The 144,179-nt window shown below is 38.3% G+C and overlaps 1 protein-coding gene and 1 long non-coding RNA gene across 5 annotated transcripts; both read right to left on the bottom strand.

The window, feature by feature from the left end:
- Positions 1 to 44,557: 44,557 nt before the first annotated feature.
- fam222a.L (family with sequence similarity 222 member A L homeolog) lies at positions 44,558 to 95,352 on the bottom strand. Of its 4 annotated transcripts, XM_018260975.2 has the most exons (3): positions 94,384 to 95,351; positions 65,717 to 65,837; positions 44,558 to 49,729 (listed from the first exon to the last, which is right to left on the bottom strand). In XM_018260975.2, exons 2-3 carry the CDS (start codon positions 65,796 to 65,798, stop codon positions 48,498 to 48,500), a joined length of 1,314 nt encoding a protein of 437 aa, XP_018116464.1. In that variant the 5' UTR covers positions 65,799 to 65,837; positions 94,384 to 95,351; the 3' UTR covers positions 44,558 to 48,497. The 4 variants fall into 4 exon arrangements, with proteins under 4 accessions (XP_018116464.1, XP_018116479.1, XP_018116485.1 ...); XM_018260990.2 differs by lacking the exon at positions 65,717 to 65,837 and having other exon boundaries at positions 94,384 to 95,352; XM_018260996.2 differs by lacking the exons at positions 65,717 to 65,837; positions 94,384 to 95,351 and adding an exon at positions 54,909 to 55,048.
- Positions 95,353 to 111,840: 16,488 nt separating this feature from the next.
- Positions 111,841 to 113,767, bottom strand: LOC121401423. Its single transcript, XR_005966223.1, has 2 exons — positions 113,548 to 113,767; positions 111,841 to 112,466 (listed from the first exon to the last, which is right to left on the bottom strand). It is a non-coding gene; the product is annotated as an uncharacterized LOC121401423 (long non-coding RNA).
- Positions 113,768 to 144,179: the final 30,412 nt, after the last annotated feature.

The following is a 144,179-nucleotide window of genomic DNA, read 5'->3' as shown; positions in this document are numbered from 1 at the left end:
ACAGTAAGGTTGACACTTGGTTGGTATTACTGCAAGATAAACATTAAGGAGGTCTGGTATTTTTTTCCACAAAACTTGGCAACCCTAGACCAAGGAACATTTTCTTGGTTGTCAGGGTATTATCCCGGTGTCCCAGTCCAATCCTGCTCATACCAACTGTGAAGCATGGATGTGTAAGTGTCATGGTTTGAGGATGCTTTGCTGCAGCAGGACCTGGCCAGCTCACCATCATACAATCCACCATTAATTCTGCTGTGTGTCAGAGGGTGCTTGAGGAACATGTCAGATCATCTGTAAGAAAATGAAAGCTGAAGCGGAACACAACAATGACCCAAAACATACCAGTAAATTCACCAAGGACTGGCTGAAAACTAAGAAATGGAGAGTCCTACAGTCAAAGCCTATATCTTAATTCCATCGAGATGCTGTGGGGTGACTTGAAACAGGCTGTACATGCAAGAAAACCCTCAATTATCTCACAGCTGAAAGAATTCTGCATTAAGCAGTGGGGCAAACTTTCCTCAGACCGATATCAGAGACTGGTAGACGGCTACAAGAAGCTTGTAATGGAGGCAAATATCTCCTATGTCTTACCTGTTGTTAACCCTTGATGTACCACTGACCTTTTGTGTTGGGGAACCCTTGAGTGAAGCACACCAGGCAGAGAGTTGTAGTACAATCACGTTCTCTTTATTTGTCACAGCCGTCAACGGAACAGCAGCATATTCACAGGGCTCAATCTCCCAGCCTTTTGCAGAACATTGCCCTTAACAGCACACTGCCAGGGGGGACACACGCGGGCAGGCACCCCTCTTGGGCTAATGGGGAGCCCGCCGACATTGCTTTACACGCTGTCAGAAGAATATGGCAGAAGAAATCGAGCGCTGCACAATGGATCGTCGTCGCCTTTTCTGTAGAGGACAGGAAGCGGAGTTACTGTAAGTTATTTCTTAATAAAAGTTTAATTTTTCTTGGTGTTTTTATTTCGTTCTATACTGACAAATTTTTTTACATTTTTTTTTTGATGTTACTGGTCCTTTAACAATTTGTCATATTACAAGCATCTCACTGCAGTTATTTCAGCCAAAGGGGGTAACACTAGCTATTAGGGGATAGGGTATCCTAACTGTTTCCTCAGTTAGAATACACATTTTTGTTGATATCTGGTTTAATGAGTAAATCAAGTTAAATGTTTGTTGTTTACCTGCAATGAAATCATTTTCTTTACCAGACAAAAACAAGATTACACATCGATATTTGAACATTTCTTAACAAAGAACTGCATATTTAATGAGGTGTCCTAATTTTTTCACATGACTATAACCCTTAACGAACCACCCACCATGGCACAGCAAGATCTTAGGGTTAAAATCGTATGCAAATCTGCATGTGCTGGTGAATATTTTATATATACATAATTTATGTTAGAAATATTTTACAGCCCCTAGTGATTAGCGGTTAACCAAATAATTCTGCTGGGTTCAGGCACCAAAATAACAATTTTACATATAGCTACAATGAAAACCATTAATGCTTTACAAGAAAAGGCTGATATTATTTTATATTGTTGAGACAAAACAGCTATTCCGAACAATATGAGAGGCAAATTTTAGCTAGGCAAGTGGTTCTTATCTGCAATGACATTCTGTTTCTATAGCAGGCCACTGTCTCTCATAACATATTATTTTAGGCACAGATTAAATATTTGCTGAGCTCGGACAACAATGTACCTTTGTGTTAACACTTTGAGAGTCTCATAAACTGTACAATGTGAATTCCACAGATGTGAAGCATCGCATGGAGGCAGAATGAGCTCTCTGGTTGGCTGCTGTGCCACATCAAAAGGACCGTGCCCATTAATCCATGTGAACTGAGCCATATGAGGAATTCTGTCTGAAACCTGCCAGTCACCTGCCTCCCATTAACCCTTTGTACAAAAAATGACCTGACCCCAATGGGCTTAACTCTTTTCATCCTGAAGGTTAAAAAAATTACAGCACATATCCTTCAGTTACCTTATGACATAATTATTATTGATGCCTGTTTTGGAATTCAGTGGTCAAATGTGTGACAGGTCAGTCTATGGAGTTATACATATAAAGCAACAGTTATAGAGTGGGGTTAAAAGACATAGTTGGATTCATTTTGTAATGGAGGTGCAGGGCACAAGCCAGGTCTGGACACAAAATAGGCCCTGGCATTTTAAGTACAAAGAAGCCCAAGCAGCCCCCATAGATCAACTATAAAGTGACCTTCTAAGGCATCATACAGCAGTCCCTTTGGCATTTGCAAGAACCCACAGATTGTCAGTGCAGGTCTAGCACAAGCCATTTACATGACTGTTACCAATTTGCCAAACATAAGGTGGCAATAGATTGACACCTTGTCCCTAAGGTAAGTAAGACCAGAAGGGCAGTAGTGCCCTAATGCACCTTCTACTACATCTTAAATTGCGTTGGGGGGGTGTTTTTACAGTTTTAGCGCTGATGTCTGAATGGACTTTTTACTGTGGTGTGTCATCCGTGGTGGCGCTTGGCCCTGGCTGGGGCGAGCAAGGACCAGAAAATATTATTATTATTATTCAGTATTTATATTGCGATTACATATACCACAGTTCCTTATATAATTCACATTAGTCCCTGCTCAAGTGAAGCTTACAGTCTATGGCCCCTATTGTTTTCACACACTATGGTCAGTTTTATCAGGAACCATTTAACTTTGAGAATCATTTAAATGTGAGAAGAAATTGGATCTGTTATCTGAAAACCCATAATCCAGAAAGCTCCAAATTAGGGGGAAGGCCTTCTCCTATAGACTCCATTTTAATCAAATAATTTACATTTTTAAAAATGATTTTCTTTTTCTCTGTAATAATAAATTAGTACCTTCTATTCGATCCAAACTAAGGCTAAAGCTGGCCATGGATGTAAAGATCTTTAAAAGATCTTTTCATTATCGTGAGACCACGATTATCTCGAAACTATCGTTTAAATGTACGATTTGTCCATCAACTAAAAAGACCATTTCAGGCAATATTGACAGCAAAACTGAGGGTAGCTGCCTGCTTGGCCCTGCAAACATAGATAGATTGCACTGGAACCGATAACATTTTTTAACCTGGCCGATCAATTTTTTGACAGATGTCGGACGAAAAATCGTAAGATGCACGATCGTTTGATTCCCACTTACTTCACGATAATTTGATGGATTGGTCAGATTGCACTGAAATCGATGTTCACCAACGATAAATCTTTGCGTCTATGGGGACCTTAACACTTAATATAGCAAAAACAATTCCATTGGGTTTATTTCATATTTAAATTATTTTTTATTAGACAAATTATGGAGATCCTTTATCCAGAAAACCCCAGGTTCTGAGCTTTTTGGATAACAGGTCCTATACCATAGTTGTATTATATTAAGCATAAACTGCAAGAATCGGTTAGTAGCTATTGTGAAAGGTTGAGAATAAAATAACGGAAAAATGGGAGTATCGTAAAAAGAAATTGTTTGAAGCTGTAGTAATTGTTCTAAAGAAAGATTTAGCAAGTGGTAGGAGTAGCTATAGGTAGAAGAGAGAACCCATTAGAAGAAGGGAGTGGTTGAGTAGTTAGAGGAGAGACTCTAGTAAATAGCAGCAATATGGAGCAGTATTAGGAAGCAGCAGAAGTAGCTACAGTGAGAAAGATATTTTAGGAAGCAATCACAGTTACAGGGAAATTTTATATAAAACAGTAATATCAGTTTCCGGAGTAAAGGTGTTAAGTAAAAGTAATAATAGGGAAAGGTATTACAAGGAAATAAAGCAGTGAAGATAAATGTTTGTAAGTTGAGCTGAATTAGAGCCCCCAGCACTCTGAACCAATCACTACTTTTTTATGAAATTGGAGTTTTTATAAGAAAGTGTATGTGAAACCAGCAGAATATTTAATGGTTATATGACACAAAAGAAGTCTATGAGGCAGAAGGTCAGTGGATGGAAATGAAGAGATGCAGCTACCTTGGAAGCAGTAATAGGAGGCTATAGCCCTAGGCAAGTTTCATAAGGAACAGTAGCAGCAGTTATATGGGAGATACCCCTGTACAAGCAGTTTTCTGTTTCACATGAATTGTTAGCTGCTCAGTACAGTAAGGTAAGGCAATGGTACTCATGCAACAATTAATGTAACCTAATCTAAGCGGCAAGATTTCTGCAGCTGAAGGGCAAGAGTATCCGCTCTCCACCTTGTGAGAAAGGTAAGCTGCTTTGGTGAACTCAACAGGGATAATAATCCTCCAGGGTTTTAAGTGGAACTAGGCACCTCTTGTACATGTGGGCTGTAAATCTAGCCTGGCCAGCCGAGCAAAGTAGGACAGAGTGTATATTGTGTTTTGTTAGAGTCAGCAAAATCTAGGACAAGCAGGTATATATCTCCATCCTATTCTATTCCCTAATGCAGCAGGAGAGGTCTCCCTTAGGGAGAGCAACTGAATACAAAAGCAACAGGAGAAATAGGTTTACAGGTTTTTTATTTTTAAAGGAGCCATTCATTCCATCTGAAAATTCATGCATGCAAATGGCGCGCGTTCAGTCTTTAAAAGACTTTCATGTATCTTTAAATATTCTGAATTCAAAAGTCTTAAAAACTGGAAATATAAAAAAAAAATCTATAGGGAACTGGCACTGAGACAGTTTCCTCAAATATACATGATTGATGAACAAAGTTTTGGTACTGTTATTGTGTTGGAACTCTAATCTTATAGTTTGGGAGCACAGTATGGGTCCTGCACTTTTGGTGATACAATAGGCTTAGGGGCAAATATATTCATTATCTTGAATTTTTTATGAGTGTGATATATCGTACCGATGATAAAAAAAATATACTTGTTCCTATTTAGAAATGTATTTTCTACACTGGAAAGAATTATTCAGAATTCTGTCTCCCTGCATGTGATTTGCTGAATGAATAAGGATTCGGATTGGTGTTACTGCTCTTGAGTACTTATATTATAAATACTTCTGATGGTCCAAATTATGGAAAGACCTCTTGCCACATGTCCAAAGCATTCCAGATGATAGATCTCAAGATAATTTACCAAATGCACCCTCTATTAGTAGATTGCCCAGGAAGATCAGTCTTAAAAATAAAATGAGAAGTGCCTAAATATTTGATATTATTTGATTATATACATCATACCTGTATTATAGTTCTGCAGATTAGTTATTCCTTGTACAAAGCCCAAATCTGCAAGATGTATAGGTTATAGGTATCATTAAAATAAAACATCTGAGCAAGGGCAAAGCTGTATTTAAAGTATGATCTAAATTACAGAAAGACTCGTTATCTGGAACAGTTCTGGAGGGTGCCATTTGCAAGCCTCCAATTGCCACAAAGAGGTGATGAGTAGGAGGGAGTGGGTTGACGAAGACAGGTGACGAGGGAGAGTGGCCATGTGATGCACGATGGTGACAAGCAGATTCCCCTTTTCATTACCAACACACATCAGATGGCCGCTCCCTCTGTTGGCCAGGGAGCTAATGGTGGAGCAGACAGGTAAATGACGTATGTGTAGTTTCAACTCTGATCCAGAAAACTCCATGGGGTAGATTCACTAACTGGCAAATTTTCGCCAGCATCAGCTTTGCACAGCTCGCACCAGTTCGACAGGCGCAAATGCGCTACACCAATTCACTAATATATGGAGTTTCTTCCTGGGCAACGAACGCTGGCGACTTTTCGCTAGTGTTACTTCGGCAGTGCAAGCATTTCTTAGCGAATATGCGCTAGCGTTCGTTTGTGCCTAGTAAAAATTTGCTAGTGATCTTGCGCTTAGGTCAATTTGCATAGGGCGGGTAAATTAAAGTTGTATGGAGGTCTTTATTATAAATGTTGGTGCAAATGCTTGAAGTTACCAAATGTCCAGGGAACCTGTAAAATGAACGTTCCATATGTTATGAAATGTCTGGAGAAAACAGGTTACCCATAAAAAGTTTGTTAGGACAGTCTCTTTCGCTAGCAAATTGGCGATGCCCCTGCGGGTGGCAACACTGGTGAATAGTCGCTAGCCTTAGCCACTTCGTCCTTTAGTGAATCTACCCCCATGTCTCTACCATTTTGAGTTATAAATCCCATACCTGTATTTGTAACCTAACGAGATATCTGATTTGCAAAGGTAGGGCCGATTCCAAAATGTCTGTGCAGGTGCAACCATTTTGGGTGCCATCCACATTTCAACTGTAGAATATTTACACTGAACAGTATGGGCCTGCTTCATAATATTGCCACAGGGATTGATTAAAAATTTCCAATTGGTTGTTCCCATCATAGTAAACTGGGCATGATAAAGATCAATTCCAAGCTCAAATCCATCCTGCCCATTCAGTAGATTCTGTTGCCGGCGCTGAACAGTCACAACAAGCTTTGTTTTTTTTTCTTAAATTCTCCCATTAGAAGTCACAAAGTGATCAGAGGGGAGCAAGTCTGACAGTGACACTGTTTTCACGATGCAAAGGAGGAGTAAAGACAAGTTGTACATATTTCATAGGCAGGAATCTTAAGCATAAGCTTAATAAAGACAATTCACATTTCGTGGAATCCCTACTGCACTGGGAAGTGATTTGCAAAGAGGCTGCCTCTCACTGCCTGCAAGTGAAGCATCAGCAGTTCTTATCTGCACATCTAGAGTGTGTTTGTGATGGCAGAAGAGGATGACTGACATTCCTCTAATTCCAGACAAACTACGCCTGATATGTCTGCAGCGTTTAGACACACACACAACACTGTTATTGTGCAGGAAATGGTTCCTTTTACAGGCCTGTAATTTTTCACAACTAAAAAGAAATCCTTTGTTAAACAGCAAAATGTGGCATTTTAAATTGCAGGGGAGTTATGAAGTAATTATGGGGCTAAAGTAGTCAGTAACGATCCTCAAGGCTGAAAGGCCATTTGTTTAGATAGTCCCTGTAATGTACACCTCAGGGAGCAGCAATGGGGATCAGACTGCTTCCCCCAGTGCCCTCTGGGAGCAGAGCAACTAATTACTAATTAATCACTGATTTGGTAAATGGTTAGAAAATACTCCCATGGCGTGTATTATATGGCCTTTTTAAATACAGCTGTGCCCATGCTTAGATGCTTTGTATTAATGGGGCCTATACCTTGACATTATCTTGCAGATTTGTGCTCAGTACAAGGAACAACTAAATGGGCAGAGATTAGTGGCATCTCTTTGTCCAAGCCCCTAGTAAACATATTGTTATTTTATAGGCTTGAAACTGGAAAGATGCAGAACTATAATACAGGTAGAATGCGTAAAATCTAATCATTTCAAATATTTCGGCACTATTTTATTTTTAAGACCAAGCACTTCCTGGGAAATCTAATAATTTCGGTTAACGTAAAAAACAAAAATCTTATACAACAATTGCTTCTTATTTGATGAGGAAGAAATGTCCCTTTCTAAATATTATTTTTATTACAGGTTCAGAAAAAATTCCCAAGGCCTTACTGAAGGGACCCCAAATTCACAGGCCTTCTAAAGCTTTTGTTGCTGACTTTGAGATTTTGCTTGATTTTTGGGATGCTTTTGTCCATGTAATGATCACAACACCTTTTCTGTGGGGAATGATTGGTAAATCTGTTGGGTCTGCAAATTTTTTTATTTATTTATTATTTTTCTCTCTCTATTTTTGCCCTTTCACTGTACAGGTATGGGATCCGTTATCCAGAGACCCATTATCCAGAAAGTGCTGAGTTACAGCTGTCCCATTTTATCTAAATAATTACAATTTTTTATAATGATTTTCTTTTTCTCTGTAATAATTAGAGTACCTTGTACCTGATCAAAACTGAGATATAAATAATCATTATCGAAGGCAAAACCAGCCTATTTGGTTTATTTAATGTTATTTTTTAGTAGACTTAAAGGGGAACTATCGTAAAAATGAAAATTTAATATAAGCTTCCTCATGCTGAAATAAGAAACTTTCTAAATACAATCAATTCAAAATTCTTCATTGTTTCTGAAATAAGTTTATCAAGTTTATCTTCACAATTCCTCTCTCAGCATCTGTTTCTCCTCATTCTGTCTTCATGCAGCAGTTGAGTGTCAGATGAATGATCCAATATATCTTATAGGGGGCACCCTTTCCTAGCGGATGTATTAGATCTCACTCAAATTCCAGTACAAAAAAATAACTGCCTTTTGCACAAATTCTGCATGTAGAGAGACATGATGTTTGGTGATTTTAATAGAGTGAGCTCTAATACATCTTCTAGGCAAAATGAGCCCCCCTATAAGATATATTGGATCTAACTGTCAATGAATATCTGACACCCAACTACTGCATGAAGACAGAATGAAGAGAAACAGATGCTGAGAGAGGAATAGTGAAAATAAACGTGATTATATCAGAAACAGTACAGAATATTTAATTGATTGTATTTAGAAAGTTTCTTATTTCAGTATGATGAAGATTATATTACATTTTAACGACAGTGACCCTTTAAATTTGCCTCTTAAACGTAACAAAAGCAGCTTTTTGCCGCCTCACACGTTATTTATGGCAGCAGCAAACCCGTCTGAAGACATTTGTAAAATCTGTAGGGATACCTATGGCTAACTATGTCCCTGTGCTTCTGAGAAGTCCCTGCAGCACAGACACTAAAATAGTTGACCTGTACCTGCTTTCCCAAACAAATCCTTTACTTCCAGCGCCAATGTGTATTATGTCTCTCGTTTGCATTTAAATCAGCACAAACCATGAGCAGTAAATTATATTACTGGGCCCCAAAGTAAAATGTGTTTTGCAACCGTAAAATTAAATTGTACATGATTTAGGTCCCCACCAAGCCCTGTATATACTATATACCTAAGCTGGTGTGTCTAATGTTATACATGAGCAGTAATCCATGGCAACCAATGAAACTTATGCTGTCATTGTTCTACCTGCACCTGAATAAAAAAAGCCAAGTTGCCCAGTGTTGGTAAATGAGCATGTTGAGGCGGTTGCAGGACCTTGGGGCCCATATAGAGTGCACGGCAACATTTGTAGGTAGTAATAGGGAAATTTCAGAAAGGCATCACAAAATGCTGATTGCACAGGTAGCACCCGTATTGAGGAGAGTAACAGGCAATATACAGTTAGGTCCATAAATCTTTGGGCAGAGACAACTTTTTTCTAATTTTGGTTCTGTACATTACCACAATGAATTTTAAATGAAACAACTCAGATGATTTGAGGGGGAGGGGGTGTTTGTATGTGGAAGATTTTGCTGTGAACAGACAACATGTGGTCAAAGGAGCTCTCCATGCAGGTGAAACTTAAGCTGTAAAAACAGAAAAAAATTACTACAATATTAGGAGTGGCAAAATCTACAGTTTGGTACATCCTGAGAAAGAAAGAAAGCACTGGTGAACTCAGCAATGCAAAAAGACCTGTACGTCCAGGGAAGACAACAGTGGTAGATGATCGCATAATCATTTCCATGGTGCAGAGAAACCACTTCACAACAGCCAAACAAGTGAACAACACTCTCCAGGAGGTAGGTGTATCAATATCCAAGTCTACCATAAAGAGAAGACATGTAAATAAAGAAGATGCACTGCAAGGTGCACGCCACTCATAAGCCTCAAAAATAGAAAGGCTTCATTGGACTTTGCTTAAAAACATCTAAAAAAGGCAGCACAGTTCTGGAAAAACATTCTTTGGACATATGAAACCAAGATTAACCTCTACCAGAATGATGGCAAGAAAAAAATATGGAGAAGTCGTGGAACAGCTCATGATCCAAAGCATACCACATCATCTATAAAACATGGCGGAGGCAGTGTGATGGCTTGGGCGTGCATGGCTGCCAGTGGCACTGGGACACTAGTGTTTATCCATGATGTGACACAGGAAAGAAGCAGTCAAATGAATTCTGAGGTGTTCAGAGACACTGTCTGCTCAAATCCAGCTAAATGCAGTCAAAGGGAGGCGTTTCATAATACAGATGGACAATGCGCCAAAACATACAGCCAAAGCAACCCAGGAGTTTATTAAAGCAAAGAAGTGGAATGTTCTTGAATGGCAAAGTCAGTCACCTGATCTCAACCCAATTGAGCATGCATTTCACTTGTTAAAGACTAAACTTCGGACAGAAAGGCCCACAAACAAACAGCAACTGAAAGCAGCTGTAGTAAAGGACTGGCAGAGCATTAAAAAGGAGGAAACCCAGAATCTGGTGATGTCCATGAGTTCAAGACTTCAGGCTGTCATTGCCAGCAAAGGGTTTTCAACCAAGTGTTAACATTTTATTTTCAGTTTTTTAATTTGTCCAATTGCTTTTGAGCCCCTGAAATGAAGTGATTAGGCCTTAGTTACTCAAATTGTTATGCAATCTTTTTCTTCAACCCACTGAATTAAAGCTGAAAGTCTGCAGTTCAACTGCATCTGAGTTGTTTTATTTAAAATTCATTGTGGTAATGTACAGAACCAAAATTAAGAAAAAATAGTCTCTGTTGCCTAACTGGTGGATTTTCACGTGTTGTTGAAGTACAAGTCCCAGCACCAGTAAGAGTGTATCTAATTACGGGGGAACATTTACTAAAATTCGAATTAATCTCATTGTTTTATAAATACAAATCCAACCAAACGCCCTTCCACAATTTTAACTCCTTTCTCAATAATTTTTCTTGAAAAAAATCGAAGCGACAAAACGACACGACAAAATTGAGCATCAATTCGAATCATACAATGACATGCCGAAAACTCTAATTTTATGAGTTATCCAGTGCAGATCAAGAAACAACTTCAGGAACATCTGCCATTGACATCTACATGACCATGACAGGTTTGGGATGGAGTATTTTCAGATTCAGAATTTTAGCAGCCTTGGGAGATGATAAATCTCTAAAAATGTGAGGGTTTTTTTACATGAAAAATGAGAGTTTTCCCCCTACAAACTTCAACCAGAAAAAAAATCGAGGTGTAATAAATGGGCCCTTATGACTTGGGTTGGGAAATACTCAGCAGTAGATCCAAAAATAGTAGAAATGATTCAAGAGCTAATAAACATGTTAAGAATACTTTATTTAACATTAACTTTGAATTCTATGCTCCGTTAAACATTTTCTTGAGGAAAGTTAAACTCTGAGTTAAACTCTGTCTCTTAAGCTCTCTGTCTCTTAAACTCTGTCTCTTTGGATATTAGAGCATAACTGTGTGCATCAGCTCTCACCATTATCCAAGCACCCAAATGCTTTCCTGAATTGATTGAGAAGTGCAAGTACTCACAATCACATTAATGCAGCTTCACAGGCACATCAGCACAATCTGAATCGGAACTGTCTGATTACACAGAGCTCTTCCAAAAGGTTCTTGCAGTAAGTGATTGAGCTGCAGAATAGAGGGAATCTCATCTTCAAGTTCACCTTTAGAATGTCGTATACAGTGGTATTCTACAACAATCCAAAACTGTTGTTTTTTTGAATACTGTGTTTTTTTTAGGTTTACTGGCCTTATAAACTGCTTGAATGACAGATGGTTAGATGAATAGGAGATGCGCTGAATAGGCAGATAAGCATTATTATTATGATTATAGTGATTATCATTATTATAAACATTTATTTATAAAGCACCAACAGCGCTGTACAATAAATGGGTGTATACACCGAACATACAGATTGCATACAAAAATACAAGTAAAGAGGGCCCTGCTCAATAGAGCTTACAATCTCAGTAATTATTTAACATCAATTCATGTAGCTTATGTCAGCGAGAGAGAGACACAATAAAAAGTAAATTAAAAAACAGAAATTTGCAAAAACCAAAATGAATTTCAAATCAATTCTATTTCTAAGATAATAAAAATGGATTCTTAAGAGAGCTTCCTCCAATGCAATTTGAGTCACTGAATTCTTCCTATGCTAAACATCCTAGCACAAAATGACTAAGGCACAGTATATCTTGCTTTAGTGAATGATTTTAGGAATACATTGGTCTCACCTAAGGTAACAACATTTAAACTCTGATGACAGGATGTCTGTCCATATGCCCCCATAATCAACTGGCAGTCATACAACAGTTCAATGAGGACAGGAGCCTGTCCTTTAAGTAAGAATCTGTTTTTTTTTTTGCTGGTGTGTTAGTGTTTGCAGTTGCTAGTAGGCTGCGTGAAACTAACCTCAAAGGCATATTAAAAGCCATAACATATTTAAAACATACACAATTAGACCATCACATTTAGACACATAAACATTTGCTGTTGGCTGATATCATTCCACCTTTCCATGGTAATTTTCCTAAAGCAGAAGCCACCTGGATAAACATGGCTTGGTTCCCACACTCTCATGTCTCTCACTCTGAGAACCTTTATTTTTAATTTTAGCAAGCTGACACGCCCAGATGAATGCAAACTAGAACATAAGTGATAGATCTGTTTCAGTGAAGTGCCAGTGGGCATTTGGAGTGTAGAGATGCAACCTTTTGCTCTGTTATGGCTTATGGTTGTGTTTTAAATAATTTAGGCACCCATCCTTTGATCTCTGATTGCCAGAACCCATATACATGAATCAAAATGTCTATTTAGTTAATTAACAGGAGTTTCTCTTAAAGGAGAAGGAATCTTTCAATAAGTGGGGTTTCAAATGTTAGGCCCGCCCCATTGATTGCAATCACTTAGCTGAGACCGGCCTGGTGCTCCTTTTTCAGAAACTGCACTGGCCCAAGGTACTTTTCAGTGACCACCACAGAGCTATAATCTTCTTCCGCATCTTCTTCCTTCAGTGCCCCCAGGCTGATGCATGCGCAGTAAAGTAAAATGTGGGCTTTTTGTTAAAGTTTCAATGCAAAGCAGGAAGAAGCAGGAAGAGAATCATCCATGGTAATTGCTAAAGTGCAATTTTCTACTTCCCTTCAGAAAATCTTTCTTCTGTTATTATGAAACACAAATGGTTCTTCTCAATGAGGACAGTGACATTGTGGAATGGCATGCTCATGTTGCTGAAGATTTTATTAATGTCTTATTCCTTTAAGGAGGACTGTTTTCAGAATTTACAATTTACTCTTAAGTTCAACTTTCCTTGATGGACCATAAGAGGAAAACAGTTAACCCATCATCTCTTAGCTGGGCATGCACTTGCACAACGGATCAACATCCAATGACCATTTACCCCAATGGTAAATAGTCAAGAAGCCATTATTAATTTTTACATTTCCTACCCCTCACACACTGACATTTGAAAGGTAGCAGATTACATGTGACCAGTGATTTCTTTATTACTGGTCCTCCGTCCTCCTTAACGGATACTGAATAACAATTATTTAATGGCTTGTAGGGTTCTGTCACACAGTCACTCCATTGCCCAGTTAGAAATCTCCTCTCACATGGGTGATGAAACCCCATGTGGACTGCTGATAGTTTTGTTGGTTATCTTTATTGTATTACCCTGCTATGCCATTAGTAACAAATGGAGCTAAAACCCCTGTGATTATCATCTGAATGTGTTAACAACATTGCTAGGTTGGTGCAGTATCTGGACCAAAGGAGATCAGCTGTGGGCACTTTGGCCGTACATGTTTGGGTTTCTAAAAAACTGGCATCAATGCTCCATTTAGCTGAAGCATTTGGGTCTGCACTGCACTATATAAATATAGATAATACCACTCAACGTATCTGCTTTGTATTCACTGATAAATCTGATAAAAAAAAAAGTGCATACAGTATATCTGCTGTTGATCTCAGTTTATTGAGGGGAATCATGATCCTATAAGATCTTCATTTAAAGATTAATATGAGCATGAAAGGCACTCAGTTAAAGGGACAACATTATTGCTTATCTATGTATGATATAGCTATTTGATAATGATGTGCAATAAATCAATCACATATTATGCATCGGTACAGCAGAGTTCAAAGCTTTCATATATATATGTATCCTCCCAGTAATAAAAGACGTGTGCATCTGAGACTTGACTAGATCTGTCCTTTGCTAAAGGCTGATTTATTTTCTAGAACATCCGGAGAAAGCTCATAAAGGCTAATTTACAAGCACAAATACAAGGTGCAAAGTGCTAAAACAAATACAAATTTTCATGCAGCATTTTCCCCCAGAATTTTAGCCTCATTGAGGACCCCCACTAAATACTGCGCACCGTAAATTGGGCACACTTTAACAATGTTAATGCAAATTAGTGTCACTGGGGTGCAAGCCATTGCTTGTGAAACATGGTGTCAATAAAGACATTGTAAATCACTAGATGCAAGTATGTTGCATATGTAGGTGCAAGATGCTAAGGGAGCCCTGGAAGTACATCTTCTCTCAGCAGAAGCTCCCTTGCTTCTGTGCACCAAGTACTTTGCACTTACATGCAAATACACACACTTCAATACAGTAGGCTGGACTGGACTGGACTGGGGGGATCTGAGGCCCACTGGGTCTGCCACTTAAGGGGCTCCCATACCCCCCCCGGGCCCCGGCCCCAACCACAACCCCTCTCTGTCCTCCCTCCATGCTGAATTATAATAAGTTAAGGTTGTGCATATTGAAAGTCCCTGGAAGGGCTGCATTCAGCCTGGGGAATACATTTCCAGTAAACTCTTCTTTTGCTAACAGCATTGTTAACATAGGGCAGTATGGCAGTTATACAACACCATATGATTTGGGACCAATAGGATTACTAAATGCTGAAATCAGACAAAGAAGCGTTTGCAGTCTGTGGGCAGGTAGAGAGCCATAAAAATTCATTTAAGACCTGCATCTGGACTATGAACATTGAATTCAACTCTTCTATAAAATATTCCATAAATAAGGAGATATCTAGGGCTGTGGCAGTCAAAGCACAGGAGCGGCAAAGCTTATTTACAGTTCCTGTACAATAAATATGGGTGTTATAATAAATGTCCAATCCATCTCTACACAACTCCCCAAAGTAGTTACATAGCAATACAAGCACATAGCCCCATTAGATTCCTCCATATGTGAAACTTTGTTCAAAAAGGTACAATGTGTTTTCTCCCAATATGTACATTACAGGCCACTGCCTAACATGTCTCTTTCTTTCAGCCACCGATCAATAAGGATTGATTCAATCAACATGCTCCTCTACTGGCTGTAGAACAAACCGCACCATAAAATTTGTCAAGATGTATTCTTCTAGTCTACAGAATCAGATGTGAAGCAATGGATCAAATCAAGTTCTATTGATTACTGTGAGATTGGCAAGGAACATGGCCAACCATCTGTTCATCAAAAGTGATTCACACGAGAGCTGTACAGAGGAATACAACCACACTAAAAGCATACCAGGTATTGTTTTGTTTGCTAATCTACCTAGAAAGACATAGTAAGATGCGGGCAACAGAAAGACTGTCCCTCAAGGAGACAACTGCTTCCTCCTGTAATGTCTGAAGCATGGTTACAATAGCACAAAGGGCATCTGGATGAAGGAGAGGAACTTGAACCGTATATTGGTAAGTAATGTACAAAACGGGGTTACATTTTTTAAGTTTGCTCCATTATCTACACACATTTCAAATTACGGAAAACTAGTAATTATGTAATAAAGGAAACTAGTTCCCTCATGAATTTGTTACAATAGAATCCTAAGTGTCCCCAGACAAGAGAAGGGAGCTCAACAACAGCTGATGAAGTACACACTTGGATGAGAGCAAATCAGTGCATGCACCAGATATGTACCAGAAACAGATTATTTCAAATGTAAGATAGGATATTATAGTAATACATTATAGAAATACCATGGGGCATATTTATTAACACTGGAGACAAATATCACCGGCCATGTTTACCATAGAAACCAATCAGATCTTTGCTTTTATTTTCTACCTTGTAGGTGACTGGTCAAAGCTAATTGCTGATTGGTTGCTATGGCAACATCACCGATGAAATCTGTCTCCAATGTTAATAAGTGCACAGTAGGGACTGTAGGTGCTGAGAAATGTATCAACTACTAATTGTAATGATTTAGTAATACAACAGCCCGCTGGAGACATAAGAAAGATTAAAGATTTTAAAACCTTAATGCAATGGCATTGTTTGGGGTGTATTATTCAAAATTGTAATATTTTTTATTTTTTGGTGCACTGCCCCTTTAAGAGGGTGGTACTGTTCTGAAGAAAAGGACAAATGGTGATCTACTGCATTTTTCTCACAGGCCCTACATTTGAATGGCATTTTCAAGGCTACTTTAAATTAGTAAAAGAGAGATACAAGATGAAATCTCTTATGAAGATGGTTCATTCAGGTCAAGATACATAATCTCCTACTGAAATATCTCCTGCCTGCAGGAAGCTCCCCCAAGGCAGACTATTGGGCTCTATGGAATCTATATGTAAACTTTTGGCCCCAATTAAATGAAATGTATAAGAAGAATTCATCCCCTGGCTAAGACATACTTGTACAGCCTGATTAAACTCTAACTTTTATTTGCTCATCTTCACTCTTTTTTAATTGGCCTGTCCTCTACAAGTGACCGTTCTCCCAGCCGTATAGTCAAATTAATGTCCTGACTTAGCACTTTCATTCTCAATGTGACATTAACTTTTGCTAAGTATTTCATAGCGTTCTCATCAGTTTTGTATCTGTGAATGACAGAGTTTGAAGTCACCTGCCAAGAAAGACTCTGCTCTAGAGTCTGATCCAAAGTGTAAACCTTAATAAATATTTCACTAAGAAAGAAGGAATATATTGAAGCCATACATGCTAAATCTAAAATGTAAATGAAGAAAAAGAAAATTATTTTTTTTAAATATGATTACCATTTTTTAAGCTAAGATTTTTGCGTCCCATAAATTAATTCATTTTTTTGCTGTTGTGCAGACATACCCTAACCCCATCACAAGCTTAAACTGAGTTCAAATTGCTATAAGATCTAAGCTTATAACAGGCCTGGATTTGCGATGTGGGTGCCCCTAGACCAGGTGACCACTCCTCGCTCCCCCCTTAGAGCACTAGGGATTTGCTGCACATCGGATGCGACTGGGGAGTATGCCGTCTCTTAAATCTTGCTGCACAGCTTATTTGAATCTTATTAACATATTCAGCACAGCTGAAATAAGAGGATGAATAGGAGGTGAAGCATGTGTCTAAATAAGCATCATTTTAAGTTTCCTTTATTTTTTTTTTCTGTAGAGCAATTTTGGAAACAAAAATCACCTGAAATTCATAGCATTCCAACTGTTTATTAAATTGTTCATTAAATGATGATGAAGAGTTCCAGACAATGCAGGATAGCCTAAAGCCTATGGCACATGACTTTAAGGATTCGGTCCAGCCAGATACTTTGTTTAGGCCAAATCCTGCCCGAATTCCAAATCGAATCCAGGACTGTAAAGGGCTTTGCATTCTGCAGTGATATAAATAATGAGTGTTGTGTAGCAGAGAGCTCTTTTATTAAGACAGAGTATCAGCCATGATGCACAACCATGGATTCAAAGCCTTTTTTCTAAAGCAAAAAAGTGTAAATAAGCAATTTAGCAACATTAATTTGCACAACAAATTCGTTCAAGGCACAAATATAATGTGATTGTAATATCAAAGACTTGTATTATTATTTATTACTATTATTACTATTCATTAAGGCTGCCATTACATATATTACAATAGACAATTTTCCACGCTCCAACATAGATTACATGAACAATTTAATTTTAGTGTGACTGCACATCAATAGACTTGACAAAGTCTCTGCATTAAACCTAGGCAGCCATGATCAGACGTGCATGATCCAGTGTGCATTTGAAAAAATTAAAGAGGAGAGAGATAGAAAATGCATATTCAGTGTAGAAGGCGAGGCCTTCAGGATAGGGAGATAATCAATATGTGTTTGCTATGGTCATCTATGTAGGTTTCAGAAGTTACACCAGAGAGGGACACAGGAAAATGTACATCTTGATCAGTGGCTGTGGCATGCAAGGAATTCTGCTAAGCAAGGTGTTGATGATGAGACATTCAATATCTCAGTTGATTACTTCAAACTGTATTTACTGGGAATGCTTTCAAGTAGCACTTAGCCTATGCTGATTACCCAAGACCAAGTTATAATGGGTAATGGCTAGATGCATATTTCTAGATGGGAAGCAATCACATTACCTGCACTGACAGATATTCATAAGGGCATATAATATATAATTCCAAGGGGCCTCAGTGGGGTGTAAAGTGACTGGGGCAGGAAGTGCTTGGGTGGATCAGCAGCAGAGCTGGGTCACAGCATGAGCCAAATAAATCATTATTCTGCCCCTGATTACGTCTTCTTTCAAAGACCTAGACAGCGGGTAAAGGACAAATCGTTAGAGTCATTAATATTATCTCTGACTTTTTTCTTGCCCCTGATATAATGCTACCTGATGTAAGGTTCTAGTCTTGCTTTATGGCATAGGCGTACCATTTTTAGACTACTAAAAAAATATTATTCACATTGGGCAAATCACTTAAAGGGGTTGTTCACATTTATATTGACTTTGGTATGACATACTGTAGACGTTGATATTGTGAGATAATTTGCAATTGGTTTTAATTTTTAATTTTTTTTGTGGTTTTTCAGTTATTTATCTTTTTCTTCAGCAGCTCTCCCATTTGGAATATCAGAAGCTATCTGTTTGTTAGGGTCTTGTTTACATTAGCAGCCAAGCAGTGGTTTGAATGAGAGACTGGAATATGAATAGGAGAGGGACTGCAAAGATAAGGATTAAAAAACACCATTAATATCAAAATTTTAAGTTCACAAAGCAATAGTTCTTTGGCTGCTGGGGTCAGTGAACGATATTTGAAAATTGAAAGAGGAAGGCAAATATTTAGACTATAAAAATGAATGAAGACCAATTGCAAAATAACTAAGAATAGGACATTATATAACATGCTAAAAGGTAATGTAAAGGTGAACTGCCCATTTAAAATTGCAGAAAAAGTAAAGTTTGGTGATATCTTTTATTGGCTAACTGAATAAGTAATAAGTAACAAGCTTTCAGAGCACACAGGTCCCTTCGTCCATGGCTAACACGGTACAACATCTTAAACCTTTACTGTGTCAAAAAAAGTCTATTTCTTATGTATCTTCAAACATAGTCTGCCTTCGAACCATAATTATTTAAATAAACAACCAGTAAAAAAACATGTGAATAAAGGGCTATTTCGGGGTTGGAAGGGATACATTGTGATAAGCCTGTGTGGCACACATTCTATGAAAGAGAACAGGAATTCATAAAATAATATATTTATATCCTAGCATTTGTAAAAATACATGCAGTGTTATAATTTATACTGGAACAGAATTTTTTATATGCATCACAGCTGGCACATACTTACATTTCTTCCACGATTAAGACGCAACTACTAATATCACAGCAGCACAAATGTCTCCAATTAATATATACATTTTTATGTTACTCCAGGAGAATAAAATCATAAGCCAAACAAGTGAAAGGCAACCATCCGGTAATATGATAGGGTTTAGCAACATCCAATCATGTTGCACCAGACAATGTGCTAGCGGCCTGTAGCAGTTACAGCAGTTAATGCCATTTACAGGTAACAAAAAGTCAGATGAAGCTTCCCAGTTTAGGAAACCCTGGGGCTTATTTACTAACAGGGATGAGATTTGCAGCAATGCAGTTTCAAAGATCCATACAGTGTTATAATTAATACTTAAAACCGCATGGAACAGAATGGGTTGGATGCACTGCAACTGTCACATTTATTTTTCATTGCTTTCCTGCTTTTTTATTACTGGTCAAGATACAAGATACACACTCAGCAATATCCTGTTTATAGTGCTCCATACGGAGATGTATCCATTCACACATCCACGCTGCTGTTCAACTTTCTGTTAATGGTTTCACAAATGGTCCTATCTAGGCCACTTGTCATCCGGGGAAGGATTCAAAAACCTAATACTTTTTATGAAGAATGTATGTATGGTGATACAGCTGAAGAATTCCATTGACCTACAGGGTTGGCTCTTCAGTCTTCAGACTTGTATTAAACTATTTCACCCCATCTTTGCAATACAACATTTGTCCAGGACCCACCACCAATGGTGCACCATTGAGACCCGAGGACAGAGATAAGGCCTCCTTGGCTTATCAGTAATTTGCTCTGATCAGTATGCTGAAGATAAAAACTAACATTGGGGCATGTTTGAGAGCTCTTTAATAACCCCTTTTTCATTAGAGAAGCCAATGGTTTAAATAATTAAATCACTGCCATTATGATTGCCATTATGTAGCAACATGGTCTGGGCAACATGGTAATGGTACTCCGGTTTCCTCCCACTCTCCAGAAAAATCTAGGCAAGTTAATTAGTCCCTGATAAAACTGACCCTGCTGTGTATAAATGTGAAAGGGACCTTATATTGTTAGCTCCACTGTGGCAGGGACTGATGTATATGATGTAAAGTACTACTTTATATTCCAGTAGAGAGTTGGCTATCTGCTTCATCCTGCAAGATCTAACTGTGCATAAAATTGCTGCACCCTTTTCTTTTAAAAAGAATGGTTGCTGAAACATTTTGGAAGATATCCTGAATTGATTGCTTTGACTGTGCTTGTTCAGTATATTTAAGAGATGGGTTTAACCTCACAAAGCTATTTTTGAACAAGCCAAAGCATTACGATAATTGCATGTGTTAAATAATATATTCCATCATTGATGATGTCAGTTTTCCTTAGCCCAACAGTTATCAAAGTCTGCCACCTTGGAAATGGTCCTCAGTGTTGTGTCTAAAGTTACAAAGCAGCTCCCATATAATATGATTTCAAGAAAAAACATGCTAGACTGTGAGAGAAACTATTTGCCCTTTGAACAGCTCCACTGGCACCAGGTCAGATTGTAATCTCTGCCGGGCACTTTGCCTCCATGTGAAATGAGTGACCAAACCTGCTTAGTAATGCTTCTCATTTCCATATATTCCATCTGTTCAGTTCATAAATATATATAAGAGATTACTATTTTGAGGCATGGGTGATGTTAGTGCTAAAATCACTAAGCGTGTGCCCCAGGTCTCTGGCTTTATTAAATACTTAATATGGAAATGTATTTTCTAGAAGCATTTTGCTGCCAATGTGCCTACATCTCATTCACTTCCCATAGGGCACAGGGCTTCTTACTGGGGCCTTGTGCGTCAGGCTTTCCAGCATCCAAATCTGGCACCCAAGACTGGAGTCCAAAGAAGAAGAGTTAAATAAACTATGGACAGATACAACTCACTCTGCCCTTGGGCTTATGGAAACACCTCCCTCTCCCTGCTACCAGGAATTCGTGATCCAGCAGGGGAATTAACCCCTTGGCTAATGTGACCCCTTTCAATGATGCAGAGGATGCACAGCCTTGATTGTGCCAGTTAAGGTTGCCTACCTTAGTAAAGAGAGTTGTGGTAACAATACTCTATATTTGTGAGCAGCTTTATCCCTTAGGGCTTAGGGTTCGATAAGCTATTAAAAGTGACCTTAAAGAAGAGCATGTTCTAGTTAAGTATCTCTGACCCCATGGTTTTTTAAAGCGATATTAACCAGGTATGGATACAGAAAGTAATATGCATTTTCAAAGGCTCAAGTGTACTCCCATGTCCGATCCACACTTTGCTCAAAAGTTATTCCTTCTTAAAAACAAATCAAGTATTCCAGCATTCTCAATGGTAACTTGCCCAAGCAGAGATGACTATGGTTATTGCCAGATTAGGACAAGGCACTCTCTAAGGAAGCAAGTCTCATTTATTTACACTGAATATTTTGATTAAGATTTTTAAGAAAGTGTATTTTTTTATTCTAGTATGGTAAGTCATCAGCAAAGAGTTAATGTTAACTTTCTCCAAGTTCTCTATTCATATTTTTATATTACCTTTCACAAACTGCAATCCTACAGCACACTGATGTATTTCACTCACGTCTCCAAGCTGCGGAGAGCCAAGAATTATCTATGCCTGCAGAGGCCGTCAAACACAATATGTAAAATAAAAGATTTATACTGCAGCTCTCACAGCGAAACATCTTTATTTCCTCTATCATTCCAGACCACTAAACCTTGCCTGCATTGTATCACTTAGCCATAATTTGTAGATTATGCACTGCTAATGTTCAGTGCAACTATCTACCTCTTAATGTATAGACTTTAATCACTCCTGGTGTGATATCCCATAATGCTTTGACTTTAACAGCTCTACAGGCAAAGTGCTTACGGGTTAACATCTTCTGTTAACTACTTCAGGTCTATTTTTGCGCCAATATCTTTGAATTCTAGAGACATGGCCGTGTCATGTTTAGCTTAAAACTTCAGATTCTTCTGATTAGCTGCTCCATCACATGGTGACTGTGTGCCACATTATTGTATCCCCAATAAAACTGATTCATTACGGACAATTCTTATATACTGTAAATATTCCAGTTAAGGGTTTGCATGCATGGATAGTAAGAATCTTAATGGTCTGGGTATAGTAGCAGAAAAATAGATTGCCTGGCAATTTTTCTCCCTTTATGTATGGTATTTTCAAGGTACTGCAAGTTTCCCAAGATAATGGTCTCCCTCAAGTTGTTGCAATTTCTATTATATAACTCTATTATAAAACTCATATATATAGATTTTATGGTGGTATGTACATTATGTGGGCAAAAATATAGGGATGCCTGCCTGTCCAACATTTCATTCCCAAACCACGGGTATTAATATGGAGTTGGCCCTTCCTTTGCTGCTATAACAGCCTCTACTTTTTGCTAAGATGTCACAGGAACAATAACATAAGGTGTATTTTACCGGCCTGGCCGGTAAAAATGATTGTCATCCCTATGTTATTAATAGAGAAAAAAGATAAATATATAGGAAGGCTGGTATTGTTTCCAGAAAAGGTGGCAACCCTAGCTGCAAACGAAGAGTAGTGAAATATAAAAGAAAAGAGAGGTGGGGATGGTGCGAGTAACTGGGAACCAGTGGGAGGGGCTGATGTTTGAATGTGTTGGCATGGGAGGAATATGCTAGAAAAATATGCTAGAACTAGAAGTTGTCTGTGTGATAAGAGTCTGAGTGATATAGAAGGCTAAGGCAGGAAAAGGGAGTCAAGGTCAAAGGGGTTGTATCTGGAAGAGCCTAAGTGGGTAGCTATAGAAAGAGGGTCCCCAAATTTGGTAGCCCCTGTGTGAACTGTCTACAGGATGCTTTGATTGGTAGTACATTTGGTTGCAACCAAAACTTACCTCCAAAGCAAGAATTAAAAGATAAGCACCTGGTTTGAGGGCACTGACAGCAACACTTAAGGGGTCGGTGAGCAACATGTATTTTGCGAGCCACTGGTTGGGAACCACTGAGCTAGAAGATGCGGGCAATGATAGTCACAAACAACTTCCTATTGGTGCATTGTCCTTCTGATAATAACATGAGAGGGAGTGGGAAAAGATCCAGAGGCCCAGGAAGCCAGCAAAACACACAGATGCTGCCAGGCTGGTACAGTAAGCCTTTGGAGAACTAATGACTAAATAACTCAAGCATTATTTACAAAACCACAAATAAAAATGAAAAAGAAACATTTTTAAACATTAGAAAAATGAAAGAAATCTGCTTGCAAAATTTTGTAATGCAAAAAAAGAAGGTTTCACATATTTTGATTCAGGTGCAGTCTTTTGCAGGCCAAAACTGTTTTCAGCCATCCTGCATTATTGAGTAGGAACATGAAAAATAAAGTAGAGAAGATTTGTAGCAGAGATGTGCTACAGGATCAGAGTTTAGCAGAGGAAATCTAGAGTGCACCATTATCTGGTGAGATGTATACACTTACACGCATAAATGAACAAACCAGTAGCCAACGTAGTAGCAGGGATATGTGCTTCACTACAATATAAATATAAGAGGGATGGAATAAATATTTGCCATTATGTTTTTAATAGCTTCCATGCAGAGAAGTACATTATCAATTTCCCAATAGATGGCACAAGCTCTAATGCTAATTGTTACAGCTGGATGTTTGAAGTTCAGACAACATATATGGGTTCAACAGGTATGGGCTGCTCTATCATCTGCCCCTAGGGCTGCAGATAGCAGGCTGGCAAACAAAGCCCTGTAAAGATGGCCTGCATGGCCAACATGATAATTGCAGGGTTTCCTAGGTGTGCAGTAGTTCACCCCTACTGTGGTTTTACTCCTTTAATAAAAACTATGCCAGACATGAAGGGAGAATCACCCCAGGAACACTTCCTTATATCTTCCATTAAAATGAAGTTGAAGTATCATGTCTCTATAAGCTTTTTACTGACTCTACTCAGACTTTGTCTTCTCCCACCCATTGTTTTGTGTCTTGCTCATCAGTCGTTCCTTATCTTCCCTTAGTATGATAACTAGCAAGAAGCTATCACAGTGGGATGCTATGGTTGGGTGGATTTGTGGGAAGTCCTAGGCAGACTTTCAGGGGTGGCATGCCACATTTGTGTTCCAAGGACTGGAGACATGCAGTCAATTTGCTAGATCTTTAAATCTCCCATGTGCAAATACCCAGTGCTCTGGACCCAATGACATAGAACTTGCCTGCACGGAACAGGAAAGGGAAGGGGACAGGGAAGGACACTGGGAGGGGGGGGGGCGAGTGTTGCCATCTTAGAGGTGCTCAAGGCAGTCTGTTCAGTGTCAGTGGATTTATGCTAACGAAAATTTACATAGTCATGTTAAAGACCAGTAAAGCACTTTTTTTTGCATATAGCATATGTAACCATATATCAGAAAATTAATTATAATGTAGGCATTCACCTGCATTTAGCATAATAAAGCAAGGCATCTGTAAATTTGATTGCCTCTTTAAACAACAATCTATAAGCTTAACACGCAATATTAATATTATGCTTTATAGAGTGCCGAAATGTGACACTGAGCTTTATAGGAATTGTTCATCATTGACATCAGCCAATGGAAATTACAATCTAATTTCCCTATCACGGCCACACAAACACTTGCACATTCAATTTCCTCGGCTCCTATGCTGTCACCATTCAGATCTTAATCTGCTTTAACTGGCATATATCAAGCAAATTTGCCCAGGTAGGGTATTTTTCTTTGGAACATGGAGTGGTTTTCCTGATTTGCTAGGGTGCCATGGTCCTGCTATATTTGCTGTAAATGGACCAATAATGGGCAATGTCAGAATTTGCACCAGGCCTAGGAACACATAGCAATCACAGTGTTGCAATGGTTGCATTGCTGCCATACAGAGCTGGGGATCCATAACCAAGTTATGCCAAGGCACTGTTGGCAAGGAGTTCATATGCTCTTCTTGTACTCGTGTAGGTTTCCTCCCCAACTTCTTAAACATATATTAGCAGAAATCTGAAAATATGTAGATAAGGCACTAGTGCAATTATTTCTCTCACATTTTGTGACAAATAAATTGTGAGTATGCCTAAACCCCCTATACTACTTGGCTTAAGGTGGCCATACACGGAGAGATCCGCTCGTTTGGCAATGTCGCCAAACGAGCGGATCTCTCCCCGATATGCCCACCTTGAGGTGGGCAATATCGGGCTGATCCATACACGGGCCAATAAACTGCCGACTCGGTCTGTCGGCAGCTTTTATCGGGCCATGTATGGCCACCTTTACATGCAGAAGAGGTTAGTCCTTTAGGGAATTTTGAACTCTTCCTGACTACTCTTTGCTATAACATACAGTGAGAGAAGACAGTGCCTCCAACTACAAGGCTACATCTCCAATTTTTTAGGGGATTATAAAATAAACTGACAGGTGGCTTTGAGTGTAGATAAGGAGGATTAAGGACACAGAAAGCTTATCATGATCAAAGTAAAATCACAAGAATTGCAAAGACCTTGATAGAAGCATGGTAAAGTCTTATAACAGAAATTAAACATTAAACTTTCCTGATGTTATATATTTGGCTAAACAAAAACAAAGAGGAAATATGAATAGTATATATTGTTTAAGAGATTAATGTTTAATTGTATTCCTGATGGAGGGCTGCCCTAGGCCCATAAAGCTATAGACCTTGCCTGTTACCTTGTCATTTATTATCTGCCTCCAGCTCCCATAGTCTACCTTGTCTGCTTCCAAATTTCACTTGTTATTTGTCCACTGACACTTACTTCATCCTACACTTGCGACAGGCCAACACTGCAGATTGGTCAAAGGGTCTCCCTATGACCTTTCCTGCCTGTCTGTTTGCCGACCTGTAATGAATGTTATTAAATGCAACTTGTTTCTAAGAACACACTGCACCAGAAAACCATTTTGAGGCAAATATAGCCCTAATTTAAATGATGTAAACATGCAGAACAAGAGCCCCCCATCTGGAGAAATCCACTCACCATGAGTGACGGTGGGTCCGGGTGCACATGCCCCAAACCTTCAGCTAAGAAGAGTAATCACACAATGACGTAGAACAAAGACTGGCACAAACTGGACCTCAGTCTAAAAAATGCCACTTAGAAAAAGTCTTATTAACAAAAAATAATCCATTTTAATGTCTTGCAAAAAACTGCGTTTTGTGCCCCTCCTGGGCACTTAATTATATGCTAAAGAAACAGTCCATGAGGCACAATATTTAAAAGACAAATAGAATCAAGTTATGAGCATAGCTATAAATATTAATTTTATCATTCAGGTGTAACAAGAAACATCACATTCCAGATTGATTCCATTTGGCTGTCTAGTATTGAGGTAGAAGATCCACTTTGTTTCTTTTCTTAGTAAATATGTTGGCCAAATTCTTATGGCTATGCTCATAATTTCATTCTACATATGTAACTTACATCTAATATTTTGGGTGTGTATATGTTGTATAAAGATCTGTATATATAAAACTTTTTTTAATGTTAAAGGCTAGCACAGTGGTGTAACTAGATATTACTGGGCCCCACAGCAAATTATTTTTCAGGCCCCCAAAATGTTTATAGGTTGACTTGTTTCTCCAATATTTATTGAAATTGTATATGAATTAGGGCCTCATGGGGCCCCTATACCTCCTGGGCCCCCCTGCAGCCGCAGGGTCTGCTTCCTCTATAGTTACGCCCCTGGGCTAGCACATTGTCTGGTGCAACATGATTGGATGTTGCTAAACCCTTTGTGGTTGGCCATTTGTCTTTTAAATAGTGTGCCTCATGGACTATTTCTTTATGATGAAGTGCCCAGGAGGAGCACGAAATGCATCAGGCTTTTTGCAACACAACAAGATGTAATACTCTTCTGTTAATAAAACTTTTTTAAGCAGCATTCTTTTTAACTGAGGTCCGGTTTGTGCCAGCCTTTGTTCTACATGATTGTCTAAACTAAATGCTGCCTAAAAACATACCTGCAAGCTGATCAGATTTCCTAATTTATCTGCTACGCATTTGTTTTGTAAGTGACTCCTAGGACTGCACTTGATTTATACGATTCTCTAACATTTTTAAATAAGATATATTTGACCCACACCCTTATTTTTGATAATCTACAGTGCTTTTTCCCATGTGATAGTTAAGAATCTACTGAAAAGTTTGCAGGTCAAATTCTATGGAAATCATGGTGAAATACCAAAGCAGTCCATTAAGTTCTTTGGCTGGCTTACACATATACAGATCTATCAAAGTTAGAAAGTGTTTGGCCAAATTGGCATCTTACTTGTTTGTTTAGCCCTTTTAGCACTCACATCAAAGGGCTCTTTTATGACATGCCGAGTACAGATGCGGTCATGCAAAGTTTGCCATGAAAAAAATGCCTTTTTTTTAAGGTACTTGTGTACCTTGCGCTCCTCTTGGGAATCATACACTGCACTTGTGCTCAGTTTCATTCATTGATAAGGGCTGAATCTATGACCAGTCCTCTCCCAAAACTACTTTTAAGCTTTTTTGATTGACATTTGACCAAAGCCCAGTTGCATATGGAACTCATTTCAGGGTAATTACAACTTCAAAGTTTCTAGCACAGAGGGATTACTATGATGGCATGGACTGATCCTATGTGGCATTATATGTAAAAATCTCTTGAGTTTTCCTGAGCAATATAAAAAGTTATTTATTACCGGACCATGCCTGCAACTGGCTTAATACCTTACTCCATTTAGTACAACATGAAGTGCCAGAAAATGTAGGGGGCAACTTAGTTGCATGTAGGCAAAATTCTACCAGACTTTATTGAGGTCAACATAAGCCTGGCCTGAGCTAAACTGGTTGGTGGGAGAAGAGAAGCCCTTCCCAAGAAAGCTGAAAATGATCTTCCTACTACATAGCTCATGATCTTCTATTACCATGCTTACAGATTTTGAACCTATTGTACTTGCCAAGCAAAATGACACAGGTCCATCCTCTTCCCCTCCTATTTATCCTCCCCTCCTTGAGGATGTGGCAAGACTTGTCCATCACCGAGGCAATGCTGATGCTTAAAATGAAATATGAACAATAACAATTACATCAGTAAACAAACAATTACTCTCCAGCCTTAAGAATTAATGCAGTTGGTGATAAGGAGGTCATGGCCAGTAATACCTTTACAGAAGTCTGGGGATATAAATAGATCTTATGCTCTTAATATTTACATATGGCAAAATCATAGGGCATATGCAAAATAAAGGTATTGTAGTCTTTTTAACTTTATTTTAGAAAGTAGGAACTCTTACATCTATTTATGTTTTCAAATGGATCAACAACTGATCTGTAGTGACAGACATATCAGAAGGCCAAAGAGTATTTCTGCACAAGGGGAGGGCAGTGCAGGTGGAATCTGGTTACATTACTATTGATTTAACTACAGCAAAACATTGCAGATCCCACAGACCCTTTTTAAATAAGGGATAAACATACGTAAAAAAGTGGGAATGATTTTGATGGGATATAGCAAAGTGCTTCCAGACAACACATAATAATGAGGCACCTGGCAAGTAAATTCATTTTTTTCATTCAGTATACACACTTTACATTAAAATACCAAAATATACATAACCAGAACATTTCAGCCTCATACATCATTTTACATACTTGATTGACAGTATTGGCTTAAATATGTCAAAATATCTGGCTCTCTTTGTGAAATACAGCTTCCAGTATTCTCAGCCAGCTAATGGAAACTGCTGACACCCCTGGAGACACAGTTTAAAGTTAACAGTTTCCATTGAATTTTGGGGGTACACATCCTTTAAACCCCTTGATGTGGATCCATAATACAAGTAGGACTCCAATAAAATAATAGGTGTTTTTTCCCTCTTTTGTTTTGTCTTGTAAAATGCCCTTGACATGTTGATTAAAATGAAAAAAAGCCTTCTTGACAAGAATGTGAGAAGTGTCAGAGAAAGCTGATTAGAGTCCCTGAGGATAAGAATAGATAAACAAGAGTATGCGCACTATATTCTCTCCCAATGGCAGGCCATGAAAAGGACCTTTCTCAAGGTCTTGTTAATTGATAAATGCCTTTTAACAGAATTCCAAAGATCGAGAGTAGAGATAAGCACGCATATGAGAGCTTAGGGGAATTATAATGCCTCTTTAATTAAATGCCTTTATTAGGATAGATTCTAACCGCTAACCTTGATCTTATTAGAACTTCGGGGTCTCAGCGCAGATAGTAATACAAATAAAACTGCATCAATAATAATGTAAAAAAGGCTAATTTAGAAACCCAGAGAGTATTTGATTTTTTCTAGCATTAAATCTATAAGATGCAGAATGACTTGCAGAAATAGCAAAAAACAGCAGACTGTGATTGTGATAATGTATAATGCTGCAGATGAAATACAGGAACTAAACAATGTTAGAAACTGTAGTTCAGACATGTTTGAAGAGCTTTGGCTGCTTAGCCCTGAACTACAGCAATCAGCTATCCAGGATTTATGCAATAAAAATTGGCACCAGTCTGTTTTTACTGTCTAATACCCAGAAAGCATTGCTTCAGGCATTATACAGGTGGTAACAGCAGTGCAATTTATAGTGCTGATGGAAGAGTTGGTTAGTAAAACATGGGACATGTAGCCTAACAACCCTACCCTATCATTCAGGTTCTTATATTATAGATGAGAAGATCATTTTTGGCCAATCCCATAGCATGTCCCATTACACCCAACTATACCCCTTAATCATACAATAAAACAGGATACTTGCTTCATCTCTCTAACCTTCCTGCATAAATTCAGTACAATCACATTGATTGCATGCCTGTTTCTGCTTATGGCTGCTCTACTCATCTACTGCTCATTCCATAAAGAAATAATACCTCATACTTTCCTTCTGTCAGCCATGATGCAACTTCCCAGCACGTGTGATTATTCTGCCACTTCTCATTTTATATAAAACGCTTGCTTTGTGGCCTTCATTACTGCCTGACACATATGTGAACATGTGCATTATCATCTGATATTAATGTTGACTGTTTAAAATGTTCTCTTGTAAAGAGAATTATCCATGCACGGTATCCAAGTCTCTGGTGTGTTTTAAAACTATACAAAGTGAAGGCAAAGAGACCTCAAACCATTGCACATTTGATGCCTTTGCAACAGAGCAGTGTATACGTAGGAGATATGATTTTCCTGCATACCATATATTATTATTATTATCATCATGTATTTCTAAAGTGCCAACATAGTCCACATGAATAATACATGGGTGTATACACTAAACATGCAAATTACAACATATACTGACAAATACAGGAGTTAACAATTAGAGCTTACAGTCTAAAAGGAGAAGGGGTGTGAGCATATGCCCTAAAACCCAGTCATTCTCAATGCAAGTCTCTGGAGGCAAATAACAATAATAAGAGCTGGGGTAGACCAGCAGTGTTAGTGGTAAACCTGACCTGTTTTAATAGTTTGCTTATATTTTAGGGACTTTTTAGACTTTATGCTGCTTAATCAATACACTGACACTATGTAATTTGATAGACTGAACACTGCTGCGAGAGCAGAATTTTTTCCGTGATAAACCAAATTGCCATAAGTAATGTGATTTACTTGTGGCAATTAAAAGGTAAGTGAACAGCAAGGCATTTTTGGGGAGTATTGACACCTGTAAGGCTACTGTCACAACAGGCTGAGAATCAGCCCCCAAGCTTGCATTAACTTTACCCTGTGATAAGTGGTTACACCCAGAGCCGAGGCGGAGTGGATTTTGGCTAAGATTTTGCATTGTGACAATTATATTCTATCTATAAATAATATTGTGTGTAGGACCCTAAGCTCAGGCAAGTGACAGCAACACAGAGCATGTGCAGAGAATCAGCAGAAACTGACATGGGGAGCTAGACAGATTTTCACTACTACAGGGCTGTGGCTGGTGAAGAATCTCAGAACTATGTGCAGCATTTTTAGTTTACTCCTCTGTTAGGGAAGAGCTCCACAAGCGTTTTTTGGTGGATCGATGCCCACAGACAAAATGCCCACGACAAGACGGATGGAGTCGCACTTGTAAAGATATAATTGGACTGAATGAAAAGTCGGAGTTAACAACTACACGGTCCGACGGTTGCATGAAGACGCTGCTTTCTGCGTCCACATCCGTCAGTCGTGTCGGATTTAATGTAGTTGTTACCTCTGACTTTTCATTCAGTCCAATTATATATTCACGCGTGCGACTCCATCTGACTTATCCCGTGCGTTTTGTTGGTGGGGCGTTGATAGGACGAAAAACGCTCGTGGAGCTTTACCCTTAAGCTTTTTAAGGGTAACTAAGAGCAAATCAACAATATCCTCAATTCTCACCCTGATTGTTCTGTAGGCTGAACCCCCATCCAATGCTTCAGGCTTTTAAGGGAGCATATATATATTGTGTGTGTGTGTACGTATTGCAGTTCTGTCAATTCCCCTGATTTTATCTGCAATTACCAGAATTTCCTATATGTACCCTGGTCTCCCGTTACTCTGATGCATTCCCCTGATTTCTGACAATCTCTGATCATTTGTTACGATTTGCAGCCAAAAAAACTGTGTGCGAAGTGCGCATACGCAGTGCGGTTTTACTAGCTTTAATAGAGGTTTTGGTGTAACGTCGGGTGATGTCACAAACCGAGACATTTTTCACACCACCCCATCCCCCGATAAATTCCTTCAAAAAGTTAGGTAGGTACAGAAAGGACAATCAACCTGCTGTAAAATTAGAGATTCCAATGATTTATGTTGTGTAAAATATGGTGATGTTTCTCATAACAACTACTCAGCTTGGTTTTGTAACTGTTGAAATCTAATTGCAGATTGGTAGTGATGGGCGAATTTGTGCCGGCGCCGGCGTCTCGTTTTTGACACCGGCGCCCGTTTTTTGACGCCGGCGGCCGTTTTTAACGCCGACAATTTTTTTTTGGCAAATTTTTTCGGGTGAATTTTCGTGGGCGTTTCGCGAATTTATTCGCTGGCGGCGAATCGCGCAAATTTTCCGCGAATCTGCGCCTGGCGAATAAATTCGCCCATCACTACAGATTGGTTGTTTTGGGCAACATCACCAATAATGCTTCACTCCACTTTTTACAGCGCATGATAAATATACCCCTTAATGTTTTATTACATAATATTTAGGTTTTTCAAACCCGTTAAGGCCAGGCCTGTCCAACAGACCAAAGAGAGGAGAGGGACAGGTGAAATAAAGGTAGAATCAAAATAATGATCCTTTGGAACATTATAATAGAAAATAAATAAAGAAAATAGGTATATATTTTTTATAAAATGAATAGGTAGAATACATTTTCAGGACAAGTGGTGTTCTTGTATTGAGTGAAGATATAACTATATATATACTGCCCCTTTAAGATACACATACTATTTGTAAATCCAGTTTGTTAGATAATCATTTCATAAATATTCTGGTTAAGTACAACCATTACTGATCAAAGTAGATACAATATAAAAGAGTTTATTCATAACAGCAAAAAAACTCAAATGGGACTGAGGTTTGTAATTGGAATATCTACTTAATCTCTGGCCTATTTAGGGCCACACCTAATCTGTGCAAGGTTAGGATGCAAAGTGTTATTAAATATTTCTTAATCATTTATTCTATTTGATATAAATTAATTAATTAATTAATATACATTGTAGGCTATATGTGATTACAAAAGTGGGCATCCATTTGCCTTTCTTCTTAATCTCCTGATTCATCAATACATTAAGGGGGTTATTTATCAAAGGTCGAGTTTTTTTTTACCTCGAATAAACTTGAAACTCGAACGGTATCGAATTAAAGAAAAAACTTAAATGTGAAAGACTGCGAGTTCGAGTCCCACAACCTGAAAACTCGAATTGATCGGGTCTTCAGCGAAAAAAACCTTGAATTGCTCAAATCATTTGAGTTTTCGGGCAAAACCCTACAAAACAATTAGAACATCAAACAGGCTATTAACATGAGAAATTTCAGGTTTTTTTAACCCGAAACATTTGAGGTTTTTTTTAACCCGAAAATGTGAGTTTTGACCAAATAATATTCCAGGAAAACTCAAATTTTTGTGGAAAACACAACTTTAACCTTAATAAATCTATTCCAAAGAAGAAGAAGAGGGTAACATCTTTGTGTAACATTTTCAGTAAGCATGCATGACTGATCTAATAAATTCCTATCATAAACATAGTCATGTACTGCCAACAGTGGAAAACCAATATTCCAAATTTATTCGGAACCCTCAAGGCAGGTCTCTCTTTCTATTGGACATGGATAACCAGGAACAAAAATGGTGGGTTACAAAAAATGGATCAATATTGTTGATTTTTGTGTAACTTTTATCAACTTTGCTTTTGCTAATCTAAACCCAAATTACCAAGGATTAGGCTGCCTAGTAACAGGGTGTGGTTTCAGCCTTGGAATTATCTCAAGATCTGAAGCCAGCTAAGAAATGAAAAAGAACCTCTTTCTGATTGAATTTTATCCTCAAATGAACACAAGCGTCAGCAAAGTGGGATCTGTTTGCTTGAGCCTCTCTTTCTTAATAGGCTGAATCGCCTGTTTAACAAAACAGCAGTAACGAGATGTGAAAAGTGGAACAAAGGATAGTTTGCAAGCAACCTTTTTTTTTAAATTAAATAACCCTTTATAGGCAGGTGGTGAGTGTAGAAGTAGAACCACTTTACTTGCATGAAAATTGAAAACTATTATTCTAAGGTTATCAAAAATTAAATGCATGTTGTTGGCCACACTGGCTGTAACCCCATTAAATGCAAAGGAACATAACTTTTCGCCGGATTTTCTAGAAGTTTGCCCATTTTTTCATATGATCTGGTAACCTTAGACTTGCGATGAAGCTGACTAAGCAGTTTATATGGCTGTATTCTGCCATGTATTATTGTTATCTTCTATTGATATCGTGTTGACAGATTTATACAGTACTTTACAGAGATTGTTCATTATTAATGGCAGCCCGAGTCCCAGCAGAGTTTACAATCTAAGGTCACAATAATACAACACACTTGGATTATTTTTATAAGATGCCAAATAACCTATTTGTGTGTTTGTGGAGAAAACTGGGGTACCTGGAGAAAACCCACACAGACGTGGGAAGAACATAGTGAACAGGTTGGAAAGGAACGAAAGACCCTAGTGCTGCAAGGCAGAATTCCAACCACTGGGCCACCCATGAACCACTTGCTTTCCATTAAAATCTACAAGCTGTTGGCAGAGATTTACTATGTGTAGTTGCTGCACAAAAAGGAGCCATTTACCGATTCATCTATGTATATAGCATAAGCACACACCACAACCAAGCTCTTCAACAAACTTAAATTATTTTAGTAAATGAGATCCCAGTGGATATTTTTTGATTTAACATGACTTTCTCAGTTATTGCTCTCCTGCCCATAATTGTGCTTTATGATGGGGGAGTTCTCATGCATTAGGCTCTCATATAAGGACTGAAATAGGTTAAAGGGGACCTGTCACCCTAAGAAATAATTCCAAATTCTTTCCTATCATGTTAGCAAAATAAACTTTACTTGCATTATACTTATTATATACATTTTGTTTCCTTCAGTCTTGGAATACACAATCACATCAGGAGCCATTTTGTGGTCACTGTTATTAAGACAAATTCTGTATCTCCCCAAAATCTTGTATATGCACCAGAATAGGGGACCTATTGCCCATGCACAGTGTCCTACACAGTTTTAGAGCCTGAGAAGGGAAGTGAAAATTTGAGAAATGCAGTGACGTAGGAATGGAAAGTGAAAGTAATTGACTGCTCCACCTCTATGCCTCAGACATAGAGGTGGGACAGATAATATTTGATTGACAGCTTAGATATTTAAACACCTTTATAACAGGTTTGGATGCTTTAATGGAAAAAAAATTATGTTTAATTTGCACAGGACTTTCATTGTGTAGATGACAGATCCACTGTAACAACTCACCTCCCTTGTGGCCTAGCGGTGCAGCGGGGACACCCGCCACGCCGATCCTCTGTGTCCCAAATGCTGGTTACTTAGGGCACGCGCGGCACACATTTTTTCTATTTATAGGTGCATGCGCGCTGGCATGCAATCGCGCGAAATTTGGATGTATTTAAAGGGGCCTTTTGGATTTCTCAGTTGCCCATTATAGGATCTTGTTCCTGAGTTTCCTGGTCCCTCTGTGCTGTTTAGCTTTTGTAATCTGATTATCTGTTGTGACCCCTGCCTGCTACTGACGATCCTAACTTCTGAATGCCGACCCTTGCCTGATTATCGACTCCGCTGTTTCTGTACCCCTTTCCGGTTGATCTTCCGGTTTGACCCATGCCTGCCTGACTCAGTTTGTACTCTGCCTGCTCTGACCTGGCCTGATCTGACTACGCCTCCTGTCTACGCCTTGTACTGTGAATGTCTGCCCAAAAGACTTTGCTTTACAGTCGTGCCCATTTGCTCGTTCAGAACCCCTCGCTTGGCACCTCTCTTATTAAGACCTGGCAGCATCCGATTAGCCGTGGGCTCCTCCCGAGGTGAAAGGCGGCTGTTAAAGGCAGAAGCATGAGCTGAGAACAGGGTGCTTAGCATTGGTTCTGAATTTAGGGTGCCGACCATGACATCCACTTTAAGTAAGAGCTGGAGCCCAAAACAGGTGCTTTGGGTCAGTCTACCATCTTAGTACATCTGTACATTATTGCCACTTGCCAGCCTTCCTTTTTTATATAGGACAATTCGTCTTTGTGTTTGTACATTCTGCATGTATAAACATACATACAAATTGCCTCTATGGATAAAAGGGATATCAATAAAGACAGCAGCAGAGAGATCCACAAGCAGCAAGAGCACTGTGGGCTGGACTCACATCCCCATTTAAATCAGCAATGCAAGTGATTGGATTAAAGTCATTTTTGGGGTACTGTGGTAGAATGCAGGTATTAATGTGAAATGTTCTGAAGGTCAAACAGGAATTCTTGCTTAATACCTCTTAAGACTTTATGAATCAAGTGTTGGAATTTATACTATGCATTAAATGTTCTCTCTCACTGCTTGCATTGTTTTAATAGTCCAACATTAAGGTAGAAGTAGTTTTAATCCACCCCTGCTGAGTCCTGATTCTTTTTATTTGCAAATTGGCCATTTTGCTAGTTTCTTTTTCTCTTCAGCTTTGTTGTTAAAATTATCACACAGCAGTCTGTTGCTGTAGCTTGTGCTATATCTATGAGTATATGGAATGACATATGAAAACATCGAAAAATACCAAGCTAAAATAATGTGTATATTGCAGGTTTTTAAACAACTTCCGGACTTGCTAAATTATTTTGCCTCCAATAAAAGTTTTTTAGCCCTTGGAAAGCTAATTTTTGTTAAAAAAAACTGAATTATATAATGTCACAAGGGGAGGTGTTGGCAGTGAAATCACTAATGGGGCCTTGAAAGAATGTTTTCCAGAGAATGCCTCCTGCACTGGCAGATATCATGAAGCTTAGCTGTCATAGATTAGGTGCCTGCAAATCTAATGTAGTTTGTGTACAGTAGTTTATTATCCACGAGCCTACGTTATCTAACTAAACCAGACTGTGAGCTCCTCTCAGTCCTGTTGGTCTCATCTAGGGAACACTGCCTTCACTAATAGCTACCAAGTTGTTAGGCAATGCCTTTATTTCATCCTTTATTGCTGCATCCTTTGTTTGGATTGATTTCCCCTCCAACAAACATTTTATTGATGCCATACAAATGTGAAAATAATGTATTTTTTCATATAGGCCACCATAATATTTGTCTCAACTGAAATACACAAAGCAGTGCCATCTACTGGTCAAAAAATCAAAAGTTTAGCAACACAGAACACAGTACTTAGCTCCAAATTGTTATGGTCTCACAGGGTGACAGGGACTCTTTCTCAAGTGCACTGGTCATAAACAGTGCAGCGCAGTCGTAAACCTCCATCCCTAATAATGCTTGACCTTAATGGATCATTTGTGAGTAGAAGAACAATGCACTAGAAATACAGAGGAATGAATGCAAAGTGACTCGTTTTACCCACAATGCAATGTTTTCCCAACAATTTCAATGCCATTGTGGGTGCTTATGTTTTCCACCACTCCAGCCTATCCCTTATGAATAGATAGCTGTAGAACACAAGCAGCATTTCATTTACAAATCATGGGTCTTACGCTCCGAGGAGCAAGAACTTGAGCCAGCGGGCACTCACAGCAAAGCAGGGTGCACATAGGAAAAACGTGGCGACTTAGTGCCTCTTCTTTGTACCCAACCCTGCAGATAGTAAATGAGCCTTTGTGTCTTTTTTTCTGTGTCCTGCAAACAGCAAATACAAATGAACTCTGCTTATGTATGTTATATTTCCCCTTTACATAAAATCTCCCAAAAGGAAAGAAAGAGGCACATAACGAGTTACAGTAGAATAACTCCTAACTGGTCGGATCTGCCGCATTCAGCTGCTCTTTATTTTTCTAATTGCAATTGTTATTATATTTATCAATATCTGTAATGAAGTCAAATATCTGCAAACTGTAAGTAAGCAGGCATCCTACAATCATGGATTTGGGGCCACACAGAGAATTCTATTCTTCTCTGGCATTCTGTGGGTTACAGGCTTATTATTAACTGGAACAAAATGTCTTCTTTGCAAAAAGTCTAGAGACTGAATAAAAACAAATCTAAACAAATTCCTTTTGAGATAAAACATTTTCTCTAATGAGCACAGAACCTTCAGATGCATCTGTTTGTCTTAGTGTTAAGCTTTCTTTATTTTCTGCTAGGCCTCGGGCTTTGGTAATGACACACCATATGTTCCTCTATCAAAGGCAGCTGAGATAGACAAGCCCCAGAGTGATACAAGGACTGAGTGTGTGCCGAGTGTAATACAATTATACTAATGCAAGCATCTCCATTGTGCACAGCAGAAATCTGTTCGCTCTGACAGTGAAGGCCAGGTTACTATTTTTGTGGATTAACCGTGCTGCGAGGGAGATAGAAGAGCTCAGTCACTTCAAAGATTCTTGGTACAGAAGGTCATCTATACAAAAATGGGTTTATACAGGTCTGGATCAGTTTTGAATTATGTTCTCTCAAATGTTGTGATGCCATGATTTTTTTGTTAAAGAAATACACTTTTAAATACGTATTGTGGCCCAGCATGGGCTTCCTTAGAAAGAGGGGGGGGGGGCACTGCTGAAATGGCTAACAGACTTTACATATAAGTAGGGATTATTGTCTACTTACTTTACCTTAAAAAAGCTTGAAGACACAGCTTACCCCCATTTAGCAGTGATGAGTGTAGCTGTTGGACATCTGCAAACAGGACCCATGCTTGGACTTTGGCACTTAGCATTCCTGGTGGAAACTCTTAAAAAAAGTTATACACAGGAAATTTAAAGAGATTAGATAAATGTTTCCGCCATAATTACAGCCTGTTCCAGCATCTAGCATTTCTTAGTAAGTCAGGCCTAAAAGTTGGGCAGTTGTACCTACTAAAATAAGGGTTTCAAATATAAAGAAATACAATAAATGGTCCTCCATTGCAGAAAAAAATTCCTTAATTCCTTAATTGCAGAAAAATTTAAGATTAAATTGATATAGAAAGTGCTGGAATAAAAATCATCTCCCCAATTAAGAGATGGAAAAATAAGTTATCGTATTTTAATTACTCCGCAACGCCTAATAAATAAATCAATACACAAGGGTGGCATACTATTATAATAAATTACTACATTTTCTCCCAATTTTTCTCCCAATTTTTCTTTACAAATACAGTGGTTTACAAAGTTTTCCATACAAGCATAATCAACAAGATTCTGGGTAAGGTCGGTCTTGTCCTATTGTAGTTTTCTGTACAATTACTGTTGAGTACTCACAAAAGTATACCACCCTTTCGTATTGATTTATGAAGTGTTGGGGGGTAATTAATAAAGGTTAAAATATAAAGAAGTCATCCTCAGGAGTGATACATGTATAAAGATGCCGGTATTCTGTAACTGGAAATGCAAAGTTTCACCACGCGGCCAATGTTCCCAAGCAGATACGGGGAAAATAAAGATGACATAAAACCTGATTACAAATGAAAAAAAATAAATGCAATATTTCTTTTTATAGAAGATAAATTCTTTCAGTAAAATTACAGTGCAACTATTATTAAGGTTTTGTGTATTTTTGTGAAAAACACAAAAAAAACAAAGTAAAAATAAAAATACTAGAGCCTTTGTATCACTAAAAAATCTGTATATGATTGCATTACTGGGTAACAGGAGTTGACAGCCCTTGGGCGCATCCTTAGCTAAATATTGCCTTTGTGTGTAATGTGAGCAGACAGCTAAAACATTAACCCAAGGGGTTAAGAAAGCCTTAAAAAAGATTTCTCCTGCCTTGTCTTGGGAAGAAGTATCCCTGAATGCTTCATTAAACATTCCATCTAGAATCAGCAGGTAACGCTGGGCTGAGAGGAGAAACATTTACTTGACCATTTTATTCTCTCCCAGAATTAAAGCATTTTTTAAAAGAAGAATCCTTGTGATTTAGACAAAAACAGAAATCACATGATCTTGCCATGAGCCTAGTGGGAAAATATCTGTGAATCTTATTTTACAATCCTATACAAATAAAGTCATTATACAAGGGCTGACAGCAGCTGTCAACCCAGAATAAGTTGGTATCTTTTTGGCCTGTGCATGGGGTTAAAACGACTGCCTAATAGCAGCCATAGAATTGACCCAATATTTATCAGTTACTTGGAATATTCTATTAAGTTGTTACTGCACTGGCCTGTTGGTATCATCCTCCCTTGGCTACTCGGCAATAAGCCCTGGTATTAATCAAACGTTGGCCCAAGGTAGGGAGGGGGCCACACATGCATAGTTTGGCTTGGTGAAGTCTTTTATCTGACTAGCTAAGAACCACCAGTTCTGTTCCAAAAGGAAACATCTAGGCATATGCGCACAAGTAAACAAAATCCCTTTAATAGAAAACTATAACAAAAGTAAAATGTCTTTTTGTTTAGTCTTTAATGAAACCCCATAGCAAAACATGCAAAAGACCAGGATTTCAAGATCAAGACCTATATGGTTCTGTGTGCAGTATTTTTCTCTTTCCCTGTGGATCAAAAGCCATTTAGCCGTATACTTGTTGTGCACTTAACCACTTTCCTAATGCACCACACAGCCACTGCACATCCACACAGCAGCTGCCACTAACCCTTAGGGACATGGTTTAAGGCTGACTTTTCTCAGAGCCTTAATTAGTGATTGCTGCAGCTGAGGGTCAGCTTTATGGGTCTGTGCGGGGCACCAAGGGGCACTTCTGGGATTCACCACTGTGGCTAAAGCCAGAGAAACTTCAATATTTTACTTAGGCAGAGCAATGTGAGAAATGCGATTTGAATTTAAAGTTAATAAATATGCTAATTATTGTAATAAAATAAAAAAAGGAACCTCGACTCACTTTTGATTTAGAGACAAACGAGGGAAGAAGCAAATAACTTTTTTTTCTTTGCAGACAGTCATTTTTTTTATATGTGTAACGCCCCTGTTATTTAATTACAAAATAAATATATTTATTTATAAATAAAGGGTTGTTCAGCTTGGGGTACTCCAGCTGCCTAAGCGAAGAATAACAAAGACTTGGGAAGACTTTGCCTACCCCAAGAAAAAAGTCAGATATCAGTGTATAAATGCAGTCAAATTGTGCTGCTCTGTTGGTTTGACATTGATGAAATCTAAAGCAACATGTGTTTGTATCCTTGCAGTGTCATGCACAAAACAGCCTTGTGCAAACGTATATAACTTCTCCCCCTCCTCCCCAAAACGGAAAAAGCACCACAATGAGTTTCTTTTCTTTAAATAAGAATTAAATCCGGTGGGCATAGATGAGCAGCTTGTAGCTAAGTGTTGCTATGATGGACTCATTTATTAAGCACTGAAGTGAAAAATAGGAATGGTTCCAGGGTGCAGTGAGCGCCAAGCAGAGTCATTACTAAACTTGCTACAGGTGGGAAACAAAGCAGAGAAAAGGACGTGGAAGGCAAATCAGTGGATACAGTTAACCATCTCAGTGCTGCATGGATGGTATGCTATTATGCTGGTATAGCTCCAAGAACTGACCAGAAATGTAGAATCCATTGCCCCAGCATTAAAAGGGTTAAATGAACTGTATACTCAGAAAAAAAATTGCGTTTTTATAAATTTATAAAACATATCTAAATAATATATGCTATTTGCATATTAAGATATTTTAACCCATAATGTAATGCTCTTACGTATTTCCATTCACTATAGTCGGTGTCCATTTGGAACTTGCATAGCGTAAATAGGGAAATTGGAATTACTGACTCATCAAGACAGTTCTCCTTTGCACCACCGCACACTACATTTTATGTTTTTTTTATGCCAAGCAGCTACCGCAGCATATTAGCACAGTGTAAACAGAGAGGCGGGCATTGCTCACTTTTGCAATTTGTGATCTTTAGTGAGCCCTTTAGTAATTTAGTGCTTGTATAGGATCCCTTATTTACATCCCCGCAGGATGCTCAACAGGATTAAGCCTCCTGGACAGGATTAATAAACAGAGTGATTTAGATGCAAAAAGGCCTAAGACCCAACTCCACCACAGGATCTATACAGTAACTGAAAATGCCCAGTTCTCACATATTGCACTATTGCCCATGCAAATACATTTTATATATTTCCTTGCATTCTTGAATGTAAATCAGGTATGTAAAGTATGAATGGCCAATCACAGGCTTCACAGCGCTTGTCTAACCCCTGCTATCAGTGCCCTGCAAGAGCCTACAGAAGAAATGTTCAACATCTGGCCCCTCCCCCATAGCTCAGCAACTAAAAAGGAGGGCCAAATTAAAAACATCCTAAAATTGGTTTTCAGACATATTAAAGCTCTACTTTGTGGTTTAACATTTTGACAAGGACTTACATAATAACAAGGTTAAAGATGTATTAAACATTGTTGTACCGGACATTCTGCACACAGCTCCAACATATTGAACACAACTAATAAACCAAATTGCCCTTTAGGCTGTTGCCCAATCTAAGAAGCAAATTCATTCATTATTCAAAATCTGGCTAGACCCCAGCCTACTGCCTACAAGGGCTAGCTCCCTCATTTAGAAACCTCTGGTCTACAGTATGTAATTAAATCTGACTTGCTATTTTTAAACTAAAACCAAAGAGATGAAAGTTTAATCTTGATGAACTATAATCAGTCATTCTTAATGGGTGATCCCTGCACAATGCATGCTGTCTATGGCCCTCAACTGACTGTATGTGGGATACTTGTCCTGTCCTATCAATTTTGTTCCTGCATGCTTGGGATCCTTAAAGCATTACTGACATGTTCCTATAAAAATCATAGGAACGTATTAGTATCAAGTAGTTGCGGCACCCGGAATATTTTCCCTGAAAGTCCCCCTCAAAGCTGCCTTGTGAACCTTTGCAAAACTGACCTGCTCACACTACTAACGGATCTTCTGCCTTGCTTCCGTGAAGCCGGGCTGGGGCCGGAGCGATCCTTCCATAGGCTGAAGTCCTGTTTTCATTTGTAATCATCCTATGGAAGGATTGCGCCGCCCCCAGGCCAGCGACACTGAAACTACACAGAAAGTCTTTTAACAGTGTTGGAGGGTTGTATCAAAGCAGGTTCGCGGGGCTTGGGGCGGCTTTGAGGGAAAATATTCTGGGTATAGAAGAAATCGGCAAGCACTTCCGGACGCCACTTCAAATAGGTATGAATAGGTAAAATATTCTGGGTGCAGCAATTACTTGATACTGACCCGTTCCTATGATTTTTATAGGTATGTGTCCGTATCGCTTTAAAGGGATTCTGATTTTTATAATGTGTTTTTTATTTCCAAATGACACTGTTTACAATGCAAATAATTCACTCTACAATATAAAATTTATTTCCTGAACCAGCAAGTGTATTTGTTTTAGTTGTAATATTTGTGTGTATGCAGCCCTCGGGTCATTTTGCCTGGTCATGTGCTTTCAGAGAGAGTCAGCACTTTAGGATGGAACTGCTTTCTGGCAGGCTGTTGTTTCTCCTACTGTAAAGTAACTGAATGAGTTCTGTTCTTAGATCTACCAGAGAGCTGTTATCTTGTGTTAGGGAGCTGTTATCTGTTATCTATTGTTAGGCTGCTAAAGGGGGAAAATGGAAGGGGATGATATCACTCCCACTTGCAGTACAGCAGTAAAGAGTGACTGAAGTTTATCAGAGCACATATCACATGACTGGGGGCCCCTGGGAAACTGACAATATGTCTAGCCCCATGTCAGATTTCAAAATTAAATATAAAATAAAAATGTTTTCTCAGATTTTAGAGCAGAATTCTGCTGGAGCAGCACTATTAACTGATGCATTTGAAAAAACATTTTTTTCCCATGGCAGTATCCCTTTCACTGGTTTGGAAATCAGGATCTCTGTGTGTGATCAAATGACCCTAGATTTGGTTCTTTGCCTTGTATGGTTGCAAGGTATCTGACCATGCATGGCAGCTTAATGTGAAACCTAGTGGGCATCATTCCCAAGGCATTGGTAAATCACCAAATGTATTTTGTATCCCAAAATTCAACTGCAAATATTGCAGCTAGCAGAACAGATAGGCTCTTATTCTGATGTGTATTTAGGCACCCTAGATTGACTACATAGAGGGACACGTTGCACTACAATTTTTGAAAGGCAGCCTATCACATTGAGCCTAACTAGGATGTCAGTGGTTATGTCTAATACCCCTGCAATGTGCCACAAACCCAAACAACCATAAGACTGTGCTAGCTTTGCAAAAGGGCTGATTGCTCTATAACAATTCATGTTCTATCAAATAGGGTCACAACTGACTTAGCTGCACATGCAGCACTTTCATTTATTTTTGCTGCCTATATGGCTGTGGTCTAATGAGCTGAAACACAGCTAGATAGGAATCCCTTGCAAAATAAATACAATGAGTTGGATTGCAGAGCCTGGCTATACTAGGAAAGGTCCCCTGTACTAGACCAAGGATCTGTGCACAAAATAAAGTGAGATATAATTGGTTTAAAAAAAAACATGCTGATGCTATTAAAATAAGCTCACTTCCATGCAGGAAAACAACAGCACAATTTCAGTTTGTTCTTTAATTTGTAATTATGTGACGCTGTTCTTTAATACCATAGCTCTGCATCTAAGACAACACCACTTTATCCACACTCGCAATGCCTTTGGTGTAATGATAAGCTGTAGTGATTAAAAATGGACTTTAAAGAGGCGTGAAATAACGACACTGAAAATGTAATTCTTTTATTTAATGCATGATATAAAAAGGATTCTGGAACTGAGATTAGCAAAGAGAAAGATTCAGATTCACAGATTGCACATTCTAACAACACTAATGTCTCAATTCCTGGCCTATTGCTCCTCCTAGAAAGCAAACTGAACAATCAAGGAAACCAGTTCAACATTTTGTCTGTGAGGGATAAAATAGAAATAAAAAAATTACAAAGATTTCAAAGGCTATTCTCAAGCAAAAGAGAAAAAGAGCGCGAGGAAAGATTTTCTGCTTTTTTGTTGTTTCTTTTTTTTTTTTTTAGCAGCCAACATGTAAATTTTACACATTATTACACTACAAAAAAAATTATATTCAAGTTTTCATTTTATATATCCTCCGTCATTCTCTTTTAGTTCTAATTCTTTTCTTACTAGTGCAAGTCATGGACTTAAAAAACAAACAAAAAGAAAGTTAACATAAGCCTAACATTTTGCTTATTTGACCCAGTCTCAGTCTGTGAATTTAGCAGAGAACAAAAGACAAAGAGTATTTTATTTTTCCAGAAAATAAAGCAACATTGGCCTGGTATTTATAAATATAAGATATTTTTTTGTTACTATATATATTTTATTTGTCTGACCTTTTCCCGCACAGAAGAGAATTTGATATATTCTGTTGTCTCCAAAATAGCAGCATCTTTTGCACATATTTCCCCTTTTCACATTCTAGGAAACTACTGTACTTTGTTCTGAACACAAAATCGCCAAAATCATAGCTTGAGTTTCAGTGAAACAATGAGAAAAACAAAAGGTATTTTATCAATTCTGCTCTTAATGATACACATGCATTCCTTCACTGCCACATGATGATGTTGCATGCTGATGAGTGTGTATATAGACATTTAAGTTCTGTACATTGAAAAACTTACTAGGTCCTTCTTTGAGTTGGTTTATTTCTGTATAGATGGCTAAAAATTTCACTTTTAGCATGCTGTGTACCCAGAAACCCTCAACCAGTGGCCTCAAGTCTTTGATATTGCTCCCAGTGGTATTCATCTTTAAATTCCTGTCTTGGAGGAAGTTTTGGAGCCATAGTGCTAGGAGTTTACTGCCAAAACAAAGCACTTCAAATGCATCCACCACATAGCCAATCACAGCCCTTATTTGCCAAATGTCAGGTTCCAATTCCACATCTGCTGCACGCTGGTACCCACAGTTTATTTCAGCTGAAATTAAGGTAGTGAGTGTGTTTATTAATTAAACTGAACCCTCCAGTGTGCTTATATTTAATACACATAAATAACCATATACTGTCCTCTTATAAATGGTACCTAGGGATGTCATCCATATCATTGGTGCTTAAAAGTGATGACATTTAAATCACGTGACTCACCGACTCTATTATGAGCAGGGTTGCAAATTTTTCTAGACGGAAACTGCCAATAAGTTCATGCTTTCTGGACCTCCTATAGCTTATAGGCCCCCAGCAGTCTCAGAGTCGGATTCCTATATTGTTAGAAGTAAACACCGACAGCAGCTTAGTTCATTAAAAAGTGTTTTTTTTTTTAATTTAACAAATTTCATCATAAAGAATAAAAAAATCAAACAAAAACTAAGTAAGAAATGTTAGGCTTTTCTTATGCTTCATGATTGTCTGTGGTTGTATGAAATCATTGGATCCCTGGAAACCAGTGAAGGCAGGTAAATTCATTAGGTATTAGCCCTTATAAAGACAGCATTATATGTGATAGCTTTACTGTAATCTTGTAAGGTTTCACTTGATTTTTGGTTTCTCGAGGCACATTTTTTAAGCAACAAAAAGGTATGACATAGACCTCAAATTTCTTTGTGTACGGATCCTTATTATATTTCACTATTCATTTATAAGGTAATATTATTCCATCAAGTCATGGAAGCCTAACATATACCTTCCAGCATGTGTAGAAATAGAAGCCTTCCAAGCCAACCAATCAAAGAACTTCTGTATTAAAGGGACATGATCCAGATCAATTGTGAACTCTGCAAGCAAATCATATATACCCTATGTTTTAAGGTGACAGAGATGCTACAGTCAAAATTAATTGCTTTGTAACTATAAGCAAGACTTCAACACTGCATTGTATATATCTGTTTTTGGGGCCAATAAATCAACTTCAAGTTTGTGGTGTTCTACAGTGTATCTGTTGTTCTGCATGTTTCTTGGATCACAGGCAGATGGTCCTTCCACTGTTTAGCACCCTACCCACCAAAAAGGGTTCTTTCTACCGGTAGATGCTCTTCATATTTGCGTGTTAATCTGTATGACCGTTTAGCCACTGTTTTATTGAGATGTATCTGCTTTGATTGAAGAGGAGCTGGATGGAAGTTCCTAACCATATAATAAAGGGCATGTATATGCTATATTTGGTAAGAGAGTCATTTCCATTTTAGGGTTTCCCATGTTTGAGAGATGCTTAGGGGCTAATGTCAGAAGGTCTAACATGGCCAAGAAACACTTGATGTTTGCTATAGGTTTCTATGCATTATTAGAAGTGAAAGAAATGTCTATAAATAAAGATTTCTTTCTTTTGCACACAATCTTAGCTCAAATTCTCATTATTACAGTACTTCCCATTATAGGCAGAGAATAATGAGATTTTGGGAGTCTTGGCCTTCCTAACTAAAGACTAAACTGCCCCATAGAATATCTACTGCCAGCCTCCCCAATTACAAATATGTATCCTCCTATAGTTATATAGTTTCTATATTCGTGTGACCTGCGCGCACAACCTAAACTCAGTCCAACTGCGCATAAGAGCTACAGCATTAGATGCATATATAAACCTTATAAACACATATCTAACTTCTTGCTCAGTACTGGAAGATGTTGTTTAGCAACAGCTGGAGGGCTGCAGGTGCCCTAGCTCTTATCTAGATCTAATTCACAATAAATAAAAGATTTGATTTATGATATTACATTATTAAACCATCTATCTATACAATGATAAAGGTGCAAGTTGTATCAGAATAAAAGATATTTAAATATGTATGCATGGTCTAAACCCCAAATTAAAGAGGAAATAAAGCCACAAGGCAATATTTGTGTGTTTCAGCACATAGTGCTGTTGCACCATTTGTCATGTAAAACAGCCCAATGAGAGGTGATGCCTTCTACCTCACTACCTTGCAGATTTTTGCCTAAAAGGTCAATTCTTGGGTGGTGGATATGCACATTAAAATCCAATAGTCACATGACATCACAGCTGACCAACAGCAATATGGGAGGCAATGGCTGGTGGAGAGATTGGTGGACAATAAAATGTTATCATGGGATTTTCCCTTTAAACAGGCAGCCTGGAGTGGCAGTGGAGGAATGTAGTAGACAGAATTAGATAAAAAAAAAACAAAAAACCCGAACAACAAATAAATAAATAAATTCTCTAGCAACTTCATTATCTGCTATGATGGTCAGACTTTTCTTTTCAGTTTTTGAATCAAACCTTGCTAATTGTATTTAAATTAATATGCATATATACACATATATCTTGGTCATTTTGATTAGAAAGGAAAATCAAGATCATTTAGGGAGTTGAACCTGATTTTATTCAGACCCCTGTGGGTACAACTGGCAGCTTCCCACCACTACAGCAGCCCAGGACATAGAGATGGAATCAGTTTTAGGCCAAGCTATTCTCGTACATTTCATTTACAGAAAATAACTAGATCTGAATTAACATATAAGGCGCCAGAAGGATTTGGGCACTGGCAGTGCACTTCACACTTGAACAGATGGAGCAGTTTGGCCACTGGAGTGCTCCTGGTACTCTGCATTCCTGTTGGTGGTGGTGGTGCAGTTTACCCATCAAAAGCCCTGCCCTCTGCCCTTATGAAACATGCCTTTTCAAGCTAAATAGCATATGTTAGTATGCGGAACCAGTGTACCGTTGATCACTTTATAAGAGAAAAGGGCAGGGCTTTCTATCTGTAAATAGGCAAACGGATGTGAGCATGCTGATGATCTAGAAGCCTTGGCACAGACACTGTCTCATAACCCTTGCCAAGCATCTGCTCTTTGATACAGGGTGGACGAATGTCATTGATGAGATACTCCAAAGACTGAAGGCTACTGCTAAGTATCGAGGTATTACAAAGGGTCTTGCTGGGGATACTTGTTAACCCATCAGATGGATGGACTCCCAATTCTCTGTGCCCATTGGCAAGTTCCTGTGGATTGTAACAGTCACTGTTGGGTGTGACCAAGATGCTGTTCCAAGGAGGGGCAAAATACTGCCCGACAGAAAAGTTACCATGCATGCCAACACAGTTCAAAGGAGAGGAGCTGACTTTTTCAACGGCACTAGCAAGAGTATAGGGGCGGGAGACTCCATGGCAAACTTCAGGAGATTTGCTAATTGCCCCACCCCCACCACTGCCCCCACTATAGATTCGCAGTTGCTGTTGCTTCTGTTGCCAAATCAGATAGTCCATGCCTTCTTGGTAGGATCCAGTTTTAGTTACTACAGGAACAGAACCCAGAGCAAGTTCGCTGCCTACTCTGCAATCTTGCAAAACAGTCCCAGAGTAGGCCACAGCATTCCCGGTCATGGAAGCGTAGCCATTAGCCATTCCCTGCTTCGATGGACTAGAATTCGTAACCACTACCCCTTGGCAGGCCTGGTGAGAGGCTTGAGCCTGGCACTGCTGGTTAATCTGGTAAATGATACTCTGGATAGAGGGCAAATTAGATTGTTGAAGTGCCAAATTTCTGCTGCTCAGTGGAATGACCGAGGCTGCTACTGTGACATTAGGAGGAACATCCAGCTGCTTCTGACTCCCAAGGTAGTTCAGCTGTCCATTGCAGGTTTGGCTTTGTGTTAAAGTGCTTGACAATGGGTATGGAGCAACAGCAGCCTGTGCAGAAGATATCTTAGTCCGTTTACCCTCTGCATTTTTCACCACGCTCTTACTAGCTGATTTCACAATGGCCAGCAGACCTTGATATCCACCTGTGTGCATTGGGTAAGGGCTGTATCGCTGACCTGTAGTGTCATAACCATTCACAGTCCGATTAAGGTGCTTGTGCTGGGGAACCCTGATGTTCGTAGGGAAGATCTTAATGGTCAAGGGGTTATTAGCCACTTTCTGTGCATATGCATCTAGCTCTGCTGGGCTGGGATATCGAGCACTCTGCATTGGCGTTACGGTTTCACCTAAAAGAAAATAAAAATACATTGTCTTTATTGTCACATTTTTCCAGAGGGAATTACATTTTTTAAATCAAAGCTGAGAGACAAGAGAAATACAGAGAATACATGGACTGGAGTGCAGATGTGGACAGGACATATGAAGAAGTTCCATTTTTATGAATTATGATTCTACCAATCCATGATTTGTCCATCAGTCAAATAAAACAGGATTCAGAAACATAAAAATGCTACCCAGCAGCAAGGTTATGGGCGTTACAGGAAGGACACATTGAAAGGAAGGGGTAATACTGTAATACCTTGATTAAATAGAAATGATAACCCATCCACCCCAAATGCTTCTCCTTCATTACAGCTGTAAATTATGTCTAAATTTTGAAAAACAGCTTTCTTTTTTTTAACAATCAAAGAGAAAAGAAAAAGTCTGAATCTGAGAGATGGCAGTTAATAATTTAATGACAAGGGAGGTAGAAGCTGTCAGCTCAGAATATGTTTGTCTCTATTCTTCTTTTAATACAGACAAAAAAAACCTTAGAACAGTGGCATTTGGTTCCTCCCAAATAAGGGGAAAATGATTGAACCACTGTCTTATAAAATCCCCTGTAATTACAGGGGGGTGTAGAGCTTGTAATGTAACCTCTTCAGTGCCAGGTTCAGAACTCACTCTTAATACTTTAAAGCTGTGAAGGAGTTAATATCAGGTTTAAATGTGATGATATGATAATAAAGTGTTCATCACAGACAGCTGCATACACTATACACTGATATATTTTGTAACAGTCTAATAATAGTTTTATTGCAAATGATGCTCATTTACACTTTAACATTTGCATTTATGGGGGGTGCATTATTTTTCATAATAAATATCTTTTAGGGAGTCATGTGACACAGTTGATGTCACTGAACACTGTAAATAGCTGTTGGCCCAAACAAAAGGAACAATGCAATGTGATAGCCAAACCACACAATATCTGAACAGGGTACCCCCCTCCTCAAATCTACCCCCAAATTTTGCAGCAAGTGTCCAGCTGTGCGCTTCCTAAAAAAATGGGATACAGTTTTTTTCTATTTAGGTACCCGTAGGTCACCCCCTCGATAAATATACAGAAAATTTGGCCGTACTCAAACTAAATTGCCGGCAAATTTTTGAGTGAATCTGGCAGACAGAATATAGTTGTAGCAGTCAACACACGTTTGCCTGAGCACAACCTGAAATGTGCCCCTGTGAAGCGAGGCTCAAAGGATAAAGGCTGGGTGTGTTATATGGTACTTGCTTTCCAATAAAAACTGGAGGCTGCACTTTGGACAGCATTGCTAGAACATATAAAAAGAGTTACACAGATGCAGTCCAGTGTGGCACCAACCTAATTTTAACACAGTTAAAATAAATTGGATGTAAAATACATCACAGAAGTAATTTCACGGGTGTTTAACCTTCCAAAATACACATAAACATTCTATTTACAGAGAAAGAAAAATCAGCATTTTTTCCTCTTATAATGAACCCAAAAAATCCCCCTCCCATAATTTTATAGACCAGTTAAATGAATGTTGTCCAAGAGAAATTACAAAGGGAACTAAAAAAAAAAATCTAATTTGAATACAAGATACTGCAAAACTAGTTTTGACATTTATCTAAGCATTTAAGTGTATATAATTTGTTAATGATAAACTACAAAAAAAAACAAAAAAACTCTCGCCTGATCTCACATTATACAGTAGAGCTTGTTCATTATCTGTGTTTATACTGCATTCTGTATAATCAAAATAACTGTGAAAGGATCCAACACAATACAGTAACTGAACTGGAGGCACAATAAAAGTAAAAAAATATATAATAATGACTGGCAATTGTAGTGTTGAAGCTGTGGGTTCACACAGGGCGCCATTAAGTAGGGGGCACTAGATAGGCCATTAGGTTTCCATTTAAGCAATAAGAGAGATAATTTAAGGCAGGGCTATGCTGCTGCAGGCCAGGGGTCGGCAGATGTTTGTAGCTCATAGCTTGTTAAAGGGCAGTCTGAACATGTGGTTTATCAAATAAGGCACCCACTACATAGAAAAGGTGGCTATTGGCAAATGTAGCAGTCTGAAGAGTTTCAAAGTGTTTCTTCCATTATCAAAACACAACGTTGAAAAGCAACTATAAAGATTGTCATATACTACAGAAAAACTGGCATATGCGATATTCATGTTTTCTCTCCTTCTGGTGACCAGTGGTTATTTTTAATGGCATTTTCACATGGATCACAGTAACAGCAATGTACTGGACCATTTTGAGCTTAGAAAAAAATACCTTGTAGCACTACATGTGCCTTATGTCTTTACTCCATCTTAAAGACACCAAAAGTAAAAATAAACTTGTTGTTGGGTATCAAAGTTCCCCCATTTAGCTGCAGAAAATGACTATTCCCAGCTACACTAAGCAAACATTTAAGGGGGTTTGGATACTGTGAACCTTTTTTCTCACACTAATATAAATACAGAACTGGGTAAAGTACAGGGCCCTGAAAAAAGAAACCTCAATGCAGTTTGCTCAGAGGGTCCCCAAAATCTATCAGCTGTGTTCAACTCCCAAACACCTTTTATCAGTTTAGTTGTTTTCAGATTATGAACTGTTACAATTTACTACATTAGTTTATACATTTCTCAGCAGCGTCTGTGGAATATTAGCAACTATTGTAAAAACAGCCTTTACTAAAACTCAGTTATTCAGCTCAACATGGCCAAAGATAAAAAATTGATCAGCTAAGGGCAGAGACACATTTTTAAGATTCGGGGAGATTTAGTCGCCTGGCGACAAATTGTCTCTTCTTCGGGCGACTAATCTCCCCAAAAAGCCTTCCCGCCGGCTAGAAGGTAAACCACGGCAGGATGGCACTTGGAGCACTTCTTTTTCCCGAAGTCGCCAGAAGTTGCCTCGCTCCCAGTGCCATCCCAGCTGCGATTTGGATTCTAGCTGGCGGGAAGGCTTTTCGGGGAGATTTGTCGCCAGGCAAGTAAATCTCGACGAATCTTAGCAGGTGCCTTAAACGTGATCTATCATTTAGAACAGTTTACAGAGTCTGTGACCCTCCCCTCCTAGAGCTGCTTCAGAAAGATATAAGAAGGTGAAAATGTAAACTTTAAAATTCAATATCAGAAAAATGGCCACATATAGAAAAAAAAATTATATATATATATACAGTATATAGTATATATATATATATATACATATACACACACACACACACACACACACACTATATGAGAGCTCACAGTCTATAGGTTGCTGCGGTGCATTAAGATGTAGCCTTAAAAACTGACTTCAGAAGTGTGGGAGAGGTGAGAATACCAATTACACATGAAAAAAGCAATCAAAAGCAGATCTTTTCTGTACAGCTGTCAGCCAGAAAGCTACAAAGGATAAAAAAACAAAAAAGAAACACACACACTATAAATGTACTACTATAATACTATAATCCAAAGATATACTATAATACAAAGATATTTCTGTGCAAGGCAAATTGTAATGTCCCTTCATTTACACTAAGCTGAGCGACTATACTTTGTACATGTTACTTTGTTGTACAGATCTATGAGAACAGGAACGTGTATAAATGAGCAAAGTTTGCCACAGTCTGTACACAAAAGAACATAAAGCTATAGCTTAGCATTTACATTTACATGTGCAGGTCAGCAAACACAATATTTGTAGTCAGTGTACCAGGGGTCTACTCTCAGTACTATTATTATTCTTCTCCTCGCTCAACCTCTACTCTCCAAGTCTCTATTCTTTGCATACTATAATCTATTATCCCATCTATTTAGCCTATTTGTTCACGAAGAAATTAAAATAGGTCAAATCTTTAGCAGCACAAGGGCCCCCTGAAACCTGGGACCACCGGGAGATTTCCTGGTATCCCGGTAGGCCAGTCCGACACTGAACACCTATACTAACATAGCTTAATGATACCGCACTATACATGGTATAAGCAATTCATGGGGGTTAGTATTCCATTACATAAGTCCGTGTATGGAGCCAAAATTGTAATTTCCCCCTGATTTTCCTCGTTTTATTAGGAAGTGTTCTACAGCAACTAATTTTAGAGGTCTGAAATGTAACCGGTCTGAACCACAGAACAGGTAGGGATAGGGATTTCAGTTCCAATTACATTTATAAATACAAACAAAACGTGTATTGGAAAGCTGCTTAGAATTACATGTTCTTTTATCACGCAAAACACAAGGGTGGAGATCTCCCTCAAGTTCAGTAAGGAATAGCCTTTGCATTAGCAGTTTATCACTAGAGCTGGTCACGGATATGACAGCCACTTTATGTATAAACTCGGGCATTCAGGGTTATTATTGCTATGTGAGTAAAACAGGAATGCCAGATGAAGCTTATTACAAGCATGTAAGGTGCTGTTTGGTGTAATGAATGTGAAACAAAGATGTATTTGGCCTCTTATTAAGCCTGGTACTAGTATTCTGTATTGGCCATATTTCGTGCACATTTATTTCAACACACAGGAGTCAGTCATTTCTAATTATTCCACCCACTGTATACTGCTGCAAAAATATGCTGATGCTTTATAAATAAATGATGATTCTAATGGCGATCGCTCACTAAAACTGTCACTGCTTGATAAGATAGGATGCACGCAGCAACGGGGACGCTGCACACTCCATTAAATCAATATTATACGCCGGTTACAGGTGTCTGCAAGAGGAACCTCTATTAACCAGTATATTAAACTCATTTAGCTACGGCCTTTAGAGTAAAATTTTATGCTGATGGAAATAGTAATAAGGTCATTCAACGTAGAAAGTGAAATGTTATTTCACGCTGAAGAGGCCAGACAAAAAAAAAAATCCTAGAGAAAGTCTGAGTCTCCAGTATAGTATATCAGTGAGCATATTATACATGTGGTTGTGTGCGGCTGTGACCCCCAAGGCAGAAATGGATGAATAAGAGACAATTAAAAATGTATAACCATCACGCAAAGTGTTCACCAATTTAAGTACATTTTATCTTTATATATACATTAAGAGGTATGCATAGCCCCAATGTCTGCATTTTCCTCATGCTGCACAGAAATGGTTTAAGAAATAGCATTTACAGCAGCCCTATTCTAGTAATGATATGCTTTTCCCCAACCCACCAATGCATTTAGCTTCTTGATACACTCTTTGGGCCCTGTACCTTGCACCTTATAATCCAGGCAAAAATCTTTGTTTGGGACTTAAGCTCCCCATAGACGCGACGATTCTTCTTGCCGAACGACCGATTTTAGGGAAGCCCGACCAATCCTTCGAAATTATCGTGCGGTTAGTGGGATTCGAACGATCGTACATCTTACGATTTTTCGGCCGACATCTGTCAGGAAATTGATCGGCCAGGTGCAATCTATCTATGTTTGCAGGGCCAAGCAGGCAGCTCTCCTTTGTTTTCCTGGCAAATTGGTCTTTTTAGTTGATGGTAAATTCGTACTGTCGTTCTGAGAAGATCGTTGTCTCACGATCAGGATCTGATCTTTTAAAAATCTCAACATCTATGGCCAGCTTTACTTCAGTTTACTTCAGTTAGAGACAAAAGAAGGTAGTATTACTGATATAGTGCATTTAAAATGACTTTGAGCATGTTTTCAATTACATTTAGGCATGGAAACATTACTGCTTAGCTGAAGAATTCTTTAGAAACCTCACAAAGCAGCACAACCTATCTGGAGTTGTAGATGGTGCAATTGCTGCTATAGCCTATGCATAATGTCTCAGCTGAGGAAGGAAACTTGTCGTAATTAATTACAGTACATATATTTATTATGTGTATATGGCTAAATGGCAGTTTTATGGTGATATTGTGCCATTTTATCTGTGCTGTCCTTCAGGCTGTCACAGTTGTCCTTGGCACAATCCTTAACATTTAATTAACATGACACTAATTAGCTTTCTGACATTTGCAAAATCCTAATTTACCAGAAGTCCACAGCGGCACTTACAAGCCCCATTCTTTTTATTATTTCAATCAATCCAACGCTTCCGATTCCCTTGTCCAAGTCACTTTGATACCAACAGTACACATTAAACAAGATCACATTACTAAATTTAAAAAGAAAACTATTGGATTCATGATTTCATAAATTAATTTTTTTTTAAAAAATGCTGACTCTTTTGGCATTGCTTTCTATGCATCATGGATGTTTTGGAGTAAAATAATCAGTATTATATGGTGGTTATTTATTAAGGTTCGCGTTGTCTTTTCCATGAAAAATCGAGTTTTCAAGGTGGTTTTTTTTGGTCAACATTGACATTTTTCGGGTTAAAGAAAAAACCTCGAATTAATTGAGATTTAGAATACCCCGACCCTGGAAATAGCTTGAATCTGAAAATATAACATCTAAAACCTGTTGCGGTCATGTAGGAGTCAATGGCAGAGGTTCCTTGAACCATTTCAAGATGTTAATAGTTTTTCAGCTGTTCAAAGTTTTATTCGACGGGTTTTGCCCTGAAAACTCGGATCAATTCATGCTATTCAAGTTTTGGTTCCGCAACTTGAACTCGCAGAATCAAGTTTTTCTGTTTGATTTTTTTCTTAAATATGAAACCATTCAAGTTGTGAGTTAATTTGCGGTATAAAAAACCTCTAACATTTGACCTTTGATAAATAACCCCCCGAACTTGAATCTGCTGGCTAGTATGGAACGTAGAAAGTTTCCTGCCACCAATGTTGCCAGTGTAACATAGTTCCCTTGTTAAACATTAAGGTTTATGGCAAATAGTGTGTTTTTTCCACTGACATTTTGGCTTATCTGTCCCATGTACCAAGTGATAGAATAGGAATAATAATAATATTTAATATGGAACAGTTTATAAGTTTCTGTGTATATCTAAATACCATTTATATTAAACCAAATATGCAAATACATATGTTCCTCTAAGCAAAACAACCCATATCTCGAATTGCGTGTAAGTTTTAGAGAACAGTAAGCATCATATTAGAGACCACAAATCTTCAGTTTTGCCATCCTGCAAACAATTACATGTCTTAATTAGAATTATTACAATAATTGACTATGATGGCTCCAGCTCCATTCAAGTTGCAATACTTCCATCCAATGAATTCTAGTGGCTGCAAAGCAGTAAGGGGCATAGGAAATTTCCTTTAGTAAGTGAAAGCAACAATAAGGATGTATTGCAATGTTGAACATGCCATTTGTATAGTACCTACAACAATCCCTTTCTTTGAAAGAACATCCTGCTATCCTTTGCTTTATTACAGTCTGTTTACCATAGCAAATACTGGCAAGCTTTAAGATTAAAATATTTTCTAGGGAGCTGCAACTGCTTCTTGGTATGTTTAACTTGGCTGGTGCAGCAGTCAATTTTAAAGGGAAATGCTTTCCAAATATATCTATATATTTGCATCACAAAAAAATGTAATTTATTTTTTTTAAAAATTAATCTTAGAAATATAAAAAACAGGTTTTGGGCGAAGATCCCTTTTAAATATAAAAATAAAGCCTCCACTTATGTATTGCCATGTTGTTATAACACACACAGTGCTACACTAAGGGAACAAAGCAGCCTGTATATTATTTACCTGCTTTACTCTGGCTACTATGCTTATTGGCCCTGCAGCCTTTAAGACAAGTGATGCACTTCATATGCTTTGAACTGGCCTGACAGCTCAACAATACCCATTATGTGCCTTTTCGCCGGAACTCCCTTTATGTGGCTTAATGGGATGTGCAGGGCCTCAAAAGTCAATTACAGTGTATGATTCTCTATAAAGTGATTACAACACTGGGTGACAAGTGGGGCATGAACACTGAGGGAAGCATCTCAAATTGTGTCCAAGTGCCCTGAGTGGAGCAGGCTACACAATGAAAGCCCTCGTGTCCCACAGCTTCACCTGCTTGTTGGATATCAGACAGATTAAAGCCTTATCATAGTAGGGAAAACAGAATTTGGAATCATGGGGCCACCATAAACTACAATTACAGCCTTAAATCTCCCTTGCACATGATATTTTATACCAATATGGACAAGCTCCAGCAGGGGAATATGCCTGCATTTAATTCTACACAAAACATAAAATGACATGCATAATGAAATAAATCTATTCAAAAGACAGCCTACGTATTAGCACAGGCTGAATAAAAGAACAAAAACATAACATGCAGGAGGGACGGCAGAGTCAGGGTGACCCAGCTTGTTGTGTCTCCTTCACAGGGTGAAAATGAAATAATCCAGAGAAGGGAGCAGTGAAGCTCTACGCACGAGGAAATCACTATTCTCTGCTCTGCCTAATGGATTCTGACAGGGCTTCTCAAAGAGGAGTCTGGGATAAAAGAGCCTGCTCATTGTTCACAAGATAGAGGCATTAATCTGCAGTGAGACCATGAGGAATTCTTCTTTGGAGAATTACATGGCATAGGTAATATTTATGTGTTGGAAGGTGCAAGAGTGCAATTCCCTATAAATATTCAGTATTACAAGGATTGGAGTTTCATTACATTTCCATCTTGTAGTGTTAATTGTACTGTGGCGATGTTGAGAAATTGTGGGCGCTACAGAAAAACAAACAGGCAGGTTAATTGGTTCCTGATAAAAGTGAATCTACTGTATGGGAGTGTGATAGGGATCTTAGACTGTAAGCTCAACTGGGGCAGGGACTGATGGGAATGACGTATAACCTCTTTAAAGGGCAGAATATGTCAGCGCTGTATAAAATAAGCAAAAACAGAACTGTGCTTTTACTGGAAAAGCTGCTTGTCTGTGGCCCCCATGTGTGCTCTCCAATGCATTATTTACTAAACAAATACCCTCTAACCATCAAGACGCCAGATCGGTGCCCGCTAATAGCAAGCAGAATTCTGGCAGTGTGTTTGGTTTCATGTGATGAGGGGAAGCGCTCCAGAAGCATCCCACAGAGCTCAAAGTGATGAAGGTGATGCAGGTCACTCATAAATCTGCTCTTTATGAAACCACTAGTTATTCATTAACATAAATACAAGGTTTGTGCTACAGACAGTAACACAAGAGGCTCTTGACCCAACTATGAAAGCACACTGACTCCTACAAACGTTTCTTGGAAAGTTTAGCATTAAGCGCCCACTGCAATACATATACATTTCTTTATATTATGTATGAACCCATTAAAGCGACATGTACTTTCAAGATGAGGCTAAAAAAAACCAAAAGTCTATAAAGTTCACATTTTTCGAACCCCTATGTATGCTGATATCAGCAGCCAAATAAGCTCCCAGTAGACCAGCTGCCAATTTAAATTCATGTAGGAATTGATTCTATCCTGACCCCAAAATGGTAATCCGATAACATTGTGGATCAATCATTACTGATTTCATTTATAAATTCCAACTACATATTGGCCTTTCCTGCTAGGAATTCATCCATTTTAATACCTCATCACATAACTCATCACTTACTTCTTCGGCAGGGAATTATATACTTTGACCCATGGTTTCTGTTAGACAAGCACTGGTGCCAACCACCCATGAGAATGCAACCAATTAGCAATGATCTTTGATCAGAATCCTAAAAGAACACAAAAGCAAAATCTGATTGGCTGCGCTGATTATTTGCACCAGAGCAATTTAGCACCCCGTGTAAGTAAATCGAAAGTTTTCTCAGTGACAGCAATGGTCTGAATACTAGGGACACCAAGTAAATCCAGCTAAAAGGTCTGCACTGACTGCATTTAGTATAAATCAGTTTGTAACAAATGCAACCCTACAACATTATTATAAGTGCCCCCAGTTTATCAAATGATCTGGTATAACCTTAGGTCTTTGCTGGTGCTGAAGCCTCCTTTCATCTAGACATAGAATGGCTGGTAGAATAATAATCTTTATCATGCTTTGCTATTGTTGCACATGGGTCTAATCGTTATTAAAAGGATAAAACCGTGAAAGGATTTATTGTAAAGATTAAACAGCTGCATACAGTTAAAAAAACAAACAAAAAACAGCAGAGTAATGTAAGTGGAACGAGAGGAGAGTTGCCGGCTGAATATCTGTGTAATATACAATATAATTTGGTACAAGGAGCAAACCTGTTCCACACCAAAAAGAGCAATATAAAGAGGGCATGCAGAGAACAGGGATAAATGCAAATCAACATTTCCCTAGCTTTTAGGCACAAAAGATCAGCAGCCCTTTCCGGGTTAAACAGGTCCATGCAGTCGGCTGTGTACACATCATTTTGCATACGTCTGCTCAGCACAGACGAGGCAAGACACGTTATTAGCCCTGACTGGTGCAACAGCACAGCTTGTCATATCGTGTTATAGCTCTACAGGGTAACACAGAGCCTAAGCCAGCAGCTCAGCTGACTACTTCTACTCTTATTAACCTATGAGCAACCATATTCACCTATTGTTTAAATGAATAGACTTTGACAAACAGAATTCTGCTCCCCATATATCTGACACAAATGTTTTTCCCTCCCTACTTTATCCTGTAAGAAAAATGCAACTGGGCTTTTATATCCTCTGTCCTCAGATGCTGTTGAACTACACCTTTCTGTTGCCTGTGGGATGGTGAAAGTTATAACTTGTTGCTAATGCCTATGCTACATTCTGCACAATATTTCCTTTTAGTTTTATTTTTCCAGAATCATATATCCAATACATATTTAAAGGGGTGGTTCACCTTCCAACACCTTTTTCAGTTCAGTTGGTTTCAGACAGTTCACCAGTAGGAATGGGCGAACTTTTTCACCTTGTTTCGCCACGGAAATTACGCCCATAGACTTGTATGGCGGCGTGCGATAAAAAAAAAAAAAGACGTGCGTCAAAAAAATTTTGCTGCATGACAACATTTTTTGGACACCCATAGACTTTAATTGGCGAAGCAAAACGGGTCAAATTCGCCCATCCCTATTCACCAGAAATAAAGACTTTTTCCAATCACTTTCTGTTTTCGACTGTTTTTCTAATATTGAAGTGTAATTTTATTTTTTACCTTTCTAAAGCAGCTCTAGGAGAGTGGGGTCATCGATTTTCTAAACGGTTCTAAAGTGATACATTTAGTTGATACATTTCTTTGTCCCAGCTGAGCAGAATCCCATTTCCCGGCATTTTATTAACGGCAGCTGTTAGAATTTATACAATAGTTGCTAATATTCCAGCTATGCTGCTGAGAAATGTATCAACTAATGTAGCAAATTGCAAAAGCGCAGAATCTGCACCCAAATAACTGAGCTGCCAGACTGAAAAAAAGCTGCCAAAAAACAAGGAATAGAGAGAAGGATGCCTTAATTTCTTACTTCCTGGTCCGCAGATGGGTTACTCATGTGACAAGAATGATACTTTGAAAACGAACGCCTATGTCCGGACACACAGACTGTGACAGTAATTGATAGTAATTAATTGTAGGATGGCTTGTAACAAATTCCCCGGGTGGTACCCAGAGATGCACTGATCTTGCAATAAAGTCAGAGAATGTTCAACTGCATCAGCCCTGTCACCTCAAAATAAAAAAAAATCAAACAGCTACATGTACTTGTTATACTATTTATAAGTTGTGGTGTGTTAAAAATAAATGAATACATTCAAATAAAGTTGGTGTTGCTTTTATATGGCCACACAACTTCTAATATCTTTAGAATTTACAGCAGGGCTACATTACCCACTATATTATGAATACAGTTTTCATGTTTATGGTGTCCATATCCAGCAGAATAATAACAGCAAAGGAGTATAAGAATTCAGCAATAGATCACATTTATTAAAGTTTAATTCAGCAACATTTTAGGGTGCTAGAGCATGCTGCTGTGCAATATTTGCATTCAAGAATGTGGGTGGGGGAAAAATACAACTAGAAAATAATTGTCATCTACAGAATGAATTTGTGTCAAGTGGATAAATGATTCAATCTTGTTTTTAAAATTGGAGCATTTAAATAAATGTGTTGGGTCTTCATTCGAATAGATTGTACAAATGGCGCCTGTAATGTAGACCTGTGCCTTTAAGAGACAAATGCAATATTAATATAGAGAATATTTGCAGATCTGTCTCTTAAATGACAGTACAGTGGGGGGTTTTAGCGTGCCTCCGGCAAGCCGCAAGGCCCTTCCAATCCATTTACTACGAGAATCCTTTTTCTCAATCTGACAGAAATGCTGCTCTTTTTTCTCGTTCTGTAATGCCTAACGCTGATGCAGATCAAACTGGCAGATAAACAGCCAGAACCTGTGCGACTGCTTATTATACCAATGCAATCTTATTTTTACCTTTCCTCCAGCCACTGTGCAAATCACTTCACTCTGCATCTCCAATAGCAGCCCAAAGTCATCTGCACCTGTGGCCTCCAGATGTTGATAGAGTGCGACTCCCAGCAACCCTCCGCATGTCTGGGAGTTTCGGAGCTTAAGAAAAATCTGGGGATCAGCAGAGTGGCTGGTAATTCATACATCTCAGCAACAACAAAAGGCAAGCAGCCATGTTTCTCTGTCCTGAACCAAGCAATACAGAAATACATTTTGCCGAGTGAATTTGCATTTGATGATTTATATTTAATTTAAATACAGCTCCTTCAAAGAACACAGCAGAGGGAAATCAGAAAGCTTCTCCCTGCTTGGAATTTTACGGCTCTGCAAGATGATGTTCACTGATCTAGAAGGGGTTAATATTAAGACTATAGTAGATTAATGGTGTACCTTTAAAGGACAAGTATACAAACTGCCATGAGACAAATAAATGATCAGCTCCCAAAAGGGGGGGGGGGGCACAGACTAGTGGCAGCTGACCTGTGGCCCTGCAGCTATTGCTGAACTATAGACAAGATGTTGGCTATTGTTAGTATGTAAAAAAAACAAAAAATGGATTTCATTTAATTCATTTTATGACAGACACATAGGCCTATAGAAAATCAACTATCCTTAGATATGGGGAGATTTAGTCACCTGTGATAAATCTTCGCTACTGCGTGCCACTAATCTCCCTGAAATGGCTTCCTGCTGGCAAGAGTGCAAACCGCCGGCAAACTGGCAAAAACGTCACTTCGGTTTTCTGAAGTCGCACAAAGTTTCCTTGTGAGGCAACCTCGGGTGACTCCGGAAAACTGAAGCAACGTCTATGCCATCCCACTGGCGATTTGCATTCTTGCCAGCGGGAAGCCATTTTGGGGAGATTAGTCACCCGCAGTAGCGAAGATTTATTGCAGGCGACTAAATCTCCCCATGTGCAACCACTCCTAAAACTAGGAGCGGTTATTGCTGAAATCTCAGACAATGAATAGGGTTAGTAGTTACTTTTGGCCTTTTCCCAGACGATCTATACCCGGTTTTCCTCAAGAATTTGCAAAAATCAAACAAGGAAAACAAAGCTACTCCATGTTTGGCTTCTGCAGGGTAGATTAGAGAACCAGTTAATCCTGGTGCATAATGGCCTACTTCATATCTGAAAGCCAAAACAGTCACAAAGTTTGAAGGGAAGAATTGTTTATACAGGGATCATTATTCTAGTGAAATGAATTTAGTTATTTTTAGTAACAGCCAACCATTAATTAGCTAAGAAATATACATTTCTTTCAAAACAAAAAAAACAGAACATGTCAAAAGTATAGGTATCAGCACTCACGAAATCGTAGTTAAAGTTGCCTGGGAGCTGTCCTCCAAAAGGAAATTTAAAGTTGCAAAGATGAAGCCGCACTCACAGACCAATAAAATGGATTATTGCTTTGTAAGTCCTGTGGGTGCGGCTTCATCTTTTCAAATATATATATATATATATTATCTCGATCATTTTCATAAAACTAATTTTTATGCTTTGGACTAAGGGTACCCACAATCCATTGCAGGTACTTGCCATTTAAAATCCCAGTGCTGATGCTTATAATAACTGTTAACATCTGATAAAATATACCTATGATTCCTGAGTGAGTCAGTCCATATTTTCTTTTTTTTTAGGAAGGGTAAAGTTAACATTTCTAGATTGTTGAAATACTGAACTTTAGTAAATCAAACCTATAGACTTTAAATACCAATCAGCACAATGGAGTAACATCTACATACACTGCAGAGATGATACAATAAGAGTTCACCCCACAATCTCATTTAAAGCAACTACAGTCACAGAAAGAAGAGGGGGGGGAAGTCTGATAAAGAATAAAATCTGCAAGAATATAGACAAAAGAGCAGTATTAGAATAGAGCCCCATTGAAAATGTCTGAAAGGCCCTTATCAGGCCCTGTCATATCTGCGTGAGCTGGTGCCACTGGAAACGGAAGGCTGTGTTTCAGCTCTGTGTCTCAATACTACTGACAGGCAGCCACGTCAAAGCAGTTTAACCTTTTCTGCTTGGGAGGCTCCAGCAATACTAGACTGAATGAAATGAAAAAAAAAATGCATTTTTTTAAATTATACTATGAAAAAAAAACAAGTGCACACCATTAGACATTATATTTGTGTGTGTGTGTGATAACAGGCAGTAAATAAATACATGATTGTGCTCACAAGCACACACTCCGGGACTTTATGTGGTGGAAGCAGGGCCCATTGCGAAAGAGACTTTACTGGACACGATTATATGGAATGGCCAGACCTATGGCCCTTTAATTGCCCTTACAATTCCAAAATCTCCTTGACAGCATGAAACATGCAATACCTACTTATCACAGAGACCGAAACGTTAAGCAAAATAAACCTTTGAAAGATTAGTTCAGCAAGTCCTGTGAGTGCCGTTCTTCTGCATTGCTTGTGTTGTATGTGTGTATACTTACGCACATTTATCATCATGGAAGTCTTGTTTAATATCTCAGTATGGGTAATTCTATTAGTAATTAGTGGCAGCCGAGTAGCACTTTGGAACAGGGCGTAACCTTTCATCGGGAGCTCACAGCTCTAGGCCGGCGATTAGAATAAGCCTACAGCTTTGTAGGCGATCATTTATCACAAAGCCCTAGTTTGCATGGGCGTATATTCAGATGTATGTGCGGAGTGCTATTTTGTTATGTAAATAAAAGAATTGCCCTGACAGGCTTTGCTTATGTAAATCTGCAAAAGGGGAAATAGCCCCAGCTAGTTTGGAAACAAAGGGATAATCACACCTTAGGATAAGAGCACATATGGCACTTCTCAGCCTGCTGCAGTTCAGACAGCTGAAAAGTACCATAAAACTGCTTTCTGTAGCTCCCGTTCATTAGCATGGAAATCGCCACAAATCTCCAATACAAGCGGCTTTCAGCACAAAAATGCTTTGTGAACATTTTCAAGCTAAAAGCACCTCTACTGGAGGTTTCAAGCATTTCCCATTTAAATGGGTTGTTCCATTGAGTTAACTTTTAGTATGATGTTGAGAGAGATTTGCAATTGGTTTTTCACCTTTTATTATTTGTGATTTTTGAGCTATTTAACTTTTTAGTCAGCAGCTGTCCAGTTTGCAATTTCAGCAATCTGGTTGCTAGGGTCCAAATTACCATAGTAACCATGCATTGATTTGAATAAGAGACTGGAATATGAATAGCAGAGGCCTAAATATAAAGATGAGGACTAAAAAGCAGCCTTACAAAGCATTTGGTTTTTTTTTTGTTTTTTTTAGATAGGGTCAGTGATCCCCCATTTGAAAGCTGAAAGAGTTAGAGGACGTAGGCAAAATTCAAAAACAGTAAAAAAAAAATAAAAAATAATGTAGACCAACTGAAAAGTTGCTTTGAATGGGCTATCCTATAACATAATGTAAAGACGACTCATCCCTTTAAGTGAATGCTAGCCAAGGGAATCAGTTAGTGGCATTTAGTAGTTGAAATTAACCGATTCCTCAATATAAAGAAGGCAGTAATCTCTGGGTTCATATATATATATTATATAATTATAAATGTTACTTAAAAGTTGGGTATTTTCCCTCTAAACATTGTAGCCCTGATGGATTATAGGGAAACTGCATTTGTTACCATCACTTTACAATTAAGACTAAATAACCAAAACAGTTTTTTTTTTATATTTTAGTGATTTATTAATCTACTGGAAGGATTCACACAGCTGACTTACACTTTCGAGGCTCTATACTCTTATTTGCACATATGACGTGCTTCACTGGTGGATTCTGGGTTCTCTGAAGGCAGGCCAACATGGTTAAATGGTCTTGTGGTCAGCTGGGCAGGTAGACACACTGCAAGACAAGAAGAAATAAGGATAGTATACAAGTAAATTGTGCATGCAGACAGTGTTTATGGCAACAAGCTTGTCAAAGCCTCTAAACCTTGTGTAATGAACTTTAAACTAATGCAATAAAGTAAAACAGTCTGGTTAATACCATGCAAGTGATTTTGTCATATATGAGTCATATGGCAAAGCATGGCATACCTGTGTCCTGCCTAATGCCCACATTTTGCTGTAAAAAGAGTCTAAATACATGTTTACTTTGGGGTAACCAATGAAACAAAATGCACTAAGCAGAACATTTTTAAATGTTCATGGCAAAAGGTAAAAATGAACCCTTTTATTGTTGATTCTCTTTGATCTTGTGGTGTCACGTGAAAGCAGCACAGATTAAAGAAAAACCCAGAACCATAGATTCTAATTAGTCAGAATTATGTATTTTTTTTAATAGATTCTATAATGGGGAGACCTACAGGGATAATGAATATGGAGAATATGTACCAAAGTAAAACAATAAAATATAACCATGTGTTAATAATGAAATAATAGGGGTGTGTGCTCTCTCGTTTGTGCAAGGACAAAATGTGATGGAGGGCCCTAACACTCCCAAGACAAAATTGCAAATAGGGATGTTCCCAGCCATTCAGTTGGCAAGAATGACATTTCATTCATCTTTGTTCTCCAGCATTTCACACCCACATAAAACAATTAGCTCTGTGCAAACTTAATAAAATGCGACGTGGATAGCCGGCCACAAAGAATGCACTGTGCCATGGAGATGTCTCCAGCGTGCCAGGAAGGCACATTCAATGGCAAACTGCTTATTGATCAAACACTTTAAAGAGCCATTTGAAATTATGTTCTGATCGAGTACTTGCAGCCTATATAGCTATTGGCGTAGGCAGCAGCCTCAAGTCCTGCAGAACTACATCTCCCTGAATCTTCTACACCTACATCTTTCTCTCTCCTCCAGATGGGATAGCAGCATAGATGCCGGAGTTGAAATAGGGCTGACAAAGCATTCTGTCGACCGCTGTTGATCCTTACTGTGGTGACTGCAGATAAACATTGCTTCAATATTGTGTTTCTCGCAGTGGAAAAGGGCTCATGGCCATCAACTTTCACACAGATCCAGTATGGGCAAATTCCCATAAATGCTTAACTATTTCATGCAAGCAATATTGTGGCCTAAAGTGTTGCATTTACCATGGGTAAAAAACAAGAAGCCTCTAAAATATTGTTTTACAGAGCAAAGATGTATTTTGAAGGGTGTAGGGGCATATTCCAATGGTATGAAGATTTTATTTGGCTAATGGAGGGACAGTCAACCATCACAAAAAGACTTTGCACTTTCCTATATTCAACTTGCTGCCTAGAGCATAGGATACCACTATTAAAAGCACCATCACTCCCTACTGTACCCCACCGCATAGTCACTTCCCAGAGGCTTATTATCCCCATTGTATATTTTCAGACACTTACCATCCCTGCACAATAAAGAGGTGAATTTGCGGTCCATTATTCTGGTGCCACCTAAAACTTCTAAAGCTCAGTACCACTGCACTGGAACACTTGTGTCCCTGTGATCCATGGATGAGATTTAATTGACTCTTCTGACAAGGAACCAAATGACAACTCCCACTCAAAGAAAAACACAAATACTAATAAATAAGGCTTCAGGAGCAGTGTTATATAAAAATATGCTTGATTTAATTTCAACATTTTCTATAAAAAGTGAAAAACTGAGAAGCATATTTATATAACATATAATTATATATAACTGAAACTGCTCTAATGACGACAGTATATTAACCCTTTAAAAACATCAATATAAACCACAAGAATGTATCATATCAGAGAAACATATTCAATTGGTAGATCCAGTCTCTGAGTACAATCCAAACAACACTGCTTTTTTTTTTTTTAAAGCTACGTTTAAACGGAGCTGGGGAGGAGGGCAATTGCTGGCAGCCACCCGGAGGATGGAGACAAGAAACTGCATTAGTGTGTCTTTGATTCTGGCCTAGGTGCACACTACTAATTTTATCTCATGGTTCTTAAGATATTTGCACTGTAATTAGCCTGGAGTCAGAAGAGGTTGCTGAAGAGTCTCCTAATGACATAGACGCTTGTCGGTGTCCTTGGGTGAAAGTCAAACCACTGCACAAAATGCTTCATAACACACAAATGACTAGAGATTAAGCCACTCTGCAGCTGCTGCTGAACTAAAACTCCCTTCACTGTTAGCCCTATACCATAGGTGGTATCAGATATCCACATATTTTACAATAGGGGGTACATTATGTTAGAACACACACGTTTTAATGTTTTTATCACTAAGCACCATTTCTAAGGTTACATTTTATAGGATATTCCTATTTCATGTGTACAGGTATTTGTGTCCCACGGCTTGGTAAAGAGTGCACATCAACTCTTGCAAAACTACAACAAATTCCAGAATGACGTGCTTGATAAATTAGCAATGTGGATGCAGGATCCTTCATATTGCCCCAGTGGGACACAAAAGGAATATCCTGACAAGCCCCCACTGCTTGACAAATGCCTCCATTTTCTGGTTTCTACCCCAGAACTGTGTACTACAGATAGCCTACATGTAAGCAGTGTTCTCGGTCGAAAAAAAAATGCATGAACGGTAACAAATTGAGCTGGTTTATGGGGGAATGATGCTTCTCCTACAAAAATAATAGTTTTTACAGAAAAAAAGTACATAGGACTGTGCAGATCTGCAACAGTGTTCTGTAAGAAAAAAAATCTGTAATTAGGGGCTGGAGTGGGCCGGGTGGCCATGAAAACTGCCTGGAGAGGACACGATGTAAGCTTCACGAACCCTGCGAGGCTCCAAGGCTATTTAAAACTAGATTATATGTTTTACATTCTCTAGTATTTAACAACAGCAAGAAAAATAAGAGCAAATGTTATTTGAGGGCACCTTTTTACCACCAGCCTCTGCAGGTTTGAGGTGAGCAAGGAGTTGGGACAAAAGCACAAATTGTACACAATTCCAGACTTCCCGCAGTATGCAAAACACAGACTATCTGTATGGTTTAAACAAAGCAGTTCAACGAAACAGATACGAGTTTTAAATGGTGCAGGACAAAGCTGTTATTTAAACCCAGGCAGGTGTCTGCTGAACTTCAATTGTAAACTGCCACTTTTTCCCCCCCCTTTATTCAGATTCTTAATGAGGTATTCATCCTTGGAAAGATATCTGCGCCACCTCCTTAAGATACTAATTTCACAACAAAATCCTCGTTACAGAGTAATTACTCTAAACGCCTGTCTAAATTCCATCTGTCCTCCCGCTCGCTCTCTTAAAGGAAATGGAGGAATCAGCAGTACATTTTCTAAAGAAAAGAGTTGCTCATTTCTTTCGCTTTTTTTTTTCCCCGTTTCCCTTTTCAGAAGCGATGGTTGCCCACTTGCATGTTTAACGGCTTTTCCCGCATTTAACGTGACTGCCATTTGAATGTTTCAAACGACAAGCCTTCAAATGACATAAAACATGGCTGGCACATATAGGCCAATCGCAGCGTACTCTGAAATTTGGTCTGTGATATGTCTCAGGGTGTACACAAGTAAATGGCATGTCACCCTCTAACACTTGCTTTGCTTTTAAAATTGTGCAGAATTTAAAGTTTTTGCTTGAAGAATAAATATACACAAATATGTTCTTAATTTGTCTACAAAGCGCCAGCTTGTGTGGTCTAAACGCGGCAGAAGGTACTGTGTGAACTTTTCACCCTCAGTGATATGAATGAGTGTAATTGGAACACACTGCAACACAAAAGCAATTCATCAGCTATTCCTTGACTTACCTGCAGAGTAGCTGGAGGCATCGCAACTCTTACACCCATCTGTATTACAAGCCCAGCTCCCTAGACTGCCATTACCTGCAAGATGAACCCTCTTAGCATTTTGAATCTGAGTGCTTTACATTTTGTTTTATTAAGTCTGTGTATGCTGGTTTATTTTATAGTGGGGTACAGGCACTTATCAAGAAAACAAATTATTAAAAAAAGGGTACAACCAAGTACAAACACAAACACGAGAAGTGATTATATATGTGGCCTCCGCAGCATATAAACTATGCCATAATGTGCCTCATTTCAAGCAGTTGCTCCAGGAACATCACAGACAACATCAAAGTCTGAATGGAATTTCTTACTTATGACCCAGCAAAAAAGATATGACAAACACAGCGACAGGACTGAAACAGTGGTTACATGCAGTGTTTTATTCTAATAGAAATGAAACGACTCAATAGTGTATGCCTATACAGGTATAGGACCCGTTATCCAGAATACTCGGAACCTGGGGTTTTCCAGATAATGGATCTGTCAGTAATTTGGAATGCCGTACCTCAAGTCTACTAAAAAAGACATTTAGAATGTTAATTAAACCCAACAGGATTGTTTTGCCTGCAATGAGGACTAATTATCTTATATAGTCGCAAACCAAGAACCATTGATGGCCACTGAATGGTAACATGGACATCATCAAACAAGCCAATCAAAGCACACCACTGAATTTCATTCAGTTGGATCTTCTTAAAAATCTGGTTCAGCCAATTATCTCATCTGTATGGAACCATTAGCCAGCAGTTTTGCTTGGGACACCTGCAATAATATTGTCTATCCCAAATGCTAGGCAATTAGGTCTGTGCAAATGCTAACATATCTATCTTATCTATCTGCAAGGAATTTTTTAGTGGGTTTCCTCCAGGTACTTGGATTTCCTCCCACACCCCAAAAACACACATATGGAATTATATCAATAAAAGACAATAATAACGCTGGTCTTTTTACTATGGTGATGCTGTAACGAGTACACAAGCATTTATAAAACATTTTGTTGTATGCATGCTCCATATACTATGTACAAAGAGCCATCCACATGTTTTCACATATCCCTCCTGTGCCCCCACGTACTATAATCAAAAGCCATCTTTAAAAACATATTTGCCAATGGACGGCTGCCCCGAGGCTGCTGCTCTTCCACCATTCAGCGGGAAATGAATTTGCTTCTACTTCTCCAAACAAACCTTTATGCACTGACAGTAAGATGCCGTTAACTCCTCTGCCTCCTGATCACATTCCCTGAAGTCCTGAACACTGTGAATGAGGGCAGCACAGTGTTTATTAGAGTACATTTAGTACACTTTTTCTCCAGATGGGATTAACTCCTGGGCTGCCAGAGGCAAGTCCCCCCCCTCCCAAAAAAAAAGAGGATGTATAGATCAAAATGAAAATCAATTAACATATCTTTGTATAGTATTTTGGTTATGCTGTTTTTCAACCAAATATAATACATTTACTGAGCTCCAAATAAAAGAACATTAATGCTTAATATCCTTCTGCCTGAGTCATACAAAAGAAATGCAGCCTGTGAAATGTCAGGGAATCCGGTAAAAGTGGGTTATGCCATGACCCTAAAGAGCAGAGTAAGCGCTGCATTAAGTTATCATGGCTCTATATAGATATGCCTTCATTTTGCCTGTGCTGCAAGTGCTCAGTAGCTGGGGCACCACTGAGATAGATAGTTTGATGGTTCCAATCAGCCCTTAGGGGCAGGTTCATTGCAGCTGTTTTGTGAGAGGGATTAATCAGTGAGAAAGCAGAGAGATAGCATATCTTGACATGAAGTGATCCTGGCAGTTCTGCTAATCATCAAATTAGATTTTCTGCTACAGTTGTCTATGCATAACTAAATCTGCAGTTGATGGGGTAGTGTAGGGGGAGGATAGGAAAGAACACAAGGGGCAGGGAAGAAAACATAGGGACGGTGAAACAGGTCGGGTAATGAAGAGGAAACCAAGGGTAAGTAAAAACTAAAAATGCATAATGAAATGCATATAGTGATATGAAGGTAGGAAGAAAGTAAAAGATGGCAAAGATTTAGTAATGCAGGGGGAGAATATGAAAGAGCTGAGGGGGTGGAACTCTATGGCAATTGTAGAGGGGGCATAACGCATAGGGAACATACTGTATATGAAATGTATGTGGGATAAAGATGCAGAAGCATAGATGAGGAGGACTGGGTGTTCTATATGATGGAGAACAGGTCATTACCAGAGCAGTGCTTCACAACTTTTAGCATTCCAGGGGCAGTAATCCATTATTATTTTTATGAATAAATATACAGAATTCTGCTAAACCTTTGGGCAGGGGGAATTGTTATGGTGGGGTATTAAAATTCGATGGAGGGCTACATCTGGCCCATAGGTCTCCAGAAATGATCTTCAACCTCTTCTCCAATGGCTGCTTCTGAACTCCCATCATCCTCAAGACAGCCAGCTGCTGGGAGCTGTAGGACGACAACTGCATAAGGTGACTTGCTAAATGAAAAGTCACAAGAGTGCTTTTTAGTTTGTTTACTGGAAAGGCAAGGTCATACACATTGTATTGCCTGAGGAACTTGAAATATTCCATCAAGATGAATAGTCATTCATGAATGTAAGTGACAATCCTCCATCTGTGCAAAAAGATTTTGTGGCTGTACAAAGTCTAGAACAAGTTTGGACTGTAAATAAATAAATATTATATAAACTTAAAAACTCCAAGTGAGATTTTATATAGCTGCATTCTTATCCCTAAAGCTGCAACAGATTGTACTAAATGGGTCCCTACTGATCCTAAATTAATCCCTGTGCTGATGACTAATTTAATGCTAAGCACTAGGACACTGCATAGCTCACGGCCTATCAATCTAAATACTTGTCCTGACAGAGTTCCACTGGAAGAGCTCTTCCAGTAGGAAGGTTAGTGCAAGTTAGAATGTGATAGTGTACACTGGTTCCAAAGGTGGGACAGAATCTAAAAAGGGACAGTTTTCTAGAGCACTGTGGGTAATAACAAGTTACTTTCCCTTTTAGGTAGGTTTGGCAAAGGCTACAACAACATAGACGAATGCAAGAGGTCCTCTGCTCTCAACCCATTATCAATATATTTAAGACACTGAGACATTTTGTGCATACAGTTACTAAAAAATGCCTTACCCTTTAAACAAAGGGATTGTTTGTCCATATATTGCAATATATTTAAGCTGGCCAACTACGTCAAAGTCTTCCCTGTTGTGCCCATTTCCTACACTCAACTTGCATCTGATTCATTAAGAATTCTATTGCTTCATTATACATTTTACAAAGGGACTACGTTTTACCTGCAACTTACTTGCTGCTTTCAAAGTAAAACTCCCAAACTTGGTTGCCCTTTTATTAGCCACCAGTGGGATCGCCTGACTATAGCTGGGAAGGATGGGAGCTACAACATGGAGCTGGCCACTGCTCCTGTACAAACTATAACTAACAAGGGAAAATGCCTTACCCTTTAAACAAAACAGGGATTTTTTTGTCCATATATTGCCCCTATGTACAATGTATAATGAAGCAATAGAATTCTTAATGAATCAGATGCAATTTGAGTGTAGGACTGGCCAGATATGGGATGACTGACGTAGTTGGCCATCTTAAATATATTGCAATATATGGACAAACAATCCCTGTTTTGTTTAAAGGGTAAGGCATTTTTTAGTAGCTGTGTGCACAAAATGTCTTAAATATATTGATTATGGGTTGAGTGCAGAGGACTCTTGTATTTGTCTATTTGTATTTTGTGGTCACAGCCTCATTGCACCCCTGCAATATGGTTTTAAAAATTAGTGGTGAGCACAACTTTCCCTTGTTTACAACAACATAGACCATAGGGGCCCTCACAAAAGGACAAATAAAGCAGTCAAATATTATTGATAGGATTAACAGTCCCATTTACATCAAGCTAAGCATGCTCCCCATTATGCAGACATAACTAAAGTAAAAAAGTAAAAAGAAAGAAGCCCTGATAAAGATCTGCTTCAATGGAACAAAAAGACAGGTAACGGCACTCTTGCCCTGTCTTTTTGTTCCAGTGCGTATTGGGGAAATGCCGACTTCCTATGGTCCGTGTACCCGGTGTAAATCTTAAGAGAAGGGCTTGGGTGTGCACTGATGTCAGGTAAGTGATCCCTGGTGGGTAGTGGTGGGGAGTGTTTCGATCATTACAAATCAAACTGATGTTTATTTTGCACAAAAAAAAAGTCTTATTACTATGCACATTTCTGTTTGTATAAATGCAATGGCCTGCTGGGGATTATCTCTTCGCGTAAAGATCTGCTTCAATCCCATATACTGAATCTAATGTAAGTTCGGACACCCATAACCTAGAGCAGCTTATGGGTCTGTCGTCTCTTTTTCCCCCACTAAGGCTCCTCCAATAAAAGTTTAGTCCATGCCAATCCAAGCAAAGCTCTATTACATGGAATGCTACCCCCCTGCTTGGACAGGTGCATTCTCCTTGAGGGATATAGAACAGGGATGTCCAACGACAGAAGAAGTGTGTTAATTTATCACTACTTTAGAACTACTACTGCTTTACAATTTTCAGGGTGATATTTCTATGGTGAATTTTAGGAGATAACCAAGAGTTATGAATGTCCAAACTAGAGTTTGTTTTTTTGAGCTACTAATGGTGTGTAGGGACACTCATGGTGCTTCCCACTGATGTCAGGTAAGTGATCCCTGGTGGGTAGTGGTGGGGAGTGTTTCAATCATTACAAATCAAACTGATGTTTATTTTGCACAAAAAAAAATTCTTATTACTATGCACATTTCTGTTTGTATAAATGCAATGGCCTGCTGGGGATTGTTTGTGTTCCCTGGATTAGTTTACAGAGGGAGAGCTTGAATTAATGGACCAATACTTTCCTTTTTTCTCAATGTTAATTATTATAGAATTATAACAGAGTACTTATTTATAGACTTTCAGGAAACAAGAGTCCTAAATATCCAAAGTGTCATTAAAATGGTTTAAGGATTTCCAAGTGTTGCCAAATAACCTTTGAACACTGGGAAAAATATTGTAAGCACTAGCAAGAAATAGGGTATAAAACCATTTAGGCCAGTGGTACATATGGGAATTGTAAAAATGCATGCTAACAAAACACCAGGAACTGAACCAAATTTCAATTAGAGATAATGGAAATCATGTGACTACTTGAATTTGCCCAATAACTGCTTGCATGTGCCGCAAACCCAATGATTCCAATTAACTATAATTTAAATTGATGTGAGGCCTTGGAGATTTTTTTTATACCTTAATACATTTTTTCCTGAGGGAAAACCGTACTATGTCTGTTCTATTTCTCTTACTCCAGAGTAACTGTTTGCTGATAGGATTCACAGTTTGCTTTAACAAGATCAATTCCCAAACCAGTTCACATTTTTGTACAATTAATGCCATGCAAGTTCTTCCCACTGATGTCAAGGGTAAGTGGTGGGTAGAGTGTTTTGATCATTACAATCACATTGATGATGTTGAGAAAAGCTGGAGGCACTGACAGAAAGAACACAGGCTGTGGCTGGAACTATGGGTACTTTTTTGTATTTATTTAATATGTAAACCCAACTAGCAGTCATAAAATTTCAAGGGTAAGCTGAATAAATTCAATATGGTGGAACCAATGAAGTCAAAAGGAGACAAAACCTTACATCACTATAGCCATAGGTATGACCTTTCCATGAACCACTGTTCTTCATTTGCGATGCTTAAACCTACAAGACTATTACACAATGGATATACTGTTGGCTAGTAACTTAATCTTGCAGTAAGGCCATATGGAAAGATAAGATTGCAATACCTTCAGGCTGTGATGTAGGACGCTGCTCTATAGTGACTTTCTAATATGCAATAACATCATTCATTCCCTTGTTAATGTCAATTCAATATAAATTTTGTAACTGTGCAAACATACCCCCCAATTTTGTACATTGTATTAGCCTGAAGCTGTGGCTTAGCTTCATGTGGTTTTTAATAGCACCCCATACCCACCCCTATATACTAATGGTGGTCCTATGCTTTTAAATATGGGCGTTGGTTTGGGCAATCTCTCTCTCTTAAAAGCCTTAACTGGCGGGGGAGGATCTAGGCTCCAGAGTGAAACCAATGTTCCACAAACACTGAATACAGGTAATGCTATTATGCAGAGAATTGTCTTTTTATATTATGACCTGAACAAGTTAGGGACCGCCATATGGGGTTTACCTTGACGTGGTATGGTGGCTTTTCAACTTTATGATCATAACTTTGTAACTAAAAAACCCCTGTTTTTGTAAACACATGCACTTGCATTTATATTGAATTACTTATGAGACAGGGGCCCAGGGAAGTGCATTGTAAGTAGCACTTCCATTATACTTAAATATACTTTGATTTAGCCTTAGGAGTGCTTCCACAACCCCCCAATTTTGTATACTGTGCAAACATACAATTAAACACCTGATAAAGTGTGAACTTAACGCACCCATTCAATTTATGGGCTTTTAAAAGAAGAATCATAAAAGTTATATGCTGGTTCAAAGGTATAATCTTCCTTTTATCTTGCCAACATTTTGCTTTATAGTTATGGCTCAGTGGTTATAATTACATGAACATGGTGCAGGCCCTTGTTCACATGGGTTGTTCTATAAATACAGTACTCATTTCTTTGGTAAAATCCTTGAAGTCTTTCTTTCACATCCAACAAAAATGGTATTCCAAAGTAGTGGCCCTACAACTCCTAGTACCACCTCTTTGAAGGCCTGCAGCTGTATTTCAACAAATGCCTGATGGCTGTGTGTTGAGCATGTCTGATACCCTACACATGTCTCAGTCTACTGCTTCAAGTAACAGAGCTGTCAACAACGTTGGTATACATTGCAAGATCCTATGATTTCATTTGTTTGTGAGCAACCTGATCTGTAGGCATTATGGCCACACATGGAGGGTCAGACCACAGATATCCAGTCTTTTAGAAGCTGGATGACAAACCACAGAACATAGGATCAGACCCCGTGAAAAGCTGCTGCCTGACCAGGCACACAGTTAGATTCACATTGTACCATCCATTCCATGGATTGTTAGCTTGCAATAACATTTTTGAGAATGAATATAAATGATCTGACCTCCAAAACATACCCAATGGTTGTAAAAATATTTACATTAGGTATAACACCATTTATATTTGTGGCCTTGACCTCGAAATATAAAAAATAAAATGCCAAATGGTGCCTGTAAAGAGAACAATCCTTGAGAAGAAAAAAAACAGCGGTGTCTTTCCTCATTGCCACAACTTAAACCATTTATAGAACATACTGTCCTTCACTTAACCAAAGTGCTCGGTTCACCTTAAGCTACATCATAACCTTTTAATTCCTTCGACTCAATCCACTTGCCCAGCCTCAATTAAAAATACATAAGGGTATTATTTATTCAATAAGACTTACTTATGTGAAATATAATCATAATGTCTCAGCTGCCCGCAGAGAATGTAGGAGGCGATGTGCCAAGGTTGGAAGGACAGATTGTGGAAGTTTAATATTTGCATTGCTAAAGTTTCAAACATGAGTAGAGTAGGAATAACCACCCAGTGTCCAAGACTGTACTACAACTCCCAGAATCCCAGTCAGCTCTAGAAGAAGCATTGGTTTTAAATGGTGTTGATTATGGCTCTGTAGTTGGGTTAAAATAATTGAAGTTGCCAATTCAGATGCTTTATAGTCTATGCTGTGGTCCCAAGAAATGCGGTTCCAAGAATGGATATTTAACTTGTGCTCTATATAGGGTATGGTTTGGGTCTGTGTAATTTCTAGTACTTTTTGGTGGCAAATGAAGGTTTATGTTAATTATTAGCCGAAACTTTTTTGCCTGGATCCAAAACATTCAATGTAATCAACTGTAATAGACATGTTGCAAGAAGCACATATTTTCCATGTATAAGGCAAAGAATAAGTGACATTATTTAAGTTGGCCAAACAAGCTCAAATGTTTCATATGGTTCTAACCATTCTAAATGAGTTATATAAACATCTGTGCATGTGTGACTTTAGGATTAGTCTATGGGTCACACCCTTATATCACAACAATCTGCCCACCCAAGAGTGTAGCAATATTGTACTAAAATCTGGCTGATCCTCCCGTCAAATATATGTTACTAGGGCCAGATGTCTACAGTGTTTTTTTTAGTTGTGGGCACTTTAACAGTCATCGTTATAAAGCTTTTACTTGGAGATGCAACAAAGTCTGGCCATACACACTAAGATCTGCTAATTTGGGGAGGTCGCCAGGGATCTGTGTGAATTGGCACCCAAGTTGTGGCCAACCTGCGCTGTACATTTCCAAACTCAAATAAAATACAAGCATTGCAAAAACAGAAAAAAGAGCAAAGGGAAATATGAAAAAGAAAAGTGTAGGCATGTGATGACAGATTTCTTTTAAATAACTGAGATGAAAAAATACATATAACATTTGGCAGCTCTGGTCTTTCTTCCTGCCAGAATAACAAACACCCTTCTCAAGCAGGTAACAAAATGGACAGATGAATCATGCAGAACAGTATGCTGTCACTTTAAAAGCAAGCCATGCTTGTCTGATATGGTCACACTGGATTACCAGTCCCAGCAAGGCCGGTTGAGAGGTACCAGGTCAAAATACTCAGCTTTGGTCATTTGCAAACTGGAAAAAATTATCCAATTGCATCTGAAGGATTTTAAAGAATTCATGATTTTAAAGACAGTAGTTACAGGATTGCAAATTTGCAAGGGAAAAAAAACAAAACATGTGCCTATTTGAAATAAGTATTATGTTCACTGGGCACAATTCTTTTCTACGGAGTGCTTATCATTCTCATCAATTAAAACCACTCAAAGAAAGACACAATATACCCTAATTGTAAATGGAACAAAAATATGCAAAAGAAATAAAATACAGGCATTCTGTAACTATTGTCAGGATTTATGTAAAACAATAAAGTATTCTAGAAATGAATGATAAGCAGTCCATTAATGTTGTCATCTTTTACCCTTCACTTTACAGTGACCCACACAAACTTTGTTCTTCCAAGGATGATGTAACTGTGCAGCTCACCATAAGGCCATAAATAGGCACAGATCAGCCCACGTAGGCTATGCACACACACAAACAGCTAATGTCCGAGCTGCATTAACTACCACTGTGTTCTTCTTCCACCCAATGGATGGCTGACAAGTTAATAAATAGCTTGTTGTTTCCATATAAAGATACAAGGCCGCAGATCATGTGCTTTTACCCAGGTCATGGAACTTGGTCTAATTTTGTATGCTGTATAAGCATTATTATAAATGGAGCTTTTTATGAGAAATTTTCCCTAATATATAAATATAGTAGAACTCTTTTAGCAAAAATCTGACCAACATACTGACTGATTCTGCAATGTATGAGGCTATAAGCTGACCCAGAACTGCACGCAAGGAACTTCTCCTACAGGTTGGGAAGCAACATGAGATGCCAAACTATGGAAATACAGTATCAATGAACTGGTCTGGAAAGGATGGCCCATTTGTTGCTTTCATTTTTATCTTCTTTGGTACCACTAGTTAATAAAGAGTTATCATGGTACAGTGAGTCCCTGCCAAATAAACTGTGATTCTGTGTGGCTAGTACTTATTATACCTTACACATTATGTATGGCCTAGTAGTACATATGAAAATAAAAGTGATTCATCCAGCTGTGGAGGAATATATACAACAAATTGAAATACAGGTATAGGACCTGTTATCCAGAAAATCATTTAAATGTTAAATAAACCCAATAGGCTAGTTCTGCTTCTAATGAGGATTATATCTTAGGTACTGTTTTATTATTAGAGAAAGACTAAATCTTTTGTAAAAAATTGGTATAATTGGGATAAAATGGAGTCTATGGGAGACAACCTTTCTGTAATTCAGAGCTTTCTGGATAATGGTTTCTGGATAGCCGTTCCCATACCTGTATTTGCAGCCAGGGGTGTCACAGTAGTCAGTAGGAGAACAAGGGAGTGCAAAAATGATGCGTCCCTAACCCCCCCCCCGTGTCTAGACAGTAGGGGACATTCCCATTGCACAAAATCAGAATTCTTTAAACATTATAAAAGAATGAGCAAACACACATGCAACTGCCTGGAACTCACATGATCTTCTGCTACAATACAAGCTTCCATTACAGTTGTCAAGAAAACTTACATGCAAAAGGTTTAAACAGGAAAATCCATTCCCCCCCCCCAAACAAGTTTCATCTCAATTTCCTGTCCTTTCGTCTGAGCCACAATCCGGATAGACACCAAGATCTGATCAGAGCTAATACTGCTGCAAGCAGAACGAGGCTGGAGCTGGAGAGTAAATGTTGCCTAGGGCTACCCAGGTATATCAAGGGGCTGGAACACACACATTATGCTTGTGCAGATTTCAAAGCAGAAAGCTGGAAATTATTCTCAATGGGCAAGAATTGTGCAGTCCGTTTCATCACATGTCCTCTTTACAAAAACACTTACTTCAAGGTGTTATTTTACCTTTGATGTAACATAAGGAGCTGTTTACAGAGTTGTTGCTGCTTGATATCGGCCAATGTGCGTGATGATGCAGAACATACAAATCCTCCCCAGTCTTGAATATCTCACAGCTGTTACAAGCTGCTTTAGCCATGACTGTATCTGCTATAGCTTTTTTAAATTAAAGATCTTAAGACTTAAGGTGGCCATAGACGTTACAATTACGATCTTTCCAGGAAAGATTGTTAGTTTCAATACAATAATGTGTAGAGCTGAATCATCAGATACACAGGTAGAAACAATAGAATTCTACCTGTATCGGACTATTCAGCACTAACAGTGGGCAATGTTTGGGTGCCTTCAAAGACGCCTGATCAAAATTTTCTGGCCAGCCCGAACGACGAGACGACCAATAACCAGGGTTTGTGCAGAGATCGGTCGGCTCGTCTCCCACCATACACGCACAGAATACCGTATGAAAATTTGTTTTGTACGATATTATCAGTGCGTCTGTGGCCACCTTTAGTTCCCTATTTAGGAAGAGATGCTTTTGTGCCTAGGGTGAAATTTTATTTATCTAAGGCTTTCATCAATAGCGCAGTCCCCTTGGGGGAGAAGACAATACAACCGACGTATATTCTGTAATAATACTTTCAGCACATACAACAGAAATGAGATGAACTAGCCTTCAGCTGAAGGGTTTTGGATGTCTTTGTTTGCCCCCCTATCTGAATTGACAATGGACATCTCTTTTACAATTCTGGCCCTATATTTAGGAAATCTACACAGGCGTATCAGCAGACCACCACTGTAGTGAGAGCCATCAATCCTGAAATGACAATCGGCAGTCTATTGTGGTGTCTATTGTGGTTCTCACCAAGAGCAAGTGTGTGGTGCTGTTCATTTGGTGACTGGGCCTCAAAAGGCATGTACATTAACAAATCACACTCACAGAGAGTAGAAACAGGGCAGCTGCACTGGCATTTGTGTAGAGTGACCTTACAGGGCCCTCAGTTCAAAAGGCTGTACAATGTGATGTGACCTGTTACAACCCCTCCCCATTCCCTATTTTAATAGTTTATCCCTTTAGAATGATGTTTTCTGAACAAGTGTTACCTCTGACAAAAATCCCCCCCCCCCCCCCATATCGATTGAAATGATCCAACCTTGGAATGGTGTGCAGTAAATAGCCAAACACCCGTTTGCTCAGCCTGGCACTTTTTATCAGATCTGCACAGACTGGATGTAGCTTATAATGTAAAACTTAAAAGAACCTGAAATACAGTGAAAAGTGATAATAAAGCAACTGCCTTTATAGAGATGAAAATGTCCAGCCACCCTTAAATAAAATGTCATATGAAAGAACATGCCCTATCCCTTAATCTGCTGGCCTCGTGATTACAGCACTTTTTCATAAAGCCTGTAGTACACTAAAACATTTGCAGATCCAACACTTATCACTGAAGGCTTAAACATTCTCCAGACCATGTGGCTGACAATCTCTGGATGATACTCAGCAGCATTTGGGGAGGCGGCTGTATGCCCACACACCCCTTTCCAGTAGCCTTCTACCCTCCCTAATTTAGGCTTGCACAAAGCAATGAAAAGTAAATCAATGCAATGGATTGGCTTTAATACGGAGACAGCAGACAGGAGCCATCTGCTTATCTAGGAGATAGCTCACCAGAGACTGCAGTTTAACCTTTTCTCTGAAACTGGGGCCTGCAACACGAGGATGATGTCCACTAACCACAGGAGTGGTGAATGTAATGTAGAAATATCACTATTACCACACAAATGCATTAGACTGAATGCCTGCAAAACACTATTGCACCAGGCTTGATATATAAATAAATGATATATGAATATGAAAACACAATATTACACTTATGTTTTAGCGCATGGAAAGTTTTGAGTATGAACAATGTTGGTAAAATGTAATGAAGGTTCTGCCAACCAGCAGGCAGAATTTTCTCAACTGTCTGGATGAAAAAATTAGTTGTTATGGGTTAGTAGACCTGGACACACTTCGCATGTTCTCGTATTACTGTACAAATATTGCAGCAATATTGCTTTGTAATTCCTAGTATTTTGCCTCCATGACTATTCTCAGAGAAAAATTACTAAAGGCCCCTATATAAGGGCAGATAAAAGCTGCTGAGTCAGCATCTTATTGGCCCGTGTGGGGCCATCCGACGGGCTTACCGCATATATGCGGTCTCGCAGTCCGTCCACGGTATCAGATCCATTATGATCTGATCAGCCCGATATCGCCCACTTCAGTTTGGGCAAATTGAGGAGAAAACCGCTCATTTGGCGATAAGTCTATGGCCACCTTTACACAAAATGCTCCCAGTGCCATGACACTTTATATAACACATCTGAAACCATACCTGAGAATAAGGAATTAAGAATCAGCTAATTTTGACAAAAACCATGACCACATATTTGAGATTCTCTCTTAAAACCAAGTACTGGCTGGTCAGAATGTTGTAAAACACATCCCTACTCTGGCAGCCGACACTACAAAAGTTCATCCAGCAGTACACAGTAAAAGATCACTAGGGAATGAAACCAATAATATTTTCTGTCGGATATACTGCTATGAACAAATGAAGGTTTGTGTTCCATTGAGTGGTAGTTATAAGTGCAGGGTACAAGCAGAGGTACAGGTCTACTGAATCATATTCATATTGGGCTACACAGAGACCGAAATCATCCTTTATGACGTATGCCTGCACTTTTATGATAATGGCACTTGCATTAGTGTCCATTTAAAAACTTCTGAAAACACCTTAAAATGTCAAAAGGAATTTGAAATGATAAAGTTGATTTCTACAATAGAGCCCTTGAATGGCAGTAAACCATTACACACTTATAGGAAGCTGAAATATCATACTGAAAGAGAATTGAAATTCTATGAAAATATAATTAAAACAATTCTTCATACCGTGCCAGGCAAGACACTCCAAAAATAGGCAACGTTTCTTAACGGAGGAAAAGGTATTCTGTTCTATGTGGAGCGATCCTGACACTATTTAAATGACAAAGAGTGGGGTCCTCTTAAGGACAGACGGTGGGGGTGCATGTGAATTGCCAGGGAGCAGCAATGCAGATACTATTTATGGCCGCCGTGTAAACAAAATTTCAATGAAAGAAAGTTAATGACCTGCATCTGACAGGAGCCTTCTGGGAATGTTTTAGAGCAGCCTGGATACATTCACTAAGCAAAGCCTTCAGTACATTACAGAGAGAGAGAGGCATACAAATACTGCATGTGATCTCCGCATGTGACACCACAGATCTAGAATTCCACTGTAAAATCACACAAAATAAGTCTACAGGCAATTTCTCTTATTGAGTTAGACCTGGTCAGGACAAATGGGCAGAAAAACTCAGACTGAATGCTTAGGAATGTCAACTGCTCTATAAGCTGGCCATAGACGCAATCATACGATCATACGAATCGTGGATATGTATGATTTTTGGACCGTGTGTGGAGAGTCCCACCATTTTTCGCGGAGATCGGTCGTTTGGTCAATCGGACAGGTTAGAAAATTTCTGTCGGCTGCGGGTAATATCTCTGCGTGTATTGCCAATCGTACGATTTTCAGTGGGAGACTGTCACTAGCTTTGTCTATCGTACGATTGCTGTCAGGGGCAGAACATCGGCTGATCTGTTCTTTACTACTTTATTTAGTCGGAATGGTAAGACTTTGATCTGAATGGTTAGTGACAGGTCGGGAGATGGGAAAGTCCGATCGTACAATGATTCGTATGATCGGATCTTTGCATCTATGAGCTTTACACATGTATGTGCACAGTGGGTCCAGGGTTCATGAACCCAATTCTTTGGTTGTTCCAATAAAATGGATGTTTATTAATTATTTTACACAAAAATGTTTGTCCTAAACCTAATTTTTTTTTATTCCTGTATAAAAAGACACTCCTCCTTTCCTCATATACCTTGTAGTTAATCTGGCCATATAATGTAATATCGTATCTATTTGGCCAATACTGAGTCTGTAGGGCTTATTCACTAAAGTAGTTGCTAACTTTAAGGAGGCTATGTACAGCAGATGATATAATGTACAAGCATAGGTACTAAACTGCACAAATGGAGTAACGATACCAACCAATCGGGTATCTGCTTATATTCTGTGCCTCTTAAAAACAAATTGGTAATTGATTGCTACTGGCAACTGCACTTGTACAATTTCACACGTATGCTCATAAATCATCTGCTGTACATGGCTTCCTTAAGGCGAATATTTGGTGCCTTTGCTTCAGTCTGAAAAGATACCATAGATCTTATAGATACCATAGGGCTTACACACGTTGGCCACAACGTCTGTGTTCAGCTGGTTATGGCAAAACAGAGACACCTTCAGACCTTTAACTATTTCAGAACTCCCATGACCTCCCCAAGCAGGGGATACTGGGATTTGCAGTTTTGTAATAGTTTGAGGGCTGAAGGTCACTTTCCCCATGGCTATATATTGGGCTACAAACATGCCTTTATTCACTGCCACCATTAATAACAAATTGTTGTCTTTTGCTAGAAAGGCTGAGGGAGCCTGCAGTTGTAAGTCATGTGCCCCGTGCTCTCCCTAATTTAGCCCCTGCATATCATGTGCATCCATGAAAAGGGGCCAGGAAGAGAAAATATTTTGTACTCTTTACATAAATCTAATTTAATATTCATGTACCCTGTATAACGTTTATAACATAAAATACAAATGAAAAAGATAAGCCATGCTGAAATGTTACAATAAGCTTTTATTTCTGCTGGGGTAAAAAAAAGCTCTGCAGTGGCATATGGAGAAGAGGAGATAATAGAGTTAGGAGCACAAGATAATAATCCAAAGATATTCTGATGATGCAGTTATTTAAATGGGCAGACAGAGTCTAAGTAAGCAAAGGCAGTCTGACTATGCACTATAGAGCATGTATATATACAGGTATGGGACCGGTTATCCAGGATGCTCGGTTTTCAGGATAATGGATTTTTCCGTAATTTGGATCTTCATACCTTAAGTCTAGTAGAAAATCATTTAAACATTAAACAAACACAGTAGGCTGGTTTTGCTTTCAATAAGGATAAATTGTATCAAGTACAAGGTACTGTTATTACTACAGAGAAAAAGGAAAAGATTTTTAACAATTCGGATCACTTGGATAAAATGGAGTCTATGGGAGACTGCCTTTCTGTAATTCGGACCTTTCTGGATAACGGGTTTCCGGATGAGGGACCCCATACCTGCTATATATGCTACAGTGTCTGATATCAAAGTTTTTCTATTTGCCTGGTGCTGCTCATTTGCTGCAGAAACCGTTAAACCAGAGGCACTACAGGATTCTATAAACACCCTGCTGGCTGAAGACACAGAGATATTATTCACAACTACTGCACATTAAGGACAAGTAGAGTTCAAAGATCATTTCTTCCCCTAAACTATGATTAAAGAAACACTACCATTAATATGTAACATTAAGTAAAAAGGGGAAATGTTGGCATGAAAGGTTACTTTCTAAAAAACACAAAAATAAAATTGCACTTGCAAAAAAAAAAAAAAAAAGTCCTCTGTGTCAGTGTAAGCAATAAAGAATTTGCTTGTCATCTAAAAATTCAATTTCCTGAGCCAAGAGAAATAATAGCCAACAAAAGATTGGCATCACTTTCCAAGCTGGACCAACCAAAATGAATGCACACCCAGGTTGCCCTTCCTACAGAATGGACATGTGACACTCACAAAAGGATACTATAAAACAAGCTTTGTCAGGATTGCTCAAGTGACATACCCAGCCAAGCAAAAGATCGTAAAAGGCCTCTGTTTTATCAGAGGGTATGCAAGGTTCAAGGAAGGCCAAAAGCCATATTGTTTAATCTATTATTCATGAAGTTCCAAGAGAGCTATTTCCTAAGGCACATACAGTGGGTTATTGCATTTTGACCTTTTTCACCCCCAACTCTGAACCTGGCGTCAAAAGGCTACAAGCAGCATTATATTGACGTCAATGCCAATCACCTGAAAATACCCCTATGTGCAATTTTTATTTGATTCTTGACTGAAAACATGCACATTTATGTTACATTTTGCGTTCTTACGTTATTGCAGTTGATGTGGTGATTTCACAGCTTCTAAAACAAGTACAGTAAGTAGGCAAAATTGTTAGAGAAAATGCTCTTACAAGGACAATACAAATGCTGTCCTGTTTCATATTCACAGCAACTACAATGGGCTACATTACACACATTACAAAACAGCAGCCTGCTATTTCGGGTAGATACATTGGTAATGAGTTATTCCAAACATAAGGTTTGTGTGCTGCATATAACCTCTGGCACAGTGTTTCTGCAGTTGTAGGAAGATATTTCCCCTGCACTATGATCTGAAAGAAGCAGGCTCCTCAATGCAATAGCCTGGAAGAGCTCAATAGGGGGTTGAAGCAGAAAAATGCCATCATTCAATATGACCAAAGTTCAGCTGTAGTACACTGCCCAAATGTTACTGTGTTGCATCTTTTCATCAAAAGCTGAATTCAAAGGTTTGTATGTTATAGATAGTTATTCTTTGCACCGTTTCAGTTGGTCTTATTAGTTTTATATGTTTTTTTTAAATTATTATTATTAGTATTTGACATATGTCCAGCCTGCAACTATACCCCCTGAGAAATGTACAAATAAAGAATTTATATAAAAAATTTGGTTGTTACTGACCACAGCAACATAAGTACAAATCAATTGTTTTGTTGTTTTTGTTACTGCTTATATTTTTTCAGGCCCTTTCTTAGTATTTTTTCAGTCTACATGATGTTGTTTGATGAACAGTGACTCTATCAAGGTCACACAGGATACACGTTTTGCAATGAGAGAAGACATAAGGCAAGAAGAGCTGCTTGCCAATATATAATCTAGATTAGGGAAGGCCAATCTGCAGGTTCTTAGATTTTGCTGAACGAGAACTTCCAGTATCCATGAGGTGACTATAATCCCTTTCCATCAACAGAATAACGGATTTAAAAAAAAAATAAAATACCGACAAGTTTTGACCAAGGGCTATGGCATATGAGGAGAATAGATTATAGCAATGGAAAAACCCAGCAAATTACCGTGGATATGCAACTGGAAGAAAACTTTGATTATGATTATCACGGTTTCACCCCACTTTTCAGTAATAGTAATTTAAATGCACATATTATCTTTGCCTGGATAGCAGTCACATTATTCCCTAGGTCAGGGACCCCCAACCATTCATACTTGTGAGCATATTCAAATTAAAAAAAAAAGAATGCAAAACGTTCCTGGGGGTGCCAAATATGGGCTGTGACTGACTACTGGTAGTCCCTATGTGGACTGGCAGCATGCAGGAGGCTCTGTTTGGTTTTATGCAACCAAAACTTGCCTTCAACCAGGAATTCCTAAATAAGCTCTTGCTTTGAGGCCACTAGGAGCAACATCCAAGGAGTTGGTGAGCAACATGTTGCTCATGAGCCACTGGTTGGTGACCACTGCCCTAGATCCTAAAGCAAAATAACCCTTTTAAAAAGCATCCATAGAGACTGTCACTTGGAGTTATTTTTTTTCCTAAGACACTGGATCCAGGGAATAGTGTGGGCACTATTTCTTAAAACGTAATCTATAATTCTGAAATTTATATATTTTTAAACTAAAGTGGCTTAAAAACACAACTGCATTAAATGTCCCCACAACTTACACAACAAACGTACTGCTGGCCAAGATTTAGCTTCATAGATATGTGGATATTGAAGTAATTTGCAACTCTGACATCTGACACAATTTTCCAGTTACCGCTAACATGATGTACGCGATTAAGCAATGAAAAAACATTTTTGTTGCTAAGGGTTTCTCAATTTAATAACAAAGTAACAAACCAGTAGGTTTGTTCCAAAAATGTTGCTAAATTGCACTGATTTCCAGTAATGTAACAGTTATGAAGGTTAAACCTTTCACCCATATAACAGAATCTACATTTGTTAAAAATAACAATATTAATTTGTGCATGAGCCCTAAAAGGATAAATAAACACAGTTAGAGCATGTATGCATGTGTTTATTGTACAGGTATTAGACCTATTATTCAGAATACTCGAGACCTGGGGTTTTCCAGATAACGGATCTTTCCATAATTTGGATCTTCATGTCTTTAATCTACAAGAAAATCATTTAAGCATTAAATAACCCAAGAGGCTGGTTTTGCTTCCAATAAGGATTAATTATATCTTAGGTTGATCAAAAAATCATTATTAAAAATACGGATTATTTGGCTAAAATTGAGTTGGCCTTTCCGTAATTCGGGGGTTTCTGGATATTGGATCCCATACCTGTACATAATTTAGGAATACATGTGTGCCTGAACCTGTATACTTTGTATGCAATTAAACTGATAGTTAAGCTTTAGTAATCTTTCAAGCAGTAAAACCCAAACGACCTGCAATTATCCCCAAATTGAGAGGATGGCTCCCTACAATAAAGTGAAAGCTGGATCCAGCTTAATGATACTTAAAAGACGCTCAATGAGCAAGTACATACAGTATTTTGGATATATCCTTAACTGTAGCATACCAACTATGACCACATTTGTATAGATTTGAATCCTAGCTATAAGCAAAAGGGATGCAGAACAAGTATAAGACTCCCAATTTGTGTGTAACCCAAAAAAGTTCTATACATTTCTGCCCACATTTCAAACCTTTAAAAGCTAATCAAACAGCAGAACACAAGACAAATTTGTGTTATAGAATACTGCAAATCTGTCAGTTTCAGTCTAAATCCTGGGGTTAGAGCATTCTCATTAAAGCACATTACAGAGTTTGAAACGGAAGAATAAACTTTGCCAACCAGGAATGAGATTGCATTATTATCTGTTAGATAGCAAACGTTCTTTTAGAACCAGTTCTCCGCTGCCAAAATAGAATATAAGCATCTCCATTTGTGTTTTCACTGCATGCATGCTAATCGTGTAGAAAAATAAAATTCTATTCATCTTCCAGAAAGCTACTCCAATAGGCTTTGCTGTCATTGTTCTCTGAAACAGTTTGTTAAAATAATATTTAGTCTGTACATCAGCAGCACCACTGTTATTATTATTATTAGCATCCGTGAATGACAGTAGGAAGGAAGTCTGTGGTACACTGGCCAGACATTCCTGTCAGGTCACACTCTGAATGAGAGGTAACACTTTGTGCTTCACTTGCTCCCAAACAGCAATCTCAGGTTTAAAGAATAACAGAGGGGGGTTGGCCAGGGATGTGCAGAGAAAATGCCATTAGCAAATCAGTCATCAAAGAACTGTTGGAGTGTAGCTACTGGCAGCCAAACAGGGCACCAGGTGGGAGGGGGGACCCAAGTGAGAAGGTTACCAGGGAATACAGTACTGTAATGCACACAGTGGCAGCCATATCAAAAGAACAGGGCAAGAGCGCTGATAGAAGGGCATAGAATGAACATGGACAAGTGTACGCCAAGTGTATGCAAGATAGAAGTCTGCAAATGTCACAACTAGCATATTACTAATTGTGTAAGCACTTCAAGAATGAAGGATGCTGAAAGCTCTGGATCGCAGGGTTGACATTCATGAAACAAGTATTCATAACATTATAAATCATACTTATAAAGACAGGAAATTAAATTAAAACTAATATTGGTAAAAAGAGGACTCTAAAACAATCTCCCAATCATCTTGCAATCTAAAAGTACCATCCAGGGTAGAAAACGATGAAAAATAAGATGTGTGAACCCAACCAGAATGCATCTGTCGGTAATTATTTAAAACCAAGGCCTGGCATGTGGCCCTTAATCCTGTTCTCCTGTATATTTCCCATTGTTTGCCAGGGATTTGCATATGCCAGCAGAGTGTTACATATGTTATCATTGCTGCTACACGATGAATAGGGGTCTTGAGATTCATTTGCAATAGGGCACTATATGTGTGAAATGTGTCCGTTCTCCCCATGTTTGCTCTGATATTTGTGTGATTAGACTTTTCTTCCACAATCCACAAATTTAGCAATGGATGAAACGTACGCTCATGCATACATTTGCATTTGTCTGACTGTAACAGGGATGTTTTACTCTTGGCCAAAAACGAATGTAATCGATCATATATATATTGCCACTACATAACCAACGTTATTCATAGTGACAGGTAGCAATAATAAGTAAAATTTTAGGTGGTTGAAAAACTGCAGGTTTACTCATGCAAGGCATTCCAAAAATCAGTAAAGGATTATATGGATTTTAAAATAAATAGGGGCTCTGAAGTCACGTACCTTGAAGGGTCCAAGTGTCACTGTTACACACATCTTATCTAGGCACAAACTAAAGCTGGCCATAGACGCAAAGATCCGATCGTACAAATCCTGGATTTGTACGATTTTCGGAGCATGTGTGGAGAGCCCTAACATTTTTTGTCCCATGGAGATCGGTCGTTTGGTCGATAGGCCAAGGTTAAACGATTTCTGTCAGCTGCCGATAATATCTCTGCATGTATTGCCGATCAGACGATTTTCAGAGGGAGACTGTCACTAGCTTTTGTCGGACATAACTTTTGTACAATTGCTGTAGGGGCAGAACATCAGCTGATCTGTTCTTTTACTACTTTATTTGATCTGAAAGGTTAGTGGCAGGTCTGGAGATGAGGAAGCCCGATCATCTTTGCATCTATGGCCAGCTTTAGAAACAGCTTTGGGATGAGTGGAGTCCTAGTTGGTCGGTTTTGAAGCGAAAAAACCTGATTATCATGAAGATGTCTAAAAACCACTGACCGGGAACTACATTTTAATACTCCATCTTTCTCTGTTTTAATGAGACGGTAAATGAGTGGTAATGAATCCTATTATAAAAGTTCATTAGGCTGTTAAATTATTTACTTAATTATGTTTGCCAACTGGAACAGAATAAGGTCAACTGGAAATGGAAGAAGCATTATTTCAGGAAAAGCTAGTATATTGGCTCAATATATTCCCCAGGCCAATGACAATTTGTCTGGGATTCTAACTTGCAATTAATATTTGAAAATAAAGTATGGGCTTGGTAAGCCAGGGTAAAAAGAACCCAGAAGCCCTGTAACATACACTGCAATACCATTCATGTGCTTCCTAATACATACAAAGCACTGCAATACAGATCCAGAAATGAAAGGATAAAATGTGCCCAATGGGAAGGCTGTGGGTGCTGACTTGGCCACTTTTGACTGATTCATTGGCACCTGTACGAGCCCAAATTTGTTCAGATAATGATAGGGCAGACTAGAAAATCCCATCCATGCAGGACTGCATTAGTGTGTAGATGCTGCCAGGGGTCTACAAGTCTGTAAACAAGTAGATCATTCTAGGTACTTTATTCTTTACTCCCAAATTAGAAAGTGTGGGCTTTATATCACCCTCTGATAAACAATGCATCCACGCTACTGGCTTAACTACACAGATATCTATACGCACAGTGCCATAAAATATATAGAAGTGAAAAACATGCAGCCATATACTGCAGTTGCCTCCTTGAAAACAACATATTGCAAATTGCTCGAATTAAAAATTTGACAAATTTGTCAAAAAAGTATACACACACAAATAAAACAAAGATGCACACTACTTGAGCCACACTGCAGTGTCAAAAACGTCAGTATACGAAGAAAGCCAAATCGCTTGATTAAAAAAACAACTTTTTCTCTCTCTGTTATAATGTCCTGTTGTGTGCAGATAGATCATTAAATAAATAAATTTTTTTTATATATATATATATATATATATATATATATATATATATATATATATATATATATATATATATATATATTGTATACACACACAAATACAATACACTATACAGACAAAAATTGCTATCCTGTATGCCCATTGATCATGCCAGCAGACTACAGAAAATTCCTCCTATCCTTTAAAGGGTTAATAAGCCATATGTCACTAAATCCCTTTCATTTCCTCTCTGCCTTGTTATCTGCACTCAGGTTGAAAGGCAGAACAGAGTTTTATTGTGTCTACCTTCACAAGCACAACAAGGACAGACAAAAGGAAGGGCCCATCTGCGGGACTTGTTCATCAAGAATCCCAAAGAGTCTGTTTCCATAAAATCTCCAGCTAAATAAACACAGGGTAAACTCACAGCGAAATAATCCCCGTCGCAATCATCATCCGCCTACTAGATGGGACACATTTCTATGTTAGCTACAGTAAAAAAGTAGTAGGCAGATGTCTCTATTAGGTGTCTGTTTCTCAACCCACAGGGCAAAAAAAGCTTCACATCTCAAAGCAACAGAATTAAAATATATTTTCACGTCTGCTGAAGAAATCTTAGGCCTAATTCATTATCGCCCTTCCTTTCAAGAATTAGGCTATTCTGCCTCTGCCAGGGAGTACTTACTTCATGCTTCTACCACCTTTTTAATTAATGTTTCCTTTCCTCACATTACCCCCCTGATCTGACATATTACAGATGGCATGTTGTTCCAGCAACTCTCTTTCTGAAAAATATGCTTCCATCACGGCTACTCTGCTCTCTTGTAGCTCAACCAATTGTCATTAGCAGTCAGAGCAATAAAAAATAAATTGCCAAGTTTCCTGTTGTAAAACTGAGCCAGAAGGAAAGGGCAGATCATTTGAAATTCACTTCAAAGAAGCTATTCACAGCCAATTTTACTCAAGTACCTCAAAGGATGTGATGGATTGGAGGGGCTACACATGGAATTCGGCCTTTATACATTACAATAAAGATTATTTTGGAGTGAGTTTTCTAAGACCAAGGCATAAACCCCCACACATGAATAGAATGCACACCCTGGTTATTTATTGTATTTATTACTTTTCTCAGCATATGGTGAGGTCACCGAGGAATAGAACATAAACCCAATTGGCAGGTATGTGGAGTGCAGCTAAGAGCAAATGGTATGGAAGGAAGCTGGAATGTCGAGTGGGATTTTGCTGGAGTGGCAGAGAGGTTGATTACAACTAGCACTTTGTTTAAAACAAAGCAAGGCAACCGGTGACACTCAGAATTTCACTTAACTACAACTTTTTCCAAATGAACTATACACAAACACAATTGGTACAATAATACATAGGTTCCAGTTTTACACAGACGCCCAATAACATGTTAATGTTCTGTACATCAGCACATATACTGCCAGGAAATGTGATAATTCAGCATTATTATTACTATGGACATCTTGGTAGTTAAACATTTTTAAAAAAGTATATGAGAGAGAGAGAGAGAGAGAGAGAGAGAGAGAGAGAGAGAGAGAGAGAGAGAGAGAGAGAGAGAGAGAGAGAGAGAGAGAGAGAGAGAGAGAGAGAGAGAGAGAGAGAGAGAGAGAGAGAGAGAGAGAGAGAGAGAGAGAGACATAATCCGAGTGAACAAAATCAGTGACCACCAAGCATTGATAGGCACAAGTAAATTTGTGGGTTCCCTGCAAAAATAACTGCTAGCTGCTGATACCAAGTACCAGCTGCAAGAAAAGGCACCGTCACATTAATTAAAGTGCAAGCACTTCTCTAATGTTTAAGTAATGGATAGGAACATAAAATACATCACGGGTCATACTGTACTTGCTGTGAAGATGCCTCGTGGCACAGAGCCAACCTTAGAAATGGCTGACAGACTTTATTACACCTACAGCTGGAATTTTTAAACATACAACCCTCCAGCTGTTATTGAACGATAACTCCCCAAATCCTTTGATAACTGAAGTGAAAGCGCTACAGGTTGCACTGAGTTTTTTGTGTTTCTGTTTGTAGTAGCACCTACAGAGTGTAAGCTCTGTTGAAGCAGCTTTTGCCAACTTGCTACTCTAAGAGGGAATAATGTCAAGTTAAACGTTAAATGCTGCTATAGAACAGTGATTTCTTTCACAGAAACGGTCTAAAAGCACTAATAAGATATGTACAAGATAGCATAGAAAGCACTAGGCACAAGATAGTAGCCATTAATGTCAGAAATACTGGAAATGTTAACAAAAAGGGTAACCGACATTTATTATAAATGAAGGAGAGGGGGGATAATGGTAACAAAAAGCACAACCAGTATTCATAATATATGAAGTTAGCAAAACCAATGGAAAGATGCACCATCTGCCATTAGCCCTCCAGAAAATGTTGAAATAATTTGGCCCTTTTTTTTCCCCAGTAGAATCCCATCCCCTCAGTATATTTACCATAAATCTTCAGTTTCTCCTGGGCAGGCTCCTGGGGTCCAATGATGACAATCAAGTCTTTTTTTTTTTGACAACCCTAAAACTTAATCCAAGCCATAAAATCTTCAGAAAAAAAACAATAAAATGACTTTATCTGCCAGGGAAATCCGATATATCATCTGAGGGAAATCAGTATAGGGGTTTCAGATATTCAGTGTGCCTTTAAAAATACCCCATTCATAAAAGTGTCAACTTGTGGACTAGACAGAAAAGCTTGCACCAATCCAGATTAATGATGAACCATAAATAATAATAATAAAAAAGGAACTGTTCTAAAGCTTTAACAGGATGGCGTTGCCAAACTGATCACATTAGCAGCACAAAATCCTTTGATAAAAAAAAACAAAACTCTTCAAGATCTGACAGATAACCGTGTCTGACAAGAACAAATAATTTAAATAATAAATAGAGAAACAAAAAACAAGAGCATTTGTGATGAATCCTGTAAACTCCACGGGGCAGGTTACAATAAAGAGCGACACAAAAAGCCTTCAGATAAATTGAAGGAGGCAAAAGATCCAGTGTGGGTTTCTCCGCAGAGAATAAATATTTAGCAGAAGCAGGAAAAGATTCCCAGTGCCCCCGATGTGCGAGTTTTAAGGCTGCAGCAGCAGGAGGAGGAGATGCAGCATCCGATATGCACTGAATCCTCTCATATATCACATCCCCTCAGCGCTGATCTCCGATGCTCCGCACAAGCTTCATTCGCAGGTACGGGCAGCAGCGCTCTGTTTTATGCTTCGCGCACAAAGAATCCTCCCCGAACAGCGCTTAAATACAAGCACAGAGGATCGGAGAAGAAGGGGAGTGATCCGTCAGTGCAAAGACGTGGGATCTGATGCTGAGATCGCCTCTCTAACGCTGCAGCCCGGGCCAGCGGGTCCTCACAGCTGCTCTGCACGTCGGGAACTGACAAACAGACAAGTGATGCTTCAGCCTCTGTTCTCGAAGCCGCGCCCGCGACACGCCTAACAGCCAATAGGAGAGGCGCTGCCGGAGAGGACGGCCCAATGGAAAGCCAGAGAGGCGTTTACCTAGGGGATAATGGAACGGAGTCTCAGTGGTGCCCCTGGGAGGAAGGAAGAGCCACGCGCTCCTTTCGCGGAAAAATTTAAATCCCCTTAAAGGACAGCCACGGTTCTACCTGACGTCCCCGAACATCATTGTTTTAGTAAAATAGCCTCGTAACACGATCAATAGCACGTTTTTTGTTCATTCCTGTAAGAAGTGATGGATCTCGTTTAGTAAATTAGAATATTCTTGCAAAAATGTTTAGGGCAAGGACAGACGCGGCGTTTTTACGTTGCGTTTTTAAAAAAGAACTGGAGTAAATACGCCACTGAAACCACATACGACCGTCAACATGCGTTTTTCAGCACGAAGGATTCTTTTCCCGACATGCACTTTTCATTGTTCTCATTGAGAATTTGGACGCCATATTTAAAATACGCTGCGTATTTACGCAAAATGTGGTTTCAAACGTGCAGATGCCATAGAGTTCATTTGGTAGTTTCTTGATGTATTGGCGTTTCTGCTAAAAAAAACTGTCCTGTGGCGGATTTCAGTTTGCAAGCACCCTGTGTGAATTTATTAACATGTATTTATATAGCGCCAACATATTGCGTAGCACTGTGCGATAGTGCGTTTTCCATTAGTTTCAGTGGTAGTGCAGTTTATGCGTATTTACGCCTGGCTGTTTATTTTTAAAACAGTACACGTCTGGCCTTGCCCTTAGGTTTTTTTTTTTTTTAAAGTCATGGTCATTTATTTCTAGATTGTATCCAACCTGCTCCCAATCATCAGATTCTTCTCTTTATAAAGCAGCAGACCTGCCAACTCGTTGGTCCTTTACTAAACTGCCAAATATTGCTTTAAAGCCATGGTAGATGAGAAAAGTTGTTTTTTTTTTTTTTTTGCTTTGTTTTTGTACTTGAAACACTGATCTTTTATTCATTTAAAGTAAAACTATACATCTATCATACTACATACTATACCCATGTTTATTTAAATAAATCCTTGTCATAGAGAATCTACTTTTCTTTTTTTTAACAGAATTATTTTTATTGCTTTGTGCAAATCATCCAACAATTTGACAGTTGTTGATTAGACATTCATGCAATAAGGTTACAATGTATGATGCAATGACAGAGCCAGTATTTACTAAATTGGCATTTATCTGGAAGCATGTATAGATTGTAAGAGGTCCACTCACACTACTTGTAGTGCATGTCTCGCTGTGATGGGTCCTGTTTTGTTATGGCCTGCTTTTAAGCACACTAAAAAAAAAGTTGGGGGTAAATAGATATGGACATGGGGTAGTGGAGCAGCTTCAACGGGTCCATTTTCCACAAACCCAAAGTCTAGTCAGAAGAGGCAACTCAACCATTTGAGTATTTGTGTGGCTTTGTCTCTATTAGATTATGTCCAAACTAATGACAGATCATGGAAAGCTGTGAGCAACTTAAGTTCCAAATAAACAAACTACTATATAGTGAATAAAGTACCCCCTCTTGTAAAATATAAGGATATTATAAGTTACCGAGGAGTTTCATGACCATATAAAAACACGAGGCCGAAGGCCGAGTGTTTTTATACAGGTCATGGAACTCCGAGGTAACTTATAATATCCTCATATTTTACAATTGGGGGTACTTTATTTATTATAATACACAAATTTTAGTGAGTCATGTGACAGAAATTACATCACTACTCACCGTTTATAACTGATGACATCACTACTCACCGTTTATAAGGATATAATTTACAAGATATTCATGGCTTTTGTGTATTATATAGCGATACATGTCTTCTTAGTACAAGTTTAAGAGGCCTTTCTCCCCCCTCAATTATTTTTCTTAATGAAAGATCATGTAATTCTAGTCAATATTCCAATATACATTCATAAACATTTTTTAGTGGTATTCAAGTTATTGAAAATGTATTTGTTAATGAAAGCAGTATCTGTCTGGCTTTTAATATTATCTGCAATTCTGGTTCTCACTCCAGAAACAATGTAGCAGAAGCCAGCTGTTTAGCAGACCTGGAAGACAATGGTTTAATGCACATTGGAAAGTTTCATTATATATAAAAATATTTTTTTGAGTGGAAATACCCTTTCGACTCAAGAAGGTCAGCTAAAAGCAATGATTAGTTTAATATGAAGCATGAGATTAATCTGTGGTTCTCTATTCTTTCATGCTGAATGTGTCTGTGCTAGTCTAGCCAGTGGGTAAGAATAGATGGAAAGAAGAAAGGGTGGCAGCACTGCTGCCGCTGTAACCATAATTAACTACTATCCTGTTAGTGACCTGCAGAGCAGTAATTAACACCTTTACCAGCATGAATATTAACACCATACCTACCTAGCATAGCTATCTGACCATAGTTACCTAAACCAGCAGAGATGCCATTTGCTTAGGGCTCTTACAGGCAGCATTATATCTGTGTTGTTTAAACACATGCTGAGTGCAAAAAAACGCGTTTATTGTGTTTAAACACAGTTGCAACTGTGTTTTTTCCTGTCCTAAAAACAACCCTCTGTTCTATTGTTAGCTGAACGCACATTAAACTTAAGAGAATGCAACATCCTGCTATTACAAAACTCAATAAAACACAAATGGAGTAAAGCTATGCGGTTGATTTTAAGATATGGAGAAACAATTCTAAAAATTGTCAGTGACCCCTGCAGTTGAGTTACTTGCCCCTGAATGTTTCCTCAGTGTTGTTCACAAAAGGTGGGATTCTAACATCCATTGCTGGCCACAGATCTGTACATTGGCTATGCAGGACATGAGTAGCAATATAGTAGTTCCTTGTCAAGCCAGTTTTTATTATTATCTGCACTTGCTGTTGCATTTGTGAATGACCCCTTTTTTGTAATGGTGTTCAATTAATAGCCTCCTATCCTGCCCTTTTCTGGCCTGCGACTAAAAAAATGAAAAAAAAAATCGAATTACTCTTGGTTACATTTCTATTAAGCCCTTTATAATTTTGCCAAATTTGCCAGCAAATATTTTAGAACCCTGGCACAAAAATAAGAATTGAATTTAAAATTGAGTTTTTAGGTGAACTACCCTTTTTTATACAATCTCCTAAATGATCTGGCCAAAATAAGGATTTTATGCTTAGAGTCTGAATATAAAAGTAGCCATAAAAGCTTGCAATCTAAAGCTCCCTCAATATAGAGCTTGCAATCAATAAGATAAAGGAGCTGCAATCCGGAAAACTGCCTTGTAATCTAGTGTGGGAATACTTGCTTCATTTCATCTACGGGAAAAATGACCCATATACTAAAGCAGAAGATGACACACAGATTTTACAATTAAGTTATTAATTCACATACCCGCTTTGCAATCTACCAGACTAAAAAAAGTGCTTTTAAATTAAAGAAAATGGCACATCAATTTTGCAGGCACATTGAAATCTGACTCATACAACTTGGAAGCAAGAATGCAATGACCAAGAATCTACTGGGGAAATGGAAACACTTAGGGGCCGATTCACTAAGGGTCGAATATCGAGGGTTAATTAACCCTCAATATTCGACTAGGAACTAAAATCCTTCGACTTCGAATATCGAAGTCGAAGGATTTAGCGCAGATAGTTCGATCGAACGATCGAAGGATAATTTCTTCGAATCGAACGATTCAAAGGATTTAAATCCAACGATCGACGGAATATCCTTCGATCAAAAAAAGTTAGCCAAGCCTATGGGGACGTTCCTCATAGGCTAACATTGACTTCGGTAGCTTTTAGATGGCGAACTAGGGAGTCAAAGTTTTTTTTAAAGAGACAGTACTTCGACTGTCGAATGGTCGAATAGTCGAACGATTTTTACTTCGAATAGTCGTAGTCGAAGGTCGAAGTAGCCCATTCGATGGTCGAAGTAGCCCAAAAAAAACTTCGAAATTCTAAGTTTTTTAACTCCAAATCTTCACTCGAAGTTAGTGAATCGGCCCCATACACTTATCAGGTGATATTATTCCATATTTAAATGGACATTGCCAACCCCTAATCCCATTTTAACATTCTTAATTAATGATTCTGCCTGTATTTTTGTAAATATTATGCATTTTACAGTGATTTGGTTTAATCAGACCTATTTAGTACAGGTATTGGACCAGAATGCCTAGGACATGCGGGTTTCTATTAAGGGATCTTTCTATAATTTGGAACACTAAACCTAGAAACTAAAGTCTACTAAAATCAAGTAAACATTAAAACCCAATAGTATTGTATTGCCTCCAAAGGCATTAATTATATCATAGTTGGGATCAAGTACAAGACATACATACTGTTTTATTATTACAGAGATATGGAAATAATTTTTAAAAATATGAATTATATGATTAAAATGGAGTATATGGGAGATGACCCACTCTCTTCTGCATCTACTTTTTTCTACACTGACAAGTACAGCTTCTGCCAGAGTGCAAGTATACGGAACAGAGAGCAGCGGAGCCAAAACTCTGTGTGTCCAGGTGCAAACTAAAGATGAAGAGCTGCAGGCAGGGCAACACTGACATAGAAAGTTAATGTAACAGAAAAGTAAAATGTACTGGGAGCCGATTTATTAGGCACCACCATGACCACTGTTACTACCCCAAGTCATTGATGTTTTCCTGTGCTCCGTAATGGGGACTGGGCACATGTGCATAATCTGTATGGTACACTTTTTGAAGCTGTATTGCACTAGCTATCTATCTACCATAATCTGGTGGATATAATTGCTGCTGCCTTAATGGGCTGTTCCCTGTGGGTTACTAGGGGTGGCAAAAAGGCACTCCTGGTAACAAAGTTATTCTGAAATTCAGCCAATAGGATCCAGTGTATTTATCTAAAAAGCAGTGTGTAACCATACATACAGGTAAGGGATCAATAGTCTGGAAACATGATATCCAGAAAGCTCCAAATTACACAAAGTTTCATCCCATATGCTCCAGTTTAACAAAATAATTAAAATGTTTTATATTGATTCCCTATTTCCCTGTAATAATAAAACAGTACCTTGTACTTGATGTTAAAAAAGCAGCATGGCTCCATATTTGGTGGCAAAAACCATTCTATTCAATATATTTAATGTTTAAATGATTTTTAATAGCCTTAAGTATGAAGATCCTGAGATCCAGTAGCCTTAAGTATGGAGAGTCTTGCTGTGTTGATGATGCTTTTACAACCCAGCACCCAGGCAGTCATTTTTTGTTGGTGAGTGCCTTCTTTACTATGATATATATCTATATACAGTATATGATATGTATAATATTAAATATATAGAATGTGATTTTTCCATCATAGGTACCCACATCAAAATATACATTTTTATGGCAAGATGTATCACTTTTGTAACTGCATTTTATGATAGCTTGTGATGGTCACCATTTAAGTGTCCCAGTGGCTTTTTTTTTTAGAACAATGGTATTGCACTTTTATACTTAATAGTGACATTACAGAAAGAAAAAATGTATATCTTCAGGCTTTGCTACATATATACATTTGCATTCTTTATGCACTGTAATTAACACGTTGAATGCTAATTATTTGGAAGTCTAAACTGCTTTTGTTCATATTGGATTGCTCTGCTCATTCAGCAAACCCTTAGCACAAATTCATCTTTCACTGGTACTGTATGCCTGTGTCCCTAGGGCTCCCTATATATCTGAACATTTTCCCCAGGCATTGCTTGTAATTGACCTGGGAGTTAGATAATAGCAGCAGATGTTTTTATACCTGCGTATGCTGTACAGATAAATGTTTATAATTCTGGAACTGCCATGTTGTAAAAATGTTATTTTCTTTTCTTCCATTACTTTTAGAAAGCATAATCATCAGCTATTATTATTTGCATTCTAGACTTGGTGTAGTCTTTCTTATGTCTTGACAAGTGAATCATACCTGTTATATTGCTCACTATACTTGGTCACAGAAATTATCCATCTATTTTCCAATCTTTCTCTGTGTCTTTATACATGGAAAACTGGCATGGTTCTGTTGTACATTTTTTTAAAAAATATAGCCTATCAAATGAAATGCAGCTTGTCAGCTCTCAGTATGCTTTCCTGCTTGCTGAAGATTTGGCAAGTGTTCTGGCCCTTTTAGAGGTATGAGCTAGAAAATCTAATAAGAATAAGTGGGGGTCTCATGCCCAAGTGAGTATCATTCTCCTAATATCCATGGTAAAGCTTGTGAGGTCAATGATAGGCTAATAAAATATATTAATTTCCAACATCCTAAGGGTCTCACTACACCCACCCTTCCTTGTGCACAATGTGGAAATAGGGGCCAGTATCTATATAATTTTCTTTTCTTTCTATTTTGTTGTGTGTATTGTTGTCATAAGGTGTGTGCCCACATCTTAAATGGAACATTTGTTTGTGGCACCACAAGCCTGTGGTTGAGGGTGGGGATAATTAATATTTTATCACTTTTATTCCTATCATGTCACCAGATCCTTAACTCAGCAGATGTTGGTCTGTAGTCTTGGAGCAGGTCATGCTGTTAAGTGTTGTTTTCTTGGGGAACAGCAGTGCCTATATCTTAAATATAATATACTGAACAATGGTTCCATTTTTTCTTATGACTTACTTAATTATCTTTAATACTAGTGATGGTCTGGACACATTTGAATACACTGTGTGAATGTACCATAGAAATACACTGGGGTGTAAATAGATGAAAAATGTTAGGGACATTGTGCCCAGTGTAAATACACAAAAATCATTTTTACACACATTGCTTGCTAAGGTTTTGTCCCAGTATTACCTAAATAAACAGCTGCCCAGCACAAGCTTAATAAATGAATCCAAGGGTGTGAATGTAAACATCAGTGTGCTGCATTTATCTGAAACATGGGAAAGTAACAAAGTTGGACTCAGTCCAGGAACTAATCATATATTTGCTTTCATTAATCCAACTGTACAAGACTAGTAAAATGTAACTAATGTTTGGTTTTGACCTGTGCCTGTACTGGGGAACAACTTTGTGCCTATTTTTTTTTTTATAAAACAATTTCTTTTCTAGGATTGAAATATAGACAAAGGTATATGGTTAGCTACAGAAGGAAAATCCAAACAAGGATCCAACAGTACTGATATTCATGAAATTAGGTTTAGACGAGAGATCAGGAAGAAATGTCAGGTGAGGGCAATGTGTCTCCATGCATGTAATATTGATTGTATATCAACAGCTATCAAACAGTGTGAGACAGTTCATCATCAGTGCATTTATTACAACAAATACAAATGTATTGCTCGGGTTAGCAACTCTTCGCTGGGGCTCTTCTACTATTCTCTAGATGCACATAGAAAGGATACAATGAATAATTAATTTCCCATGATCATTGTTCTTAATTTTAATGACTTGAAAGCTATCCAAATGTCCCAGGGTGAAATTAGTGGGAAGAAAAAGATTAATAAGGTTATATAGTTAGTACCAAAGCCTATTACCGACAGGACAATCTTTCTAAATGTATCAAAAGCTAGATTGACTGGCAGCAAAGTCGTTTATAGGTCATTAGTCAGTGGGCATTTTCACCCGGAAGCTTGGGTATATTACACACACACACACATACATTTATATGGGTAACAGTGTAAAATAAAGGTGTAGAAACCCTATACACCTGCCTGCCAGAATAAAGCTGCTTAGGGTTATCATTGCTTAATATGTTGATAATACGTTGATAAGTACACGCAGGGATGACAATTAACAAATACAATAAATATAATAAATATATACACAGAACTTAAATGCCATGTGTTAAGAGAGACAGTAGGAAGGAGGACCCTGTCCCATAGAGCTTACATTCTAAGTGGGTCTAATGTTACTTTCAAGAAATCTTGTTAATTAAAAAATTGTGTGACATAAAAGAACCTATTGACAAGCACAAGTGCAGTGTGCAAAGTGTAATTTTTGGTGCAAGCAGGGTCCAGGGCCCTCCTCCGCCCCCCTAATGTGACACACCAAGCGCGCATGCATGAAGGCGCCACTCCTGAGTGAATGGTGCCACGTGCATGCGCAGATGGCCATGAGCGGCGCCTAAAAAAAACTTTTTTACAGAATACGATCCAGAGAGGGGTCTGGCCTAGTGGGGGCCCATCGGGTTTTTTCCTGGAGTCCAGCCGGGCCAGTCCGACACTGGGTGCAAATCATTTTAATTCCCACAATGCAGCTTTCTTTTCATAAATCCAGCATTTGAAAATTGCACTTGCTTTTTGATGTGAATCGGATGCAGTTGTGCTGAAAATATTCGGTGTTGGTTATTTTCGGCATGCTGTTTCATAATGACATCTCTGCATAATTCTTTAGGCATAAGTGTGCTCTGTCTATTGACGCAGGTCGCTGTGGGAACCCTGGAGCAACTTCTACCCTGCTTCAATAGGTACACTGTTTGCAGTTCATCTCAACAGACAGGGTGCATTGGTCTTTTGCACCTAAACGTGCAATGAGTGGCTTTAGATGCAGGTAATGAATGCCACCGATTCAAACAATGACTGTTACAAAAGTGTCATAATCTAACTGCAGTTGCACTTAAAGGAGAAGGAAAGGCTTTGTGCACTTGGGGGTGCCAAATGTTAGGCACCCCAAGTGATTGTATTGATTTACCTGAAAACTGTACCGGCCCGGGATTATTTCAGTGAGCATCATGGATCGATCCTCTTCCGGCTTCTTCTTTCTTCAAATTTCCAGGGGCAAACACATGCGCAGTTGAATGAAATAGTCAACTTTTTAGTAAAAGTTTGGCTTTTCGTTTTACTGCGCATGCGCAGCTGCGCCAAGAAAGGGGAAGACGGAAGAGGATCGCTCTGTGGTGCTCACTGGTATAACCCCGGCCGGTGCAGTTTTTGTGCTGATAGGAGCACCGGCCCTGGGTTTCAGGTAAGTAAATACAATCACTTGGGGGTGCCTAACATTTGGCACCCCCAAGTGCATGATGCCTTTGCTTGTCTTTTAATGTGGTTGTTCACCTTTGAGTTAATTTTTAACATGATATAGAGAGTAATATTCTGATGTAATTTGCAATTGGTTTTTACTTTTTATAATTTGTAGCTCAGCAGCTCTTCAGTTTGCAATTTCAGCAATCAGGTTGCTAGGGTCTAAATTACCCTAGCAACCATGCATTGATTTGAAAAAGAGACTGGAATATAAAAAGGAGAAGGCTTGAGTAATAAAAAGTAGCAATAACTATACATGTGTAGCCTTACAGAGCATTTGTTTTTAGATGGGGTCTGTGACCCCCATTTAAAAGCTGGAAAAAGTCAGAAAAAGAAGGCAAATAATTAAAAAAAGATATAAAAATTGAATAAATAACGAAGAACAATTGAAAATTTGCTTAGAATAGGCCATTCTTTAATATACTGAAAGTTAACTTAATAGTGTCCACTCCTTTAATAAATTTATCCAAAAATGTATGCTATCTGATATCTGTAGGTTGGTAGGAACTGTGTCCGTTCATATATGAACACCAATGTCTTCCCTATATTAAGCCTGCTATAAAAAATCCTTTTCAATATTCATAAAGTAAATATGCTAAGGCGGGTATTTGTACATGATAGTGAATGGCAGCTGAGAAATTATGTTTTTTTTAAACTTTTGTGCTAAAGGGCTATACAACAATAAGGTAACTTATTAGTAAGTGTAGGTTTCTGTTTAGTGGATTTCAATGGCAATCTCAGAAGAGCAACAAGGGAAAATAAATGGACAGTACAAAAATCAATATCAATAGGTTTAAGCTTCCTGTGCTTGGGCTTTGTTCCAGTTTTGTAGATTTGGGATTGTATTAGATAATGACAAGGGTTGGTTTCCGCATCAGTCCACATGGATGAGGACAGATTAAGATTCTTCTCTACATCACTAGTTATCAAAAGTTATGTAAGAAGTTATAAGCAGTAAACAAAATTATCTGTACCCCTTTTTTTGATATAATAAAATATAAAGTAAGAAACAATTTGAGGGGCATTTTACTGAAAGAGCTGCAACTGTACAAGGTTAGTAGAATTTTAAAGTATTTATAGCCATTATAAAATTCTAAAATTTCCCTTGTATATTTGTAGATACTGATTGTGACTCTTAAACGGTCAGTTTAAGGTATACCTTGAAATAATATGAAAATGAATATTGTACAATTGGACACATTTCCCTCTAATTTCTAGATATTCTTGGAACTATGGCTTGCAGATTGATACCAGAGCTGGAACTAGGGGCAGACATAAGAAGCACCTAGGGTGCAAAATTGCAGGTGCACCAGGCACGTATCTCCTCTGTTGCCTTCCCATAGTTCGAACCAGCACCTATGGCAGCTATTCTTGTATCTATCATAATGGTTGGTGTGTGCATGCACTCCTCTGCACTCACGGTTAATCACACACGCACATGAGGAGGGGTGACATAGTTGGCCAGGTTGCCTAGGGCACCCCACTATTTTGGCCTGGCACTTGTTGGTACAATAAGGTTTTCCTAGATCTGTAACTTTTTGAGCTAAGGAGATACTTGATCAAATAATGAATTTAAAACAGTCACAAAACCACTGCTTTTATGTGACACTGTTCAATCCTGCCATTATTATTACCTTTAATCATTTTACTTTCCATTCGCAGCAAAGAGGCACATTTTTTTTTGCTGTGTGTGTTTCAACAACCAGATTGACATTTGTTATTGTGTTTGTTCTTATGGCTGTTATTTTTGGTGGGAGTCCAGAAATCAGAACTGGCAAGCAGTAACTTATAAAGAAATACTTTGGCCCCTGAAAAAAACGTAATAAAACTTTTTTTTTTTCCTGCAAGACAACAAATTATTATAATTTATTGCTATATTGCACAAGATGAAACGTTTCCATGGTGATCCCAAAGTGCAACGGTTGGGGAGCCTTTCCCTGTACAGTAAATGATAATGAAGATGCATGCTGGGTGTAAGTGCTTGTGTTGCTCTTATGATGTATATTCCATTTCGACTATAAATTCACAAATGTCCTACGCACCCTCTGGAACCTGCAGGGAGCAGTCTGCTTTCCAGTGTCTCACACATTGTGGCACATCTAATGAAATGAACAAAAGAGAGTCTGTACTAGCTGCACTATAGGGGGATTCTGTGCAGTTCACTCGGTCTCTGCTAATACATTTAGACATTCAAAATATACCATGCACAAAATGTGGCTAAAATGAAACTCTACAACAAGATTATTAGCGGATTGTAAGGTCATCACACAAATTAGCCTTTATAAGCGAAGCTCTTTGGCTGGATTAATGCAGAAGCTTTTTCCCTTAGCCTATGCAGATGTTTGGCAGGTGATTATATTCTAATGGCAAAAAGAACACATTGTGCTTCTTGAGAAAAATGTGGCTACATTTGAGACATCTAGATCAATAGATAATCAGATCATTTTATTGTCTTGCTTTGCTTCTTTCCTTCGCTTTCTGGATTGAAGTTGCATGTTATTATTTACTTTAATATATTAATTTTAATTATGTACTGATCTGCAAATAAAAAAATTAACTGAGCGCTCTCTCTCTCTATAAATACATATACACAAACAAATACAAGAGGTCCTCTGCACTCAACCCATTCTCAATATATTTAAGACATTGAGACATTTTGTGCATACAGCTGAGCTACTAAAAAAACAGATATTGTTTGTCCATATATTGCAATATATTTAAGCTGGCCAACTACGTCAAAGTCATCCCATACCTGGCCATTCCTACGCTCAATTTTAATCTGATTCATTAAGAATTCTATTGCTTCATTATACATTTTACACAGGGACTAAGTTTTACCTGCAACTTACTTGCTGCTTTCAAGGTTAAAGATCACACACACATATGGTTGTAAGTACGAGAGAAGCAGAAAGAAATGTTCAGCACCCAAGAAAATATTATTATATTATAATAATTGCTTTTATTTAATCATTTGGTATTTCCACTAATGATAACTGAAATCTCAAATGTTTAAGCAAAACCCTTGTTGATGCTCTTACTGGGCGGTAAACAATATTCCCTTTAAATAATTGTAGGCCATGAGTACAAATGATATGTTTGCATACTTTTTAAAAACTGTGTGAATACTGGGATAGATTCAATCCAAAAGTGTTAGATGTGAATTATGTTGTCACATCTTGCATGCATGTGCATGAAAGCATGGCTTAAAGGGGTAGTCGGTAAGCGACGAAACGCGTAAGGCATAGCTGGCAGACGTCACATCCAAGCGTCCAGAAAGCAACCAAGCAGCAAGCTGATCGTGGAGGAAACGCTGGTCGGGACCCCAACAGCATTTGCTGAAAAGACTTGTAGCAGTACGGATTTGCACGGATAAGTGACTATATGCCTGATTTTAACTACTAAAATGTGAGTGTAACCAATTGGTTTTTTAGATATTTAATAAAAAGGGCTTTACACTATTTTTGCGCATTTTTAACCTCTTCCAGCCTAGAAGAAATACTTTGCAACTTTATATTCTCCAACAAACGTGATGTGCACTTGTTAACTTTAAACGTTCGTAAGTACCCATCTAATAGCCACCTGTGGTGAATTTTAAAGGGTAACTGCACCAAATTAGATTATTTTGGTTGTGGAACTACAACTCCCAGTAAAATACTACACTATAAAAAATTCATCTTTTTCCTTTCTCCATCATACTTTTTCCCTTGAGCTTTTAGTTAGCGCTGACCTTTAAAGAAAATTTTGGACTGTAGTTTTGCACTCGAGGAGAAACGAGGATCGTTGGGTCGGACAACCAAGGGAAAGACTCAGAGACTTTGGTCAACCAACTTTTTATAAGTTCTATTTTTTATCTATACCTTTAATTTGATGTTAAGTATATTATAAAATGTCCAATCTTAACAGCTTTTTCATTGGTCTTATTTTTTTTAATTTTGTATAGTTTTCTAATTATTTGCCTTCTCACTCTTTCCAGCTTTCAGATGAAGCTTTCTCTGTGAGGCTACAATGTATTGTTACTGTTATATTTTATTGTTTATATTTCCACTCATCTTCTTCTATTCATTCTAGTCTCTCATTGAAACCACTGGTTGGTCTTTTTAGCTTCCAGACTGAACAGTTCCTGTGCAAAATGCTAAACAATTAAAAAAGCACAAGAATTATAAAATGAAGAGCAATTATAATTTTCTTCAGAACTTCACTGTCTAGTATTATCATACTAAAAGACAACTCAAAGGTGAACTACTCCATGTAAACATGACCCATCTTTTGCATTACAAAATATAAAATTCTTCTAATTGTAGGTCAGGTAGCCCCTAGGGATTCCTTTTAGGATTTTTTGCGTTCTCAAGTATTCTTGTGTCATCAGCAGATTTCATCTTCCATTTTAGAAGTGAGCTGGGGGTTCTAATTTATTAATTTTTTTGCAGTTATTTTAAATGCAGTTTTCTTTATTTGGAAACTTCCTCTTACTGGTGTGTTTGAGTATGTAATTATTAAAAAAAACTCTGTTTATCTGTGACCTTCATCTTCACAAATATATATCACTTGTAAACTTGCATGTATGTGTTCAGCTTTATTTGTAATGCCACAAAGCACAACACTGATGGGGTTAATGCTGAGACACAAAAATGGGGTGCCTAGATGCCGGTAAACATTTCATATCTCTTCATACCAACAAAGCTGTATGGGAAGTTCCCATCTGAAACCAACTAAATGAGGCCTGTTTACATATAAGATCATCTCATTACTCAGGCGTATTTTGACATTTCCTGTGTAAACTCCTACTGGCTGCATTGTTTTCTGGTTATTTTGTATAAACAACCAATATATATATATATATATATATATATATATATATATATATATATTATAATTTTCACAGCAAAGCAGCTCAGTCTTGCCTCTGTGACTATTGTATTCATATTAATGGAATACATTATAACTCTTTTTAGACTATTTTACAGTAGAAAGGTTCCATTTCTACCTGAGGTTATATAGCCAAATGCTAACGGTATACATTGGAATGAGAGAAGTGTTTCTTTCCAGTTCAATTACAATAGGTATTTTGCCACTAATCCCCTGGCCCAACAATAGAAGTCAATTAGCATACTGCGGTGAGTATGCTGACACCTGCCATTCTGTCCCCATACAGTGCAAGAGCTGTTGGCACTCTGAGGTCTGTGCTCTGCCCCTTGCTGTGCCTGTGCCCACGGCTAGTGTGTGGAGAGCAGCTAAGGCATGTGCTTGACAGCGTTAAGTGACATGCAGCAACAGAGGAGTCATTAAAAGCTAGAGAGAGATGAAAGCAAGAGGAGGGGATAGAGCACTTATTGTGACAGGTTTATTGCAGGTGTTCTTATGATTTGGTATAACCCTCTCTGCTTCAGAGCCATTTGTAATACACCCCTCATACAGTGAAGTCTTTAAAGTGTGTTGCATTCACCTCTGACACTGCATGGATTAGGGAAAGCAGAACGACCTAGCAGATAAGGCCTGCAGGGCTGCCATCAGATATTGCGGGCCCCGCACAACAAAATTTTTTGGGCCCCCTCGCCCCCCTACCCCACCCATCAGTACAAAGACTACACAGGCACAAGTGTTAAAACATTTAAGGCCCACCTACAACTTATTAAAACATTAGTGGCCAGGACCCCCCTACAAGCTATAAAAAAACATTAGTGCCTGGGCTGCTACAAATTATTGAAAAAAATAAAAACATAGTATAACAAAGTTATATAAATGAAATTCCTGGGCAAGGCACCTACAAGTTATATTTAAAAAAAAAACCTCGAGGCGAGGGCCCCTATAAGTTATTTAAAATACAAATTGGTGGCTGGCCCCTACATGTTATATTTAAAAAATGGTGGGCAGGGCCCCATCAAGTTATATTAAAAATTGGTGGCCAAGGCCCCAACAAGTTATATCAAAAAAAAAATTGGTAGTCAGTGCCCCTATAAGTTATATAGAAAATAAGTGGCCAGGGCCCCTACAGGTTACATTAATATATGGTGGACAGGGCCCCTATTTTTTATATAAAAAAATTGGTGACCAGGGCCCCAACAAGTAATATGAAAAAAATGGTGGCGGGGTCCCTACAGGTTACATAAAAATTGGTGACCAGGGCCCCTGTAAGTTGTTAAACTGCAGAGTTTGGGGAAGATCAGGTGTCTGTGTCTTCAGCTTTCCTGTGCTCTGATTTGCCAGTGAAATGTATGTCCCGGTAACTTTGTATGGTGATTGGATAAGCTGTAGGGGAGGTTCAAATTTCACCCATCCAATCACCATGCTGCTTAACCGGGACTTTCACTGACAAATCAGAGCAGTTAGAAGATGCAGGTTCCCACCCACTCTACTTTCCGAAGCCTCCAGCTCAGTGACAACGGGGCCAGCTATCCAAGCAGCACGGCTGGGCCCCCCTCCAGTCTTAAAACCCTCCGGGCCCAGGACAACGATCCCCCCTGTCCTCCCCTGATGGCGGCCCTGAAGGCCTGCATGGTATAACTAAGGAATACTTCTTTCAATTTAGCCTGTTTGGCTAGATCACAGAAAACACAGACTTGCCTTAAAGCTTTACTTGTTCTGCAGTAGCATAACAGGTGCAAGGAGGACCTGGACCACAACATTTTGTAGTGATGTCCATCAATTCCCCCAGGTCTTTCCAAGGGTTAAACTTAGAGGCAGCAAATCAAATGACTGCTGGAAGACCTTGAGTATAGAATAGGCCTGATTGGGTCCTGACCAGGGGCATGGCTAAGGGGGGCAAAGAATCTGCACCCACACTGGAGTCACAGAACGTAGACCCTAAGGGAGCCCTACGGGAACAAAGATGATATCTCACAATGCATTAAAATAATTTGTATTGCATGGCCATTTCAAAACTCTATATGCAGAGGTTGGATATGAGTGGGGACAAGTTATGGGATTAATAAACTAGTGGTCACTGAGGGACATGGGAGTTTGGGGTGTCAAGAGAAAGGGTTAAAAAGCTTATGCCACTGGCCCTTGCTTATGTGCAGTTTAAGTAAATGTCTTGGCATCTACATCATATTAGATAGATATCAGTGGAGATATATGACCAGTAGAACTTCTTTTACATACTAAATTATTTTTAGTTTTCTAAAATATACAGGAAGCTCTTGCTGTATCGTGAGAGATTTGGAATCCATTGAAAGACTAGGAAGCACAAAATGCAAATGATAAATGTAGTTGAAGGTTTTTAATTTCAGTAGTAGATATGATGCAGATGCTTCCCTTCTCTTTTAGACAATCCTTCAAATTCATCTGGCTTTCAAGAAGCCTTCTACTGCCTATGGGCAGTCTAATGGTATTGCATGCTTGGGATCAGAGTCAGTCAAAAATGACCAGATTGGACAACCATATAATTTTGTTTATGGCTAGATTTGGTGGCAGTAAACTAAACTGACTTACTTTGTTGACCAAGAAAAGCCTTGCTGAATGTTTCTAGTGACACTTTTATATAAAACAAAATGTATTTAGCCTCAGTGTTCAATTAGGTTTTATTTTTGTGGGTTGCATTGACAAACACAAGCTATATACTTTGTAATATTAGTATTGTGTCCTGAATTTGATTCCAGAGCAAGAACAGTTTTACAATGCACAGTTAATAATTGCATGTAAATGCATGTATGCTGCAACATACTGGAGTAGTTCAGCCTCAGTCAGATAATGCTGGGAGTTGTAGTTTTCCATCAGCTCATATCCCAGAGTTAAAATTGTTCCCATCATCACGGTGTTAGTTTGCTGTCCACACTAAACCTAATTTATTAAGAGCACTGGAACCAGACCAAATAGCAAGAATTTGGCCTGAAAATGTTACTGACAATTTGGCAGCTATACAGGACCAGAGAGTACTTTGTAATGAGTGTATTAGTGCAGAGAGATAGATGCTAACAAGGTGTTAGACCTCAGTGGACTGCCACAATGGCTTGAGGATGAGGGATTTGGAACTGTAATGTCTGCGTAAAAAGCAATTTGTCCTTTTACTTGTGGCCAAGGATTTTTGTTCTTTGCTTGACCTCTTTTACTGCTCTCATTGCAAATATGCACTTCAATACTGGCTTGTGTACATCATCCAGAGATCTGAGAGTTCCAGAACACCTTTCAAAATTAAGCAGAAATAGAATATCATTAGATAGTCATAAAAGAAGGTTAAACTAAAAAAATGTTCTGTGGTTGCTCAGCAGGAAAAAGAAGACTATGGATTTTTTTTATGTTTTGCTCATTCTATATTTCTCTCCCCCCCTCCCCTCTCTATATATATATATCACCGCTCTTGCAGGGTTTGCACAACAAAAATAAAGAAATGTATTGAATTAGGCCAATGTTTCGTCACTAAATGTGACCTTCCTCAGGGACAAACAAGTGATAAATGATAGATACAGTAGATGACAGATTATATGAATGCAAAAGAGATTGCAAACAAGTGTAAAATGCGCATGATCTATATTTCATATATGCTGCAGGTATTAGAATTTTGCAGTTATTGTTGACATGTCAGTCCACTGATATGCAATAGGTGATCACTTGAACAAGGTGTACAAGGGCTAAGTCCAGGGTGCAGGGCAGAGGGAAAAAAAAATCAGAATATAGAGAGGCTGGATAGGAAACAGGGCCAATAAACTGAAGGCAATACATACAGTACATGGTTTAAATACAACGTTTACATCACTTTTATTTATTCAAAAGCATTCATTAAAACACATTTTATGTGTTTACTTTACTTGTGTCTATGAATATTTCTCAAAAGGTTTTATTGCCCCTAGGACATTACTGTATTTATGACTCCTGAATTGCAAGTGTCCACTACTGCTTATTATATGCCCTGTTTAAGAAATACTTACTAACAGAACAAATAAACTATGGCCCTGGTTGGTTAACTTTAAAAGCAATTATTAAATTTGTGTTTTTTAATTCTCAGTAAATACATTTCCGTTTGTGTATATATATATATATATATAAGTGTGTGTGCATGCTAGTTTGTCTTTAAAATACCCTTATTAGGTTGGAGGCAATAGGAATATTGAATAGATTCAAAACAATGTGAAAACTCACTGTGTATAAAGAGTATGACAAAATGTCAGTTTTACTGTGCTTTATAGCTCTCTGAAGCGATGTATTTGCACAGGAATTATGCATATTTATGTGGAAATCTGGATGAGTGTATGTTCAGCCCAAGTACCATTTGCAGTTGTTTAACCGTAAGACAGATGATTCTATGGCAGTTCAGCACTTCGGCCAGCTCCTGTGCAAAGCAAATGCTGTGGGAATCCAACATGATTAACTTTTCCTTCCCAGATCGTAACAGGCATTTCCATTTGTGCCGTTTGCATAGGGCTCTGCAGAAAAAACATGCAAGAAATGGGTGAGGTAGTATTTCGAAAATGTTCTGTGCATTTGGTCCCCCCTTTGTAGATTATTGGCTTACTCTGGCAAAAGTCTGTGCAGAGCAAACCCAAAAAACACGGTAGTTCTAATAAATACATTGAAAAATCAAAAAAAAAAGTTGCACTCGTTCTTTAGAAATGGCATATATAAAATGCATCAATTCATTTTCTCTATACCTTTCTCTATATTTAATTTTACACCTGTTGTGTTAATATAAATGATCTAGGTTTATAAAGAAGAACATAAAAACTACCTTTTTTTGTTGTTTTGTCGAGCATTCAGTTGTGGGGTTCAGCCAAACGTCAGAAGCTCGAGTGTGGTTGTCTTTGAGCAAAACTTCCCACCCATACCTGCTGCATTGGCCATGGGGTCATTGGAGGGGGTATTGTTACAAAAATGTGAGGGTGGGGGGGTCCTAAAATCACTTTGCTGTAGGGACAATTGAAATTCGATATTGCCTTGTCAGTATTGCTTTAATCCTTTTCTATACAACTTGCTGCAAAAAAAGTCAACACTTTACTGAGGCATGTTTCAAGAGTATTTGAGTGAACATGAAAGTGCCATTGCTTGCTCATATTTGCTCATCAGATATGTTCCAAGCTAATTTGCTCATATCTAATGTTTGTTTAAATATTTGTTAGACATGTCCAGAGTTTCTAGTTGTTCCTGTGTACATAGCTGCAGTGTCTTCGTCTCTGTCCTGCTGTCCAGCCAAGTGCTGTTTGTAGAAACAAATCTTTTTATAAAAATATTTATAAAGCTTCAATCTAAACACAGGTGCTGATCTTTTTCTCTCTGACCTCCCAAATGTGCTTTTACATAAGCTGCCCCCCCCCACACACACACAAAGCTGGAGATGGTATTTCAGCAATTGCTGATGGGGAACAAAAAGTTTCATATTAAAAGAGATCAAAGCAGAGGCTGAAGAGCAACACAGAATGTCTCCTTTGTGCTTTCCTTTAATCAGCTGCAATATACTATACATCTGCTTGATGAATCAATACGCTGTAGCGTACAAATTGAAGAGATGAAGAAAACAGCATTCTTATGATGGAAGGAATTAAGTTTACAATGGCTGACTGCTTTATGCTTATTGCACTTTCCACTCCAATTCAGAATGGTTTAGTGCAGTTGTAATATCCCGAAAGTCCATCTGAAAATGTATGATTGGTTGCTATGGGTTACCAGATGAGTGTGCATTGTTACCATCCTTATACATAAGCCCAATAGTGTCTTTATGCACTGCTCTCTGGCCAATGACTCCATCTCTCACAATAAAGTTCAAAGTAAAGTGATGGCACCATCTTCTTATTCCCCAGATTAATACATACATTCTGCAAAAGTTGCTATTTATAAATGTATATATCCTACTTTATGTTTTATGTATCCTTTATGCTGGCACCTGGGCAAAAACCTAGTCAACGGTGTGCACCTTGGATTTGGGAATATATACTGTATATACAGTGAAACCTCGATTTTTAAGTACCCTGATTTTAAGTTTCCTCGCATTATTTTTTATTTATGGTCCCACCAATTTATAATGTATTTTAATGGGTGCATTTCCCTGATTTTAATGTTTTCCTGGATTTTACTTCAAAATTTTGTCCTGATGTTCCCAAAAACTGCTTTATTTTACAGAGGTTCTTTATTTTCTTTCTCTCCCCTTACAAGTTAAAAAAAATTGGGGCCCCCCCAAAAAAAAATAGGTGGCAGGGGCCCAAAAAAAAAAACTCCCACATTCAGAGGAATTGAACTCGTGGCTTCAGGACTTCAACTTCACCTCCTTTCATGACTTTGGGTCTTTTCGCAGCTTCAGGACTTCAATTTCGGCTGTTTTCGTGACTTCGGGTCTTTTCGCCGCTTCAGAACTTTTCGTGGCTTCGGGGTCCTTCGGCACTTCCACATTTTGGCTGTTCGCGATGGCCACAAGCACGGCTTCGGCTCTCTCAAGGGGGGCCAGCTCTTTTCAAAACTGCAGCACTGCCGGGCACCCCTTCATGCCCGGGACACTTGTCCCCCCCTCATGGCGGCCCTGTATATATATATATTTATATATATAAATATATATATATATATATATATATACACACACACATATATATATTATTTTGATAAAGGTCCCAGTAGTGGATCGAAACGTTGATTGAATAAAAAAAAAAATCCCTGTGTGCACCAGCCTCTCTGTCACATACACAACCTAAAGCAAGTGATTGGTGCAGGACTGTATAAGGGGCAGACTAATTGGAATTAACAATTTACAGGCAGAAACTTGGCTGGTTTTTAAACCTCTTTATTTCACAAATAATAACATTCATAGAGGGAAAATAAGGATAATATAAGTTACAGCAGAGTTCCGTGACCTTAGCCTCGTATTTGTATACAGGTCCTCATATTTCGCAGCAGGGGGTACTTTATTTATTATAATACACAAGTTTCAGTGAGTCATGTGACAGAAATTACATCACTAAACTCAAATTATAACCAATGACATCACTAAGCACTGTTTATAAGATTATAATTTACAGGCAATTCATGGCTCTTGTATATTATATAAGTATATAATATATATATATATATATATATATATATATATATATATATATATATATATATATATATATATATATATATATATATATATATATATATATATATACATACACATATATATATAATTTTAGGGATACAGTCTTATTCTCTCAGTTGCCACCATTTGTCTTTCCCCCTGGCTTCACTTCTGATATGACTCCATACAAATTAAAAATGACTTTGGTGTGACATAATACTATGTATAACAGTTGCCCTAGCTTTTATATTGCATCTCAAGCAGGACCCTCTTTACCTCTACTGTATGTTAGGATTTATATGTAATCCCTATGTTTGATGTATACACCCCATTGTTGCACAGCACTATGGGATCTTTTGGTCTTTAGCAATACAGAAAATTCTCCTGTAGCAGAAAAAGTAAACTAATATCTGAGGTCCTTTATAAGTCCAGTCTGGGAGTAAGGTCTAAAATCAGCTTGACCAAATCTTGAAATATCTGGACACATTCAGTATTAATCTGGCTCAATGATTACTGAAGAACCAATAATAACAGAAATATGCATTAGCATTTAGGGGTGTACTTATTCTGTACAAAATCCACCCAAGTATTATTCTAAGCCATGGAGTATAACCTTAATGGTCTACTCTATTTGATTGAAATCTCCATTATGATTTAGGAAACAAGATGTTTGTCATACTAAAACTACTTCTGATTCTTTTCACTGGGGTTTTTTGTATGTATTGTCTAAAGCTTAAATTGACACAGTAGACTAGACTGAATAAGCTTTTGTTTAGACAGCAGATACAGGATATCTACAGACACAGAAGTTATATATATATATATATATATATATATATATATATATATATATATATATATATTGTAATAAATATCAGGAAATAACGGAAGATTAATTGGAATATCAATTCAGATAAGTTATTCCCATGTTATGATGCTTCTGTTCCTTAAAATAATTCTGATCAAAGTACATTTACAAGACCTAATAAGAAGCTAATGCATAATGTCTCTTTTAGAATGAGAAGCCTTTTTGCTGTACTAATCATAATAATCATCCAGAATTACAATGCCTTCTCAGCTGGAAGACTATTGTTGTACCGTCTTCTCTTTTATCCATAAGATCTTAAATTGACTGCAAGCTCTGTGACAAACGTATTTTTGTAGAGCATAAAATCTGCACTTTTCAGATCTTATATTTTCACTGTTGGGCAAATGAAAATATTGTTGTGTGGGCTCTTGACAGTACATAATAAAACTATAATATGTGTGCATGCATTGTGAGAATATGACTTCAGCTATGTCCTTTCCCTTGTGAAGCATAATCTCCGGTTCCCAGCTCAGTTTGCATTCACAGACTGTTGGGGGATATTTACGGCTATGCTTTTTATACTGTGTTTGCAGGGCTTAATGCTGGAACAGATGCTAGATTTTAAAGTGAAGATTGTAATGAGATTGTAAGCTATGCTCAGACATGGTTTTCAAGATCTTAGAAATGAAATGTTTATTGCAACATTCAGGATTGCTTCAGCGTGCGGAAATTTGACCTTAAGATATACAATAACTCTCCTTAACTTGCATTAGGTCAGAATAACCTGCCTCTAGAATATTTTGGATGCAATTTAATAGGAATTCCATTCTCCATATGCCCTAAACCAGAACAGACCCTAATAAGAAAAATATTAACCAGTGGCAAGAAAGTCCAGATAATTATAAAACAAATAAAACCCAATTATATAAGCACAAGGGTTCCCAGCAATATTTGATAAAATATGGGCCCCCTGGCTGGGTGTGAACGCTGGTATTGACGAAGCTCCATAGTAACCTCACTTCTGTTTTTGAATTTACTAATCACTTTCTTACTTATTACGTTTTCTAAAGTATGGATATCTATTTACTGCTTTTGATACTGAACTTTTACTCTCACATCCTTACTATGCCCTAATTCTTTGTATTGTATGGTGCTGCTGTATGCCATTGCTTACTTATAATGATTTACTCCTTCCCGTGTTTAAAATATAAAATAAAAACTTTAATGAAATGATTTCAATGAAATGATAAATGGCAGCTATATAAGCGCAAGCTACCCCTGATATCCTTGATCAAACCTAGTCTCATATATTGCCTTTGCTTCTGGCATGTCTGTGTGTCCCAACTAACAAGTTTAATGCTTCTTAGCATAAATAGCTACATTTGGAGCATGTCTCATATGTATGTCATCAACTACTGTATTCAATAGTGGGTTATGGAATCTCTGTGTTCTCAAGAAAACAGTTATTCACTGGAGAGGGCACCTCTCTAATCAGAGGAAGAATATTGATGCATGTGCTTAATCCTAGGATACATATACCCCAATACACTAAAGCCTTCAGAGGCTCACACCTCCCTGGTCATACACAGGATAAACCACACACATTCTTACTCACCCCTGTTGAATTATTTTCCCCATTGCTTGAAAAGAGACAAACAACATTCATACAGACAGGACACAAGTCCATGTGACGTTTTTTTCACAGCTTTGTATTGATTGTTCTTCCTCACAGTTCAAATTCACAACCATAATGGTTTATGAAGGTCGCAGTAACCTTGTACATAGAAATTCCCTTCTATAAACTTGCAAATTATTTCCATTTGGAAACAGGAGGATTAAAGCAAGTTACACGTTGACATATCTAAACAGACTCATGAGGGAATATCTAACTGGTTAAGGCTTTGGGGTCTGTCTTACAGAAACCTGCACTGATTTGTGGTGGCTATGAACAAGTCATTTTCAGGGTAAAAATTCTTAGGCTAGTGGCACACAGGGCTTTTTTCCACCAGCATTTCTACAGGTGGAGAAAAGCCAAATAACAGCCCTGTGTAACGCTAGCCTTAGGGCAAGGGAACACTAAACGGAGGAGGAGAAAAGCGGATCCACTCTTAAACGTACACACCTATAGTTCCATTGACAAAGCCAGAATCAGCCTGTGGGGAGCTGCACAAAACAGAGATTGGCACCAAACTATTTTTATGCACCAAACTTCCAACAAAAACTCTGAGGACATGGACCTGGAAAATTAGCTAGACAATGATTATAGCTGGCGATGCTGTATAAAAGTAAAGAGGATAATAAAAACCATGGCATTTTAATGGCTACTGGCACAGACAGTCTGCCTGCTATCTATATTTCTAAAAATGATTATATGACTTTTATGTTCTATGTTAGTTAAAGCCATTTGTTTATGACTTTTCTGATATTTCCTTCATACTGCAGTAGAGACAATGCTCTGGCTCCCTAATCACTATATACTGTATTTAGGATGGATGCATTCTTATTTCATGATGCACTAGTATTAACAGAATACCGTGTAGGGGTGTAAAACAGTTATATTAAATAATATTTTCTACTTGGCAGGAGCTTCTCTATGAGTGACCTGTGCCCTAGGGGAGGAAAAATATTCTCACTGACCAAAGTGTATTGTGGGTAGTTTCTATTCCCCTAGCTGATTAAAAGAAACGGGATGCAATAAGTGGAAGTATAGAGGGGCCAGAGGCGGAAGACCCTGTCATGGTCAGTGAGAAATGCAGCTCTGTACCCCAGCCAGAATGATTTGTTGGAGTTAGTCCTTTGAGTTACATTACTTTTCTGTTGTTATTATTATATTATTATATATTGTTGTCTGTAGTTATATTACTCAACTTATTACTTAAATGGGTTAAAAGGGATAACATGGCATCATAGTTCTTAATTAGGATGTTCAATAAATTGACTGTTTATTTTGAGAACCACTGGTGCCCAATTGGTTCTATTTTGCATTGGAGAGAAAAGGTTCAACTACAGTAACTAGTTCTTCCACAATGTAAAGGGATTCTCTCATTATTTTTATGGTGTAGATTTAATTTCTAAATTACACTGTTTACACTGCAACTAATTCACTCTACCATTTAAAATTTCATCCCTAACCCACGTGTATTTTCTTTAGTTATAATATTGGTGTGTCATCTCAGGTCATTTTCCCTGGGCATGTGCTTTCAGATTGAGCCAGAACTTCAGGATGGAACTGCTTTCTGACAGGCTATTGTTTCTCCAACTCAATGTAACTGAAGGTGTCTCAGTGGGACATGGAATTTTACTATTGAGTGCTGTTTTTATATCTGTCAGGGAGCTGTTATCTGATTACCTTCCCATTGTTCTGCTGATGGACTGCTGGGGTGGGGGGGGGAGGGAGGAAGCTAATATCACTCCAACGTGCAGAGCAGCAGTAAAGCTTGACTGAATTTATCAGAGCTCAAGTCACATGACTGTTTGCTCTTTTGAAAAATAGATTCTGCTGGAGCAGCACTATTAACTGATACATTTTGAAAAAAACAAGAAAAGGTTGTGTTTTTAAGTAAGAGCGATAGCACACTGTCAACATGCCATTAGACAAATATAAGAAATATTAGCATTACTATAGCACTTTATATCTAACGTTCTCAACCCCACCCTTGGCTATGAAACGATCATCATTTTGAATCGAAATGGAGAAATTGAAAAATGTTGTTGAATTACATTTCTCAGACTTCTGCTTCAGAAACATCTGGAGAGCAACCATAGAATGCATACAGCTTTGCCTACCCCTTTCCAGTGGCAGTAACAGCTGAGTCACTTTGCCTGCGAAGCATCATGCACACATTCCTGAAGCAACATGAGAGATCTAAAGTAGTTTCAGGCCTTTACAAGAATGTCTAGCACAGATTTATAAAAGCTGTTATTATGACATGCAGGCAGATTATCCCAGGCTGAATATAGCTAAGCCTGTGACAAAGTTTCCAACAAGTTGCAGGTTCTTCAATGCTCAGCACGTGACTTGGAAATGGACTGACCTTTTGAAGACCAGCCTTGACCTGGAGGAACACAGAAGAAGCCATATATTTAAGGGTTCCTTTACATCAACAGACACAGTGGGCACATTGTGCTTTTCCCCACATTGAGTTGGCCTAAAACCACTGTTATTAAAGGTATTTCCATCCAAATCCAAAAGCCCCATGCAGTCCTTCCTGCTTTCTGTTCCAAATCGGGCAGTGCTGCACCTATTGATGCAGGAAACCCTGGAGCTACTGCCTTGTCAGGAGAGAGTTCTAGCATCAGGGTACCACCAGCATCATTCACACCAGCGCCCAAAGGACATGTCCATACCTAAAGGATTGGGTGCAGATGTCACTCTCACTCCAAATATCGGAAAAGACGCCAGGTAAAAATATTCAGTACAATTGCGTGCACTCATAGTTGCATCTAATTTGGTCAAGTGGATGCAATTGTAGTAGTCGCAGCACTGTTTCACCAAACAAATCACCCTGTGGCACCTGCAATGTGTCAAGAATTTATGCATAAATTAAATATGAATAAATTGAATTCATGCAATGTATTTCTTTTTCTTGTGAAAAGATGGCTTTAACACATTGTTTTCATTGCTTTTTCAGAGTTCACAGGGTGAGGGCCGCATCAACTAGCTGGTCGGGTGGAGGGCCCCATACATGGCAGATATAGCCACCTTTAGCCTAAGAAACTGCTACAAGAATATCTACACAAATGACCAATCGGGCTAATCTCAAAATCTTCAAGGAAGTTTTCAAGGCTAAGGGCTATTCCACACGGGGAGATAGCGACGCGTTTGCGGTCGCGGCGACAAAGCGCCGCGACAGTCGCCGCGACCGGCGCAGGCGACAGTTTTGTATGGGCGCCTATGTAAAAACGCCTGTGCTAACCACACGAGGCGATGCGCTTTTCAACAGTCGCCTGAAAATGCCTCGCCAGGCTTTTTCAGGCGACTGTTGAAAAGCGCATCGCCTCGTGTGGTTAGCACAGGCGTTTTTACATAGGCACAAACTTTTACTTCAGTGTGTGGGATCTCTGATTGGTTCCAGACATCACATGTCTCTGAATCCGGGTTCCTGGCCTGAGAACTCTCTTCTATATCACAACACTTAACGGATTCACTCGAACACGATTTCAAATTAAAATTACGTTGCTTTATTCATACCTTTAAAATTTGTATGCTAAGGTACAGTGCATGATGGTCACCACTGACGCGTTTCATGCCCTATGGCACTTCCTCAGAGTGTTACAGATTTTCAAAGAGACACAACTTTATAGCAAGTCTAATGGCCAGACAATTTACATAATATGTTTCTTAAAGGTGTATTACATATATGCAGACCACATTTAGTCCCGCTCCTATATCCCCTCGTACAATCAATAAGGTTTTTTTATATATATATAAAAACATCTTAAGTTATTAAAAAAAAAAACTCTTTTTGTTTTCATGTATGTTATTTGAACACTTTTGGGGATGAATAGAAAAGTATATATTTAGTGGATGTTGGCTTGGGGGAGCCTTGAATCATACTCTCTATACACTATTCTATTCAATATAGTATCTAATCTCCCAATCTTTATTTAGACCAACTGGTTTTTCAGTCTCCAAAGCAAACATCCACCATGTTTCTCTTTTGTTAATTAATTTCTCCAAATCCCCCTTTCTTTTATCCAATCTGACATGTTCTATGCCTTGGAAGGATATACATTTATCATTACCATTATGTTTGATCAAGATGTGTTCTGCTATAGCAGATGAGACATCCTTTCTCCCTATACTTGCTATGTGTTCCAAAATCCTATCCTTCATTCTCCGCATTGTTCTACCCACATATTGGCATCCGCATATACATGTTGCCAGATATATCACATTATTCGTTTTACAATTTATATAGGATTTACACTCATATTCCTTACCAGTAGCCGAACTCCTGAACCCCTTTGATACTTTTATATAATTGCAAGCCTTACAGATCCTTGCTCCACATTTGTAAGTACCTGTATTTGTAAGCCAATTCGGTTTTCTATGTTCTCTTCTTTCAGGGAGCATGCTAGGAGATATATGATTTGCAATTGATTTACTTTTCCTATATGTAAACCATGGCTTTTTAATATTGAGTAGAGGGTCTGCACTGATCACATGCCAGTGTTTCATTATTATCTTCTTTATATCTGTTGCCTCATTGCTATAATCTGTCACAAAATAGACTTTTTCTTTGTCTGTTTTTTCAAATCTCTTAGTTTTATGTTTATTTGCATTTTTACTGCTCTCCTTTAACATATAGTTTCGATCACTCAAAACCGCTCTATCATATGCTTTTTTTAACAGAAACAAACGTCAATATAACAATCTAACAAAAAAAGAATTTGAAGCACTAAGGCTATTAAAAGATAATGAAAGTATAGTCATAAGGAAATCTGATAAGGGGGGGTCTATAGTTATCTTAGATAGAGTATACTATGAGACAGATATAATGAATCAATTAAAGGATAAGAAACAATATCAACTTTTAGAAAACGATCCAACAAAGGTATTTCAGGTGAAACTTAGAAAAATCTTGGAGTATGGTAAATCAATGGGAATACTCACAGCTAAGGAATTTGAATATATTTGGTGTGAGCATCCAAAAATTCCTATTTTCCACACACTCCGCAAGGTTCATAAGGGATTGGAGAACCCTAAAGGTAGACCAATAATAGCAGGTATGGGGTCCCTTAATGAGAACCTTGGAGAGTATGTGGATAGATTATTACAACCTATAGTTATAAATTTAGATTCATATATAAAGGACAGTGGAGATGTTATAACTAAATTACAAGATGTTACTTGGGAGGATGACATGATCTGGCTAACTTTGGATGTCACAGCTTTGTACTCTTCAATAGAACATCAATTAGGCCTACAAGCCTTGTACTTTTGGCTTTGTAAATCAAAACTCTATTCAAGGGAACAAAATGAATTCATCATGGAATCTGTTCAGTATCTCTTGAAAATAGACTTTTTCTTTGTCTGTTTTTTCAAATCTCTTAGTTTTATGTTTATTTGCATTTTTACTGCTCTCCTTTAACATATAGTTTCGATCACTCAAAACCGCTCTATCATATGCTTTTTTTAACAGAAACAAACGTCAATATAACAATCTAACAAAAAAAGAATTTGAAGCACTAAGGCTATTAAAAGATAATGAAAGTATAGTCATAAGGAAATCTGATAAGGGGGGGTCTATAGTTATCTTAGATAGAGTATACTATGAGACAGATATAATGAATCAATTAAAGGATAAGAAACAATATCAACTTTTAGAAAACGATCCAACAAAGGTATTTCAGGTGAAACTTAGAAAAATCTTGGAGTATGGTAAATCAATGGGAATACTCACAGCTAAGGAATTTGAATATATTTGGTGTGAGCATCCAAAAATTCCTATTTTCCACACACTCCGCAAGGTTCATAAGGGATTGGAGAACCCTAAAGGTAGACCAATAATAGCAGGTATGGGGTCCCTTAATGAGAACCTTGGAGAGTATGTGGATAGATTATTACAACCTATAGTTATAAATTTAGATTCATATATAAAGGACAGTGGAGATGTTATAACTAAATTACAAGATGTTACTTGGGAGGATGACATGATCTGGCTAACTTTGGATGTCACAGCTTTGTACTCTTCAATAGAACATCAATTAGGCCTACAAGCCTTGTACTTTTGGCTTTGTAAATCAAAACTCTATTCAAGGGAACAAAATGAATTCATCATGGAATCTGTTCAGTATCTCTTGAACCACAATTACTTTATGTATGATGGGCAATATTATCTCCAGAGATGTGGCACTGCAATGGGAGCTCGTTTTGCACCATCGTATGCGAACCTATTTATGGGATGGATTGAAGAGTGCCACATCTTTGGAGATAAAACAAAATGGGATGGACAAATATTCAAGTATTTTAGGTTTATCGACGATTTGATTGTTATTTGGAGGGGAAATGCTGAACAGATAGATGAATTTGTGTCATTTTGTAACAATAATGAATGTGGTATTGAATTTACATACAAGATCAGTAAAAAAAGTGTAGAATTCTTGGATATACAGTTTACACAAGAGGAAGGTAAGATCGTGACAGATGTGTTTAGAAAGCCAATCAGTAGAAATTCCCTCCTGCTAAGGACAAGCAATCATCCAGAGCCGCTTCTGGAGGGCATCCCGATTGGACAATTCCTTAGGTTGAGAAGGATTTGTTCCACTTGGGATGCCTTCCAGAGGGCGGCAATGGATTTGTGGGATAGGCTAGCAAAGAGAGGATACAGCACAGAAACCCTAAAAAAAGCATATGATAGAGCGGTTTTGAGTGATCGAAACTATATGTTAAAGGAGAGCAGTAAAAATGCAAATAAACATAAAACTAAGAGATTTGAAAAAACAGACAAAGAAAAAGTCTATTTTGTGACAGATTATAGCAATGAGGCAACAGATATAAAGAAGATAATAATGAAACACTGGCATGTGATCAGTGCAGACCCTCTACTCAATATTAAAAAGCCATGGTTTACATATAGGAAAAGTAAATCAATTGCAAATCATATATCTCCTAGCATGCTCCCTGAAAGAAGAGAACATAGAAAACCGAATTGGCTTACAAATACAGGTACTTACAAATGTGGAGCAAGGATCTGTAAGGCTTGCAATTATATAAAAGTATCAAAGGGGTTCAGGAGTTCGGCTACTGGTAAGGAATATGAGTGTAAATCCTATATAAATTGTAAAACGAATAATGTGATATATCTGGCAACATGTATATGCGGATGCCAATATGTGGGTAGAACAATGTGGAGAATGAAGGATAGGATTTTGGAACACATAGCAAGTATAGGGAGAAAGGATGTCTCATCTGCTATAGCAGAACACATCTTGATCAAACATAATGGTAATGATAAATGTATATCCTTCCAAGGCATAGAACATGTCAGATTGGATAAAAGAAAGGGGGATTTGGAGAAATTAATTAACAAAAGAGAAACATGGTGGATGTTTGCTTTGGAGACTGAAAAACCAGTTGGTCTAAATAAAGATTGGGAGATTAGATACTATATTGAATAGAATAGTGTATAGAGAGTATGATTCAAGGCTCCCCCAAGCCAACATCCACTAAATATATACTTTTCTATTCATCCCCAAAAGTGTTCAAATAACATACATGAAAACAAAAAGAGTTTTTTTTTTAATAACTTAAGATGTTTTTATATATATATAAAAAAAACCTTATTGATTGTACGAGGGGATATAGGAGCGGGACTAAATGTGGTCTGCATATATGTAATACACCTTTAAGAAACATATTATGTAAATTGTCTGGCCATTAGACTTGCTATAAAGTTGTGTCTCTTTGAAAATCTGTAACACTCTGAGGAAGTGCCATAGGGCATGAAACGCGTCAGTGGTGACCATCATGCACTGTACCTTAGCATACAAATTTTAAAGGTATGAATAAAGCAACGTAATTTTAATTTGAAATCGTGTTCGAGTGAATCCGTTAAGTGTTGTTTTTACATAGGCGCCCATACAAAACTATCGCCTGCGCCGGTCGCGGCGACTGTCGCCGCGCTTTGTCGCCGCGACCGCAAACGCGTCGCTATCTCCCCGTGTGGACTAGCCCTAAAGGTAGGGGCACACTGGGCGATTCGGGGAGATTTAGTTGCTTGGTGACTAATCACCTCGTATTTGCAGCAACCAATCTCCCTGAACGCCTTCCCTCTCTCTTGCTCTGGCTAAAATGAAAAATCACCTGTGCTAAAGCACACACGGGCGACTACGGAAAACAAATCACCGCATGTGCTTTAGTGCAGGCGATTTTTCATTACCCGAATCGCCCAGTGTGCCCCTAACCTAAAACGCCAGTTTGATTACATTACAATATATGGACAGTAGCTTATTCCACAAAAATGTTTTAATGTCCTAATGTAAATTTAAATCGGTAAACGATGTGACCTGATTCATTTAGGCTTTGGAATACATTTAATAATACCATTAGGGTTAGTAGTAGCGGGGCATGTGCTTGTTAAGTGCTGCCTCCCTATGGAACCTATTTTAATTACTTACACCTGTGAGAGACTAATTTTCCATCCTATTTATGAGGTTACATATCTAACCTGGGGGATGGAATATCTGAGTTGTACTTCAGCAGTTGCTAAGGGATTAACCATTTTTGTGTGGATTCTTTTTTTATGTTACTGTATCAATGGCATAAAGATTGGTTTACTGAGATAAATAAATGGACCAGCAGGCAAAAAAAAGTGTTGATTATTAATAAACAGGAAGTCTTCAGACTATTGAATCAATGGGAGGTAAATTCTGTGTGCATGTGCAAAAACATTTACAAAATTTATTTTTCCTCTGTCACAATATCATCTTTTATACATTTTTTTTAATATCTCTTTATTTATATATTTCAAGTATGTAACAAAAGACAAAGGAAGTATAAAAGAAAAAATCTAGATAAAAGCAAAAAAGAAAAAAAGGAAAGCATTAACAGCCAGTGTCTGGTGTTAGTTATTTCAAAGAATTATACTAAGTATATTCTGAAAGATAAACTCAGGTAACAAATTGGGCACTTTGTGTACCAACTGTGATTTCACAGAGCATCGATGGACATTGCATAAAAAGTCAAAAGCATAGAGCATAACATATCAAGACAGAGGAACTGCTGTATCTTTGACTTAACATATTTTTATGTTCAATGTTTTTATTTGGCAGATACAGTCAAAGGAGTGGGGGGGGGGAGTGGGGGGTGAATACCCAGGTTAAAGGAACAGTTCAATGTAAAAATAAAAACTGGGTAAATATTAAAAATGAAAAACATTTCTAATATAGTTTGCCAAAAATGTAATCTATAAGGGCTACAGAGAATGGATATCTTACATAATAGCCAGAACTCAACTTCCTCCTTTGCAGCTCTCTAACCTCTTAGTTAGTCAGTGCCTTAAAGGGGGACTACATGGGACATAAATGTTCTGTGTGTTCAGGATTGGACTGGAGCCTTAAAACGCACAAGCATGTGCAAAAAATGCTCCGTGCACACGTTGCAGATCTTTATAGGGCAGCTTGGGGAGCAGGTCTGGGCCAGCGGGGCCCATGAGAGCCGGGGCCCAATGGGTTTTTTTCCCTGTGTTCCACCAGCCCAGTCTGACCCTGTGTGTGTTTGCTTTTGATCCTTAGCATGCAAATCAGATTCAACCTGTTTTGTCCCATATGTCCCCCTTCAAGTCACTGAGGGGCAAATTCACTAAGATTCGTAGTTGCGCCAGGCGCAACTTCACCGCGCTTCACTGCACTTCGCCAGGCGTAGTTTCGCCAGCGCTCCGCAAATTCACTAAAATCCAAAGTTGAGCACAGGGGTAGCGTAAGGTTGCGAAGTTGCGCTAGCGTTGATTCGCTAAGTGAAGCGAAGTTACGCTAGTGAAGGTTAATTTGCATACGGCGCCAAATTCAAATTTCAATGGAGGAATACGTAGAATCACTACAAATGCCTGGGAAACCTTCAAAACATCAAATAAATTTTTTTTTTTGCCCTACACATGTGCCCACTGTATAGTTAAGTTGCCATGAGTTAGGAAATGTAGGGGGGAAGGAGGGGAGCCCCAAAAAAATTCTCAATCTTTTTCAGCCTATCACCCATAATATAGAAAACACGCCAGCGTTTTTTGGGACTTAGAAAAAATTTGAACTTTTTTGGAAGCAATCCCTATCTACTCTATTGCGCGCGTTAGTGAATTTGCGTAGTTACGTCCGTAGCGAAAATTCGCCAGGCGTAAGGCTGCGAAGTAACACTAGCGAATCTACGTCAGCGTTCGTTAGTGAATTTGCGAAGTAACGAAAATGCCCAACGCTAGCGAATTGACGCTAGCGTTCGGCGCTTCGGCGCTTAGTGAATTTGCCCCTGAGTGTTTACTGACTGGTAAGCAATTAAAGAGCTGCAAAGCAGGGAGTAATAGTTCTGGTTATTATGCTAGACATACAGTCACTCCAGCCTTTATAGGTTATATTTTTGGCTTACTAACTGTATTGATTTTTTTTGCACAGCCTATTTACCCAATTTTTATTTTTACACAATTGCTTTAAAAGCATTCCCTACATGGATATTTGTAGTCAGGGGTGTATCAATAGGGGCAGAAGATCATGAGACTGCTGGGCAGCTAATTACAGAGGGCCTATTGGGTGCAATTTCAATATTTGTTTCTAAAATTGATTAAAGAATATTTTTCTGTGGGGCCCTAGAGCATTTAGTTACCCTACAATTTGTAGTAGCGATCAAGAGTGCAATCCAGTAGCAGAATCATTAGCTGTAAACAATGGTGACAATGGTTACAAGAAGGGTCTTGCAGTTATCTGCATGTGCATGGAGAATTAAGTGCAACAGGAATGCATTTTGGGCACAACAAAAGTAGGATATCTGCACCAGATGGAAAGTAATTGTGTAAACCGTATCCCCTGCCTAGCTCAAGTATCCCACTCATGCTTCACCCGTACAAAACAAGCATTCAGTATGCAGAGACACAATTACATTTTAATTGCTGCCAATCCCTTTTCCAAGAAAATTTGTCTGTTTATCATTTATTGACACTCTCCAAATTGTACAAAGAGACAGAGGGAAATAAAACCGTTTCATCCAGGTTTTAGGAACATTATGCATCTGACAAAATGTACAAAATGCGTCCAAATGTACAAAATGCCTCAAAGGAAAACATTATTTTGATTTGGCAATGATGATAAGGGTTGAATATTAAGTCTTAGCAATGCATTACTGCAATTTAGAAACCATTTGCTTGAAACATCAGCCATTAAGGATGAATTTGTGGAGTAGTGTCTGCTCTTTTACATAAATGAACAGAGTGACATTGAACATACATTACCAACAGGGTTAGCTGTGCTCGCATTTAATAGTATAAAAAAAGAGCACTTTTCCACACAAGTACAACTGTGTGCATATACAGAAGCCACAGTCTAATGAGAACCACAAACCTCCACCCCTATACAATTGTTTTACTCTTAAACAATTTTTCACCAAGCATATCTAACATGGAGGCTTCTGGCTAGAAACTATAAATTTAAGCATCCTATGACAAATACTATTAGAAGATATTGTTTAACAGGATAGCAGGGGCGCCCTTCTGTTGTACATTTATGCTCATGCGTGCTTTTTTAATTCAGGTTTGTTGCATTTCTTTCTGCTTGCATTTGATAAAAACTTGAGTGTAGGCCAGTTTATGCTGTGTTTTATACAGGAGCTAAATATTTCTCATTTCATAGTGTTCGTTGATTTTAAAACACAGAAGCAAACATTTCTGATCTGTTCTCATAATATTTTAAATCATCTATAGGGAGAACAAACTGAACAAAACAAAACATGGACTTCTATTTGCTAAAGTACAGTGCTGTGCGATAACAGGGCATATTCACTTACCTAGATGCAAAGTGCAATTTTATGCACAGTTGCCATTTTCAAATGGGTAATTGTCTTTTTGATGCAATTGTGCTGCATTTGAAGCAATTATGTCTGATTTGCCAAACTGGATGCAAATTTTGCATGTACTTTGTTGCAATTCAGCTGCAGCTGAGCGAAATGTTTTCAACGTCTGTCTGGCTTGTGTGTGTGACGTCTGTGCTACACACAAAGGGAACCCTGAAGATGCCACTTGGTCAGGAGGGGGTGGTAGCTCCAGGGTTCCCCTGCATCAATAAGCACAGAATTGCCTAATTCGGAATTGAAGGCAGGAAAGACTGTGCGGTGCCAATTCCAAGTATACAGAAGTGCAAACATTTTGAAACAGGAACCTTTAATGAAAGTGGTTTTATTTGCAACTTACTGTGTGGAAAAGCTGTCCACTGCACTTGCGGATGTAAATGAGCCCTGATGTCTTGCACCAAACTAAGAGCAAAAACAATGATGGTAGATAATTACCATAATTCCTTTACGAGTGGCTTGGATTAGTGATATGGGGGCCGACCTCAGCAAACCCTTTGCAGGCTGCGATTTACACTGTCGGATTTCTGCATCCAGAATTCTTTTTTTTTATACCCTTGTGCTCGCCCGACCCTTTTGTGACATCATCGGAAGGGAGGAGGCTGGTTCAGGTTGAGTCGGGTAAAGGTCTATATATAGATGGGAGGAGGTGGGTGCGGACAGGTTCAGGTTGAGTTTGGTGCGGGTCTATATATGGAGGAGAGTCATGCGATTTCCCTCCCTGTCCCTAATTTGCATATGCAAACTGAATCCTGGATTCGGTACATCCCTAACAAATATGTAAGGCTACAGTGAGCTTTGTGCATGCCAGTGAATATTAATGTGTCTGTAAATGTATATGTGTATTTACTATGCACGCATATGTATTTCTGTATTTATATAGAGAATGAGGGGCAAAGTCTTTGTGGGTGGGTTAGTTATACTGGTGGATTACATGGAAGACAATACATCTTATTTCCAACCCAAATTGATGATTCGTTTATTAATATAGTTTGTTGATTGATAATCCATAACAAATTATTTATTAGTGATGTCTTTTGCAATATTATATTAGCACCAATTTCCCCAAAAATCCAACAATATTTGTAGCAGAAAACGGAGCTGACTTATACTGGCACCTTAAAACTTTCAACTTGCAACTAGGGTTACCACCTGGCTGGTAAAAGTTATGTTTAAAGCCAATGTTATTAATAGGAAAAAACGGCAAGAATATAGGAAGGCCGGTATATTTTTCCAGAGAAGGTGACAACCCTACTTGCAACAATGCTGGTGATTGATCTAAGGGAGATGCCACATCAGATGATTCGTTTACTGGGATTACTTGGCTGCTAAAAAACTCTCAGTGTTAATAGGTGATGAGTTATAGACAGTTAGGTAAACAGACATTGATATTTACTTTTAAATTTTATTAATTAAAGAAAATTGCCTTGTGAACACACCTATAACATTTTCTTCTCCATACCTCCCACTGTTCCTTTGTTTGAGAGACCTCCAAAATTAAAGATACAGAAATGCATGGGGCTTATGGGTTAAACAGAAGTCATTTCAAAGTGATGATATAATAGTTAGCCATGTATAGGTGTAACAGATAAATCAGGGGTGCAGGATAAAATCTCCCAATCTTGGAAATGTTATCAGTAGGAGGATTGTCTTCTGCCTTATTAAAGGACATTTTTTTTTATTTAAAGGGTAAGGCATTTTTTAGTAGCAGTATGCACAAAATGTCTCTGTCTTAAATATATTGATAATGGGTTGAGTGCAGAGGACTCTTGTATTTGACTTATTAAAGGACACTGACTGCCAAATTGTTTTTCAAGTTTATAAAATATACATTTTTAAATCCAGGCCCAGGATAAAACAGCTGGATTACTTGTCCTTTAATACTCTTGTATTTTCATTTATTTATAAAGGTAGAATTAGCTACTTAGAAGGGGTCCTGGTAACTCAAAATGTTATTTAATACTGCCCATACAACTTGAGATGTACTTATTAGGGTATATGTTACTCAGGGGTGGAAGTGTGAACTCAACATAGAATCCTATAAATGGGTAACATGTGGGACAATTTAGCTGCTTTTCTGCAGCGCATTCCTTTCACTTTTTTATTACTACTTTATAAGATACTTTGCTAATCACCCTAGAAATCTGCAGGGCATCATTCTTTTTCAGTGATCCCTTGAAAGAGTCATGTTACAAACTTGGAAACCAGAACTACAGCACTAAAACTGGATTTATCTGACAGATTTCTTCTGGAACAATTGTATATGCTGTGGGAAGTTCCCACAGCAAATTTCTTGTGAGATCTCTGTTTCTGCTTGCTTTCACCACTGATATAATACTGAACGTGCATCTCCATAAGAAAATATGCTCTCTTGCCATGGTCTGATAGCCTCCCCAAATCACCTGATTAATATTCTATTCTGCAAAAGGTCTGTGCAGTGTTTAACAGCATATTTTGCAGACTGTTACATTAATGAGAATTTGATAATATACAAAAAAAAAATAAGGCATGTTCTTAAAATTCAAACAAAGCAATTCCACACAGAATGAATATCAACTCCTGGGACAGGGGTAGGGTTGGACTAGATCATGGAGGCTTCATAATATATCTATTATATACACCTCGGAGTCAGGATGTTTCTAATGTGTTTGTATAAACACCATTTTATGTTTCTGGATATAGTTTATGATTGGAATTCAGAAATACCTGAGCACCATTCTACTGCTGGAAAGTCTCCAGTGTTTGACAGGAAAGTAATGTAAAGTATCACCAAGTTCCAAAGGCATCAATGTAACTTAGTCCTAATGCCCTACTCTATACACTCTTGTTTCTTCCCCCTCTTACACAATCCATGTCTTCTACAGTTTATCCTTCATTTTAAATCCCTGTTCCACAAGACCATGGAACTCTCTTAAAATGTAAGCCTGGTACTGTGTTTTCTGCAAGCAGGGGCAGACTGTCACGTAAGAAAAACCATGTTGGGCCCCACTGGTTCAGGCATTTTGTGGGAGCTGTGAGGGAGATGTGCTGGAGTGTGATGTGGACCATTCGGTGTGGGGGTTGCAGCGTGCAGTATGCTGGAGGCTGATGGAGTGGTGGGCCCTTAGATCAGATTTGCTGGTGGGTGCCGAAAAGCCCATTGACATACACAGGAACATGCTGGATCACTTATGATTTCTGCTGCTACAACAAGATAATTCTACAGTTCATGCTTGTCAGCTTTGATTCCTCAGGAAAGTATTTTAAGCTAAGGAATAATAATATGCAATGAGAATATAAGCAAAATAAGCAACAGAAAATGTGTATAAATAATTCCCCTAAAGTCATTATCATTTCTACACACACATGGCTGCAGACATGTCATAGTAATATTGTAATGACTTATTTATAAATATTTCTGGATTGTTGTAACTAGAAGGACAACATTTGCAAACAAAATTACAACAAAAGAAAATGTCCTATTGGGAAAGTTGGGGTCAAGAGATGTACTGCATATGTTTGTGATAGTGTTTCAAAGTGGGCAGATCTGCAGCAGGCTGCCTACCTGTTACACTCTGCTAGTTAATTTGCCACAAATCTAGGAATCAACAGGTAAAATCCAAATTTTGCTTGAGCACATGCACCTCTGTCTATAATTTAATAAGCCATATAATCTGGCATTGTGGTAAAGGTAAATATGAATGAATGTGGTAGAAGATGATAACTGTGTCTGGGATTAATATGTACAGTATGTCATTTGCTGTAATCAGAACAGAATTGGAAATAGCAAATTAAAAGTAAGGAACTCAGATATGTTATAAATACAGTAGTGTTGGAACACAGCTGATGACTTGAAGTAGATGGAGAAGGAAGATTTGGGTATATCAATGTACACATATATATATATAAAAACCCATAGTCGGGAATGGATTTTCATGGCAAAAAAAGAGTAGAGAGGAAAAAGTTTTGAGCTCAGTACTGAACTGAGGAAAATGAATATAGAAAGGTAACAACGAGAAGGGTATGTTAGAAAAAAACATTAAAGACAAAGAATACTGTAGGCCTGCAATAAATGCTACATGTTTACTTTGCTACAGGAGCAGAAGGTTGAAGGTTGTAAAAAGTGAGTGACTGTCAGTTGCTCAAAGTTCAGTCCTAGGGAAGAGGTAGAACCAAATTGCAAGGGATCAATCAAGTAAACAAGGTCAGGGAATGTGTAAATCAATTATGCACAATGCTTTCATCTGTTTTACAGACAATGGCAAGAACAATTGTTAGGCAACTTGACAGTAGGAGGTGCCGTGGGAGGCTTTTTAAGGACTATGTGAGCTACAATGGTGAATTATGCAATAAATTACATAACTTTTGTAAGGAATAGGGTTAAGTTGGCCATGTGGTGTTGTAAGATTAAATATCTTTATGAGCTGTACTGACCATGCCTGGCCTCAACAGGCCCAAGTAATGTGTGTATACATAGCTGTGGACATTCAGCATATAGATGAATCTTAAATCTTGAATGGAAGTTAATCCAGCCTGCATGACTAGGGAGAAAAAGACAATGCATACGAGACGAGTATGGGAAGAATTGTACTGGATTTTGTCATGCGGTCTGTGTAAATACTATTCGCGGAACTAGATTATGCTCAAAATATGACATTAAAGAGTCTGTCTCTAGATGGAAGTTGTCCACTGCAAGAATGAGTATGGGGAGGTCTGAAGAAAATGTCCCTATCTTCTGATTATAAAATGCTATAATTACAGAGTTTTATCATTCGTGCACAATAATTGCAACAATATTGTAAAATATTAATCTACATTTCCCAAGGAGCAGTAGGACTTGAAAAAACTTGTACAATATGTATAATTTTTCTAAATACTAATTTATGGTCATTGTTGGATCTAAATTCAATAGATGATGATATAAAATACCACTAATAATGAGACAGAGAAGAGAATACCAGGGGCGGTCCTGGGGCTGCTGCCACCCCCCCTCTCCTGCTCCGCTCTTAAAACTTTAGCATCAGAGCAGGTCAAAGGGGGGCCCCATCGCTAGTGCATAAAAACTATAGTGCTCTCTGCACTAGTGGAGCCAAATTTTCAGGTATAAAACCAGAAATTTGACTCTAAATTTTTAAGAGGTGGCTTGCCTTGCCTCATGACAGAAGCAGCCCTTCAAATACCCTGCTTAGGCTGCGGAAGACTTGGGGAAACCTTGTGGCTTATATAACACTTGGTTTAACACAAAATGTATACAGTTTCTTAGAAAGGGTGCAGTGAAAACTGGAAGATTTAAGCACAGACATGAATAAAACAGGTACGTCTGAAAGAATTGCAGTCCAAAGAGCATGCCAATTATTTTATACAGCATTCCTGAGTTCTGCAAACAGCAGCCATAGTAAATGGTGTACAACAGGACAAAGGGGACATACAAGGAAGTGTTTCCTTGACAGAATGCTTGCTTTTCTGGCTTTATCTATCAGTGCTCCAACCTAAAAAAGCCTAAAACTGGCCCTTGCAATTCCCCATTGTTAAAGGGGAACTCAGGCTTCCAAACCAAAATTTGATAAAGAGGCCCACATGACACAGAAGCCCCTACGATGCATTGCACTGTGATGTTCATTTCCTTATTGAAATAACGTGTGCAGAGAATTGTGGGGTTTGGAGGATGCAGGTTAAGCACAGATGGCTGCTGATGCAATGTAACGGTAGTCAGGCAGCTTAGCAAAGTAGTCAGTGAGACAGGTCCGGACTGAGAATTAAAATAGGCCCTGGCATTTCAGGTACATAGAGGCTCAATCAGACCACACAGAGGCCCAAACAGCCCCTACCAGCCCACTAAATACTGAGTTTCTATAGGACCTTATAGCAGCCCCTCTGGCATTTGCCAGAACTCACAGATTGCCAGTCCGGGCCTGCAGTGAAATCAGAAGGAGAGCAGGGGCCTAGACTAAGGGCACTGTTCCAAACCATTACAAATCATGAAAAGTCTGCATATTTCTTAATTGATGTAAGTTGCTTGAAATTGTGTTTACTTTTCAAAAAGCTTAAGTTATGTTTTAGTAGAGTTTCCCTTTAAAATAATGTGAACAGCACTGTTGATTTTTACTGCTTGAAACATATACAAGCATTCTGATACCTTTTAAGGCAGGAGAAAAACGTATTTAGGAAAAACACTATGCAATTATGTGGCATAGGACTTCATTTTACTTCATTTACTTAATTTTACTAAGGAAAATACCACTACCACCCATGACTGCAGGTGCCTAATGTGACTGGCTACAATGGCAACTGCCTATCAGTGCACACATGGGGTGTAAGGAACAAACAATTGTTCAGTATAAAAATAAAAACTGTGTATAAAGATAGGCTGTGCAAATAAAAAATGTTTCTAATATAGTTAGTTAGCCAAAAATGTAATGTATAAAGGCTGGAGTGACTGGATGTATAACACAATAGCCAGAATACTACTTCCTGCTTTGCAGCTCTCTTGTTTTCCACTGATTGGTTACCAGGAAGTGACCAATCAGTGTCTTGAGGGGAGGCCACATGGGTCATAACTGTTTGCATTTGAATCTGAGTTGAATGCTAAGAATCAATTGCAAACTTACTGAATAGTTATGTCCCATGTGTCCCCCCTTAAAGTCACTGACTAAGAGAGTTAGAGAGCTGAAAAGCAGGAAGTAGTGTTCTGGCTATTATATTAGACATCCAGTCACTCCAACCTTTATACATTACATTTTTGGCTAACTATATTAGAAACATTTTTTATTTTGCACAGCCTATCCAGTGTTTATTATTACACTGTACTGTTCCTTTAATGCTATGCAGGGTTCCAGGGATGACTGGAAGTTCATTAACCATAAAGAAAGATACATATAGAATCAATGCTAGGGTGTCTAACACATTTATTGGAAGCCGCAGAAAGTGCTCAGAAAGCTGAACAATGGGATTAACAAAGACTTTCAATAGAATTACATATAGACCACCGCAAATAAAACCTAAAATCCTGCTTCATTGCGGGAAGTTGCCTCATTTTCCACGGTTAAGCCAGATTGCCTTGAGTAAAACCTATTACTTGCAGCTATCTTATACTATGGAAAGTTTTTTTTCAGAAGAGTTGTCGCCCCCGAGGTAGTTAAGATTTAGCCACAAGCCACAGATATCCCTGTGTGCCATCAACCTTACCCTCATAAATGAGAAATTTTTTGTTGTCAATTTCTAAGGTATTGATGTTTTTGCATGCAAGGTTCCTATGTTTTTTGTACAGCTACTTTTATTTCTCAGATACAGAGCATGCTTCCACAATTAGAAAGGAGTGATGTCTGTTTCCCAATAAGGAATTAAAGACTATGAAATTAGTAGCAGGAAGTATACTACAACATTGAAAATATAAATACAAGCACAAGAATGACTGTTCATTTAATACAGCCGTACCCCAATCTATTGGCCACGACCTAGGTGTTGACAGATTCAACCACTATAATTTAGTAATCCTATTAATTGTGCTGATATGCTTTAGTCCCTAGGGTACATACTTTAGTATTATTTTCTTGCACTGGCCCCCAAAGCCCACTAGATTCCAAATTCTCTGAAAAATTCTCTGAAAATATTCCAAAGGTTTAGTGACCGCCACCAAAAAGAAGGTGTAAGGGCCCCACTGTCACAGGTACAAACACCTGTCTGTTTTATGTCTGTTTGTATGATATCTTCACAGACACTGTTTCTCGGATGACTTGGACAGTCGTTTCATACTTCATACTATGTCAATACTGAATTCACTCTTTCAATTTTTTTAAAATCAGACAGCACTCTACACATTACCACAGATGGGTCAAATGGTCCTTAAATAGATTTAAGATGCATTAAAGGGAGGGCATCCTTCTATGTGACAGGCCTTCAAAAGCTTTGTATTTGTGTAGCTCAAGGATTACGAGAGCAGCCTTGAATAGAAATGCCAGGCACTGAATGGCACTGTTATGTATAAACCTTTTGCAAGTACAAACAGTCATAGATAAGAAAAGAATCAGTGTGTATAGCAAAACATCAGGTGCAAGGAGAGATAGGGCCAAATAATGGGTGCTTAACTAATGAGTGGAAAAAGCAAACAGAAGGAGCAATTAATAGTGCTCAATAAAAACTTCTTTTATCCCACTCTTATCTACTTAATAAAGATCATGGACACAGGACCATTATAGTCTTCTGTAAGTTTTGTTTTCGCAGTGGAACACACAAGGTTGCCCCTACATGTCCATGTTATTATAGCTAAAGCATGCTGCCATGTAGTTGTTGGTATATGTGTATAGACTACATAAGAAGTGAAATGACTGTTTGGCTATAGGGTTCTATCGTAGGACACAGGAAGGGAGAGATGGGAAAAAGTAAGGACAAGAGCAACAGTAAATGTTGCAAATGGATAGACTTTTAGTCACACTGTAGAAAATTCATAAAATGTGTCAATTAAACTACAGAGTACATTTTTCATAAAAATTGGTCAACTCCCAAATGAATTGCATTATACTGTATATGTATTGATGAATGTTTATGTGTGTTTGAACTCTAGAAACAATTGTCTTTGTAGATAAGACCCTGGTGTTATTACCCCAGCTGACTGGACAAAATCAGTCTGCAGATGGTCAGCATTCTTGCAGTTGGTTAATTAGAGCAGTGAAGGACAACTGCAGCCACTGAATTACAGCTCCCAGCACCCTAACAGCCTTTCAACAATATCTGGAGGACCTCCAGATACAAAGTCCCTACATTTGAAAGGCAATAACCGAGACATTTAGGGAATGTCTTCATCCACACTAACCATGCCCAGTTATGCCCTGAAGCTATCCAATACAGTCTGCACCTTTCCAAGGTCTGTTATCTAGGGCTTTTTCTTTCCTAAATCTGGGAGGTTATATTTATTGCTGTGTTACTACTTCAGATGAAAATGACTGAATCTAAACCATAATTTGCATATGTATATTCAAATTATGACTAGGTAAGGGTTTTTACTTCCCCAAATCCTGTACTGAATCCTGGATTTGATGCATTTGGATGGTGATTTTTTAAAGAACTGCATTGCACTGTCATATAAAACAAGTCATGAATACATTTGCTCTTGAGAACTGACTGTTTCACAAAAAATATAAATTATATATAGTGCCAAAAATGAGAAATGATTTATACTCTTTTCAAGTACAGGGGAAAGCAACTTTCAGCACTTGATGGTTAAGGACTACAAATGCCAGCATTTCTGTTGTATTGCAGCAATATGCTGCATGGCAAAGGTTTCTGTCCTATGAGATTGATCATTTTCTTGGTTATATTTCTTACTGTCCATGTGACATTGTCCTATAGCTTCTGTACTTTGGCTACATTTAGTGCCTCCAACCTCTGGCTATCGTCTGCCTTCACAGGCAACTGTTGTTATATAGGATAGGACAGCAATGACTTAAAATGCATAGGATGGATTTAGATCTTTTCTAAACTCACTAATGACGGGTACAATTATGAGATATACTCAAGATATTGCAATTAAGATACACCTTGATGACTCCAAAACAAAATTGCACATTTAAATAATTGAATCTGAAATTGGAATTATATATCTCTTTTAATGAACAGCTGCAGGATTTTTTTTTATGCAAGTGTACCTAGCAGAGAGTAAAAGGACCAAATTCTCAGGTCGGGTTGCAGCAACATTAATATCCAGCTCACAGTCTTGGGCTGCTACAAAAATGTGTTGGACTAATCTGATTTGTCTTGCTCTCAGCAGAGCTCAGCAGTACTGAATACTGTTTTATATACATAACTGTGATGGTTATTTATAACCATACGCAGGCCCTAAGACTGGAGTCTTGTATCATCATATAATCAATAAATAAAAGTCTCTGGAAATGCTCTGCCGGATTCCTCTATGACTGCAACAGGTTGCTGAAGGAATACTGAGTTCTGATGTACACAGCTCGCCTATGGCCAGTGCAGAACTAATGGCATATGGACGATCTGACAGCATGTCCTCCTATCTCCAACATGTTGATGAGCTAGCTTCATCAACTAGGACAGTGCTGTCCAACTTCTGTGATATTGAGGGCCAACATTTTTCCAGCCTACATAGTGGAGGGCCGATATTGGAAGCCAGTGTTGACCACTCCCTGTTTTTAAATCACACCCACTTTAAACTACACACATGTTATCACAAGACCATGTCCACATTAATTGTGGTAGCACACCAAAAAACCAAATGGTTGGTGCTCACTGCAGGGATATCACTTATTACTCACATGTGAAAAAAGTTGTCATATTAAGACATACCCTTAAATCCATATGCCTCCTATTCCCCATGGATAACACAGCAACCCCCCCCCCCCACCCAGCACATGATTAAACACTTTAGGGGCTCCTAACAATAATTTATTTTCAAATGCTAACAAACCCCCAGAACAAATACAAACACAGGCAGAGCAGGGCACACACAGGAGAGGATGTCACACACAGGCAGAGCAGGGCACACACAGGCAGAACAGGTTTCCTTTTGCACTCAAAAGGAAACCTAGAAAAATTAATAGTTTCCTGCTAAAATTGACCATATTGTGTATCAATGTGATAGGGTACTTAAATTGTTAGCTCTGGCAGGGACTGATGTGAATGATGTATCGTCTCTGTAAAATATGTTGCTTTTTAAGGGGCTATTCACCTTTAAATTCATTTTTAGTATGATACAGCGGGTTATATTCCTATTCCTATATTCCTATACCTCTGTCTTGCTCCGGCTAAAATGAAAAATTTGCCTGCGGCATGGCACACGCGTTGCTTTATATTCCGAAGTTGCCTGAGGTTTCCTCGCGAGGCAACTAAGGGCGACTTTGGAATACAAAGTGACGCATGTGCCATGCCGCAGTCGATTTTTCATTTTAGCCGGAGCAAGACAGAGGTAAGGCATTCGGGTAGATTGGTCGCCGCAAAGACGAGGCGATTAGTCGCCAGGCGACTAAATCTCCCCAAATCGCCCAGTGTGACCTTACCCTTAAAGGGCATTTGTTTTTAGATGGGGTCAGTGACCCCCCATTTGAAAGTTGGAAGGAGTCAGAAGAAGAAGGCAAATAATTCAAAACATATAAAAAAGAAAAAACGACCAATTGAAAACCTGTTTAGAATTAGCCATCCTATAAATATACTAAAAGTTAACTTAAAGGTGAACCACCCCTTTAAATAAAGGATGATAATGATAAAAAAGTTTTGATACATATTCTCTCTCCTGCACTCTTAATACACTTCAGCTAGCCCTGCTATAGCTAATACCTCCTTTAGAGATTCCCCTTCTGCTACTTCTACTATATACTGAGAAGTAAAGGTCCCCATAGACGCGACGATTCTTCTTTGCGAAACGACCGATTTCAGCGCAGCCCGACCGATTCGTCAAATTATCGTGCGGTTAGTGGGATTCAAACGATCGTACATCTTACGATTTTTCGTCCGACATCTGCCAGGAAATTGATCGGCCAGGTTAAAAAATCTTTGTCGGTCCTAGTACAATCTATGGATGTTTGCAGGGCCAAGCAGGCAGCTCCCCTTTGTTTTCCTGGTAAATTGGTCGTTTTAGTTGATGGACAGTTCGAACGTTCGTACGATGGTTCTCAGAAGATCTTGGTCTCACGATGTGGATTGGATCTGTTGAAAATCTGTACATCTATGGCCAGCTTTACCCTTTATATCAATTGGAGGAGAGGTGTGAGAATTAAAAAGAAAACTTGCATACTCTTGCATAATAGTCCAGGGGTGTTTGGGTCAAGGAAATAACCCCCCAAAAATATAGTTGCTGGTTAGATAAAGTAATACTTAGTTAGTAGTTATTATAAGTGCTTTGATTTAGTCGAGGTTCCATTAATAGGCAGTTATCAGCTAGCTGTTGCTGATAGAATGCCTAAGTTTTCTGCTATAATAGAGCTTACTGACAGTGTCTCTGTGCATGATACAGAGGTTAATGTCACTGAAAATAATTTTTAGTTAGTAAAATAAAAAAATTGTGTCTTTTAGTTCTACTGTGAAATATCAGCAAATGTGCTCAGTGAGAATGAATCAGTTGGAAGGAGCTAAATAAAAATATTAACATAAGATAACATACGTGGTAAAAAGATGGGGAAAAATCATCCATAATGTGTTTGCAATGCGAATAAATGTTTGCAAAATGAAAACTTTTCCCTTTGTGAATATTTTGCCCCTCAACCGACAGTAGCATAGTGATTGTGAATTCTATAGTTTGCGATAGTGTGCAGTGTATGTAATAAAACATCTTAATGAAAAATATTGTAAAGCAAAAAGTTTACTCCACCTTCAAGCAGGTATTAAAGGTTGGCATAGTGCAATTAAGAATCGCAATGCAATAAAAGCCTAATGAAGAATATTGCATTGCAACATGAATTTTTATTCGGCAATTTGTTCTCTTTGCGAATTTTATTTAATTTTTACCATGGTGATTTATTTATGAAGGCAGCATTCACTTCTACTGCAACATTTACATAAATACAGCAGCCGCTAAAGCTATTACACATAAGCAGAATAACAAATTATGGTAATTGCAAATTTATATATCTGTGGATAAACTGAAACAAACTATGTAAGGATTAATATATATATCATAAGAGAAATTAGACCACACATAGACATTCATATATATTTGCAAATAGAAATTTGGATCAATTCATGCACAGCCCTTGATTCCTGGGAGGAGTACTTCACAAAATAGAGGGTTGTGACATTCACATCTCTTATATACTTCTGTTTACTGGGTAGGGATGAGCAAATTTTGTTTATTTTGCTGGAACAATTAGCAAAACACAAAAAATATGCACACTGGAGTCTATAGGCATTTTTTTGTGCATCGGAGTGTATGAGCGGTTTTTCAAGCACAAAATACATTGGGGGTCTATTGATGTGTTGTGGTGACTATTTCATAGTGAAACTTTTCATAGTGAAACTTTGAGGACAACCACGGGCAAAGTAGACAACACTGGGGCACAACCTAAAATTTGGTCAGTTTGTTCTTTTATTGTTCTTATTTAATACATTCTGCTAAGAAGTGATTTGGAAGGAATTTGAATACATAACTCGAAAACATGAACCTCTCAGATTTCACTTCATGGGGTTCCAATTATGTTTTAGTTATAAATAACTGAAAATATGCATGCATTCATTAGTTGTATGTATATTTTGAGAACAGTCCCTGCGTGGGTCAAAACACATTGATGCTTTAACGGCACCCTGCACTGAATAATTCGTATCTTTGCAAATTAAGTCTAAACTTTTCAATTACTTCCTACAATAGTATATATGTTTCAGGGCCTATCCTACCATTAAGTCGGTATTCAGCCTACATTACACCCAATAACTGGCACCATAATAATAAAGGTTAGCATATTAAGGCACGTATGTTCTTAAAGTTTCTGGTTCTTTAGTGTTTGCAAACAGCAGATGATTTATTGGCACAGAACATACCATTTGGTGCCTGTGGGTGACAGCCCTATTTCAACCTAAGGCTGGTTA

Source organism: Xenopus laevis, chromosome 1L (genome assembly GCF_017654675.1).
Source record: "Xenopus laevis strain J_2021 chromosome 1L, Xenopus_laevis_v10.1, whole genome shotgun sequence".
Classification (NCBI taxonomy): domain Eukaryota; kingdom Metazoa; phylum Chordata; class Amphibia; order Anura; family Pipidae; genus Xenopus; species Xenopus laevis.
The sequence above is the reverse complement of the archived record's forward strand: the minus strand, read 5'-3'. Positions and strand labels throughout refer to the sequence as shown.

Bases quoted from the DNA above. Each gene is read 5' to 3' on its own strand.
- fam222a.L (XM_018260975.2), bottom strand. From the start codon at position 65,798: ATGTTGGCCTGCCTTCAGAGAACCCAGAATCCACCAGTGAAGCACGTC. The intron at 49,730-65,716 runs GTAAGTCAGCTG...ATTTTCTTTTAG, and splicing joins GAGTATAGAGCCTCGAAAGT to GTGAAACCGTAACGCCAATG.